At 43.6% G+C, this 144,179-nt stretch overlaps 2 protein-coding genes across 2 annotated transcripts; both read left to right on the top strand.

The window, feature by feature from the left end:
• Nucleotides 1–30,743: 30,743 nt before the first annotated feature.
• GCM1 (glial cells missing transcription factor 1) lies at nucleotides 30,744–111,945 on the top strand. The gene is made up of 5 exons (XM_044291101.1): nucleotides 30,744–30,856; nucleotides 45,572–45,824; nucleotides 63,344–63,456; nucleotides 63,985–64,113; nucleotides 111,439–111,945. The coding sequence occupies exons 1-5, from the start codon at nucleotides 30,761–30,763 to the stop codon at nucleotides 111,943–111,945; spliced, it is 1,098 nt and encodes a 365-aa protein (XP_044147036.1). The 5' UTR covers nucleotides 30,744–30,760.
• A 25,325-nt stretch (nucleotides 111,946–137,270) lies between these two features.
• On the top strand, nucleotides 137,271–137,768 carry LOC122935334 (histone-binding protein N1/N2-like; the record flags this gene model as incomplete). Its single annotated transcript, XM_044291100.1, has 1 exon — nucleotides 137,271–137,768. A coding segment is annotated over one exon (498 nt), but the record flags the coding sequence as incomplete, so codon positions are not given.
• Between the last annotated feature and the right edge of the window lie 6,411 nt (nucleotides 137,769–144,179).

Genomic DNA, 144,179 nt, shown 5'->3' with positions numbered 1-144,179 from the left:
TATATATTATAGTCCCAATTTTTAAAGCCTATGGGTGGTATTTGGATGGTCCTCTCACTTTTAGTTTTAACTATAGAAGACAGGCAGTTGAGTCAGTATAAAATACTTCAAGAGAATAGATGCTGAATAGTGACTTTTTCAGATGATGAAATCGAATAAGATTAGTTCGCCGCCTGGGTACGATACCCTGCGTGGTCCTGGAGGTGTTCAGGTAAACTTGCATCCCGGCTGTACGGTAGAGTCCTGGATATCAGAGGTGGTATAAAAGTTCGTAGAAAAGAAGCGCTTCTATTTGCCAGATGTTTTATCGCTAAAAAGTCAAGAGTAGGTCCTGCGATATGGGAATCCAAACCATACGTGTTTCAAAGTGTATGCTCACTCCTTCATCAGTGGTCCTATTAAACCTGACATAATGCCTGGTAGGGTTGATCATGCTAATTAAAACGATACGTTTCTTTTGTCTGTATGTTAAACAGCTGCAGAGATATGTGATTTTTTTATTCATATGCAAATTAACATGTTGGAGCACCAAGGGGTGGGGCTGAATCTTAGGAGCACTGCTTTTGTAACACCCCTGTGCTCTGCAGACCCTCCTTTCCCTTGACTGACAGGGCTAGATCTCAGCATGCTGAGGGCAAAACTGTGTCTTAGCATGTACATATCATCAGGGCCGGCGCAACCATATAGGAGAACTAGGCGTTTGCCTAGGGCGCCGGCCTGCTGGGGGCGCCCTGGTGGGCTCCCCCTGACTGGGGCTGCAGCCCTGGGCAACAGGGCGAGCGGCTATGGAGCCGCCCCAGCGCCATTACAGGGGGGCCAGGAGGTGGAGGTCCTTCTTAAATATGGCAGAGCAGGCATCTACTTACCCTGATGGCAGGTGCCTGCTCTGCCAGTAAATTACCGGAGGAGAGGAGGCGGGCGGCAAGGGAGGCTGTTCTAGCAGCTCCCCACTCCTCCCTCACGCGCCCTCTGTGATTACGTCATTCCGGCCCCGGCATTCTAAACGGCGAGCTGGAGGACTGAGGAGCTGCACCACACTGGACCCCAGGGAGGTGAGTGTTTAAGTGTTTGACTGAGTAAGTGTCTGCCTGTGTATTTATGTCAGTGAGTGAGTGTATGTATGTCTGTCTTTCTGTCAGTAAATGTATGAGTGTCTGTCATTGAGTGTCTGTGTGTGTATGTCAGTGAGTGAGTGTATGTCAGTGAGTGTGGATGTCTGTCGGTCAGTAAGTGTCTGTGTGTTTGTCAGTGAGTATGTGTATGTTTGTCAGTGAGTATATGTGTGTGTTTGACTGCCAATGAGTGAGTGTCTGTCAGTGAGTTTCCATGTGTGTGTGTGTGTGTGTGTGTGTGTTTCAGAGGGTATGTGTATGTCTGTCAGTGAGTGTCTGTCAGTGAGTGAGTGTGTGTCTGTCAGTGAGTGTATGTGTGTCTGTCAGTGAGTTTCTGTTTACGTCGTTCAGTGAGTGTCTGAGTGTGTGTCTGTCTGTCAGTAAGTGTATATCTGTCTGTCAGCGAGTGTATGTCTGTCAGTCAGCGAGTGTGTGTCTGTCTGTCAGTCAGTGAGTGCGTGTCTGTCTGTCAGTGAGTGCGTGTCTGTCTGTCAGTGAGTGCGTGTCTGTCTGTCAGTGAGTGCGTGTCTGTCTGTCAGTGAGTGCGTGTCTGTCTGTCAGTGTGTGTGTGTGTGTGTGTCTGTCAGTGAGTGAGTGACATGAGGGGGGCGGCAAAATGGATCTTTGTCTAGGGTGGCAAAAATCCTTGCAACGGCCCTGCATATCATATACATTACTTGCTATAGCCTTGCCATGTTGATAATAAAGGTTTTCTATGCTTAGAAAGCTAATACATATTATGGGTAGTGATGAGCGGCATAGGCAATATTTGTTTTCGCAATATTTCACAAATTTTTTGCATAAAATTCGCAAAATCTAGAATTCGTGATCTCCAGTCATTATTACCGCGATTGTGCAAATTGGCAATAATGATGAGCATTTTTTGTGCAATACATGCAACTTCACATTTTATCATGTCTGAGTAGATATTACTGATTGGTGCACTTAGTATTGTTGTGACATCACAGCACTATGTCTGTAGCATGTATGTATGGACAGCAGAGAAACTGTAATTCCTATCACACTACCTAACACCCTGCTCAGCTACAATATATCACTATCTAACCTACACTGACTATCTCCCACTTTCTGTATTATATATATGAGCTAACTATCTAATGTAATTGAATAAGGATCCAGATGACTCAGCAAAGCACAGAGCACATCAATGACACTGCTCTCTCTCTCTCTCTCTCTCTCTCTTTCTTTCTCTCTCAGAACTGCAAAAAACAGAAGAAAATGGCTGCTGGGGAGTTTCTTATATAGTAAAGGGGTAGGCAACTTTCCTATTGGTTGCTAGGGATGTTGCTAGGCCCTGACAAATATAATATAGTAAAGGGGTAGGCAACTTTCCTATTGGTTGCTAGGGATGTTGCTAAGCCCTGACAAATATATTGCAGCCTTCTCATTGGCCCACAAGCAAGAAGCAGTAGTACTGATAAAAAAAAAAAAAAAAAAAAAAAAAAAGAGAATATTCGCGATTACCAATATATAGCACTATATTCTAGATTTTCGCGAATTCTCGAAGTGCCGATAGTCACAATAAAAATTTGTGATTAGAATATTCGCAATCAACATTAATTACGGGTTTATTCACAGGCGTAATATATGATTAAAAAGACACCACTAATATGTGTTAGCTTTCTAAGTATAGAAAAACACTCTTCTCAATATGATAAGGCTATAGCCTGGAGGTAAGTGGGCAGCTTTGTATGTAGATGTCCCAGCAAATGTGTGGGCCTCTTGCTACATAGCCTCATTCAACAAAGAATGAGGAGGTGACATATGAGCCCTTTTCATATGATCAGCCAAGTTGGCTAAAGGATCTTCATATCATATTAAAAGCCTTCAAACAAATGTATACAGTATGCTGTAGTATTGTCTGAAGTACACCTCTGACAAAAGGCATTGACGTATGCCACTACATAGACATACAGTAACATATACTATGTGGGATAGTATTGGGATACACCCCTTAATCACTGAATTCAGTGTTTCACTTAGTTCCACTTTGATTGATAGGGCCAAGCGTGATGACATTTTCACTGCCTGGCCCTGTCAATCAAAGTGCAGTTGCAGAAAGAGCAGAGCCTCTAGGAATAACAGCAATGCTCCCGTTGCTCCTAGAGGCTCATTTGCATATATTAAAACATACATTTTCTCAGCAATGTGGGCACATATGAATATGGAACCAACATACTGTAGATTTCTGTAAAGCTTGTATAGGACCGCGCTGCTGAATCTTTACAACACAGGGCTCGTTTCTAGTAACCAGGACATGGAAGAAATGGGCTTGAATTCACAAGAACTCGCTCCCTCAATCCACATAACCTGAAGGATACCAAGGGGTTTGCAAGATAGTGAAGCACTTCCTCGTCCGCTTAAATAAAATGGTTTATTATACTCACAAGTATCCACTTGCAACAAGCATATCACAAGGATACAAGCTAAAAGTTCTCCACGCTGCCCGACCCGGGTTTCGCAATTAAGCTTCGTCAGGGGCGTATGGCATGCTCCAAACACAGCTGTTTAAAAACCTAATAAAATCCCACCCCAACCTAAAAACCCTCCCACAAAACAAAAAGGAATACCATAGTAAAATACAATGAACACAATAAATATCCTGATTTCTATCTAAGACGGCTATCTTACTCAACCTTTGTGTTCCTTTATTGCACTAATCCATTTGTAAACTCCACACCACCAGATATCTAAACATACAGCCTAATCTTCTTTTCATTCATAAAATCCATTGCCTCCGTCACATATCACGTGATATCGGACACATGTGAACAACTAGCCAATCACTTTTCAGACTCCACATACCCGAAGGTCCTACAGCCTCTTCAACCTACAGGAGCAGAGACCACAATCTTAGTATGTAACCTATACTAAACATTGTTTAATATCACATTCAATGTTTAATCCATGTGGATGGAGGGTGCCAAATTTATACATCCACTCCACTTCACATTTGTTGATTTTCACAATGGGATCACCTCCTCGTGTGGGTGCCTTCACCACCTTCACTCCCACGAACCGCAACCCTCCAGTTTTTTTTTATGATGCTTAAAGTGCAGAGACACACTATGCGTTTCCAAACCTTTTTTTATATTACGAAAATGTTCTTGTATTCTAGTTTTAAGATTGCGGGTATTCCTACCTACGTACTGGAGGCCACATGGGCACTCCAGCACGTAAATAACCCCTATATTATTGCGCGAAAGGTTACCTTTGATTTTCAAAGTTTGATCCCTGGTATCTAGAATTTAGAGAAGACAATGCAGCACATGTAGATATGCCTTCTGTTTATTGGGATACAGCCAAAGCAGTCCTTAGAGGCCGGATCATGGCATATACACGAGGCCTCAAGAAGCGGGTAACACAACAACTTCACAAGATCAGCCAAACCCTACGTAAAGCGTACATAAACCACCAAATCACACCTACTGCACAAACTAAACACCAGTGGCAGATAGCGATACGGAAATATGAATTGTGGTATGAACGTAGGATGCAACTTGACATGTCATACACAGAGGCTAAGTTCTTCCGGGGTGGCAACAAATCTGGACAATTACTGTCTGCTCTGATCAAAAACTCCAGGCGACAGCAGCATATTCTAAGTCTTGCAGACGCCCATGGAGTAGTCCACAGGAACTCAGACAAGATTGTTTCCATTCTGGGGGATTTTTACGCCGCGCTATATAAAAATCCGAGCCCCCAGACCCCATGTCAGACTTCTTCTTAAATTGCGTATCCCTTCCGTCCCCTTCTGTCCCCCTCACAAGCCCAACTCGAGTAACTAAACGCACACCGATCACTGAGGGTGAGATACTTGAAGCCATAAAAAAAAAATACCCCTACATTAGGCCCCGGGTCCAGACAGATACACTGGGGAATCAAGGAACCCCTCACTAGGGTCTTTAATGGTCTCCTGGCGGGCACTCCTCTGTCAACCACAGACAATATGGCGTATATAAAACTGATTCCCAAGACTAGGAAAGACCCACTACAACCTTCATCTTACCGCCCAATATCGCTGATCAATGTTGATCTCAAACTAATTGCCAAAATCATGGCAGATAGGCTCTCCTTTATTATGCCAGGTCTTGTAACACCATCCCAATCATGGTTCATCAGGAACAGATCCGCAGTATACAACATAAGGAAGGTGCTGACGGTGCTGGATGTCGTACAGTGGACACCACATAATTTCCCCGCGCCATCGCTGATAACGATTGACACGGAGAAGGCATTCGACAATGTCAGATGGGATTGGTTGGAAAAGGTACTGGATGGGATGCAGCTCTTCAGCCCTTTCAGGACATTTGTACCTGCCCTCTACACAGCCCCCAAAGCAAGGGTTTCTATCCCAGGATTCCTCTCCACACCTTTCACATTATACAAAGGCACTCGCCAGGGTTGCCCTCTATCGCCTCTATTTTTTAATCTGGCCTTAGAGCCCCTGACGTGTATATTAGAAGAGGGAGACATATTCAGGGTATTTAGAATAGGTGAGACGGAAGTGCGCACCTCTCTTTTTGCTGATGATCTTCTCCTCTTCTCCTCTTCATGGCTGACCCGGTAGAGGATCTGGAAAAAAAGTTTTGGGTTTCAGGGTAAATATAGACAAATGCTAAATATTCCGCTGTCCCTAACAGGTAGAAGCCACTTAATCAAGATGGTCTGCTTCCCAAAATTACTATATCCTCTCCAGACGTTACCAATGTTTCTGAAAGCGCTCCAGTCGACCTTTACCGCCTTCCTATGGTCTTGGTAGAGACCACGGATAGCTATAACTAAACTAATGTTGCCCAGAAGTAAAGGGGGTTTAAACATACCTAACCTGAGACTTTATAATATCTTGTTTCTTTTTTGACATTGTATAGATTGGATACACAAGACTCACCATTACTCTAACCACCTACTGGAACAACAGCTGGCCTCTCCGTGGCCACTGGTAAATATGTTCCATTCAAGGAGGAATGCTCTGCCAACACAGCTGAAACACTCCATTTTCATTAGAGATACCATGATAGCCTGGAGGGAAACGCGCAAACTGGGTAAAAAGCCTTTTCTAGCTTCCAGAGAAATGGGCCTCTGGCGCCACCCTGAATTTCCCCAAGGGATACATAGCACGATGTTTGAGACAGGGAGAGAGAAGGGAATTAATACTTTCTTAGACCTTCTACAGACCTCAGAGAATAGATATCTTACATTTCCTGAAATCTGCAGTAAATATAACCTCAGCAGGACACACTTTTTGCCATACCAGCAGGTGATTCACTACTGGATGTCACTACAGAATGTAACAATACCTCACTGGTATGTTCACTGGGACCTGCTAACACCAAGCAGTCTCTCTTTTACATTTACCAACTCCTCAGGGAAACGGGAGACAAGAAAGTTGAGGCTATCCTATTAAAAAAATGGGAAAAGAAACTTAAGAGCAAAGTAACACCTGAAGAAATCCTACAAGGGTGGAACAGAGTATGCAAAGCAGTCCCATCTGAGAAGTGGAGGGAATCCCACTACCGCCTGATACATTCAACCATATATGCATTTAGTTTCTCTAACAAGACTGACAACCCTGACCATCTTAGGGAGTGTCCTAAATGTGGATTGGAGAGAGCAGATTTGACGCATTGTATCTGGCAGTGCTCCTATGTGCAAGGGTTCTGGAAAAACATCCCTATACAGGATAGCTTGCACATGGGAGCATAACCTATGCCTAGCTCCAGAGCCACTACTCTTTCATATCTTCATAGAAGAACCCAAGCCACAGTTGATAGTGGACACAGCACTGCTGGTGTCCTTAAGATGTCTTTTAGACATTGGTTAAGACCAAGTACACCACAAATAAATGAGGTGGTATCTCAAATGTTGCACTACATGCACATAGACAAATTGGAAACAGAAACACAAGGAGAAAAAAAGACTAAGAGCTTCTTTCATAGATGGAAGACTTTTATTAGGCAAACATATTCCACAAACAGAAAACACATTCCTCATGAAAGCCTTCCAATACACGGAGTGGTATGCTAGGGAAAGTTTGAAAGGAACACTGGGTAACCTGCATATAGGGGTGTAATATGATTTGCAAGATATTACAAAATACCTAACTTAGTGGAAAATGGGGGGATCCTAACAGACATCCATGGGGATTAGGGAATAGGGAGGGGCGGGAGAGTTTGTATGTTTTTTGTATGTTTTATTATTATTCTGTTTTTAAAGAAAAATGTAAAATGTATCACTTACATTTTATACCTGAAATTGTACCAAATTCTACATTTATGGTGAACTAAATAAAAAAAATTTTCAAAAAAAAAAAGTGTGAAAAAACACTGAACTGTTTGATTTAAGAACTGGTTGGTGCCTCTATACTGCATCCGCTTATCCTGTCTACCAGAGCGAATCCCCACAAAAGGTAAAAACAGGCAATTAATATTGTTAAAAATAACAAATATAGTGTTATGCTGAAGTTAAAATCCGAATATATAAAGTGTTAGTGCAGTCATTCGTACACTAGCACTTTATGTATTGCATCTCCCACTTCAACTACTACATGTATTTTGTATAAAGGGTCAGTCTCACTTCAGCAAGTGGCATGTATTTTATTGAAAAAGCTCAAACAAGCCACTTACTAATGTATTGTGATTATCCTTATTACTTCCATTTCTGGCTGGATTAATTTTTCAATCACATTATACACTGCTAGTTTCCATCGTTATGACTAACCGGTAATCCATGAGTAGTCTTTGTGCCTGCACACTATAGGAGAAAGTGCCAGCCTCAAGGGTGGCCACGACAACATGAGTGGACATCGGCTGGTGCTTTTTACAGTAGCGTGCAGGCACTACCGCCACTGATGGATTACCGTGTGGTTGTACCTATGGAAACTGGCAGTGTATAAAGTGATGGAAAAATGAATCCAGCCAGAAATGGAAGCAATAAGGACAATCACAATACATTAGTAAGGGGCTGGTTTGAGCTTTCTCTACAAAATACATAGCACTTGCTGAAGTAAGACTAACCCGTAAACATTTTTCATTGCCGTTATTTTGCAATTCATGTTTTGTATATTTTTTTCTTCATAAATTGAATTGTTTGTTCATGTTAACAATTTGCTTATGTAATTTATTCAGAAACATAAATGCCATATACTACTATTGGTAGTATGAGCCGAATTGCCATTTGGTATGTGGAAGAATTTTAGTCCAACACCATGAAACTCAAGCTATGAGATTGGATGGGAAGTAAAATATATATATATATATATATATATATATATATTACAAAGAAAGGACAGCAGCACTTGTAGATGAAGCTGGGTGCAAAATCCTCTGACCTTAGGCTTTTCGGTCAAAATAATTGTAGATTTCTCAAAGAAGAGGCAGCACTCCAGCATAAAAGTTAAAAACGACCCCCTGTGCAACGTTTCAACTGCTCATTGCAGTCTTTCTCAAGCATAACAATTGGTGTCTCAACATCTCCATTTATACCCACAATGCTTAGTGAGTCAATTAACAAGGTGATTAGCAATAACATGATCAATAGTGTATAAAAACATACATTACATTAACATTTTTCATAATTGTGTGTGAATTCATTACATATCTCATATAAATAAGCCACAGTTTTACATGCATGGTGAAACTTCATAGGTAATTTTCAAAAAATCACAAACAAACATGGCCTAATTACTAAAGTGCCTCGTGCATTTGTAACAGTGATCACCTGAATGTGCTAATTGGGCGGTCAATAGGCCGCATAATTTAAAAACTTACAGAGTGGGGTATCATGATGGCAGCCGTCCTGGCGTCCCTGGGACCTCACTGCGTATGCTCGGTAACCTGGATACCGGTGTACACAATCAGTGACGTCTGTCATGATGCACGCACCAGCCGCCAGGTACCTCCCCTGAAGCATGACGATACGGGAGGCAGCGCCTCCCTGTCCGGCCTCCCGGTCACATGACTAATCACGTGAACCGTAGCCTGGCAACTATTGTATGTTTTTATACACTATTGATCATGTTATTGCTAATCACCTTGTTAATTGACTCACTAAGCATTGTGGGTATAAATGGAGATGTTGAGACACCAATTGTTATGCTTGAGAAAGACTGCAATGAGCAGTTGAAACGTTGCACAGGGGGTCGTTTTTAACTTTTATCCTGGAGTGCTGCCTCTTCTGTGAGAAATATATATATATATATATATATATATATATTTATATATATAGTCGGAAAAGGACAGCAACTCCAATAGTACCAAAAAGGAATATTTATTGGGCCACAATGGCACAGTGAGGCGACGTTTCGGCTCAAAATCCCGAGCCTTGCTTGAGAAAGGCTCGGGATTTTGAGCCGAAACGTCGCCTCACTGTGCCATTGTGGCCCAATAAATATTCCTTTTTGGTACTATTGGAGTTGCTGTCCTTTTCCGACTGTATGCAAGGGTAAGCAGTGAATTCCCTGGACATAGCACCCGTCCTATATGGTGTGAATTGGTGCTGCCATACGTTTCTTTTTTTATATATATATATATATATATATATAATTATTATAGGCAGATTTATGTTAATTAATATGGAGTACAATTTCTTCTACGTTGTAATGTAGAATATATTCTGGAGTAGCACTAATACAGTCCTTAGTAACTATGATGTATCTAGTACATGAACATGCTTCTTAATACTATATGTGTATTGTGTTCCTTTGCTGCTAGACATGCAAATTAAATAAAGGTTATAGTCAAAATCAACTGTATTTAGTCATTAGATTCCACAGTATCCCAAATTACTTTTTAAATCTTAACTTTTGTGTTGTGTCCAAGTGGCTCTTGATCACTGCAGCACATCCTTCCAGTTTCTCCACTTCCACTGCAGATAATTCTGGACACATTTTACAAAACGTGTTAACATCCAACATAACAAGAGCAACGGGCTACAGGCAACATGTGTAATCTCCTAATAACAGTATTTATGAACAAAATATACATCCGCCGTCCAGTTGATATTTGGCTGTTGGATGCAAACACATTTTATTGATTTGGACTACTAATAGCGATGAGCACAGAGCAAAAACACGTGAAGATAATTTATGCACAATGGTCAGCCCTAGTCCGGAGTTGAACTGACGATGCAATATGTGACTCATTTTACAGGATATTGTCTAAACCATGACCTCAAATGACTAGGATCGGCCTATAACCTCTATTGAATTTGCATGGACAATTGTTGTGTATTATTTTCAACACTTACTGTTCAGACACTACTTTACATAGAACTATAAAATGATATTTTTTTGGTTCTCTACTATTGTAGCAAATATTCTAAACATAAAGACTTAGGCTACTTTAACATTAGCGGCATCATATTACTCACGGAAACATGGCTACACAGAGGAATACCTGACAGTGCTGTTGAGCTGGTCGGGCGGACAGAATAGCAGATTATTCCGGTAAGACAAGAGGCAGAGGACTGTATTTGTGTTAACAAGGCTTGGTGTACGAACTCTGTCATTGTTGGAAAACATTGCTCAGCTGACCTAGAGTATATCATGGTCAAGTGTAGACCGTTCTATCTGCCGAGGGAGTTCACCTCCACTATAATAACAGCTGCATATATCCCTACGGATGATAATGCCAAGCTTGCTATGAACGAACTTCATGCGGTCATCAGCAAACCACAATCTGCACACTCTGAGGCTGCATTTATTGTAGCGGGTGACTTTAACCATTCCAACCTAAAGTCAGTACTACCAAAATTTCATCAACATGTCTCCTGCCATACCAGAGGGGCAGGGGTGTATCTATCACAAGGCAAACAAGGCATTTGCCTAGGGCGGCACTTGCCAATGGGGCGGCAAAATGCCTTGTTTGCTTAGTGATAGTTACACAATATGCTATATATTTTTATTGCTCCTTGTCCGATCCAATCCTTCACTATGCGAGCGGTATCGCTGGCGCCGCATAGTGAAGGAGTTGAAAGACTTACCTCCTCCTCCTCCTGACTTCCTCCCGACCTCCCCTGCCTTTTGTGTCCGCGCTTTGCCATCCAAGTGCATGAACGGATCCTGCACACGGTCACCGTGAACACTGAGGCCAGGCCCCGGCCACCAATGCACTGATCCCTGAGCCTGCTGTCTTCAAAAACTGTAAGTACTTAAATGAAAGTAATTCACAAAAAATCTATTACTTAGTTGTTTTATGGGGTAAGGGGGTTGGGACCTGTTGAGTGGTTAGAGGGGGGAGAAGAAGTGGGTCAAATTTATATTAGGGGGTGCCCGAGTTTAGTCTCGCCTAGGGCAGCACAAAACCAAGATACACCACTGCAGAGGGGATAAAACCTTGGACCATGTCTATATACAAACATTGTTGGAGCCTACAAGGCAACACCCCTCCCCCACTTGGGACAGTCTGATCCCCTTTCTTTGTTTTTCACCCCCAAGTACTTGCCGCCTATCAACCATGTGAAACCATGGTTTTCGTCGCTGAAACTGCCTGCCGGCAATCTGTACCGATCCGTCTCACAAATGTATTGCAATACCGGATCCGTCTCTCTGGTTGTCATCCGGAAAAAATGTATCCGGTATTTATCTTTTTCACATTTTTAAAAATCTGCAAAGGCAGGTCGTGATTTCACGGACCGTGTTCCACGGATGTGTGCATGATGGCTTAGAGGTTTTTTTCCCGAATAGACAGAGTGCTCCCAAAGTTAGAAATTCACCCTTTGCATGCATTCAGTCACAAGGCAATTTGTATAAGTCAGGTGTAGATCAAAGGCTAATCGATTTTTTTTTTTAATACAGAGCAAATATAAATGGGTGGTAATTTAAAAATAGATATAATAAATATCACATCATTTTAACTATCCAGAACATATACTGTACATACCATGTATAAATTGGAGCGGGAAGTTCGATCTGGTTCCTGATGATAGGCGTGCTCCCGATGCATTGCAGCATAGAATTATGGGAAGTGAGGGCAACGTCAGACAAGTGCTGCGTATGGGCAACGGCTGCACTACAGTCGCGCCCCCTTAGAGCAGAATTGTAGAGAATCGGAAGACGGCGTAACGGAAACTAGGTAGAGAGACATGTCCAGAAAATGGTGTTTCCAATGCATGGGTTCGAAATAAATAGGAAGAAAAGGCTGTGTCAAGAAAAAAGGAGTATAGAGGTAAGTTTGGGAAATGATAGGTACACTTTAAAGCATTACTTGATGCCTTAATCTGACCACTTTCTTCTACATTTAAACATGATATTTGGGCCACTTAATATTGGGTCACCTAAAATAATCTGTGGTATTAGCACAATATCAATAATCAGCAGTGCTGATAATATAGATAATCTCAGTGTGTGTTAAGCCACCCTACACTAGGACACATTTTAGTTTATAATCAAAGTTGTTTTAAAACTAATGGTGGTGGGAACAAGTAAATGGGATTACATGGCCTTTTGGCTAATTGTTCATAAATAGGTGTATATTCTACCCATAGTTCCCACTATATCTGTATCTGCTTTTTAACTTCTGTACAGGAATGTGGTCGTTGCTGCTATGTGACCTCAGGTTGTGTCTGCAGAGTAGTCAGTGACTGATAGAACAAGCAAGCGGACAGCGTAATCAAACAAAGCCAAAGGTTAATACTGGGTACAAGCAGAGAGAACTTCTAAGCCAGGCAAAATCCAAAAACCATGTCAGAAGCAAAGCAGAGTAAAACAAGGAGAGAAACAAGTGACAGAACGGCATTCAAATGGGAAGTCAGGCAGTCTGAAGTCAATACCAATTCAGATAAAGAATTAATCCAAGACAGCAGTCAAGTGAGCGCCGGGTCAAGAAACAGAGATATGCAATCACAACGTAATCACACCAAGTTATTGTACACAAAAACTGGCAGAGGTAGCAGCAAAAACAAGATTCAAATAGAGAACCAGGCCCATATCAGCCCTTCTGATTGGTGGAATGGCCAAGTCCTGCGATTGATCAGGTCAGGTGGCTGTGCCTCACTAAAATACAGTGGAGGAGGCAGGTGGGAAGACAACACAGGAGCACTGGAGGGTAAGTATGTAAAAGGGGTATTTGTGGACAGTAAACTTTTCATCTATTAAAGAATTTTTCCTTACTTCATCACTGTGTATCATAATCACCTATGTGTGTCTCTTCCAGCCACTTATGATTCAGTTACCTTTATAGTTGTGCAATGAGCAGGACACCGGTACAGTGGGTCAGCTATGCAGTGGGTCAGTATATAAATGTAATAGTTTGTGACGCCAATTGCAGCTTGCGCAGGTACTGTAGCAGGGCCCTTTAAGATGTTATAACTCACGTACCAGGTGAGGAACGCCAGAGGGGGATAATGTCTCTGTATAGTCTCAACTGTGTCTCCTACCTTGGTACGGCTGGACTCCTGGATCCTGGCTCACTTGCAATAAAATTGAGTGTGGTTAGCAGGATTAATTGAGGAATAATTGAGATCCAAACAGGTAATAGAGTCCAACTTGAGTTTACTTGGTGATATGCAGCTTTAAATCCATACAAGTTACAGCTTTAGTCTTGGGTCCGGGCAGGTATTGACAATATGTGGCAGGAATTTATCTATTCTGCTTCTTGTCATATGCCTAGTAGACCTGGCAGGTATATGTCTTCTGCTCTGTCTGTAGTCTGCTTATAATGGGCCTGACTAGCTGAGGAGGTATTTAGCTTCGCCTGAACTTTGGATCTGTACTCAGGACTGCTCGCAGGGTAGGATGTCTTCTTCCTGGAGATCTATAGTTCTGTGGATGGCTGCTTCCTTGTCGACCAGCTGAGATAGGTGACTCAGACTGGGAAGATGGATCTTTACCTCAGCCGAGGCTGGATCCAGGGTTGGGATCCCTGTTTCTGGGAGCTCCTACTAACACAGCCTTCCCCAGCAGGGGGCTGGTTCACACTGACTAGAACTTTCCTTCCTCCCTCTGAGGTAGGATGTGGGAACATTCCACTCCTCCTCAGAAAGGGGGGAGCTAACCTGGAATGGACTATTCCAGGCTAGAGATACTATGACCTGCTACATACTGCTGCCACCTGCTGGTGTACATTGAAATGACAGCTAATACATAATTCAGGCCTAAAAATATACATACTGGTAATGCACAGCTGAATAACACAAGATGGAAATACACATATACACCTAACATGATGAAGCAGGGTGACAGAAGTTTAGTGACATACTTCAGGATGTTACAGTTGTACTGTTTCAATATACATACAGTATGTTGTCTGCAGTTGATATACAACTGACGAGCAAAAGGGTAACAATGTTTGACTTTCAGGCTCCATATCTCACCATCCACTACAGCTTCGAACGTGTGACTACCATCATTTTATGGACAATCGTCTTGGCTATCTCATACATAAATTGGACTTGCAACTATTTACCATATGATTAGTTATACAGTATTAGGGGATGTGAGAACAGGTTGTAATTTTAAGTATACAAGGAGAAAAAGATTGTTCCGCAACCAGGAGCAAAACAGTAACAATGCAGTTACATGACAAGAATCTGCATAACTAATCATATGCTAAATAGTTGCAAATCCAATTTATTTATGAGATAGCTAAGATGATTGTCTATAAAATAATGGTAGTTTCACATTTGAAGCTGTAGTGGATGGTGAGATATGGAGCCTGAAAGTCAAAACGTTGTTACCCTTTTGCTCATCAGTGTATATCTACATCCACATAGGAGAATAGGAGAATCCTTTTTATAAGCGTCTGTTGTGCCCATATATACTTAATTCAATGTGAGAAGGTGTTTTTTTTTTTTAATTATATTTATTTATCCTTTTCTTCTTCACAATAAAACAAGACAAAAGACAAAAATAGGGGGTAAACATTACAAATATACAAATATACACCATCGTAGATTACAAAGGTGCGCCAAATCAATTTTTCTTTTTTTCCCCCATCCAGTTTACTTTTGCTTCACAATAAATACAAAGACCCAGAAAAAGAAGAACCTTTTCCCCCGCCCTCCCCTCCACCCTCTTGGTTGTGTTGGGAGTATCTTCAAGGCATTTCCCTTCCATGACCTCTCTTCAGGCACTTATGTTCTCCCCTTCTTACTCCTTGTTACCCACCAATTTCACCTGGCTAATTTTCTCATATCTATACACCCTTTCAGATAGGTTTTTCCACTCTGCAACACTCGGCGGACTGTCCGCTCCCCATCCTCTAGCCAATACAACATGTGCCAACATCAACCCCTTTTCCCATTTCCTTTCACTTACTTTATCCACCCCGATTCTTCCAGTGTCTCCCAGCACTGCTATACTGATCTCCAGAGGAGCAGATTTCCCAGTCTCTCTCCCGAGGTCCTGGAAAACTTGAGTCCAGTACCCCTGTACAATCGAACAGGACCAAATCAAATGCACAAAGTCGGCCCTCTCTTCTCCACACTTCCAACATTTTGCCTCCCCTATTTTGTACATCTTACTCAGTACCCTAGGGGTGATATAGGTCCGATGGAGGATAAAAAACAGCGTCAGTCGAAAGCTACTGGAGATGGTACTCCTTTTTACATTTTTATAAATACTTCTCCAGTCCAGAGTTGAGGGTTCCACCTCTTGTGCCCATTTCTTTTCGCTATTAAATCTAATCACCCCACCTAACCCCTTCTTTATTTTTTTGGAAATCTGTGAAATTGATACTTTACTCCCTATTCCTTGATAACAAAATTCAGCAAAATCCGAGTGTTTCGTAATGAAATATTCTCTGTTCTCCGTTTTATCAAATGCATGTTTTAATCTAGCATATCTAAACCATGTGAGGCAATCTTTATCTATATTTAAACCCATTTCCTCTATTGTCTTCAGCTGTCCTTCCACCACCATCTGGGACACAAACCTAATACCCCTTTTATCCCAAAATACAAAATCTTCAAACTTCCAAAATTCCTTTAAATTTAAATTTCCCCAAATGGGGGAAAACTTTAGTGAGTAATTTATTCCTAATAATTTTTTAACATTAACCCAAACTAAGTGTATCATATTACTAATTGGGCACTGCCTACCCTTTATTTTTATCACTCCAGTTTCTAAAGTGCTAATGATATTGTATTGGAGACCTCCTAATTCCCCTTCCAAGAAACGACGCAGTCTATCATCCTCCATCATTAGCCACTGAAGCTGCGATGCATAGTAATAACCCCGAAAACATGGTACGGACAGGCCGCCATCTTCCTCATCTAGCCATAAATATTTTTGTTTCAGCCTGACCCTTTTTCTCCCCCAGATAAGGTCATTTATCACTCCTTCTAGTGCATTAAAAAAATGGTCCCCTATCCAGACTGGGCAGGAGGAGATAACATACAAAATCTGTGGTAACAGAACCATCTTTATTATCGCAATTCGATCCACTTGTCGAATTAAAAGTTTTTGCCAGGTGCTGGTTTTTCCCCTGACCCTTTTTAAAAGAGGCTCAATATTGAGTTCTAGATACTCCTGTATCCTCGAACTAACTTTAATACCCAAGTATTCAAACGACTCCGTGGGTTTCAAAACTTTGATGTTTATTTCCTCCGTCCCAATTTCCTGGCCAATTGGGAGCAGTACCGACTTTGTCCAGTTCACCCTGAAGCCGGAGATAAAACCAAACTGATTTACTATTTTCATCAAATACAGTACCGTTGGTACCCCCCCATCCACAAAAAACTAAATATCATCAGCGCAAAGGCATATCTTATCCAGTACACCATTTCCCCCAAACCCCCTTATTTTATCGTCTGCTCGAACCTTACAAGCCCTGTCTGATCCGGGTGTATTAACTTCTCAATAACTTTTCTTAGGCGATTTGAAAGTAATTTGGCACATATTTTAAAATCAGTATTGAGGAGGGAGATGGGGCGATATGAATCCACCTTTTTCTCATCCTTACCCTTTTTACCTATCAAACTTATTACAGCTTCCGAGAGGGAAGACGGGAGTTCGCCCCTATCCATTGAGTCATTTAAGACCTGCACTAGCACTGGAAGGATGACATCTCCATATCATCTGTATATCTCAAAAGGGAGGCCATCCAACCCGGGACTGGAGTTCCCCTGAATAGTTTTCAATGTCTCCCGTAATTCCTCCACTTCAATGGGGCCATTCAACCAGTCCCTCTCCTCCTCCGAGAGTCTGGGGATCGGTACTCCCTCCAGGAAGAGTCTAAATTCTTCAGGACCCCTCCCCCCCCCCCTCCCTCCGAGAAGTAGAGGTCCCCATAATATTCCATAAATTCATACTCTATCTCTCCCTGGCTGGATGCCATCCCCCCATCTCTTCTTTCAACCCTGTCAATCCTATTACCCCCCCTTTGATTCTGTATAAGTGTGGACAGCAATCTACCCGACTTCCCAGATTCCCTAAAATATCGTTCCCCCTCAAAAAACACTTTTTGTTGTGCCTTTTCCATCAGATAGTTCCTTAGTGCACTTTTGGCATGATCCAATTGGCCTATTAATTCGGTAATTTTCTTATTCATAAGTTCTACTTCTATTTCTTTTATCCTATCTGTTAGCTCTCTCTCCTGTTTTGCAAATCCCCTTTTCAAACCCTTGATTTTACTTACCAAAATGCCACGTAGGAATGCTTTAAAAGCATCCCAAACATACCCTAAACCTGCTGACCCCAGATTATATTTCCAGAACGCCTCTATATCCACCCTTATATCATCTTCCTCCTTAATTAAATTCAGCCAGTGTGGATTCAGGCAAAACTCACGGCTTGTTCGTCTTAAGTTTGTTTTAAACAGCAGGCAAACGGGGGAATGGTCTGAAATGCTATTTACTTCATACCTCATGCTGGATATCTTGTTTACTAGTTCTACACTAACTAATGCCAAATCTATTCTAGACATTATTTTATTTCCCCGACTAAATGTGAGAAGGTTTTTACTAGTTAGTGCCTAACATCTTTTATTAGCGAAGAGAGACCTACTTATACTTATAATTCATCTGTGAGGCACCTCTATCTTAAATGGGTTCTCTGTGAATATATAACATACAATTACTGAAAATACTTAAATATTACTTTATTATAAATACCTTTCATTAGTTATAATTGCTCCTTTTGTCTAGGGAGCAATAATCAGGGAAAATAAAATGTCCGCCGTCCTATTAGTGCACACAAAACCTGTCCTAATCACACAAGAGAACAAGTTTTTTCATAACACTAAGGTAAAGAGCTGCCTCGCCCTCCTCTTTGCTCTACTTGTCAGGAATTATGATCCTGAATACAGTTTATTATGATTCTGAATCACTATAGGAATGAAGTTCATGAACAGACATGAAGTACAGAGATGAGGTGGGGGTATGGGTAACTTGTATGCAGTCGGCTACATTGCTACAGACCCAAATTACCACAGTCGGATCTGTTCATCCTCCATGTTTCGATACTATGATGATCTCTGCTTGTTACCATTGATTGAAAACTTAAAAAGGTTTTTAAGGAATTAAATATTAAAGACCTGTGCTCAGGATAAGTCACGGCTATCAGCAGGGGTGGACTGGGAACTTAAAGTGGCCATGGAAAAAATATTAAAAGTAGCCACGTTTTGTAGTTGGGTCTAAATTGATAGAAGGCAGGGCCAGCTGTATCATATTGTGCCACATTTTACCACCCCAACAGAGCCAAATACCACAGACCATCACAAAATACTGCCGTCAGCAGCACAACATTTTGACCCTGGTGCCCCTATTGACTTGCAGTTGGAAGGGGCCTCAGTACTCAGATGAGCACTATGGCATCTTAATACTGTACTAAGCACAACAGCATATATTCTATAGCTTGAATGGAAATGAACTGTAGAAAGCTCATGTGACTGAAGGACCTGGCAAAAAGTGACCACAGTGTATGCCTGAACATCGCAGTCACTTCCGATAGCTGATCTATGGGGAGGAACCCCACCAATCAAATATTAATGACCTATCCTGAGGAAGGGTCCTGGATAGGGTTGAACAAACCCTGCATCTGGGGCCTTTGCTGCATTTGTCACAGTGAAATACAAGCTTTAAATACTGCAATTATATACTGGGTTTTAAACAAAACACCCATTTTGGGCAAGATAATACATTTGCGGCCTTTGCTGCATTTCTGACAGTCCAATACAAGCCTTACATACTGCTCTTATACTCTTGGTTTTAAAAAACACCAATTTTTTTGCAAGACCCTACATCTGGGGCCTTTGCTGCATTTCTGGCAGTCCAATACAAGTGTTAGATACTGCTGTTATATTCTGGGTTTAAAAAAACACCCATTTTTGCAATACCCTACATCTGGGGCCTTTGCTGCATTTTTCACAGTTTATTACAAAAGTTAGATAATTTAATGCTGTTATATTCTGGTATTAAAAAAAAAAAACACATCAATTTTGGGCAAGATAATACATTTGCAGCCTTTGCTGCATTTCTGGCAGTCCAATACAAGTGTTATATACTGCTGTTATATTCTGTTATTAAAAAAACACCCATTTTGAGCAAGATAATACATTTGCGGCCTTTGCTGCATTTCTGACAGTCCAATACAAGCGTTACATACTGCTGTTATATTCTGCGTTTAAAAAAACACCAGCTTTTCGCAAGACCCTACATCTGGGCCCATCTTGCTGCATTTCTGGCAGTCCAATACAAGTGTTATTTACTGCTGTTATATTCTGGGTTTAAAAAAACACCAATTTTTGCAATACCCTACATCTGGGGCCTTTGCTGCATTTGTCACAGTCCAATACAAGCGTTAGATAATGCTGTTATATTCTGGTATTAAAAAAACACCCATTTTGGGCAAGATAATAAATTTGCGGCCTTTGCTACATTTCTGGCAGTCCAATACAAGCGTTACATACTTCTGTTATACTCTGGGTTTTAAAAAGCACAATTTTTTTGCAAGACCCTACATCTGGGGCCTTTGCTGCATTTCTGGCAGTCCAATACATGTGTTAGATACTGCTGTTATATTCTGGGTTTAAAAAAACACCAATTTTTGCAATACCCTACATCTGGGGCCTTTGCTGCATTTGTCACAGTACATTACAAGAGTTAGATAATGCTGTTATATTCTGGTATTAAAAAAAATAATAAAAATTTTGGGTAAGATAATACATTTGCAGCCTTTGCTGCATTTCTGGCAGTCCAATGCAAGTGTTAGATGCTGCTGTTATATTCTGGTATTTAAAAAAACACCCATTTTGGGCAAGATAATACATTTGCGGCCTTTGCTGCATTTCTGACAGTCCAATACAAGCGTTACATACTGCTGTTATATTCTGCGTTTAAAAAAACACCTGATTTTTGCAAGACCCTACATCTGGGGCCTTTGCTACATTTCTGGCAGTCCGATACAAGTGTTAGATACTGCTGTTATATTCTGGGTTTTAAAAAAACACAAATTTTAGCAATACCCTACATTTTGGGCCTTTGCTGCATTTTTCACAGTCCAATACAAACGTTAGATAATGCTGTTATATTCTGGTATTACAAAAAACACCTATTTTGGGCAAGATAATAAGATAATAAATTTGCGGCCTTTTCTACATTTCTGGCAGTCCAATACAAGTGTTAGATACTGCTGTTATATTCTGGGTTTTAAAAAAAACACACATTTTTGCAATACCCTACATTTTGGGCCTTTGCTGCATTTGTCACAGTCCAATACAAACGTTAGATAATGCTGTTATATTCTGGTATTAAAAAAACACCCATTTTGGGCAAGATAATATTTTTGCGGCCTTTGTTTCATTTGTGATAGTCAAATACAAACTTTAAATACTGATGTTATATTTTGGGTTAAAAAAACACCAATTTTGCGCAAGACCCTACATTTGGGGCCTTTGCTGCATTTGTCACAGTCAAATACAACAAGTCAATACTGCAGTTACATTGTTGGTTGACAAATTGAAAAAAATTGGGATCGTAATAAAATATTTTGGGATAATTGTATAAAATTCGCCTGTCACATTGTTGTGTGACCTCAAGACATTTTTCCTATTTATGACACCGGCACTGCCTTACTCTCAGTGAACTTAATTGTTGACTATTGGCGGTTACATTGTTGCCTGACATAAACCATCTGTTAGTTTGGTGGGTGAATGCAAAGAATGAGGAGAGTGTCAAATAAGGGACGTGGCCCCGGTCGTGGTGCTGCTGGTGGAGCTCCTGTTGCAGGGAGAGGATGTGGTCGATCTGTGCCAGCTACACGCACAAGTGAAACACCTTCCTCAGGTGTGAGTAGGCAACAGAACCTTCAGCGTTATTTGGTAGGGCTGAATGCGGCTCTATGAATGGTGAGGCCACTACAAGTACTAGCGATAGTAGATTGGGTGGCTGACAGTGCCTACAGTTCTTTCACATTGTCTCCCCCCAGTCTCCTGCTTAAAGATCAGAGTTGGCACCTGCAGCCCATGTCCATCAGTCCTTCACTTCACCCCCTTGCAAATCAGCCAAGCAGTCTGAGCCCCAAGTCATGCAGCAGTCTCTTCTGCTTTTTGATGACTCTGCTAGCAGGGTTTCCCAGGGCCATCCACATAGCCCTGCCCCAGAAGTGGAAGAGATGCCACCAATGCCCAACCACTTATGTTTCAGGATGAGTACATGGGAGGACCACCGCAGCACGTCTCGGATGATGACAAAACACAGCTGCCAACTGCTGTGGCTTTCTGCAGTGTGCAGACCGTCAAGGAGGGCAGGGGTGAAGACTGGGTGGAAGATGATGTGGAGGATGATGAGGTCGCACAGAGCAACCAGCACAGCAGAAGAAGGAGCAGGGTGCAAAAGCGGAGTGGCCATCCCCTAGACAGTACGCCTGCTACTGCCCACCGCACCAAGGGACCGAGCACACCAAAGCCAGCTCCAAGGAGTTCCCTGCCGTGGCATTCTTCAGACAATGTGCTGATGACAAGACACGAGTGGTTTGCACGCTGTGTAATCAGCTTCCTCTTCTGCTGCAATCTCGGCCTCTTCATCCACCTCTGGAGTGACAGTGACACCTGCCACCCCGCAAACAGGATCTGCCAGAAACGCCACCACCTGGGTCACCAAGCATCTCCACAATGTCCCATGGAAGCGTTCAACTCTCTATCTCCCAAACATTGGAGCGAAAGAGGAAGAACCCTTCTACCCACCCACGATCCCTGGCCCTGAATGCCAGCATTTTAAAATTACTGGCCTTTGAAATGCTGTCATTTATTCTGGTGGAGATGGAGAGTTTTAAAAGCCTTATTGCGGTGGCTGTCCCACAGTACATCATGCTCAGCCGCCACTACTTTTCCAGGCGAGCCATCCCTTCCCTGCACAACCAAGTGGGGGACAAAATCAGGTGTGAACTACGCAACGCCATCTGTGGCAAGGTCCACCTAACTACGGATATGTGGACCAGTAAGCGCGGTCAGAGACATTATAGCTCCCTAACAGCACACTGGGTAAATGCAGTGGCGGCTGGGCCTGAGACGGATAGCAGTTTATCGCATGTCCTTCCACCACCGAGGATTGCAGGGCACCTCTCTTTGCCTCCTGTTGCTTCCTCCTCCTACTCCGCTTCCTCATCCTCTACTGCCTCCTCATCCGTCAGCGTAACACCTTCACCACCAACTTCAGTACAGCCAGGGGTAAACGACAGCAGGCAATTTTAAAACTTATCTGTTTGGGGGACAAACCCCACACCGCGCAGGAGCTGTGGACGGGCATGGAACAACAGACCGATGAGTGGTTGGTGCCAGTCAGCCTCAAGCAGGCCTGGTGGTGTGCGATAAAGGGCAAAATCTCGTAGCAGCTCTGGGACTAGCCGGTTTGACGCACTTCCCTTGCCTGGCGCATGTGCTGAATTTGGTGGTGCAGAGGTTCCTTAAAAATTACCCCAATATGTCAGAACTGCTGCAGAAAGCGCAGGCCGTCTATGCACACTTTCGGCATTCTCACCCTGCTGCTCCTCGCCTGTCAGCGCTGCAGCATAACTTTGGCCTTCCCACTCACCGCCTCATATGCGACGTGCCCACAAGGTGGAACTCCACCTTGCACATGCTGGCCAGACTGTGCGAGCAGCAGCAGACGATAGTGGAGTTTCAGCTGCAGCACGCATGGGTGAGTCGCTCTGCAGAACAGCACCACTTCACTACCAATGAGTGGGCCTCCATGCGAGACCTGTGTGCCTTGTTGCGCTGTTTCGAGTACTACACCAACATGGCCAGTGCCGATGACGCCGTTCTCAGCGTTACTGTGCCTCCTTGAAAAAATGCTTCGGGCGATGATGGAAGAGGATGTGACACAGGAGGAGGAGGAGGAAGAGGGATCATTTCCTAGGGTTTCAGGCCAGTCATTTGCAAGTGGCTCTGAGGGTGGGTTCCTGCACCCACAAATGCCAGGTCACAGTTCTGGAGGATGAAGAGGTGGAGGATGAGGAGGAGGAGATGGAGGAGGAGGAACCGGCCATCACTGGTGCGTGGCTGGGGGGATACAGAGGACAGAAACGATACACCTCCCACAGAGGACAGCTTCTCGTTGCCTCTGGGCAGCCTGGCACACATGAGCGATTACATGCTGCAGTGTCTCCGCAGTAACCGCTGAGTTGGCCACATTCTAACTTGTGCTGTTTACTGGGTGGCCACGCTGCTGGATCCCCATTACAAGGACAACGTACCGTCCTTAATTCCATCACTGGAGCGTGGTCGTAATATGCGCATGTACAAGCACACGCTGGTAAACACGCTGCTGGTGGCATTACCACCTGGAAGTGGGGGCACAGTTGAAGCACAAGTCGAAGGCAGAGGAGGAGGAAGAAGTCGCCAACGCAGCTGGGTCACCACCAGCACCTCAGAAGGCAGGATTAGCATGGCCAAAATGTGGAAAAGCTTTGTCAGCACGCCACAACAACCAGCACCACCAGCTGATATGGAACATCTTAGCAGGAGGCAGCATTTCAGCAACATGGTGGAGCATTATGTGTGCACACGCCTACACGTATTGAATAATGGGTCTGCCCCCTTCAACCTCTGGGTCTCCAAACTGGGCACATGGCCTGAGCTTGCTATTTACGCCTTGGAGGTGCTGGCCTGCCCTGCAGCCAGTGTATTGTCTGAACGTGTGTTTAGCATGGCAGGGAACCAGGCATGGATCCCACAGGACTTGTCCGTACCTTGTGCAGAATAGACATGTATACCGGCCTTACCCAGCCATTGTTATACTACAGCGTAATTGCTCATTGTTGTATTTTTTATATTTCCCACTCTTTTGGGGTGTACCCTAATTTAAACAAAAAAATAAAAATAAAACCAAAAACCAGTGTTGGCTACCTTGTCCTCCTCCACCGCCGCTTCCACCTACACTGCTATGTCCACCACCTCCTCAACCTCCTACTCCATATGGACCTCCACCTCATAGATCAAGATTTATTTTATTTTTTTACGTATTTTATTTTGTCATTTCACTAATTTGTCTGATACATTGTTGGGTTACATATCCCAAATGTTTGGCTGTGATATACCCCGGCTCTACCTAGAGGACAGGTAAATAAATTTCACTAATTTGTCTGTTAAATTGTCGGGTGAAATTCACCAATTTTTGGCTGTGATATACCCCGGCACTACCTAGTAGACAGGTAATTAAATTTCACTAATTTGTCTGTTACATTGCCGAGTGAAATTCACCAATTTTTGGCTGTGATATACCACTGCTCTACCTAGTAGACAGGTAAATAAATTTCACAAATTTGCCTGTTACATTGTCGGGTGAAATTCACCAATTTTTGGCTGTTATATACCACTGCTCTACCTAGTAGACAGGTAAATAAATTTCAAAAATTTGCCTGTTACATTGTCCGGTGAAATTCACCAATTTTTGGCTGTGATATACCCCTGCTCTACCTAGTAGACAGGTAATTAAATTTCACTAATTTGTCTGTTACATTGCCGGGTGAAATTCACCAATTTGTGGCTGTGATATACCACTGCTCTACCTAGTAGACAGGTAAATAAACTTCACAAATTTGCCTGTTACATTGTCGGGTGAAATTCACCAATTTTTGGCTGTGATATACCCCTGCTCTACCTAGTGGACAAGGAAATACATTTCACTAATTCGCCTGTTACATTGTTGGGTGAAAAATGCTCATCTTTTGTGCTAGAATGTACATTTGCGGCCTACGCTGCATTTAGGACAGTACGAATCAGGTGAGGCAAGAACAAGTAAATATTATAGTAGATCGGGGGGCTGACAGTGCCTACAGTTCCTTCGCATTGTCTCCCACCCAGTACCCTGCTGAAAGATCAGAGTTGGCACCTACAGCCCATGGCCATCTGTCTTTCAACTCATAACCTTGCAAATCAGGCAAGCAGTCTGAGCCCCAAATCATGCAGCAGTCTATTATGCTTTCTGATGACTCTGCTGGCAGGGTTTCCGTGGGCCATCCACATAGCCCTGCACCAGAAGTGGAGGAGATTAAGTGCACTGATGCCCAACCACTTATGTTTCAGGATGAGGACATTGGAAGACCACCGCAGCACGTCTCTGATGATGACAAAACACAGGTGCTGCGGCTTTCTGCAGTATGCAGACAGACAAGGAGGGCAGGGGTAGAGAGTGGGTGGAAGATGATGTGGAGCATGACGAGATACTAGACCCCACATGGAATCAAGGTCATGCAAGTGACCTGTCTAGTTCGGAGGAAGAGGCGGTGGTCGCACAGAGACACCAGCACAGCAAAAAAGGGAGCAGGGTGCAAAAGCTGCTCTGCATAGGTGACAGGGACATCAATTTCAAAAAATCATCTGTTACATTGTCAGGTGACATTTTACCAATTTTTCCGTGTACAAACCCCTGCTCTGCATAGGTGACAGGGACCTTATTTTTGTAAAATCATCTGTTCAATTGGTGGGTGACATGAACACAGTTTTGCCGTGAATGAACCCCTGCTCTGCATAGTTGACAGTGGCCGAAATTTTTAAAAATCGTCTGTTCCATTGGTGGGTGACATTAACTTATTTTTGCCGATGAAAAACCCCTGCTCTGCATAGGTGATAGGGACTTAAATTTCTAAAATTCGTCTTTAATTGACGCGCACCACCTCCTTTCATTCGATCCTTCCGCTTTAACTTGTCCCACATTTCCACTCGATCACATTTCAGCCATTGACCTCCCTTGGATGTGGTATCCCTTTCTCACGCTCCCTCTCCGGCGTGAAGCCCGGATATCCAAGAAGATATCCAATTGGATCGTGGACGTCACAGGGACGTGCGACCAGGCAGAAGTTATCTAGAGTCAACAAAGCAGCAGCAGGGCCTCTCCTGTCTAACGTTTCCAAATCCAAAGTAACCCAGTGACATTCCCAATAATGTTTTATTAATCATTCCAATAACAGGACAATAAGAGTCCTGTATTGTTGTTTATCGTCACTACATCCCCGAGTCGGTAGTGGGTAATTGCCGCAAGCCCCCTCCTTTACTTGGAAGCTTCTGCTTCAATAATTTGTCCCACATTTCCGCTCGATCACATTTAATTTCATCCATTGACCTCCCTTAGATGTGGTATCCCTTTCTCACGCTCCCTCTCCGGCCTGGAACCCTGATTCGCCGCTAACCGTGATCAACATGTTAGGAGCAGAAAAAAACATAGAAAGTTGATAGAGAAGATATCCAATTGGATCGTGGACATCACAGGGACGTGCGACATGGTGGAGCAGTATGTGGAGCAGTATGTGTGCACATGCCTACAAGTACTGACTGAGGGGTCAGCCCCTTCAACTTCTGGGTCTCCAAATTGGGCACATGGTCTGAGCTTGCCCTTTACTCCTTGCAGGTGCTGGCCTGCCCTACAGCCAGTGTATTCTCTGAACGTTTGTTTAGCACGGCTGGTTGGGGTTATCACAGGCTATATTTCCCAATGTTTTGGGGTCTATCCAAATTTAAATAAAAAATCCAGTGTTGGCTACCTCCTCCTCCACCGCTGCTTCCACCTACACCGCCACATTCACCGCCTCCTCAAACTCCTACTCCATATGGACTTCGTCTTCCTAGATCATACGGCTTTATACGTACGGCTTTATACTTTTTACTGCAAGTCAGTTTGTGAAATTTCTCATCTGCTAGAATAGATGTACATCAGTCACTGCTAAGAAAGGGCTTAGCAAGCCATTAGCAATACATTACTTTTCTTGCAGTTCCAGAAATGCCAATCTGCCCATGCATCTAGGAGGCCACAGAAACTTACAAAAACTTACAAAAACTTACAGGGGGGGGGGGCATTGAGTACTAATGCAGTAGGAGCCAGAGCAGAAGATGTGAGTGGCAGTGGCTCTGGCTGTCACAGTCAATCATGGCAGCTGTCCTCACTATTGCTCCTCAGGGCCTCCGGTTACACTCTGGTAACTGAGGTGCCCTTGACGTTACGTGCTTGGATGGGTTCAAGGCAGGGTGTGTTTAGTGCAATGGCCCGCTTATGATGTAGGAATCAGGAAGCCAGGCCAGAGACAGAACTCTCTCCTTTTACAATACTGCGAAATAGGAGTAGTAGTACATCCAATTGTGCACAGTGAAATTCCCTCCCAGACAGCAGTGTATGGATTTAGGCAAGGATTGGAGTTATGGCCCTCTTTCCTCTCTATCTTGCTAAAGTCTCTCAATAGAATCTATTGCAGGCAATAGTACTCTGGCAATTGTGGCCACAATGTCCATTGCAAGATACAGGGTCTTAATGGCAAGTCTAGCCAGGATGTGTCCAAGTGTGAAGGGTGTCTTAACAGCACCCAATGAGGGGCCCAAATTCCAATGAGTACCTTTTAGGAGGGCATTTTTAGGTATTTGGATTCCAGACTTCTTCTCATGCTTTAGGGCCCCTAAAGTGCCAGGGCAGTATAAATACCCCACATGTGACCCCATTTTGGAAAGTAGACACTCCAAGGTATTCCGTGGATCCGCAAAACACATACGGACGTCTGAATGAAGCCTTACAGGGGGGTGATCAATGACAGGGGGGTGATCAGGGAGTCTATATGGGTTGATCACCCCCCTGTCATTTATCACCCCCCTGTAAGGCTCCATTCAGACGTCCGTATGTGTTTTGCGGATCCGTGGATCTGCAAAACACATACGGACGTCTGAATGGAGCCTTACAGGGGGGTGATCAATGACAGGGGGGTGATCAGGGAGTCTATATGGGTTGATCACCCCCCTGTCATTGATCACCCCCCTGTAAGGCTCCATTCAGACGTCCGTATGTGTTTTGCGGATCCACGGATCCGCAAAACACATACGGATGCCTGAATGGAGCCTTACAGGTCAATTTCGATTAATATTAAAAAAAAGTAAAAATGTCCCCTAATAGGCCTGACCTACACTATTTATACTCTGGTGCTACCCCATCAAGTGGTGGATGTATATAGTGCACCTGACAGCCTGGTAAATGGGAATATCACAGGATGACACAATACAGCATGATATACAGATGATAACAAAAGCTTTTGCAGTTCCCACATAAGCTAGTGGGATGCTGCGTATATATATATATATATATATATATATATATATACATACAGTACAGACCAAAAGTTTAGACACACCTTCTCATTCAAAGAGTTTTCTTTATTTTCATGACTATGAAAATTGTAGATTCAAACTGAAGGCATCAAAACTATGAATTAACACATGTGGAATTATATACATAACAAAAAAGTGTGAAACAACATAAAATATGTCATATTCTAGGTTCTTCAAAGTAGCGACCTTTTGCTTTGATTACTGCTTTGCACACTCTTAGCATTCTCTTGATGAGCTTCAAGAGGTAGTCACCTAAAATGGTTTTCACTTCACAGGTGTGCCATGTCAGGTTTAATAAGTGGGATTTCTTGCCTTATCAATGGGGTTGGGACCATCAGTTGCGTTGTGGAGAAGTGAGGTGGATACACAGCTGATAGTCCTACTGAATAGACCGTTAGAATTTGTATTATGGCAAGAAAAAAGCAGCTAAGTAAAGAAAAAACGAGTGGCCATCATTACTTTAAGAAATGAAGGTCAGTCGGTCCGAAAAATTGGGAAAACTTTGAAAGTGTCCCCAAGTGCAGTCACAAAAACCATCAAGCGCTACAAAGAAACTGGCTCACATGCGGACCGCCCCAGGAAAGGAAGACCAAGAGTCACCTCTGCTGCAGAGGATAAGTTCATCCGAGTCACCAGCCTCAGAAATCGCAGGTTAACAGCAGCTCAGATTAGAGACCAGGTCAATGCCACACAGAGTTCTAGCAGCAGACACATCTCTAGAACAACTGTTAAGAGGAGACTGTGTGAATCAGGCCTTCATGGTAGAATATCTGCTAGGAAACCACTGCTAAAGACAGGCAACAAGCAGAAGAGACTTGTTTGGGCTAAAGAACACAAGGAATGGACATTAGACCAGTGGAAATCTGTGCTTTGGTCTGATAAGTCCAAATTTGAGATCTTTGGTTCCAACCACCGTGTCGTTGTGCGACGCAGAAAAGGTGAACGGATGGACTCTACATGCCTGGTTCCCACCGTGAAGCATGGAGGAGGTGTGATGGTGTGGGAGTGCTTTGCTGGTGACACTGTTGGGGATTTATTCAAAATTGAAGGCATACTGAACCAGCATGGCTACCACAGCATCTTGCAGCAGCATGCTATTCCATCCGGTTTGCGTTTAGTTGGACCATCATTTATTTTGTAAGGGCTATTTGACCATGAAGGATATATATATGGGTGATCAACCCATATAGGGCTATTATTTGACCATGAAGGAGAGTAATGGGGTGCTGTGCCAGATGACCTGGCCTCCACAGTCACCGGACCTGAACCCAATCGAGATGGTTTAGGGTGAGCTGGACCGCAGAGTGAAGGCAAAAGGGCCAACAAGTGCTAAGCATCTCTGGGTACTCCTTCAAGACTGTTGGAAGACCATTTCAGGTGACTACCTCTTGAAGCTCATCAAGAGAATGCCAAGAGTGTGCAAAGCAGTAATCATAGCAAAAGGTGGCTACTTTGAAGAACCTAGAATATGACATATTTTCAGTTGTTTCACACTTTTTGTTATGTATATAAACTCATGTGTTAATTCATAGTTTTGATGCCTTCAGTGTGAATCTACAATTTTCATAGTCATGAAAATAAAGAAAACTCTGATAGAGAAGGTGTGTCCAAACTTTTGGTCTGTACTGTATATATATATATATATATATATATATATAAAACCATGAACCCCACCCCCCATTTCATTTATGGTACTGCTTACCTGAAAGAAAGCTTACAGAAGCCAGAAGTGTAGTGTTATAGTCTACGACCAGAGAAGGGGATCATTACCAGGGCTCTTCAATGCAACCACATGTCATTGCGCCATGTGCCTTCAAAAGAACATCTCATGACGTCAATCAAAGTGAATGCTACATATCTATTAGTCCAATCTATTCTCAGCAGTTTGTCATCACGTTTATGTTATCTGTACATTTGCCTCAGTTTTGCAAAGTAATTTCTGAAACTAGTTTTTCTGGCAAGACAAGATGGATTTTCCTTCTAAACTATCTTGTTTGTGTCACTTATTGCAGTAGTGTTCGGAAGTGACTTCCTTGTCACAACTGCTTGTAAGTGGCCAGATCTAGTTTAAAACACACATTCTGTCCACACATCCCCAGCGATCACAACATGCTCAAGTTTAGAGCGATTAATATGGAACAAAAGGTGCCATTTACCCAAAACAAGGTTCTTAGCTGGGACATAAATGATATGAAGCTTCCACAGGTATGGCATTTATCCTACAAACTCGAAGCTGTTCATTTCTCAGTGTTTTATCTCTGTTGAATGTCACATGGGCTCTAAGGATAATGGGCTTTGTAGTACTCTGTATCTGTCTTTAAAACTTCAGGAATATGTAGTACTTCTGAAGTAATGAAGCACACTATGACGGCCAGTTTTCATTTTAGTTATAGTTTTGGCTGAAACTTTTTTGATATCTACTATTCTGACAGTGGCCATCGTTTCATGCTTGAAATGTGTTCTTTTAATGTGTTGGTTTTAGTATTGTGTACTAGGAGGATTAAGTACACTGTAATAACAAATATTTACACCAATGAATATGAAAATAATAAAAAGAACAAATTATGACCACTGATTTCAACACAATATGGCACAACGTATCATATATTCTGAGTGATGTGGTGTGGACAATATACTGTGAAACGGCTGATTTATACCCGGAGGAATGCAAAGATTACGCTGTTCTTTTTCTCGTAATGACAGACATTGGTAATGGTTTAGATGGCATTTAGACAGCCGAATGCTGGAGTCATAAGCACATCTTCTCATAAAAGCTCTGGATTGTAGAAGAGATTTAAATACAACAGGCTTCTTTATGACCCGACTCTACTTAGGATGCTTCTCTTTACCATTACATATACTGTAATCTGTAAATTTAAAATGTTTTTGTTGCCTGTTAGATTTTATATTAGACTGTATATGCTAAGAAAGATTTAGGTTATCCTGAAACTAAAAGGTTGCCATGTACTTAAAGGGGTTGTCTCACTTCAACAAATGACATTTTCCCATGCAGGCAAACTTAATACAGGGCACTTACTAATGTATTACGATTGTCCATATTGCCCCCTTTGCTGGCTTCATTCTTTTTTCCATCACACTATACACTGCTTGTTTCCAAGGGTTATGACCACCCTGCAATCCAGTATCAGTGGTCGTGCTTGCACACTATAGGGAAAGGCGCCAGTCCTGGTGGCAGGGACTGTGAAAGCACACATAGGTCAGAGTTTTTTGCTATAGTGTGCAAGCAATCAATGGACCTAAGGATGGGCACCCCTGCCAATCAGCTGTTTGAAGGGGCTGCAGAGCTCCTGTGAGAGCTGTGTCCTCTTCATTGTTTACCTGCACATCATTGTCATTGTGGTACCAGTGCAGTGTAATTAAAGTTTTTCCTCCCATTCACTTAAAGGGGTTCTCATTTTCTCATTAAGAAAATGAAAATACTTAAATATATCTTTATTCTAAATATATTCCTAAATACCTTTCATTAGTTATAATGTCTTGTTTTGTCTGGGGAGCAATCATCAGGGGAAATAAAATGGCCGCTGTCCTATTCGTACACACAAAATCTGTCCTATCAGACAGGAGGACAAGTTACTTCAAAGCAGTGAGCTAAAGAGCTGCCTCATCGGGAACAATCATTATGAGAAATAAAATGGCCGCTGTCCATACACACAAAACCTCTGTGGGAATGGAGATCATGAGGAGACATGAAGTACAGAGAGGACGGACAGGACAGGCTAATGGTGGTGGCAATGGAGACTACATACAAGAGCTGCTGCTCAGCCAACCCCTCCCCTGTGTACTTCATGTCTCCTCATGAACTCCAATCCCACAGAGATTCAGATGAAGATCTTATCAGCTGTATTCAGGATCATAATCCCTGACAAGTAGAGCAGAGAGGAGGCTGAAGCAGCTCTTTAGCTCCTTAGGACAGGTTTTGTGTGTTACTAATAGGACGGCGGCCATTTTATTTCTCATAATGAGTGTTCCCGAGATAAAAGAAATCATTATAACTAATGAAAGATATTTGGGAATATACTTATAATAAAGTAATATTTAAGTATTCTCATTTTCTTAATTCCCGGAGAACGCCTTTAAATCCAGAATCCTTGACTCACCTGAACCCTGAGGATGTCATCAATATGAGAAAACCAGACAACCCCTTTAAAAATAAAATAACATATCAAAGATTTCCTCCTATAACTAAGGAGGACATAAGCTACCAAATTCTTACCACCTGTGTTATACTGGTCATACAGTACATCTTGAGATGCTCCGCACCTCTGACATTTAAAAAATGAGAAGAATCTGACAATCCCCATGGATGAATGGAACTCCAAGGCTTTATTGTACAGACTTGGACACAGACATATTGCCTTGCATGCTTATGTGTTTCTGTCTAAGACACTGTTAAAGGGATTATCCTGGAAAAGATAATGATGACTTATCCTCGGGATAGATCATTGTTATCACATCAGCATGTGCTCACTAAAGCCCTGGTGAGCGATGCAGGCTCCCGGCAATTTTCCAAGGACAGCGCCGTACATCGTACAGTGGCAGTGCTTGGTATTGCTGCTCAGCCCATTGACTTGAATGTGGTTGAACAGCACACTAAGCCATGTGACTGATGTACAGTGATGTCACTGGCCTAGGAAGAGGCAGTGGCGCTCAAGGCCCCTTCTAATGGCTGATCGGGGGGAAAGGGGTCCCGGCTGTAGCAAATACAGATGATGTCTGTGTGCACTCCCTATTTTGCGGAACGGAATAGCTGGCCCCTAATAGAACAGTCCTATCCTTGTCTGTTATGCGGACAATAATAGGACATGTTCTATTTTTTTGTGGAATGAACATATAGAAATGGAATTGCAATATGGGTGAAGAAATCCAGCTCCACTTCGGTAAAGGAAAACATTTATTTTGCTTGCGGTAAAATCACATCCAGTTACAGTTACAAAGTCGTTGTCTACGCGTTTCGGACTACTGAAGACAATTCGCGCCCTTACTCATGAGTCATGAGTAAGGGAGCAAATTGTCTTCAGTAGCCCGAAACGCGTAGACAACGACTTTGTAAATGTAACTGGATGTGATTTTACAGCAAGCAAAATAATTTTTTTCCTTTAACGAAGTGGAGCTGGATTTCTTCAACCATATTGCAATACGTTACCCGGGCCTGACACGGGTCCTCCGTGCTCACAGGTGAAGGTGGGGCAGGTGAGAGCTGCTGAACTTTCTTTTCTTCTATAGAAATGGAATGAACAATGAGTAACTTCTGTTTTATTTACTGACTCATTGAAATGAATGGTTCCGCATATGGTCCGCCAAAAAAACGGAATGGACACAGAAAGAAAATACGTTTGTTTGTATGAGCCCTTAACGAAATGTCACAGCTTTTCTTGCTATCAAAAAGGCTAGGTGCTACTTTTTGCCCTATACTAGGAGCTTTTTAGACGCCGGTCTTAATAACCCCTTGCTCTGGATCCGCCAAAGTTATGTAGAGGCGCTTGCCTTTGCCGCATCCACCGCCAGTAAGGCTACTTTCACACTAGCAATTTTATTGGATCGGCAGGGTTCAGCAAAAACGCTTCTGTTACTGATAATACAACCGTCTGCATCTGAACGGATTCGGTTGTATTATCTTTAACATAGCCATGACGGATCTGTCATGAACTCCACTGAAAGTCAGTAGGGGACGGATCCATTTTCTATTGGGTCAGAGAAAACGGATCTGTCCCCATTGACTTGCATTGTGGGTCATGACAGATCCATCTTGCTCCGCATCCCATGACAGAAAGAAAAATGCAGCATGTGCGGTTTGCTATCCGGTATGGGAACGCCACCAAACGGAACGGAATGCATTTTGGAGCATTCCGTTCTGTTCAGTTTTGTCCCCATTGACAATGAATGGGGACACAACTAAAGCGTTTTTTTCCGGTATTGAGCCCATATGAGGGATCTCAACAGATTGAAAACTTAAACGCTCATGTGAAAGTAGCCTAAGACAGCTTCCTTGCTGGCTTAAATTTAGACCATTGACCATGATAAATGAGTAGGGCCTGCCGGCCCGTCCCCTTCCCTGCCCACTCTTTTAGACTTGGTGTGAGCAAGGCAAAGTCACAGATTGCAGCGCAAATAACCTTTGCGCTGCAATCTAAACCAGATATACGCCACAAAACTGGAATATATCTGATAATAAATTACCCCTATTATTCTTACACCACTTTAATAACCTCATCCAATATTCTTCTGTCTTGTCTAACTATAGGGAGACAGTTGAAAAAAAACTCTCTAATATATTCCATCTATAATAATAAAATAAGGTGGTGCAATCTTTTCACATTTGTACAGAAAAAAGGGGAAGACAGAAACAGTAATAATGCGCTTCTGACTTCTCCTAGACCGCAGGAGCATTAATTCTGTGCTGTACATGTACAGCACTCCAGAATAAAACCCATCACCAAGTGTCATATATACAGCTGTGTTCAAAATAATAGCAGTCAGACATCACTAACCTGATAAATCACAGTTTTTGGTAGAAATGATATTTCTACATGGCAAATAATTTAAAAGCACGTGTAGTAGAGTAATAGAAATCCAACAGACCAAACAGTCATGACATGCATGCTGCTGTTTCTCTGTAATTCAATCACTTATTGAAAGGGGCATGTTCAAAATAATAGCAGTGTGGAGTTCAATGAGTGAGGTCATTCATTCTTTGAAAAACAGGTGGCAATTATTGCCCTTATTTAAAGGGGTTCTTCACTTTCATTTAACTGATGATCTATCCTCTGGATAGATCATCAGCTTCTGATTGGCCGGGGTCCGACACCCGGGACCCCCGCCGATCAGCTGTTTGAGAAGGCAGCGGCGCTCCAGCAGCGCCACGGCCTTCTCACTGTTTACCGCCGGGCCGCCCGCCCACTGACGTCACGACTAGTATCAACTAGAGTGGGCGCGGCTAAGATAGATCATCAGTTAAATGAAAGTGAAGAACCCCTTTAAGGAAGGAAGGCAGCAAATGTTGTACATGCTGGTTACAGTGCATTTCTCTCTGAAATTCTGAGAAAAATGGATTGTTCCAGACATTGTTCAGAAGAACAGCGTACCTTGATTAAAAGGTTGATTGGAGAGTGGAAAACATATGAAAGAGTGCAGAAAATGATAGGCTGCTCAGCTAAAATGATTGTGAATGCTTTAAAATGGCAACAAAAACCTTAAAGACGTGAAAGAAGGCAAAAAACTACCATTCGAATGGATAGAAGAATAGCCAAAATGGCAAGAACTCAGCTCCAGGAAGATCAAAGAAGGTCTAAAGTTACCTGTGAGTACTGTTACAATTAGACGACGCCTATGTGAAGCCAAGCTATCTGCAAGAAGCCCCCGCAAAGTCCCACTGTTGAAAAAAAGAGATGTGCTGAAGAGGTTACAATTAGCCAAAGAGCACATTGACTGGCCTATAGAGACTGTGGACTGTGGACTGATGAAAGTAAGATTGTTCTTTTTAGGTCTAGTGGCCGGAGACAGTTTGTCAGACGACCCCCAAACACTGAATTCAAGCCACAGTACACCGTGAAGACAGTGAAGCATGGTGGCACAGGCATCATGATATGGGGATGTTCTCATACTGCGGTGTTGGGCCTATTTATCTCATACCAGGGATCATGGATCAGTTTGAATACATCAGAATACTTGAAATAGTCATGCTGCCTTATGCTGAAGAGGAAATGCCCTTGAAATGCATGTTCCAACAAGACAACGACCCCAAACACACCAGTAAACGTGCAACATCTTGGTTCCAGACCAACAAGATTGACATTATGGGGTGGCCAGCCCAATCCCCGGATCTTAATCCAATAGAAAGCTTGTGGGGCGACATCAAAAATGCAGTTTCTGAGGCAAAACCAAGAAATAGAGAAGAACTGTGGAATGTAGTCCAATCATCCTGGGCTGGAATACCTGTTCACAGGGGCCAGAAGGTGGTTGAGTCCATGCAACACAGATGTAAAGCAGTTCTCAGAAACAGTGGTTATACAACTAAATATTAGTTAAAGGGGTTATCCCATCTTAGACAATGGGGGCATATCGCTAGGATATGCCCCCATTGTCTGATAGGTGCGGGTCCCACCACTGGGACCCGCACCTACAAGGAGAACGGAGCAGAGAAAGTGGAGGAGGGCACATGCGCAGCCACCCTCCGTTCATTTCTACTCGTTACTAAAACAGACATTTCAGAACACAGGTCTTCTTTTAAGTTTATAAGTTTTTTGTAAGTCTTGTTACATAATTTACTGTTCTGATAACTTATCAGCATGTTCAGCTGATTGGACAGAAAATCACAGTGTATAAACCAGCCTTACTGTCCATAGAAAGTATTTGCCTACATAGAGCAAAGAATCCTCATAAAATAATAGGCGTAGATAAAGCTATGTCTAATAAGTGCAAAGTCCATTGTAAGAGCACAGTAATCAAGGCCATAAAAAGTCTTGAAATGTGCTCTCTACCTTCCTAGTGAGGTGTATTTTAATTGTCACCAGAACTATTGCCTGCTGACCTGTGACATGTGTGCAGGGCAGCAGAAGTTAGCAGTCGTGGTCCCATCCCCATCTGTGGCTTTATTTCTGAGAAAACTGAATATATGCAAATGAGCATCTAGGAGCAACGGGGGCGTTGCTGTTACTCCTAGAGGCTCCATTCTCCCTGCTGCTGCCATGCCCCCTGCCCTTTGATTGACATGGCCAGGCAATGTAAACATCATCACATCTGACCCTGACTTCTAGTCCAGCGCCTTTGCTGTGCGCATCAGTACCTGACACAGGCACAGTACAGGAGAGAAGCTCGCAGGCAGTAATGTGCCGTGTATTGAAGCGCATGGCAGAGGTACAAGACTAGGTCAGAAGTCAGGGTCAGGCATGACGAGGTGTACACAGCCTAGCCCTGTCAATCAAAGTGCAAGAGTAACAGCAACGCCCCCGTTGCTCCTAGATGATCAGTTGCATATATTCAGTTTTCTCAGAAATAAAGCCACAGATGGGGATGGGACCACGACTGCTAACTTCTGCTGCCCTGCACACATGTCACGGATCAGCAGGCTTCACTACAATGATTCTGGTGACACAAGACCTTTAATCTTTATAACTCTGTTTTAATAGTGCCCTCATTTAATAGGAGGATATCATAGTACCCTATGCACTTACTGAACTCTGCTGACCATCAACCACAAAGCTCTGTCAGCTATATTGCAATCGTTATAAGACACAATTCCTCCTACTCATCACATAATGGTCTATTCCTGATATTTCTATATTATATTTTTGATGTTTTTTTCTACATGTATTTTGCAGAATATAAGTAGGGAGGAAGCTTTTTAACGAATTGCTATAATACTATCTAAAAAGCAGAGAGCATGTTATCACCATCAGCTAGTAAAAAGGGATTTGCTCCTAAGGGCTAGTCTAAAAGACTATTAGAGCAGGCATGCTCAACCTGCGGCCCTCCATCTGTTACAAAACTACAACTCCCAGCATGCCCTAATAGCTGTAGGCTGTCCAGGCTTGCTGGGAGTTCTAGTTTTGCAACAGCTGGAGGGCTGCAGGTTGGGCACCCCTGTATTAGAGTATTCTGAGTTACTAGAGGGGCTCTTCAATGCAGGACCCACATCCATAAGAAATAACAAAGACTAAAAAGAATGGGGATTTATCAAACTGGTGTAAAGTAGAACTGGTTTAGTTGCCCATAGTAACCAATCAAATTTCACCTTTTATTTTCCAAAGGAGCTATGATAAATGCAAGGTGGAATCTGATTGGTTGCTATTGACAACTAAGCCAGTTCTACTTTACACCAGTTTGATAAATCTCCCCCATAGACTTGCATGAGACTGCTGAGTACTATCCCCACCATTCCCACAGAAGGGAATGAAGGGGCGCAGAAGCCAGACTGGAGGATGCGCAGCAGTCACACTTACACTGTAAGCAGTGTATCCTCCGCTTTTCTTTTTTTCCTGAGTATCTTCACGTAATGGTAGGGTAGGATGTATAGATATATATGTGTGTATGTGTAAATGCATACAGGCTCTATCTATCCATACCATATATTCCGGGAATACAGTGTGCATATTTTGTTTTTTTTTTGTATTAAAGGGAACCTGTCATCAACTTTGTGCTACCCACACTAACGGCTGTATAAAGTAGAGACCGGTGAGTTGATTTCAGCGGTCTGTCATTTATAAGTAAAAAGTAAGTGGTTGCTGAGAACCAGCATCATAATCATTGCCGCCCAGTCCTAGAAAAGAGTCCAGTCTACCTGAGAAGAGTCCTGGTTATACATAATCTCCTGCCCTCCCGCCCATCTGCTGATGGTTGGCAGTTCTCTCCTAGAGAGAAAGAGAGAAAACTAGGTAGAAGGCTGTCAGTCATCAGCAGGTGGGCAGGAGAGCAGGAATTCATGACTAACCAGGACTCTTCTCAGGTGGCCGGGACTCTTTTCCAGGCCCAGTCTGCAATGATTATGAGGCTGGTTCTCAGCAACCACTTGGGCCTCATGCTCACGACCGTATGGCTTTTTCAGTATTTTGTGGTCCTCAAAAAAACGGATTCGCAAAAAATACGGATGACATCCGTGTGCATTTTGTTTTTTACAAGACAGCTGGCCCATGATAGAACAGTACTATCCTTACTTTGAGCTCATGAATGACACACCGCTGAAATCAGCATTTATGTCACTAATTTATGCTGCCCTCAGTGAGGTCAGAAGAAAGTTGATGACCGTTCCCTTTAAGAGCAACTGTGTTAGGCTATGGTGTCGCACTGCAACATGCAACATTCGAGATGGAATTTTCTGCGACTGTTGCGTCGCAGTCGCAGCATGTCGCATGTTGCAGTGCGACACCATAGACTGCCATTATAAAAATTACAAATGTTGCGCCCTATCTGTCAAATGTCGCCGTGTAGACCTAGCCTAATGGTCAAAGCCACTTCATCATATTGTATGTAGGAGTGTCATTTGGCTGCCTTGTAAACAATACTGTCCAGCTGTATCTCCGATCATGCAGTTTAATCTTCTAGTGGGGGGGGGGGGGGGGGGGAGAAGATCAGCAACTTTGGAGCTATGCTTTAATAGATTTATGCTGGGTTCACACCTGAGCGTTCTGAAAGGAGCGCTCTGTATGCGCGATTGTACCGGCGTTTGCAATCGCGCATACAGAGACAAGCAAACGCCCATTGGCGCGCGTTCCCGAAAGTCTATGTACGGGAACGTGCGACAAGACGCCCCAAAGAAGCTCATGTACTTCTTGGGGCGTTGGGCGTTTTACAGCGCGATCGCACGCGCTGTAAAACGCCCAGGTGAGAACCATTCCCATAGGGAAGCATTGGTTTCTCCTTGTTGATCATTTTACAGCGCGTAGGAACGCGCTGTAAAACGCTCAGGTGTGAACCCAGCCTTAGGCCTTGTGCATTTAGCCCATAATGTGCTTGTTTTTGAATTATTGTTTTTGTATTATTGCACTAGAGTTCAAAAAATCAACATTCTGAGGTAATAGAGGGGGACAATTTGTTGGGTACAACAAGCAATCTGTGATCGGCTGATTTTCAAGGACCCCGTGGACAAAAGAGTTGAAGAAGCAAAAACAAATACTAGAAAAATTAATTGTGGGCACCAATTGTTTTCTTTTGTTTGGGGAGGGGGGGGGGCTGATTCTTTGTCATGGGTGAAAGAAAGCCTAGATACACCTTTGTGCATTCTGTTTTCTTTGTTGTTTTCTGTCTTCAGGAAGTTTTTAGTGTTTGGTACAGTAAAATAGCAGTCAGCATTCTCCTTCTTATCAACTTTATCAGCTCCTCTGCACAGATGTATATTCAGGCAGGATTCTACCTGCCTGTCTAAACTGCCTCTATGGTCGCAAAACCGGCCTCACCAGTTTCTTGTGCTAATCACAATCTGAAACTGAAATGGCAGATCACAGATTTCTCTTTATATTGGGTAAGCATGAAGCCCCCAGCCCAATGGTCTGCACCAGTAGGGCCTCTTTCACATGTCAGTGATTTCCATCAGTGATTATGAGCCAAAAACACAGAACAGGTGCAGATCTTTCCATTAGGCCTCATGCACATGACCTAATTTATTAAGAAGTAGATGCCTCTTAACAAATCAGGAGCATCTCTGTACTGCCATCGATGCTGGCATAGACTTCAAATATAACTTTTAGCACTCTCTGATGAAAGTTATAGTAAATGCACAAAGCCCCAGCCCCTTTTCAAGGCACTTCAAAAAAGTGCCAAGAAGCTCAAAAAGTGGCAAATTATGGAGTGCACCGTGTTCTGCAACTTTTTTACGACACAATAGTGGCTTAAAGAGCTTGATAAATGTCACTCATTGACTTCAACAGATCCGTGGTCCGCATTTTGCAGCCAAGTATAGGACATGTTCTATCTTTTTGTGAAGCGGATTTACAGATGCAGAATGCACACAGATCATCCGTGTGCTCTTCGCATCCGTTTGTCTGCTCAGCAAAAAGATAGAATATGTCTGCAGAATGCAGGACATATTTGAAGTCAATGGGTCTGCAAAATAAATTTAAGCAGCACACAGAATACATCCATATTTTGTGGATCCGCAAAACGGACATGGTCGTGTGCATGAGACCTTATCTCTTTTGAGGCTGCATTTTTGGTTTGAGCTCACAATCACTGACCAAACAGTTACCAAAACAGTAATGTGTGAAAGAGGCTTAAAGCATACCTAACCTTTCAAAAAAATCTGCATTAATCAGTAGTACAGTGTGAGTACATAACACTATTCCTGGCCATTATATCACTCGTAGCAGTTTTCCTCTGTTTCCAGTTCTCTCAGGCTGGGTTCACACCTGAGCGTTTTACAGCGCGTTCCTACGCGCTGTAAAACGCTCAACAAGGAGAAACCAATGCTTCCCTATCGGCATGGTTCTCACTTGGGCGTTTTACAGCGCATACGATCGCGCTGTAAAACGCCCGACGCCCCAAGAAGTACATGAGCTTCTTTGGGGCATCTTGTTGCGCGTTCCCGTACATAGACTTTCGGGAACGCGCGACAATGGGCGTTCGCTTGTCTCTGTATGCGCGATTGCAAACGCCGGTACAATCGCGCATACAGAGCGCTCCTTTCAGAACGCTCAGGTGTGAACCCAGCGTCAGACATGGTGGATGGAGACTAGCTACCATCCACTTCACAAACAAACTAGAGTAGAATCTGCTTCCAAAACTTCTTTTACACACTCAGAAGCAGCCCCAAGATCATGGGGGGCATTACAGATAGGTACTGACCTGAATAAATAGTTTAGGAAGTTTGTATCTCACTATGTATCTCCAGCAGTCTTCTTGTCTGTGTGTGCCCCTGCTCACTGCTCCCCCTGCCATCTCCATAGACTTGCATTGACACGTGTAATTATGAACCTCCTGTGGAGCTGCTCCCATCTAGGATGGGATTAAAGAAGTTTTCAAAGTGAAAATCAATTAGCAAAGGGGAGAGGTAAACAGCTGATAACACGAGAACTAGACATTTCTCGTTGATAAGCCATATTACAAAGTTTCTTGTGGTCACTTGTACTATTGATTTGTGAAAAGTTTGTTTGCCTTATTTTTCTATTGAACTTTAGTTGCTAGATTATATTAGGATCCTTTTGAGCTTACAAGGATGAATTCACATACAGCAGACTTATGCGATTGTCCTATTCAAATAAATGAGGCTTGCAGAAATCTTTGTACTTGCTCCTAAAACAATACTGTTAAGATAAATGGAATTTATTTTCTGTTGTGTAAATTTGTGCAACAAATCTGCCACATATAAATGTACCCTTATGCCACTTTCGCAGTGTTTGATTACTAATTTCCATCAGTGACTGTGCAGGTACAGCTGAAAAACTTGCAAATCTTTCTATTATACCCTATATCTGTGTAGCTTCCACTCCAGGCTCACAATCACTGATGGAAATCACTTATCAAACATTGACCAAACACAGAGTGTGTGATTGCGGACTTAAACATTGGCTGTCCTTTATTAAAGGCTGGCATTTACGCTGGTCTATGATACCCCCTGAGCTGCCGGTGGATGTGCCCAGGGGTGGATTAGGAATTTAAAGTGTCCCTGAAAAAAAAAAAAAAAAAAGTGGCCCTATGTCCCTATGTTGTGGGCGGGCCCAAATATACAGAAGATGGGGCCAACATAAGTAGGCAGCGTGAACTCCAGTAGGCAGGGCCAGAAATACCATAGAGGGAGCAGTATATCATGCTGCAATTTTTTTATTTGGCTCAGTGCAGCACAATATACTGCCGCTGTAGAACCAAAAACCTCCCTAGAAGCTGCCCCTGTGTGAAAGGCCAGTACCAACTGCCATGTCTTTTCATCCTCCTTTTCCTCCATATCTAATTCAGATATGGAGAAAGGGGATGAAGAGTTAACACACAGGTAATAACACAGAGCCAGTCCTACCTTCAGCATTTTGACTGGTCTTTAATCATTACCCTACATAAAGGTGTATAGAGCACCACATACCTCTGACATCCAGTGACTTCTCCTGTGTAGGACGTTCTCTTTTCTCATCTTCTCCATTCGGCTCAAACTGCCATGATGACTTCTCTCAGTGATGTCTCCTCTGATGTAGATATTCTTTTTCCTCATGTTCTCCGTTAGGACCAGACAACACATCATGACATCTTGTAGCTGTGTTCCAACTCTGCAGAGTATGACACACAGACATCTTAGTGTCATCAAATTTCCATAATCTTCCCCACCATGGTTCCCTAACATTGTCATCCTGTTGCTACCTTCAATATTGTGTCCACTGTGCTCCCCAATGCATACAAAAAATGTACTGTAGAAATACTAATGCCCCCTATAGTGTCCACAGTTACAATAATGTCTGCCCTCAGCAATACCCCTGCCCCTGTTGTGCTTCCAGTACTAAAAATGCCCCTACAGTGCCCCCTATAGTTCCTCCAGTAAAAATAATGCCCCTGTATTAAAAATGTCACCTTAGTTCCCAGTAATAATAACACCCCCCATAATAGTGTGTCAAGCAATAATAATGCCCCCAGTATTAATAATGTACTTTGTTTTCAGTAATTATAATGCCCCCAGTAATAATAATAATGCATCCACAGTGCCTCCAGTAATGATAATGTCCCTACAGTGCGCCCAGTATTAAGTATACCCTAGTATTAAAAATGCCACCTCAATAATAATAATAATAATGCCCCAGTATTATTATGTATTGTATTGTGCCCCTTGTAATAATAATGCCCCATATTGTGCCTCCAGTAATAATGATGCCCCCTTGCCCCCAGTAATGTCCCTATAGAGCCCCAAGTATTGTCCTCCCTGACCCAGTAATGTCCCTATACCAGCCAAAAATAATGCACTCCCTGCCCCCAGTAATGTCCCTGTAATGGTTACCCTAATGTGCCCCTACCAAACACACTCATTGTCAAGTGGCTGGAAAAAACTAAGAAAAAAAAACCTCACCTGAGTTCCGTTCCCCACATCCATGCTGCAGCCTCTTCTGTCCTACATCCTGTAACCTGGAGCAGGAGGACGACACAGCGTCAGTCGCGTTGATGCTGGAAGTAGGAGGAGCCACAGGTCCTTACAGGAGGGGCGCATCAATCAGTGGCAGAAGCAGGCACATTGGGGCATGATGATGAACAAGGCCAACAGTGGCCATCACCCTCACCACAATACACATTGCAGCTTCCAGCAGCCCTGCTGCAATCTCATTATCATGACAATGGCGTGATAATGAGCTCGCAGCAGGGCTGACTGCAGCCTGTAGTGTGTATTGTAGGGGGTGACAGGCTGCAGCTCCCCTGCTGCAATCCTATCATAGTAACACAATGTGTAAAAGGAAGGTGACGCCGGCCCCAAGCATACTGTAGGCAATCGGCCCACCGGGAAGTTTCCCGGTAGGGTTTTTGCCAATCCGCCCCTGGATGTGCCTAATTTATGACGAGGTGAAGACACATACTTCAGCAAACCATGCACTTGGAGTGAAATCTACTATAATCCCAGATTTCCAACATCTTTTAATCCTGTTTCCGGAATAAATGTTAATTTGCCCTGTAGTGGCGAGGGCAGCATAAAAACGCATGTGCAATAAAATTTTGTTGCACAGGTGTTAAGAAAGTCATAAAAAGAGGCCTTGTCACTTATTTTTTACACCAAACTGGCATTAGGAAACAAACCATATTGAGTTTTTGCCATTCATACATTTCAATTCATTAATATTTTGTTATGTTCTGTTGCATTGCAATCTTATAGGTCCTCTCACACACATTGTAAGAATTTGGGAATTTAAATTGTTTACATGTGAAACATGCCTGAAGCATTTATCACCAATCCACTGGACAGGTGAGAATTGTTAGATTATTGGGGTCTGACCCAGGCTTGGACTGCCCACAGGGGTACAGGGGACTCCCCCGGTGGGCCCCTGAGCAAGGTGGGCCCCTAGTCTCCCACCCCCTGCACAAGTGGCACATAACACATTAGATTTACTGCACTACATACATATATTCAATGTACAGCACCTCAATTGGCCTATGTTCATATAAAAAACGTGTTTGATTATTTATTATATTTGAATGTATTCGTATGGTGGGCCCCCAAAATAAAATTTACTGGTAGGCCCTTGGTACCCAAGTTCGACACTGGTCTGACCACCAATCCCCAAACAGATGAACTGGACCCTTCTCTTCCCAGTCACAAGACCGTGGTGCAGCGGTCTACCATGAACCCTGCACTGAGAGAAAGAGTAGAGCTGTGTTCTCAGGACACCTTGGTAGAGGGCCCAGACACTTTACTGTATATTATCACAGTGCAATATTGTCTGTATATTTTAGAAAGAATGTGTTATTTAACTAAATTTGTAACCAAAAGGTCCATTATATAATTTTTCTTAGGATTTAGAGAAAATAGATTGGTTCCAAGAGTGGCCTGATTCCTATGTGAAGCATATTTATAGTTCTGCAGACAAAAATGCACGAAGACACCTAAGTGGTTGGGCAATGAGAAACACCAACAATCATAACACACGCATCTTAAAGAAGTCCTGTCTTGGTGTCCTTGTCTGTAGAAATGATTGTACATCAGCAGATGGCAGAAAAACCTACCTAAGGCCTGCTATATGTGACAAAGCACGGCAAAAGCAGCAAAGTAAGTACACATGGGATTTTACTATTTGTATAATCTAGCATTAAATAGTCTAACAGGAATCCTAAAAAATATGCAATAGTTCTATATTGTTTAGTAGTGTATCTACAAATAGTTAAAAAATAATCCTAAATGCCAATATAAAGCCACGCTCCTCACCAAAATAAAAACTTCAGAAAAAATGCATAATGCATAGTTACAATAGTGGCAGTGCCCACGTTTTCATTCTTCTTGTGCAGTTCTGCCCATTCCCAACCTCCTCTTCATTACTGTAAAATTACAACCAGCTTCTCATGCTACTCTGCACACTGAGCTTTAGTAGTCTAAGACAATCCATCCGGCTCTCAGCTGATCCATGCAAAAGCAGGTGGGAGATCTAAGAATATAAAATGCACAAAAAGCAATCCAAAGTATCAAAACATAGAGTAGTCTGAGAAGGTGGTGGCCATTTTACAGAAATGCAGAGGGGCCCGGGAATCAGAGCAACTGCGCAAGAAAGAAGATAAATAATAAATGCATTTATTGTGAAGAATTTATTGTGAACTGGAGGGTTGCTTAAAGGGGTCTTCCATGTGATATCACTGTACTTCGCTCACATGGCTTAGTTGCAGCTCAGCCCTATTGAAGTGAATGGGTCTGAGCTGCAATACCAAGCACAGCTGCTGTACAATGTACATGTGCTTGGAGAGATGCCAGGACTTGGATACGCTCACCAGAGCTCCAGTGAGCACGGCGGCTCCTTGTAACAGCTGGTGGGGGTGCCAGGACTAGGACCACTGCTGATCTGATAATGATGACCTATCCTTATATTTACCTTTGGATAGAATGAGACCTGCAAACCCGTTTTAAGCTTGGGTCCTCATAGAGGTCCGTGGTCAATATATATTTTAGAATAATCTATGGCACACCAAAGATTTGTCTGCAAAGTATTGTTTTTAATACATCTTGTATAGCTTTACATAATCAGTTGTTATCCAGATATAGAGATTAGATAAGTAGATTATTGGCCATATAGAAAAATCCCAACGTTTTGGTCAAAACTGACCTTTTTCAAGGGATCTGTGTGCCCATCTAGACTGCCTCTATTATTCACCGGCCACAGATCCCTTGAAAAAGGTCAGTTTTGACCGAAACGTTGGGACTTTTCTATATGGCCAATAATCTACTTATCTAATTGCCTTTTCATTTATGGGGGTTTTTCACTATGTAAGCCCCATAAAGTGACTTCAGACCTGAACTGGTGCTTAAAAAGTGGGTTTTAGAAATATTCAGAAAAATTTTAAGAATTGCTTCTAAACTTCTAAGCCTTCTAACGTCCTAAAAATATAAAATTACATTTACAAAATGATGCCAACATAAAGTAGACATATGGGGAATGAAAGTAATAAATATTTTATGAGGTATCACTTTCTGTTTTAAAAGCAGAGAAATAGAAATTTTGAAAATTGCTAATTTGTAAAAAACAATTTGTAAAATTTTAGATTTTTTTCATAAATAAAGGTGAAATATATTGACTCGAATTTATGACTGTCATGAAGTAAATAAAATGTGTCACGAAAAAACAATCTCAGAATGGCTTGGATAAATAAAAGTGTTCCAAAGCTATTACCACATAAAGTGACGCATGTCAGATTTGTAAACTTTGACCTGGACACTAGGGCATCAATGACCCTTGGTCATGCAAGGGTTAAGGTTGTGTTAGACAGCCCACTTTGGGATGACCTTCACTTTGTTTTCTGGGTGGCAAGGGTTTCTTCCTGGCAGCACATCCTATGTAGTTTCATTTTGTGCAGCTTCTAAGGCCCCTTTCACACGGTCGAGTTTTCCGCACGGGTGCAATGCGTGAGGTGAGCACATTGCACTCCCACTGAATCCGGACCCATTCACTTCAATAGTGATGTGCAGATGAGCAGTGATTTTCACGCATCACTTGTGCGTTGCATGAAAATCGCAACATAATCTATATTCTGCGTTTTTCACGCGATGAAGGCCCAATAGAAATGAATGGGGCTGCGTGAAAATCGCAAGCATCCGCAAGCAAGTGCGGATACGGTGCAATTTTCATGAATGGTTGCTAGGAGGTGATAGGGATGAGCAACCCCGGACCCCATTAAAGTAAATTCACTGTATTATTTTTCCTTATAACATGATTATAAGGGAAAATAATAGCATTCTTAATACAGAATGCTTAGTAAAATGTCGATTGAGGGGTTAAAAAAAAATATATTAACTCACCTCATTCACTTGATCGTGTAGCCGACATTGTCTTCTTTCTAATTCTTTCAGGACCTGCAAAAGGACCTTTGATGACATCATCGCGCTCACCACGTGGTGAGTGTGATGACGCCAGCGCAGGTCCTGCTGAATGAAGATAGAAGGATCTTCTATCTTCATTCAGCAGGACCTGTGCTGGCATCATCACGCTCACCACACGGTGAGCGCGATGACGTCATCAAAAGGTCCTTTTGCAGTTCCTGAAAGAATTAGAAAGAAGACGATGCCGGCTGCACGATCAAGTGGATGAGGTGAGTTAATTTTTTTATTTATTTTTTAACCCCTCAATCGACATTTTACTAAGCATTCTGTATTAAGAATACTATTATTTTCCCTTATAACCATGTTATAAGGGAAAATAATAAAATCTACAGAACACCTAACCTAAACCCTCGGGTCTGGGTACCACATTCAGTTTTTCATCACGCGTGTGCAAAACGCATTACACCTATGCAATAAAAACTGAACGCAATGCAATCGCAGTCAAAACTGACTGAAATTGCGTGCGCACTCGTGCGGGTTTCCCGCAATGCACACGCGACACATCCGGAGCAAATCAGGGGTGGCCATGTGCAGCATTTGAAAAAAGTGCATGATTTTTTTTCCATATTGCTGCTGTTTTGTGATGTGGTTATTGGACAAACCCAATCTAATTGCAGACCCATGCACTTTGACATCAATTGTGACAAGAGCCTAAAAAGCTGAAAAGGAACCTGCAGGCCCTGCCTCGTAAAGGCCAATCTCTTTATGAAACTGAGATTACACAATATTAGCTATAAAGGACTGTTGACGCCTGATTCGTCAAACTGGCTTCCTAGCAGGAAAATCGACTTCAGGTAGCATAACATAACGACATAACATGACATTTTTTGCAGTCTTTAGTTTCCAAAAGAGGTGACAGGTCAGGCCATGGTTTCACTCAACGTGGTCAAAGCATTTGACCGCTTCAAGTTGAACTACATTTCTCCTGTGTTAAACAATTTCAGGTTTGATCCTGGGATTCTTTCCTATGTTCATGTTGCTATATAGAGAAGGGTAGGCGCTAAAATCAAATACTTTATTGATATCTATATAGTTAAAAATGGGGGAAGTGAAAATAGTTACTAAATATCAAACAAATTGACACATACACGGCACAAGAGTGTCAATGAAAGACAGCTAATCAAAGCAAATGTAAGGTCATTCAAAGTTTCACTCTATACTTTTCGCTGCCAGAACACATGTCCGGTATATCGCACTAAGACCAGTATGTACTGGTAGCCTAAAAATGGCATTCACTACCACCAAAAGATAATTAGGCTATGCGATCATAACAAACCACTGGTTAGGCAGAATAATGGTTGTGGAGAAAAAATACATCTAGGGCATTTTTTTCTGTCTCTGGGTTGGTCACAATGATATGTGACTACCAACTATGACGAAACTGAACTGCCAGTCCTACTCACGTTGGGTACACTCTGACTTGGGACAGCGACTGATAGATGTATTTTTTTCTCTGATCAGCTGATCACATATTAATGACCTATTCTGAGGTTAGGTCGTCAATATATACTCCCTGCATAACCCCTTTAAGGCAAATGACATTGCCTTTGCCATTTTTAAATAACAAAAGGGCACCACAGTTACCCACCATCTGCAATATTGCTTACTTTTATGACTGAGCCAGAGAGTGGTATCAGCAGTACGTAATCATCCTGATATAGGATTTTTTAGTTTGAGTTAATTCAATATAAAATTACTCTATATGCCAATACATCTTAAAGGAACACTCTAGGCAAAACTAGGTGGACCGTGACACAGGGATTCTCTGTTTGGTGTTCATTGTACCCCATGTCACCCCTTTAAGCTCTGCGCTTGGTGCCACACATCTGTTTTGCCTGGCCTGTCCCTTTAAAATCATCTATTCTTACTGGTATCTGAGATGTTTAAATAACATAGTGTTTTCATATCCAAACAACCCACAGATTGTATTATGTTGAATATTGACCACTTGCCCTATCTTTAGTGGCCAGGACCACTTTCAGAGAATATGATCTTCTCTTAATTCTTTGCGCACTTAAAGTTATTCTAAACTCAATTTTTCCTACTTTTCATTCTAATATAATAGATATCATAAAGCAAGAATCACTGAAACACGTAACTGATGTAGGTGGCTTAGCACTTCCTAGTTTTTTTTAAACATATTTTTTTTATTTCATTTATAATAAATCCTCTTACATGACAATTTCACTGCACGTCACATATTGGTGAGCAAAAAAAAGTTATAAATCACAGATTACAAGAATATAGACATATTGCATACATATCGAGATAGGGTGATCAATGCTGAGCATGTGCAGAAAGAAAAATATAAGTAAGCACTAATTAAACAATAACCTCCCCCCCCCCTCCCTCCCTAACCCTCCCACCCCACTCTAAAGGATGTCTGTTTTTACTCCCCCCTCATACAGTATACCAGACTGAGTCAGTCGGAATTTATTTACGTGGGTTGTGACACCGGGCCCAACTCCCGGGTATCCCCTGTTAGTCTCCCAATGCTCCCAGTCAACACTGCCTTTGAGTACCATTCTGTATACCTAAAGGATGCCATTAATACTGTGATATCTCTCCGTGAGAGATGTTTTTCAATGAAGGTCTGCCATTTACGGAAGAATCCCTTAGTTTTTTTCTCTTTTTGATGCTCCGTATCAAGTTTGTCTATATACATGAAGTGAGACATTTGGGAAACCAATTCACTGATTTGAGGGGTGTTAGGTTTGAGCCAACTATTTTGAAGGCCACGGAGAGATATCAGCAGGGCTACATTAACAATCAACCTGGGTTATGCGGTACCTTCAAAGATGTGGAAAAGTAATGTGCCAGGGCTGTGAGCTAGTGATTCCCCCCATGTGCTCTTGATCCAACCAGACACCAACTTCCAGAAGGTCTGAACAGATGTACATTCCCACATACAGTGTGATAAGTCTGCCTGCTCTGCAACGCATTTCGGGCACTTTGTTAAATAGCCTTCTTTTGGGCTCCTTCTCGATATGTTGAATGCATAAATCGCTGAATGCATGAGACGGAAATGTGACTCTCTCCATCTTTCACAAGGCACCGCCTTACAAACTCTCATCAAAAGGCCAGCCTCTATCTTCTTATCCGCTGATTCTCTCATAACAAGGTATATATGAGAGATAGAGTATCTAGCATCGCCACGCGTCAATGAGAATGCCAAAGACTGGTTTGTACACTCGCTAGAAACATCAAACAGTCTCTGTTTACAGAAGTATATAAGTTGCTGGTAGGCAAGAAACTGGGAACCATCAAGACCATATTTGTCACATAATTCTGAGAACGTCAAATATCTTTTCTCAGATATGCGAAGCACATCTAAAAATGTGCGTATTCCTCTAGATCTCCAGGTTTTAAACATTTTGTTTTGCGCTCCTAAGGGGAATTCGGGGTGCCTCCATAGTTCCAAGTTTCTGGAAGCCAGAAATGGTCTCTTGGCTAATTTACGCACCTCCTTCCAGGTGACCATGGTGTCTCGTAATATCAGAGAGTGTTTTAGATGGGGTGGAAGTGCCTGTCTCCTAGTGTGCAGTAAATTTACCAACGGCCATTCATCCGCCAATTGCTGTTCCAGAATAGGGTTGGAGTAAAAGTGAGTCCTGTACGTCCAATCCAGGCAATGTCTGAATAGACAAGCCAGGTTGTACAGCCGTATGTTTGGGATGTTCAACCCCCCTTGACACCTGGGCAACATTAGCTTAGATAGGGCCACCCTAGGTTTTTTCCCTGACCACAAGAACACTTCCTAGTTTTAAATGGTCACAACATTTTCAACTTTTCACACAACTTTGCAAAAATTAACAGTACAGGTGAACATACTGTAAGTAACTTTATAATGCATCTTAGAGAAAAGCCTTGTTGCCCCCCCCCCCCCTTTTAAATTAATTTCAATTAGAATTTTCTGCTAATTCCATCTTGTGAGACCAAGATGGGCTGTCTGCTCACTTTATGTCATCCTATAGAACTAGAAGGGAAGAGTGGAGGATCGGTGAGCAGGAGAGAGAAGCAGGCATGAAATAGTGAGTGTTATATATCACCCCAATTGCTTTATTCACACCTATACTGCTCAGAACTCTACAATGTCCTATATGATGATGCTGAGTGAAGAGAGTTAGGGAGCATAATCTCCCCATGACAGCTAGTTTCCACCTTCCAGCTCAGAGAAAATTGCAAATCAGATATAATATACACAGGGGGAAAATGCTAAAAAAAAATATGCCAGATACAAGTCAAATAATGGCCAGACATAATGTTATTTATCATGTAAACACACACAACTGCAACTCATTCTGAAAAGTTAGATAAGAGTAGATACTTGTCATGCCCTGCTCTGACTATGTGCGGAGGTCGGCCAGAATAGCAGCACGTATTTAGTGTTTTGTTTTGGAGTCGTGCTGGATCCGCCTCCCATCAGGTGCACTGGGTGGGGTCATTAGTTTAAATGGCTCTCAATTCCAGTGCTCTGGGTGGGTTATAGAAATCAGTCTGGCCTTGGAAGCAAGCAAGCAAGCAAGGAAGGAAGGTTGTCTGTTCCAGCTCAGAAAAGATAAGTGTGGTTTCAGTTTTTGTTGTTTGCTGTCTAGGTTGTGTTTGTGTCATCTCTCCCATCCAGGTTCTGTGCGAGCAGGTTACTCCTATTTCCCCTTTTCACCATCTCAGGGAATCTAGGGTGTTTTAGCCCAGGCACGGGCTAAAAACACATCATTCCTACCACCAAGGTCTGAATGTGGGCTGAGCAGTGCAGGGAGAGAGGTCAGGGATTAGCTAGGAGGTGACCCTTCCCCTGCTTCTCGCCTAGAGCCTGGTTGGTGGTTTATCTGTGTGTCTGAGTGCTTGTCCGTCGTGACAATACTCTTTCACCGATTTGCTGCCAGGGTTGCTTATATATTTTGCACCTCTGGTAGCCAGGACAATTTTTGTACAAATCAAATTAAGCCAAAATTATGAAACCAAAAAATCATACTAACCCCCATAGCTATATATTTTCTGAAAGGAGACATCCAGCACATTGTTAAAATGCCACTTTGCACTTTATACACACAGACAGACACCTTAATGTAACTTTTAGTTGCATGATATATTGACTGCTTGTATATTTACACAAAGTTGAATGATTGATATCCAATTGTTTGGCAATCTTTCTAAAAAACATTTTGAGACTTGTGGGCATCTATATCCTTTTTCATATCTTGGCTTGGTGACATGACAAATTTAGCAACGAGAGCTATTAAACGGACTGTGTGAGGTTTAAGCAAAATAGGTCATTCTGCTGTTCTCAAGGACCAGGTCATTTTTGGGCTTAACCCCTTCCAGCTGTAAACAATTTTCATTTTTTTCACTTTAGTATTTTACTCCCTGACATCATTTATTTTTTTCTGTTCAAATAGCCATATAAGGGCCTGTGCTTTTGGGGGACAAACTATACTGTCTAATGGTACCATTTGATATTCCATGTCATGTATTGGGAAGCTGGAAAAAATTATTAAGGGGTGGAATTGAAAATAAATGCAATTACACCATTGTTTTACATACAATGTTCACTGTGTGGTAACAATTAAATGTTACCTATATTCTGTGGGTCAGCACATTTATAGAATTTTCTAATTTATATACTTTTTAGGCAATTTGGAATGCATCGAAACCAAAGAGATGTGTACTTTTTTTTATTGTATACTTTTATATGTAAAATGGGGAAAGAAGATTATTCAAATTATGTGTGTCTTGTGAGATACATATATACACAGACACATGTATGCACACATTGCTTCTACCATACACTGCAATGGTTTGCAATCGCAGCCTATGGGAAAGTTGGTATGTTAATATAGAGGCCTGCCAAAGGCTGCAATTGACCATGGAACCTGAGGCTATGAGGCACTTGGTCAGCATATAGGGAACAGGGATGTTACATCCAGTGACCATTGTATTTAAAAATACCCAGGGGGTACTGCATATAAGACAGTTTGAAGTAACACTGGCCTTCCTCACACGCTCCTTGTTACCAGATATAAATTCAGCCCCCTACTGATCTGTTTGATCGTTTTAATTAATTTAACTCTATTTTAACTATTTCCCAAACTCGGGTTCGGTTCCAAGTGGTACCTTGGAAGTGGTAATGGTTCGGGAAATGTTTTTTTACAGTAAAAATTAATTTATGAAGTTATCAAGAGACTGCGAAGCAATAATTTTGGCTCATTGGAGCCAATACATTCTAATACTGTACGGAGCTCCTGTTCCGTACAGTATTAGAATGAAGTTTTATGCAAAACTTTCGCTCATCCCTACTAACTATATAACGGACTATAAAGACAAACTTATAACAGACTATAAAGACGACCTGGTCACCACATTACTAAATTAACTAAACTACTTTTTTTCTAGATAACTGGCACACTGGCCCGGGGCTAGCTCAACTCTGATGCTGTCTGCAGTGAATGGACAGTGTCAGAGGGACCAAAAAAAAAATCACTCCCCCTTGGGTGAAGCTTGTCCTGCTGTGTGATTAGGACATTTTATTTCTCCTAATGACTGCTCCATAGACAAAATGAACCATTATAGCTAATGAAATGTATTTTGGGAATATGTTTATACTAAAGTAATATTTAAGTATTTACATTTTTTTAAATTCCTGGACCTGGAGAACCCCTTTAAAGACTATGTCCCCTTTCGGAGGCAATTTTTCATGATTTCATGTTATTCATTCTTTGTTAAAAATATTTTTTTTCAACCGTTAATAGTACCATTAGAAAGGGCATCTTATCAAGCCATTATACAGATTTGTGAACAGAAAAATAAAATTATGCCTTTGGGAGAACAGATTAAAAAAAAAAAAAAAAAAGGAAAATTGACCAGTCATAAAAAGGTTAAAAAAATAAAGAATAAAAAAGAGGCAAATGTTTAAGACGGTTGCAAATCAGTATTGTACCTCTTACAAAAAAGATCATATTCTTTAAAATAACTGTTGAAATGACTGTTTGACCGTGTAGGTGAAAGTATTGAGACCATGGCAGGAAAGTGTAGTAATAATGTCATGGGTAGAGTGTGTCAGCATACTGACACTGTGGGCAAGTCATATACCATGTGTAGATTGTAATGATCATTGCAGAGATCTCACTGAATACAAGGGAAACACCCTATAAATGTACCTTGCACAGAAGGTAAATATTGTATACTGCATATATATATATATATATATATATATATATATATTTAAATTTGAAAGGAAATACTGAAAGCATGTGTTTTGGGAACAACACATGCGTTTGCTGCCATTTATTGAGCAATTGTATTATCACAGTTAGATAATGCCATATCTTCTGCTCAACTGACCAAATTAGCAAAGGTCTTTGTGCTGAAGTTAAATCTGGATTGGCTGAGGTCTGCTGGGCCCTTGAGATTGCATTAGAAGCACATGGCTTAGATTATAAATACAAATGGTATGCATGTCATGTGCTCAGTGTTTGAGACAGGACATGGAAGAGTAAGCTGGTGGCTGCTGCTGGAGACAGACCCAGTGTTATTCCTGTAGGAACTAACAGAGGTGGTTGCTACTGAAAAGAAGTGTACAACACCTCACAGTTTAGCTAGCATAATAGAAGCCAAATACTGCATAGGGCAGTGATGGCTAACCTTGGCACTCCAGCTGTGGTAAAACTACAACTTCCAAGATGCCCCCCTTGCTTGGCTGCTCTCAGAACTCTATAGAAATAAATGGAGCATGCTGGGAGTCGTAGTTTCACCACAGCTGGAGTGCCAAGGTTAGCCATCACTGGCATAGGGTTTGGAGCCAGTGATGAGGGGTAAGAGAAGCCACCTTGTCCATGCCGGTAAAAGAGACAAGCCAGCAGCCAGCCTGTGAGCAATATTGCGTGTCACAAGGCAGAGATACGCTGACAAATAAGTGTGTGCACAGTGGTTGTGAAGCGAGAAACCACAACCTGAGACTAAGCGTTCCAAAGCAGATACTTCGACAACTAAGAGTGAGCCAGTGGTTGTGAAGCGACATGCCACAAACTGGCAGTGCCTGTTGTATAATACTGCACCACAGAGAGAGAAATCTTGGTGATAAGTGCCAATAATTTCATCTACACTGCTGCCACTGTGACAAGTGCCAGGTTGTTGATGCCGAGTAATTGTGTGCAGCGCAAGCCAGAGGTAGAGTGAGTTCTTAAAGGGACAGTAACATATCTGTTGCCACTTAAAGACAGTGTTGCAGTTTATCTTGTTGCCTCTATTGAGGGACTGTGACCACTAAGCCTGTTGCCTGTCAAAGACTGTTGTAACTGTAAGCTTGTTACCCTATGTGAGCGAAGTAAAAGCCACATTAAAGGGGTTATCCCAGGAATAATGTAAAAAATTAAAATCAGACATGATATAGTACATGACAATCTCTTTCTAACAAAGCTAGAACCAACCCTGTACCTCATATGGATCCAGACATTTCCTCATTCATTGCTCTGCTAGATTCAAATCAAGCTGACAGTTGAAGGGGAGTCAATATGTGAGAGAGAATCTAAATCACACATCCTCATTACTATGCTTTTGATATAACAACTGTTTTTATTATCAGCATGATAAAGCATGGCTTTTCAGCACTATTATTAATAAATATAACCTTATGCTATGCACTAAAAGGAGGCATTAGTATACAGTTTGATCAAAGAGCATAGGCCCACTTACCACGACAAGGTTGCTGAAGGGGGAGTGTCTTTTCTGCTGCAGCTGAGGGGGCGTGCCAGTGTTCTCCCTATTACAACTCAGGAAGCAGTTGAAAGATGAAACTGAGCATGTGCGGCCATCTCAGTGACCAGGACAAAGAAATAAGAAATTTAGTGGCGCTATACAGACACATTTTATTGAAAAACTCAGTAGCTATACAATTTTTTTTTATTACATGCAATTACAAAAGTATTCAGATCCAGGTGTTGGTTTGAAAACTGTATAATATTTTTGGTGGGACAACCCCTTTAGGTTACAACTTAAGGGCCATGTGTACCACTAGGGGCCAAAAAATATTCTCCAATCATAAAAAGTTGCAAATGTTTGCACAACATGCCATTCGCACAAACATTTGCAACTTTTGTACACCGTAAAAGTGGCAAACAACTTTAGTGCATATGTCCCATTATTTTTAACCACCTAAGCCCCCCTAGCTTAAACACCCTTAATGACCAGACCACTTTTTACAATTCTGCACTTCACTACTTTCACGGTTTATTGCTCGGTCATACAACTTAGCACCCAAATGAATTTTACCTCCTTTTCTTCTCACTAATAGAGCTTTCATTTGGTGGTATTTCATTGCTGCTGACATTTTTACTTTTTTTGTTATTAATCGAAATTTTTAGCAAAAAAATGACATTTTTCACTTTCAGTTGTAATTTTTTTAAAAAAAAAACGACATCTATATATAAATTTTTCTCTAAATTTATTGTTCTACATGTCTTTGATAAAAAAAAATGTTTGGGTAAAAGTTATAGCGTTTACAAACTATGGTACAAAAATGAGAATTTCCGCTTTTTGAAGCAGCTCTGACTTTCTGAGCACCTGTCATGTTTCCTGAGGTTCTACAATGCCCAGACAGTAGAAAAAACCCACAAATGACCCCATTTCAGAAAGTAGACACCCTAAGGTATTCGCTGATGGGCATAGTGAGTTTTATTTTTTGTCACAAGTTAGCGGAAAATGATGATTTTTTTTTTCATTACAAAGTCTCATATTCCACTAACTTGTGACAAAAAATAAAAACTTCCATGAACTCACTATGCCCATCACGAAATACCTTGGGGTGTCTTCTTTCCAAAATAGGGTCACTTGTGGGGTAGTTATACTGCCCTGGTATTTTAGGGGCCCTAATGCGTGAGAAGTAGTTTGAAATCAAAATGTGTAAAAAATGCCCTGTGAAATCCTAAAGGTGCTCTATGGAATGTGGGCCCCTTTGCCTACCTTGGCTGCAAAAAAAGTGTCACACATGTGGTATCGCCGTACTCAGGAGAAGTTGGGCAATGTGTTTTGGGGTGTCTTTTTACAAATACCCATGCTGGGTGAGATAAATATCTTGTTCAAATGCCAACTTTGTATAAAAAAATGGGAAAAGTTGTCTTTTGCCGAGATGTATATGTAAAATGACACCCCAAAACATATTGCCCAACTTCTCCTGAGTACGGCGATACCACATGTGTGACACTTTTTTGCAGCCTAGGTGGGCAAAGGGGCCCAAATTCCAAAGAGCACCTTTAGGATTTCACAGAGCTTTTTTTTTTACACATTTTGATTTCAAACTACTTCTCACGCATTTGGGCCCCTAAAAAGCCAGGGCAGTATAATTACCGCACAAGTGACCCCATTTTGGAAAGACACCCCAAGGTATTCCGTGAGGGGCATGGCGAGTTCCTAGAGTTTTTATTTTTTGTCAAAAGTTAGTGGAATATGAGACTTTGTAAGAAAAAAAAAAAAAAACATAATTTTCCGCTAACTTGTGACAAAAAATAAAAAATTCTAGGAACTCGCCATGCCCCTCATGGAATACCTTGGGATGTCTTCTTTCCAAAATGGGATCACTTGTGGGGTAGTTATACTGCCCTGGCTTTTTAGGGGCCCTAATGCGTGAGAAGTAGTTTGAAATCAAAATGTGTAAAATAAAAAGCCCTGTGAAATCCTAAAGGTGCTCTTTGGAATGTGGGCCCCTTTGCCCACCTTGGTTGCAAAAATGTGTCACACATGTGGTATCTTCATACTCAGGAGAAGTTGGACAATGTGTTTTGGGGTGTCATTTTACATATACCCATGCTGGGTGAGAGAAATATCTCGGCAAAAGACAACTTTTCCCATTTTTTTATACAAAGTTGGCATTTGACCAAGATATTTATCTCACCCAGCATGGGTATATGTAAAAATACACCCCAAAACACATTGCCCAACTTCTCCTGAGTATGGCGATACCACATGTGTGACACTTTTTTGCAGCCTACATGCGCAAAGGGGCCCAAATTCCTTTTAGGAGGGCATTTTTAGACATTTGGATTCCAGACTTCTTCTCACGCTTTAGGGCCCCTCTAAAATGCCAGGGCAGTATAAATACCTCACATGTGACCCCATTTTGGAAAGAATACACCCCAAGGTATTCAATGAGTGGCATGGCCAGTTCATAGAAGATTTTTTTTTTTGGGCACAAGTTAGCAGAAATTGATTTTTTTGTTTTGTTTTTTCGCACAAAGTATCCCTTTCCGCTAACTTGGGACAAAAAGTTAAATCTTTCATGGACTCAATATGCCCCTCAGCGAATACCTTGGGGTGTCTTCTTTCCGAAATGGGGTCACATGTGGGGTATTTATACTGCCCTGGCATTTTAGGGGCCCTAAAGCGTGAGAAGAAGTCTGGAATATAAATGTCTAAAAAATTTTACGCATTTGGATTCCGTGAGGGGTATGGTGAGTTCATGTGAGATTTTATTTTTTGACTCAAGTTAGTGGAATATGAGACTTTGTAAGAAAAAACAAAAAAATCAAAAAAAAAATCTATTTCCGCTAACTTGTGCCAAAAAAATGTCTAAATGGAGCCTTACAGGGGGGTGATCAATGACAGGGGGGTGATCAATGACAGGGTGGTGATCAGGGAATCTATATGGGGTGATCACCCCCCTGTCATTGATCACCCCCCTGTAAGGCTCCATTCAGACGTCCATATGTGTTTTGCGGATCCGATCCATGGATACGTGGATCCGTAAAACACATACGGACGTCTGAATGGAGCCCTACAGGGGGGTGATCAATGACAGGTGGGTGATCAGGGAGTGTATATGGGGTGATCACCCCCCTGTCATTGATCACCCCCCTGTAAGGCTCCATTCAGACGTCCATATGTGTTTTGCGGATCCGATCCATGGATGCGTGGATCTGTAAAACACATACGGACGTCTGAATGGAGCCTTACAGGGGGGTGATCAATGACAGGGGGTGATCAGGGAGTGTATATGGGGTGATCACCCCTCTGTCATTGATCACCCCCCTGTAAGGCTCCATTCAGACGTCCGTATGTGTTTTGCGGATCCGATCCATGGATCCGTGGATCCGTAAAACACATACGGACATCTGAATGGAGCCTAACAGGGGGGTGATCAATGACAGGGGGGTGATCAGGGAGTCTGCAAAAGGGACCACCAGAGGACCAGGTAGCAGGTATATTAGACGCTGTTATCAAAACAGCCTCTAATATACCTGTTAGGGGTTAAAAAAAATCGCATCTATCGCCGCTGGCAGGCTGTAGATCCACTCTCTTACCTTCCGATCCTGTGAACGTGCGCGCGTTCACAGGAAATCTCGCGTCTCGCGAGATGACGCGTATATGCGTCACTGTGCCTGGGACAGCCGCCTCCGGGCCGCGATCCTGCGTTAGGCGGTCCAGAGGCAGTTAATATAGGCCATACAGGTATGCATGGATACAAGAATTATGCCAGGATTTACACCAGGATTATGGAAATCTTTGTCATATATGTGCTCCCATTTCAGTTGATACATAAAATAGTAACATTTGAGACTAAGGCTACTTTCACATTAGCGTTTTTTGCAGATCCATCATGGATCTGCACAAACGCTTTCATTATCATAATACAACAGCAAGCATCCGTCATGAACCGCTGTATTGTCTCCTATAGCCATGACGGATCCATCATGAACACCATTGAAAGCCAATGGGGGACGGATCCGTTTTCTATTGTGCCAGAGAAAACGGATCCGTCCCCATTGACTTACATTGTGTGCCAGGACGGATCCGTCTTGCTCCGGACCACATCGCGGACAGAAAAATGCAGCATTATTCTGTCCGCTATGGGAGCGCAACCAAACGGAACAGAATGCATTTTGGTGCATTCCATTTTGTTCAGTTTTGTCCCCATTGACAATGAATGGGAACAAAACGGAAACGTTTTCTTCCGCTATTGAGATCCTATGACAGATCTCAATAGCTGAATCGAAAACGCTAATGTGAATATAGCCTTATCTTGAATTCATTTTAGATCTGTTAAGATCTACGGTGAATCTATAAAGGTTATAATGATATCATCTCCATATGAGCAATGTGACCCTACCTTACTCCCCTTCATTTCACTATTTTATCTTATGGTGTACGTCAATGGCTCTGTTTTAAAGATTAAAGATTTATGGGGACAGTTTTAAATGGCTTAGTCACATGACCCAACCTGCAGACTCTAACTGAAGAACACATGTAAATGGCCAATGCTTATTCCAGTATAGAACCAAAGAACCCAAATTTCATGAACGTGGCCTTCATTTATGCCCAAAGCATTGGTCAAATGTTTTTTCTGCATCTGGCCACAGGAACAAACTGGGCAACACTTCTTAGGTCTGTCCGCTGAATAAGAATAATTAGATGCCAAGTCATGTCTCTTGCTTGTCCGGTAGGCATAAAATCCAATGATCAGCGTCAACCAAGAATGACATATTCTTATGCATTGTGGCAACACGTATGCCATAAATCTTTAAACCATTGTTAAGTATTGGTAGTGGATTTTTTCCCTGCTTTTGGAACCGCAATAATTGTCACTTACAGCATTCCCTTGGGTAAGATGAGACAGACTTTATTAAATATCTGTTATAGAATTATAACATCATCATACACCGAGTAATATTCATGCAGAAACTTATCTAAGGCTTCACCATCCACAAAATCTTTGACTCCTAGTGGCTTATCAGATATAGTTGGAAGCTTTAGGCATTGAAAAACATTCTACATTTTATCTAAAGTAAACCCTGATTGCTTCAATAAACTATACTGACTATAATATTGCACAAAACAACAAATAATATACCACAATTATATATCAGCTTTCCAGCTCTTGATTTTGCTCCCTACTTTCCTAGCCTATTTGTTCCAGTCTAGTTATGTTTATATTTTTCCAGTACAGACCCTCCCATTACATGAGAATGTTTCTGGATATTTAACCGTTTCACATAGCTGAATGCTACTTGCAGTGCAAGCCCTAGGCGGAAAGTCTGCAAATGGTCGACGTTCCCTATCCTACTAGATGAAACACAGAGACAAAAAAGCAGAGTTGTACTGGAGTGGTTCGGAACCAGGAGGACAATACAATACCAAATCTAGAGACAGAGGGTAGTCAAAGAGCTAAGCCAAGATCAGAACCAGACAGGAGACAGTACCAATAAGTACCAAAAGGCAAAGAGTAGTCAAAAGCAAACCAACGTCAATAATATGAGCAATCCAAATGCACAGACAGAATTGGAACCAGGAGCACAGCTAATGAGTCACAGACTATCAATGGGACTGGTATAAGTCCAGGAAGTGGTTTAAATAGAGCACTGAGCCCCAGGATCAGAACCTGATAAGTCATGGCTTAGCACTCCATTAGTCAGAACTAGTACACAGGAATAGATCAGCTAGCCCACTGCTAGTCTCCTCCAGCACACGGTCGCTGTGGGGAGAAAGTGTATTGCATCTCTGTCAGCCAGAGAAAAAAACGCTGCAGGCAATGGTTTTTGTTTGGCCAAAACTAGCACAAGTTGGCCATATCACCTCCAGACCTCATTGCAGTCAATTGGTATCCAGCAGTAAAGTAGAGGATCTGGCAACGCTGGATCCTGCAAGATCCGGAAGGCTGCTATATCTTCAAACAAAGATGTGAACAAGGCCTAATTTAGATTATTATTATTATTATTATTATTTTTTAGTAAACACTTCTTTGACTTTTAACTTCTCCGGGACTTAAATGGGTAATTCAATTGTATCAAGTCTCTATCCACAGGACAAATGCTAACTATTAGATTGGTGGGGGTCCCAGCAGTAGGGTTCATTCATCACAACAGTGACTCTGTACCTAGGGACGCCCTAAAATGAATGGCGTGGCAGAGCGAGCTTGCTTGAGCAGTCCCATAGAGATGAATGGAGAGGTGTTTGTTCAACCTGCTGCTTCAATAATTTCTGGGGTCAAACAGGCTATGGGGGTCCTGTTCTCCCAGCAATAAGACCTCCACGATCTAATAGTTATCTTTATCCCATGGATAGTGGATAACTTGTTGCAACTGGAATATGATGGGATAGGTCATCAATATCAGATCAGCTGTTGCAAATATGTTCCTGAAAAAGGATTAGAATTGTTCACAACAGAATGTCAGTGTGCTTGATCTCATTATTAAGAGTCATACAATTATTAAATCTTCCAGGTAAACTATGCCCAAATTGTAAAGGCTCATTGAAACTAGTGTCGTGCCGTGGCCATGGTGGATTTCCAGTTACCAACTTCTGGAGGCATGAAGGACCATTCATATACTTTCAGGTGAGTGACAGACGAAATGTGGATTGAAACTGTAAAATGCTATTATTTCTGTTTTACTTTGACCTGAAGGTAATGTACCGTAAACACATTACACTAAAAATGGTTTAGTATAATGCTCACTGCTGACAGTGTAGAGATGGCAGCAACACAGGGCACTATACATATATACACACACACACACACACACACAGTACATATGAATATAAAAAACACTAACTTGGCACAATATTACAAATTTCGGGGGGAGATTTATCAACCTGGTACAAAGTAGAACTGGTTTAGTTGCCCATAGCAGCCAATGAGATTCCACCTTTATTTTCCAAAGGAGCTGTGAGAAATGAAAGGTGGAATCTGATTGGTTGCTAAGGGCAACTAAGCCAGTTCTAATTACACCAGTTTGATAGATATCTCCCATCATGTTGTATTTTGAACTAGTAAAGAGTCTATTTTTTTTTTTTTTTCATTACTTACTTTATACAGGAAAGTTGTTAACTGATACTAGTATATCTGTGTTTTATTTTTCTTAAGACAAAAGGTGTTCATGACCACCCAAAACCAGAAACCAAACTAGAATCAGATGGCAGAAAGCCTGCACACAAAAAGCGCACATCTGTTGTATCAACAGCCTCAGAGCTTACAAGAAACAAGAGTATAACGGTATGTTATTGTTTGGGGGTTGTTATCCAGGGCATGTGTGAGTGTATTTAGCTGCTTCACAGCCCCTCCCCTCTATTATGAGTGACAGCTGTAGTGGTCACTTGGTTGGATGCTACAGCTGTCACACAGAGCAGAGGGGAGGAGCTATGAAGCAGCTCAATGCAGAGAGCAGACTATAGTTAAAGTAGTTAAAGGGGTTATCCAAGACCTATATTGCAACCCCCCCTTCCCCCCCAATATGCCGGGGCCTATCACACAGGTTATACTTACCTTGCTCCCTGGCACCCACGTCGCTTCTGATGCCGGGGTGGGGTGTGGGGCAGAAAACCAAATTTTGTCCTTATAGGACCCTCAGGATACTATAGCAAAGACAAACCACGGTCAATTGACCAAACAATCCTTTTAGGGGTCCTAAGTGTGTATTAAAACTTCTAACTTTATTATTTACTATAAGGGTACTTTCACACTTGCGGCAGGACGAATCGACAGGCTGTTCACCCTGTCGGATCCGTCCTTCTTCTATTTCGCCGTGCCGCCGGACCGCCGCTCCGTCCCTATTGACTATAATGGGGACGGGGCGGCGCTCCAGCGCAGTACGGCAGTTCGCGGTCAGAGGCCGCCGGACGAAAAAGTCGGACATGCAGGACTTTTAGTCCGGCGGCCTTTCGCCGTGCACTGCCGTACTGCGCTGGAGAGCCGCCCCCGTCCCCATTATAGTCAATGGGGACGGAGCGCCGGTCCGGCAGCACGGCGAAATAGCAGCCTGTCGGATCCGTCCTGCCGTAAGTGTGAAAGTACCCTTAAAAACCAATACTCAGAGGAGATTATGCCAAAAGGTAGTTTTTAAAAAAAATATCAGGCTACAGATTTGGGCTGGAAGCGAAGGCTAATTGTCTTGTTATTGTTATCTAACATACAAGGAGACCACAGCTGTTGGCCTCCAAACATGCACTCTGTATCTGCTAAGGCTGGACGAAGCCTGGCCAAGCAGCGAAACATGTTGGGTGGGATAGTTATATGGCATTAATTTTTGATAGGTCACAGATAAGGGCTGCAATCACAGTTAGTAGGGTCACTATTTTGTCCAGCCTTAGCAGATACAGAGTGCATTGTTGTAGTGCTACCTTCCCTCACAGGAGCAGCACTGCTGCACTGCTGGTGTGAGTTGCAGTATCGTGCGCTAGGTGTCTGACAAAGGGCTAGCAATCGCCACGGAATGTTGGCGAGACAAACCACCTCCCAAATAGATTGCAGAGCAAGTGACAGCGACCATAACAAGACAATTAGCCTTCGCTTCCAGCCCAAATATGTAGCCCGATATGTTTTAAAAAACTACCTTTTGGCATAACCTCTTCTGAGTATTGGTTTTTAATAGTAAATAATAAAGTTTGAAGTTTTGAAACACACTTAGGACCCCTAAAAGGATTGTTTGGTCAATTGACCGTGGTTTGACTTTGGGGGGTGGGGCAGCAACGCAATGCTAGGGATACACTTTCCCGTTGCAGCCTGCTATTGGCTGAACCCCCCGACGCCAGATGTTTTCATCCACGCAACGGGTAGATGCAACGCAGGCTGTGCCAGCATCAGAACCGATGGGGGTGCCGGGGAGCGAGGTAAGTAAAATCTGTGTGAGAGGCCTGGGCATAAAGGGGGGCATTATAGGTCTTGGATAACCCCTTAAAGATCTGCCCTGGAAACTTGAGAAAACATCTGACAAATTAAAACTTAAAGGGGTTATCGCATGATTAATGTAAAAAATTAAAACGAGACATCATATAGTACATGACAAACTGTTTCTAAGAATGCTCGATCCAGCCCTGTACCTCACATGCAGGGGCGTTGCTAGGGTCTGAAGACATATATATTATATACACATACACACACACATATATATATATATATATATATATATATATATGTACACAAATACAGTCTGCATACATACATACAGACCCCCACTATCAATATAATGAAGGGAGAATAAATCATTTTTAAACTTACCCGTATTTTTCGCCCTATAAGACGATCCGGCCCATAAGACGCACCTAGGTTTTAGAGAGGGACAATAATAAAAAAATATTTTTCATTACACCCGAGGTCAGACCACCAATCAGACCCCTAATTTTAATCAGACCTCAATAAGACCTCAGATCAGACCCCAATGTGAATGACCCCCAATCAGACCTCAGATAAGAACCCCAGTGCCTCATATCAGCCCCCAGTGCCCCTCTTCAGCCCCCAGTGCCTCATATCAGGTCCCAGTGCCCCTCTTTAGCCCCCCAGCAGCCTTATATTAGCCCCCCAGTGCCTCTCTTCAGCCCCCCAGTGTCCCTCTTCAGCCCCCCAGTGCCTCATATCAGCCTCCAGTGCCTCATATCAGCCCCCCAGTGCCTCTCTTTAGCCCCCAATGCCTCATATCAGGTCCCAGTGCCTCATATTAGCCCCAGTGCCCCTCTTTAACCCCCAGCAGCCTCTCTCCAGCCCCCAGTGCCTCATATCAGCCTCCAGTGCCTCTCTTTATATAATTTTTATTTTTGTCAAGTTTTACACAGTGAAAGCCTTTTTGAACAGAATAAAATCTTGTTTTTGTGTTGCCATTTGCTGAGAGACATATTTTTTTTTTTTGGGGTGATTGTCTTATGTAGGGTCTCATTTTTTGCGGGATGAGATGACGGTTTGATTGGTACCATTTTGGGGTACAAAAGACTTTTTGATCGCTTGGTGTTACACTTTTTGTGAGGCATGGTGGCAAAAAATGGCATAGTTTTATTTTTTATTTTTTTACAGCATTCACCTGAGGGGTCATCTCATGGGATATTTTTATAGAGCAGGTTCTTATGGACACGGCGATACCCAATGTGTCTATTATTTTCTATTATTTTTATTTTTGTTACACCGTGAAAGCCTTTTTGAACAGAATAAAATCTTTTTGTGTTGCCATTTTCTGATAACTATTCTTTTACATTTTTTTTTACTTAATTTTTTTGTCCCACTTTGGGACTTCAACTTTTGGGGATCTGATCCCCTTTACAATGCATTACAATACTTCTGTATTGTAATGCATTGGCTGTAAGTGTATTACCAGTGTAATACACTTAGGCCCCTTTTACATGAGCGAGTATTCCGCGCAGGTGCAATAGGTGATGCGAACGCATTGTGCCCGCAAGGAATCCGGACCCATTCATTTCAATGGAGCTGTGTACATGTGCATTGGTTTTCACGCATCACTTGTGCATTGCTTGAAAATTGCAGCATGTTCTATATTCTGCGATTTTCACTTAACGCTGGCCTCATAGAAGTGAATGGAGCTGCGTGAAAATTGCATCGCATCCGAAAGTAAGTGCGGATGCGATGCGTTTTTCACAGATGGTTGCTAAGCGATGTTGTTTGTATACATTCAGTTTATTATCACGCGCGTGCAAAACGCATTGCACCCGTGCGATAAAAACTGAACGCAATCGCAGGCAAAACTGAATGGTTTTCACTGAACGCATCCGCAACACATCCAGACCTGCTTGTCTGCAAGAGGCCTTACAGCCTTCCTGCCTGTGAGATCCAGGGGGCTGGATCTCACAGGCTCACACGGATGGCAGCCACGATGCCTAAGGAAGGCAAAGGGCTGCTGTCCAAGCCATTGGGTCCCAATCACAGCAGCGCGGGGACCCGATGGACACGGGTTAATGCGCTGGCATCAGTGTTTTCACCAATGCCGGCGCATACAGCAGGGGTCCGGCTATAAGTGACTGCCGGACCCCTGCAGCTGATCGGGCAGTTGCAGCACCTGCGCCCGCCCGATCAGCGTGCCGTAGCTGTATGGCGCTGGGATTTCTGACCCAGTTCCCTATGGGTTAAAGGGGTTGTTTCACAAAACATATTCTTCATTTTTTAAGCCAGCACCTGGATCTGAATACTTTTGTAATTGCATATAATTAAAAATGTTATATAGTCAGTGAGCTATTCAATAAAATGTATCTGTATAACACCACCTGCTGTTTGTGCTTTACCTTATTTTTTGTCCACCTCCCAGAGGTGGGTGAACATGCTGGCTTATATAATATTATCTATGAATATGAAGCAATAGTGTTGCCAATTATTCAGGACCTGTATATCTTATTGCTGTTGAACAATTATTCACTAAGTATCTCTTGACAGTAAGAATATTTTGTTACATAACTTGCCATATCATTTATACCCAAGTTTGCTACTGTTATCTCTCATTAGTTCCTCTTTACTATATACACTACGTGCAGAATTATTAGGCAAATGAGTATTTTGACCACTTCATCCTCTTTATGCATGTTGTCTTACTCCAAGCTGTATAGCCTCAAAAGCCTACTACCAATTAAGCATATTAGGTGATGTGCATCTCTGTAATGAGAAGGGGTGTGGTCTAATGACATCAACACCCTATATCAGGTGTGCATAATTATTAGGCAACTTCCTTTCCTTTGGCAAAATGGGTCAAAAGAAGGACTTGACAGGCTCAGAAAAGTCAAAAATAGTGAGATATCTTGCAGAGGGATGCAGCACTCTTAAAATTGCAAAGCTTCTGAAGCGTGATCATCGAACAATCAAGCGTTTCATTCAAAATAGTCAACAGGGTCGCAAGAAGCGTGTGGAAAAACCAAGGTGCAAAATAACTGCCCATGAACTGAGAAAAGTCAAGCGTGCAGCTGCCAAGATGCCACTTGCCACCAGTTTGGCCATATTTCAGAGCTGCAACATCACTGGAGTGCCCAAAAGCACAAGGTGTGCAATACTCAGAGACATGGCCAAGGTAAGAAAGGCTGAAAGACGACCACCACTGAACAAGACACACAAGCTAAAAAGTCAATACTGGGCCAAGAAATATCTCAAGACTGATTTTTCTAAGGTTTTATGGACTGATGAAATGAGAGTGAGTCTTGATGGGCCAGATGGCTGGATTGGTAAAGGGCAGAGAGCTCCAGTCCGACTCAGACACCAGCGAGGTGGAGGTGGAGTACTGGTTTGGGCTGGTATCATCAAAGATGAGCTTGTGGGGCCTTTTTGGGTTGAGGATGGAGTCAAGCTCAACTCCCAGTCCTACTGCCAGTTTCTGGAAGACACCTTCTTCAAGCAGTGGTACAGGAAGAAGTCTGCGAGGTAAGAAAAACATGATTTTCATGCAGGACAATGCTCCATCACACGCGTCCAAGTACTCCACAACGTGGCTGGCAAGAAAGGGTATAAAAGAAGAAAATCTAATGACATGGCCTCCTTGTTCACCTGATCTGAACCCCATTGAGAACCTGTCATCCATCATCAAATGTGAGATTTACAAGGAGGGAAAACAGTATACCTCTCTGAACAGTGTCTGGGAGGCTGTGGTTGCTGCTGCACGCAATGTTGATGGTGAACAGATCAAAACACTGACAGAATCCATGGATGGCAGGCTTTTGAGTGTCCTTGCAAAGAAAGGTGGCTATATTGGTCACTGATTTGTTTTTGTTTTGTTTTTGAATGTCAGAAATGTATATTTGTGAATGTTGAGATGTTATATTGGTTTCACTGGCAAAAATAAATAATTGAAATGGGTATATATTTGTTTTTTGTTAAGTTGCCTAATAATTATGTACAGTAATAGTCACCTGCACACATTGATATCCCCCTAAAATAGCTAAAACTAAAAACAAACTAAAAACTACTTCCAAAAATATTCAGCTTTGATATTAATGAGTTTTTTGGGTTCATTGAGAACATGGTTGTTGTTCAATAATAAAATTAATCCTCAAAAATACAACTTGCCTAATAATTCTGCACTCCCTGTATAGTGAATAACTAGCAATAGATTTAATCTTATAGCCCATTGCATTTATATGTTGTGAGGTTATTACAGTTATAATATCCAGATGACAGCAGCTATTTGATTCAGCTATGCTGCCAGTTGAACCGCGGAAAAAAATATATTGCGGTAAACTGCATCTCATATATACAGATGCCCTATCCAATATATAAGCAGGGGCATTTAAGCCCTTCTACACTCACCTAAAGAATTATTAGGAACACCATACTAATACGGTGTTGGACCCCCTTTTGCCTTCAGAACTGCCTTAATTCTACGTGGCATTGATTCAACAAGGTGCTGATAGCATTCTTTAGAAATGTTGGCCCATATTGATAGGATAGCATCTTGCAGTTGATGGAGATTTGAGGGATGCACATCCAGGGCACAAAGCTCCCGTTCAACCACATCACAAAGATGCTCTATTGCGTTGAGATCTGGTGACTGGGGGCCATTTTAGTACAGTGAACTCATTGTCATGTTCAATAAACCAATTTGAAATGATTCGAGCTTTGTGACATGGTGCATTATCCTGCTGGAAGTAGCCATCAGAGGATGGGTACATGATGGTCATGAGGGATGGCTAAATTCGGACTCTACCATTTGAATGTCTCAACAGAAATCGAGACTCATCAGACCAGGCAACATTTTTCCAGTCTTCAACAGTCCAATTTTGGTGAGCTCGTGCAAATTGTAGCCTCTTTTTCCTATTTGTAGTGGAGATGAGTGGTACCCGGTTGGGTCTTCTGTTGTTGTAGCCCATCCGCCTCAAGGTTGTGCGTGTTGTGGCTTCACAAATGCTTTCCAGCATACCTCGGTTGTAACGAGTGGTTATTTCAGTCAACGTTGCTCTTCTATCAGTTTCAATCAGTCGGCCCATTCTCCTCTGACCTCTAGCATCAACAAGGCATTTTCGCCCACAGGACTGCCGCATACTGGATGTTTTTCCCTTTTCACACCATTCTTTGTAAACCCTAGAAATGGTTGTGCGTGAAAATCCCAGTAACTGAGCAGATTGTGAAATACTCAGACCGGCCCGTCTGGCACAAACAACCATGCCACGCTCAAAATTGCTTAAATCACCTTTCTTTCCCATTCCGACATTCAGTTTGGCGTTCAGGAGATTGTCTTGACCAGGACCACAACCCTACATGCATTGAAGCAACTGCCATGTGATTGGTTGACTAGATAATCGCATTAATGAGAAATAGAACAGGTGTTCCTAATAATTCTTTAGGTGAGTGTATTCACATACACAGTACATCTTCAGCATGAAACTGTGTGATGGGGAAAGGAACAGAGTTTAATCAAATAAAAATTAAGTCGTGATAGGTCAAAAACAGGGTTTCTATTGCCTCCGGCCATCTGGCTATATATATAGGAGCCGGAGTGTTGGATGGGAGTGGTAGTAGCTCTGGCTGTTACAGTAAATCACAGTGGCTTTCCTCACACCATTGCTCCATAGGTAAAAAAAAATAGCAATCTGAACTACTTATCTGCAGTACTACTCAATAATTCAAGATCACAGTGACAGATTCCCTTTAACATCTCTATTGTAACACTGGGTTTTATTTTTACTTTCCACTGGCTAAATATGCATTTCTTGAATTATACCTTTGGCTGAAACAAACATTTTCCTGAGGACATTTTCATGTAAAAACTTGCTAAACAGCATTTTTGTATTGAACTGAGCTATCAGTTCTTTCAGTCTCATTCTCATTACTCATATAGACTTTGGGGGGTCATTTATCATTTATAGTTTTTAGGTCAGTTTTAAGTCTGTCTTTGCTTTGTGTGCCTGCACCAAATTTATTAACTGGTGCATCTTAATAATATATGTGATGTGAGTGCAATGTGGTTTACACCTTTAGGTGTAAAAATACACCAAGGGGCTGCCTGCCGTGGCTTGCAACTTTTGAAAAAGTCGCACAGAGTATATGAGACATAATCCAGATATCATATAATCTCACTTTTCGCTCTTAAACATAGACCACTGTGAAAAGTGGCAAGGATCCCGAAATGATGCCATGACTTGCAACTTTTTAGACCACAAAACTGATTTGATAAATGACCCCCTTTATTTCAATATTATTGAAAAATTTATATTGTATATATTATTAAAATAGCCAAATGTTGTGTTGCTGCATCCGTAACTAACTGCTCTGTAAAAATATGACTCTGAAAAATATGTTCTAACCAGTCAGATGAACCACCAGAAAAAAAAGTTTTGCCAGAATAAGTTATATGTTTAACTTACATAATAAAAATGTTTAAAAAAATTGCAGCCGAATGCTCCCATGTTTCCACTTGTACGGAACTCAGAGTATCTTGCCAGAACCTTATCGGACCACTCCATATTTAGTGTCGCTCTTGAAATTTCTGAGACAACCAGACCGGGGGCAAAATACTGGCGTTTGAACGCTTTCTGGCTAACACTGATGGGTAATATGTCCGATACGCTTCAATCCCTTAGGGAATACTTCCGCATAAATGAGGGAACTGCATCTCTGTTAGTTGTTTGGGAGGCGATGAAGGCCTTCCTCAGGGGCTCCCTAATTAAATCAGTCAGTCGGATTAAATCTAAATCTAGAGAGCTCGATTTACAAAAACATGTAAATATGAAGCTTGCTGATGAAGCCTTTGTACTGAATCCATCTAACCTAACAAATAATGCTTTAAAGGCTAGGCAGGAGGAGCTGAGATGTCACCTCTTGGAGGTAGCGGAGAGGAAACGGCTGTTTTACAAGCAACAATTTTTTACAGAAGGGGAAAGTGTAGGTTACATGCTCTCGATTATAGCGAAAGCTCAGCAAGGTTTGCAATGTATTACTGGCCTGATAGATTCCAATGGCGTCTTGAGGCGTGATACTGAGAACATCTTAAATATACTGAATCATTTTTATTCCCCTCTGTATACTTCCAAGGTGTCATGTTCAGATGAGGAGATCGATGCTTTTTTGAATACATTGAATCTCCCTAAGTTGTCAAGGGAAGATAGTATGCGGTTAGAGGAGCCGATTGAGTTTGAAGAAATGAGGGCGGCATTGGATGCTATGGCTAATGACAAGGCGTCAGGTTTAGATGGGCTTCCGGCGGAAGTATATAAAACCTTTGCGGAAGTGCTGCTCCCGGAACTTTTGAAGGTATTCAATTATTCCAAGGAGGGGGGGGGGGGTGTTGCCTCCGTCTATGCAGGAGGCGCTCATAGTCGTCATTCCTAAGCTGGACAAGGATCACTCTCTCCCTGACTCATATAGACCGATCTCTTTGCTCTCCACTGATGTTAAGCTGCTTGCGAAGGTATTGGCCACACGTCTATCTAAAGTAATTTTGTCTATCATACACTCTGACCAGACTGGCTTCATGCCTCAGAAATCTACGTCAATCAATGTGAGAAGAGTGTTTGCCAGTATTCAACTCCCAGCAGAAAATGTTGGAGATAGAGCAATCCTTTCTTTAGACGTGGCCAAGGCCTTTGACAGCATTGAATGGCGATTCCTGTGGAGAGTTTTGGTGCATATGGAATTTGGAGATGAGTACATATCCTGGGTCCGGGTGCTATATTCTAGTCCCAAAGCATGTATTAGGGCAAATGGTGGGGTGTCCCCCAAGTTCTGTTTGGGCCGGGGTACTAGACAGGGGTGCCCGTTGTCGCCTCTGCTATTTGCAGTTGCGATTGAGCCACTAGCGGCAGCGATTCGCAGGTCTTCAGACATTCGGGGGTTCCAATATGGGACAGTTAACAATAAAGTGGCGATGTATGCAGACAACACTTTGCTTTTTTTAGGGGACACTGGTCCATCCCTGGTAGCGGCTATGACAATTATTGACCGCTTCGGTGCCCTGTCGGGTTTGACTATAAATTGGGGTAAATCGGCAATCATGCTGCTTGACGGCAAACGCCGTCGCAGATAGTGCGAGAAAGAAATATTCCATGCATAGTATCCTTTAAGTACTTGGGTATACATGTATCCCCCAGACTTCGGGACTTTGAGCACCTTAACTTTGACCCGCTGGTTATTAAGTTTAGGAGTAAAGTTAGGGCATGGTGTAAGCTATATTTATCGGTGGCGGGAAGAGCAAACCTTATTAAAATGGTGTTGATGCCCCAGTTACTTTATATTTTGCATAATTCCCCGGTCTGGCTGTCAAAGTCTAAATTTGATCAGATTAATGCTATTTTCAGGGAGCTCATCTGGCGCAAGGGGCAACCGAGAATTAAACTGGAAACGCTGCAATATCCTAAAACGGAAGGGGGCCTTGCAGTACCAAACCCTTGGGTATATTTCCTAGCTGCACAATGCCAGCACTTTAAAGGGTGGACGGACCCGGAGCCGAGTGAAGTGACATGTCAGCTGTTTGCTCATTGCTTGTCGTCTAGTGACCTAATGTTGCTCTTGGAGACTAAAGGTGCCGGGAAAGGTGGTCCGATGGGGGATCTGGGGTATTTGATGCAGTCTACATGGAACAGGGTTAAGCAGCTACGAGGAATTGTTGGCAATACGGAATACACTCCACTGTGGGACAATCCCGTGCTGCCGGAGTTCCTTTCTTTGTCTGATTTTGGAGAATGGAAAAGGAAGGGAATCCTGAGATTACCTTCTGGAAGATAAAAATGTCATGTCCTTCTCCAAGCTGCAAGAAGTATATGAGTTACCTAGGACCCACTTCTATAAGTACCTTCAAGTGAGACACGCATACAATTCCACATTTAGGGGTCCGACTGTGATGGCTGGGAGGGATATCGCGCTAAATCAGATTCTGTCCAAAGGGTCGAAAAGAGGGATGATCTCCTGTGTATACAAGCTGCTGCTAGATAAGTTTTTGCTATTACATCCGCTAGTGGCTAGGGGCAAGTGGGAAAAGGATGTAGGCGAACTAACAGATGACCAATGGTCTGATATACTAGAGGCAATACCTCTCTCTTCCTTGAGCGAGGGACGTAAACTCTCGCAGCTGTTTATAGTCCACAGGGTCTACAAGACACCGGTTTTTTTTTTGTTCCGCATAGGTTTTAGACCTACGGCTGACTGTCCAAGGTGCTCTGTAGAGTCTGCAGACTTGATGCACATGATGTGGAAGTGTGAGAGGCTAGGGAGATACTGGAAAATGGCAACTCAGACTATACATGACGTATACGAGGTACGGATACCGCCTGATCCTAGAGTGTGTGTGCTGGCATATGTCTCTGAACTGACCACTAGTCAGGTACATAAAATAACGATAGGTAGAGTGCTATATGTAGCTAGAAAGTTAATTGCCTTGCATTGGATACAGAAAGCTCCGCCCTCCTTAGGTGAATTCTTAGGTACAGTAGACACAATGTTAAGTTATGAACGAGTGGTCTACCAGAAGTGTGAATGCCCATCAAAATGTGAGAAATTATGGGAACCATGGTTGTCGTTTCGACATCTGAATAACAATGTCTAATATTGTATTTTTGTACTCCTGTGCTACAGTGGAGTGGGAGGGGAAGGGTGGGGGGGAGGGTGAAAATTTGAGTGTTGCTGACTGTTTGGTAGCCTGACTGATGTCAGCATTATGAAAGTTATGTCTGTATATCATCTTTACTTATGATCTGTACAACAGTGTATTTACATTTGTAAACACTCAATAAAAAGATCTGATAAAAAATAAAAATAAAATGGCAGCCAAATATGGTAACACAAAAACATGTTTTTTTTCAAAAATGCCTTATTTGTGTAAAAGTAGAAAAGTTTAAAAAAAAAGCTATATAAAATTTGAATATCTGTAATCGTACTGACCAGCAGAATAAAGATAACATGACATTTTTCCCACATTGTGTACGCCACAATAACAAAAGCCAAAAAGTTCTGGCAGAATTGTTACCTTTTCTTTATCCTGCTTCTCAAAAAGATAAATAAAAAGCAATTAAAAAGTACACCCAAAATAGTACCAATGATAATGGCAACTCATCCCGTAAGAAATAGACCCTTGCACACCTACATTGAGAGAAAAAAAAAAGCATATGGTTGCAAATTACCCGTGGTGTCAAAATGCTCCCTCCACCCCTTGAATAATTAGTTAAGTGGCGTTGTTTCCAAAATGAGGTCACTTTTATTTACACTGTGTGGGTAGCTCAGGGTCTCTGCAAATGAGATGTAGCACCCAAAAACCATTCCAGCAAAATCCATGGTCCAAAAGTCAAATGACTATCCTTCCCCACTGAGCCTTGGTGTGCGCTCAGAAGTACCCCTGCAGTGGAAACCACCAAAAAATGATCACCAAAAAACACCCTTCAAGGAATGTATTAAGGGGTGTAGTGAGCGCTTTGACCACACAGGTATTTCATAGAATTTAGAAACTCTTGGCTGTGAAAATGATGCTTTAGCCCCTCTTGAATACAGCAACACCCCGTATGTGGTTGTAAACTTCTTTTTGGACACACCGCATGGCTCAGAAGACAAAGAGCACCATGTGCATTTGAAGTCTAGTTTGGTGACTTACACAGCACTGGCTGCCAACAGATCTGAGGTTAAATAAAAATGGAATCCCCTAGAAGTGAACCCATTTTGGAAAACACACCACTGTCAAGGGGTTTAGTGAGCATTTATACCCCACAGGTGTCTTGCAAAAATTATTTCACAACAGATGGTGCAAAGTGAAAACTGCAATTTTTACACAGATATGTTATTTCCAATATGTTGTGTCCAGCGTGTGACAGTGTGAAATGTAAGCCCTTATATGCCTACCAAAGATATCAGAGCTAGCCCTTCTATGGAAGCCTGTGAGACCCAGCCCCCTTGTTATCTGTCTTAAAAGTATAGAAATGCAAATTTAATAAATATAACATAGCATGAAACAATGTTCAGTCTCCAACAATCACAGTAAATCCAAGTGCGTTTTTTTTTACCACATAGACAAAATCATTTTATGTATCTACTGTATACCCTCAAGTCAATAGATAGCTTTAGCTGAACTAATAAGGGGTGTGAGCACTAAAAGTGCCTAGGGCAGCAGAAACTCTAAATACAGCCCTAGTTATCAGCTTAGGCCAAGTTCACACTTCAGTTACAAATCACCAAGTTTATCTGTCCTTATTTCCATGTTCAACACATGGAACATTATGATAGAGTATTTGTGTATAGTGACATCTAGTGGTCAGACTCAATACTTCAAATACATAGGCATACAGGGAAATAAACCAAGCAATGTATAACATAGCATGAAACAATGTTCAGTCTCCAACACCCCTTCTCATTGTGAAGTGCTTAATTAGACAAACCGATTCTTCTTGTTAGATCCATATGTCTCTTTGCAGGCAAAGGCTTAGTAAGGATGTCTGCTAACATTTCCTCAGTGGGACAGTATCGTAGATCCATCTGTCCTTGCTCTTGCAAGTCTCTTAAGAAGTGATATCTCACATCTATGTGTTTGGTTCTCGGGTTTATCCGCTCTGTCTGTGCGAGTGCTATACATCCTTGATTGTCCTCATAGATTGGCGTGGACTCTGTCTGGTTGTGATCTAGATCTTCCAGCAATTGTCTCAACCAGATTACCTCTTGCCCTGCTTGTGATGCAGCCACATATTCTGCTTCCGTGGAGGACAGTGTCACTGTGGACTGTTTTCTGGTGGTCCAGCCGATCAGCCCGTCTTTGAATAGAAACAGGTGTCTACTGGTGGATTTCCGATCACTGGGGTCACCTGCCCAGTCTGCATCCACATATCCAGTCAGACCACTTTTCCCTGTTGATGAAAGTTTTAGTTTAAAGTCTATTGTTCCCTTCAAATAGCGTATGATCCTTTTTGCTGCGTTCCAGTCCATCTGGGTTGGCTGGGATACCTTTCTGCATAAGAATCCCACTGCTGTGGCTATGTCAGGCCTTGCCACTGTAGCAATGTATAGTAACTTCCCCATTGCTCTTCTGAATTGTGAGTCATCTTGCAAGGGGTTAATTGAGTTGTTTAATTCTTTAAGATAATTTGTCTCCATAGGCGAGTTGACTGGTTTGGCATCATTGAGCCCAAAAGTTTCAATTACTTCCTGTATTTTGTGACTCTGGTTAATAAGAAAACTACCATCTTCTTCTCTTTCTATCTGCATGCCTAGGAAGTGTTTGACATCACCTAGATCTTTTGTTTCAAAGTCCATGTTTAAGACCTCCAGCAGTCTGGAACAATCCCCTTCTTGCTCATAACATACTAACAGATCATCTACATAAATGAGTACAAAGATCCACCTACCATTTAGTTTCTTGGTGTATAGGCAGGGATCGGCCTTGCTCCTCTGAAAGGATTCTCTCAAAAGCGCCTCATTAATCTTCATGTTCCATGCTCTGGCTGCTTGCTTGAGCCCATAGATCCCCTTCTTAAGTTTGCATACCTGTTCTGGCTTTTGTGGGTCTACAAAGCCCTCTGGTTGCTCCATGTAGATGTCTTCTGTTAAGTCACTGTGTAGGAAAGCGGTTTTTACATCAAAGTGCTTTACTAGCATTTGTTTTGTAGATGCAACTGTGAGTAGAGCTCTGATTGTGGTATGTTTGACCACTGGGGCAAATGTCTCATCGTAGTCTTCTCCATATTTTTGGGAGTATCCTTTGGCTACGAGTCTCGCTTTATATCTCTCAACTGTACCATCAGTGTTGTACTTGACCTTGAAAGTCCATTTACAGCCAATTGCCCTCTTTTTGGCCGGCAGTTGCATTAGCACCCAAGCCTGCGTGTCCTGTAGTGAGATGATTTCTTCCTCAGCTGCCTTTATCCATCTCTTGGCTTCCCTCTCCGGGAGTTGTGTTATGTCTTTCCAACAAGTGGGTTCTCTTACGCAGGATGTTTCTACTTTGTACGAGAGTCTGTTGGGGGGTTTACCTTTGTTTTCCCTCATTGAGCGTCTTGGTTCAGCGTCATTAGCTGGTTCAGTTTGTTCCAGTCTCTTCTGTGACACAGTATCACTCTCGGGTGTTTGTTCCATAGGAAAAAAAACCTGCTCAGTGTTATCTGGTTCTTCTGCTCTTGGCATGGCTGGCTCCGTTGCTTCATTTCTCAGGTCCACGATAAATGTTACGCTGCTGCTGATTGTCACTTTATCGGTCTTTGGGTCTAGGATTCTGTATCCTTTGGTGTTTTCGGCATAACCAACAAAGACACCTTCAATTGCTCTATTTTGGAGCTTGCTGCGCTTTTCTCCCGGAATGTAAGCAAAAGCTTTGCTTCCAAATATCTTGAGGTGTCCTATGCTTGGTTTTCGACTGTGCCATAGCTCGTATGGAGTTTTGGTTGTTGCCTTGGAGTGTAATCTGTTTTGTAAGTAGGTGGCCGTTTGTGCTGCTTCTCCCCAATATTTTTCAGGGAGTCCAGAATCTGTCAACATGCATCTGATCATTTCAGTCAGAGATCTGTTTTTCCTCTCTGCTACCCCGTTCTGCTCTGGAGTATATGGGACAGTCTTTTGATGTTCTATTCCTAGTTCCCTGAGTGTATTCTCTACTTGAAACCCGGTGTACTCACCACCATTATCACTTCTGAGTACTAATGGTTTTCTGTGAAATTTATTGCTTACTTTGGTAACATAGTCCTTCAGCTTGTCGAATACTTCTGACTTGTTCTTCATTAGGTATGTCACTGTAAACCTTGAGTAGTCGTCTATAAAAGTTAATATGTATTTATTTCCTCCTGGGGTGGTTGTTCTCATAGGCCCGCATACATCTGTGTGTATTAGGTCGATCGGTCTTGTTGCTCTGCTTTCACTTGCCTTTGGTGGGGTTACTCTGGTGGCTTTGGCCTTGATGCAGCATTCACACCTTAGCGTGTTTGGGCAGCCTGTTAACTTTAAGCCTTTCGTTAAATCCCGTCTGGCCAGCTCCTGTATGCTGTCAGGGTGCCTGTGGCCCAGACGTCTGTGCCATAAATGAATACAGTTCTTGTGCTTATGTGTGCAGAGCTTTGTTTCTTGCTCAACAACATCAAGTTCATAAAGGTGCTTACCCGCTTTAGCTGTTGCTATCACTCTTTCCCCATCATGGATAGTGCATTGGTCACCTTTAAACATTGTGGTTAGTCCTTTGCTTGCCAGTCGCCTGACTGATATAAGGCCGCCATTGAGCCCGGGAACATACAATACATCCGTCATTGGTATTTTTAACACTTGTCCAGCCTCATTTTTACAAGTGACTATTCCATATCCTGTTCCTTCAGCAGTTGTGCAACTCCCGTCTGCAAGATATATGGTTTCTTTCTTGTCTGGATTGAGCTCTATGAAGAATTCTCTATCGTTAGTCATGTGACTTGTTGCTCCAGAATCTATATACCATTTATGGTTGGTGACAGCATCTGTCACTTTAAAAGTTGCGTGCCACGCTGCTTGGTCGCTGTTTTTCATCATGGTTATGAGTGCCTGATTGGGATCTTTTTCCCTCTGCTCATTCCTTCACAATGGACAGTCGCGCTTGAAATGCCCAGCCCTGTTACACCGGAAACATAGTTTGGCCTTCCAGTTTGGCATCTTAGTGTCTGTCGCTTTAAGTGCTGCTCCTGTATCGCTCTCTTGCCTGTGAGAAGTTTGCTCCTTTCTGCGCTTGTATTCATCTGAAAGTCGAGATTTCACCAACTGTAATGTGAGTTCTGCTTCAGATCTTGTCTCTAATGCATTAATCAGAGGGTTGTATGACTCTGGCAGGCTGCATAAAAGTATTGCTGTCACATGGTTATCTTTGATCTCCTCTCCGAGGTCCCTGAGTTGTGCAACAATCTCCAGCACGCTTCTTATATGTTCTTGCATATCCCCTTCTGGAGTCAGTTTTGACTGATACAGCTTCCTTAGTAAATATAACTTGTTGTTTAAGCTAGAGCTCTCATGTAATCTACGGAGTGCATTCCACATACCTTTGGCAGTATCTTCCCCTTTTATGTGGATAAGCTGTTCATCTTCTACCAGTAGGTCTATTGTGGCTCTTGCCTGTCTGTTTTTGCTATCCCACTCCTGGTTGTCTACATCCGGCCTGTCTGTGGTGAGGACATCCCATGTGTCATCTTTGCTCAGCAACATCTCCATCTTGAACTTCCACATCTGGTAGTTGTCACTATTTAGCTTAGTGATCCCCAGTTTAAGATCCCCGCTGCTAGCCATGTTTAATGTACCTTGCTCGTATTCCAAGCACCTGGATACCTCAGAGCAGATTTCCTCCGCAGCTTGATCAAAGATGGTGTGCAGATGAAGACTAGGCCTCTGTTCCGACTGTCTAATGATTCACGTTGTCTGGGCCCATAACCTTTGTTGGCTGGTGCAGATGATGCAGAGAATAATCAGACATATATGGATGGCTATAGTTTACTAGGATTCATTTGTATCGAAGAGACATACAGCAGAGAGCATGGTGCTCATGTTAGCACAGGAGATATAGAAGAACAACAACCATAGATAACAGGAAAATGCAATAACAGATAGTCAACACATGGAACATTATGATAGAGTATTTGTGTATAGTGACATCTAGTGGTCAGACTCAATACTTCAAATACATAGGCATACAGGGAAATAAACCAAGCAATGTATAACATAGCATGAAACAATGTTCAGTCTCCAACAATCACAGTAAATCCAAGTGCGTTTTTTTTTACCACATAGACAAAATCATTTTATGTATCTACTGTATACCCTCAAGTCAATAGATAGCTTTAGCTGAACTAATAAGGGGTGTGAGCACTAAAAGTGCCTAGGGCAGCAGAAACTCTAAATACAGCCCTAGTTATCAGCTTAGGCCAAGTTCACACTTCAGTTACAAATCACCAGGTTTATCTGTCCTTATTTTAAAATTTTCCTTTAAGAATTAAAACCTTCCAGTCATCCACAGAATGTCTTGGTCAAGTGAAATGGTTTCCCACAGTTGTATCAGCTAGATCTGTAAATTCATCCTGGATCGCACTTTGTATGCTCATGTACAGCCTCCCCTGTATAAATGTCCCCATTTGGACACCTTGTACAAAATATCACGTACACCACATTGGAGGATGCACATGAGAAAGTGCAGTGATGTTATAGGTCTGTTAGATGTTGGGTATATGGGCTGTGTTTGTAGATAAAGTGTGTGCAGGTCTTGCATTTTTTATAGTTACCTGGAAAAGTGCCAGTCTCTGATGGTGGTGAGAGGGCACTTCTAACAAGGAGATTTCTCAAGTTTGGCAGTTGTACGTATGCTAGAAGAGGTAACTCCAGAAATATTTCCTTTAGTCTGTTGTCTGTTACATATGGGTTGGAGATCTGTAGCAATCTTCCTTAGGATGTTCATTTGGGAACAATACATGACCACTAATGGCACGCTTAGCCATAAACAGGTTGGCATACTGTGGTGGCATTCTAATGCCCATGGCGCTTCCCATAGACTGCAGGTACATGTCTTCCTGCAGTACATAATTGATCAGCTGTAGGGTCGGCTTCATGGCAAGACCGATTTTTTTTGTATGCTATGTCATCCTTGTGGGGGATATTAGAGTGCAGACTCTAGATCTATAGTCACCAATATTGTGCCCTCGGGTAATGAACCAAAGGTCGACAGCCTGGTGTCTTGGATGTATCTAGGTTCCATCCTTGCCAAAGGCTTAAGAATATTTTCTATTCCGCCTGAGATGTCTTCAGTTAACCCTTTGAGGACAATAAGATTACTGTCATAAATATAACAATAATTATATTTTTTTCCCTTTAAGAATGTATTTGAACAATAAATAAAGCTAAATCCATTTGTTGATAAGAACTAATATTTTGACTCAAACCCCCCAAAAAAGTATTTTATTCAGATGATACAGGCAATTAAAAACACGGGGCAAATACGTCCCTTGGTCCTCAAAGGGTCCCTATACCAGAAAATATGGGTCTCCCAGAAAAGGACAGAAAAGCTGATAAACACATTCCAGTCATTGACCCAAGGACTGAATCCATCATCTGGTTTTATAAGCCACTACATGATCATAACTCACACTTCCCACAGTGTGGCTCCAGATCCCTAATTTACACACTCTTCACCTCTGTTGCCCTTGTCAATTTGTAACAAAATTATGCACCCTCCTATGCACATCTTAAAGTAACATCCTCTAAATGTTGTGCCTGTTTCTGTCAAATAAATGTTATCACCCCTATAATACTTTTGTACTGATTAACACAAAACTATTCTACACCTCACGCTGGTTTATATACTTTCACGGTCGTGTGTGGGAGGAAGATACCACACCGAGCATAGGAGGGAAAATGGGATACCGGAATAAGGCCTGGAAACTAGGGAGGAAAAATGGACACCTCCTAGAGAAAACCCTAACTCCAGTCCTGACAGACTACTAGTATGAACCAGCCCCAAAGGTAGGCAAGTTCATACACCAGATACCTAGAATAATATCTCGCCCTATAGGACCCTAGAACTAATGTCAGGACTGAGTCTACCTGTTCCTCCAAAGGGAAGGACGAACAGGAGTCTCCCTCAGGCCTAATGACAAACAACAGGGAAAAGCAACAGACATATTTATATATATATATATATATATATATATATATATATTTACACCGTATATAAACAAAATACAAAAGGGACAGGAAACACTTAACTTCAATGAAGCTTTGGTAGCACCAGGAACTCAGCTGAGAAAGAAAACACAAGCTAACCATTGTCATGGTCTTACCTTCTTGCTGTTCTCCTTCGTTTGACATGTGCTGGCGGCCATCTTGGTTTCTGGGTTTCTTGTAGCCTCCCACCCTGCGGCTTCTCCTTCCCACTGGGAGGAGCTGGATGCCTAGCTCATATATATAGGAGGTCTGTGGCTTCAGTTCCTTGCTTGGTCCTCCTGTGTTCACATGCTTCTAAGACTGCTGCTGCTTCTGGTTCCTGATCCTGGCCTCGTCTGACTACCCCGCTGGTTCCTGATCCTGGCTTCGTCTGACTACCCTGCTGGTTCCTGATCCAGGCTTCGTCTGACTACCCTTCTGGTTCCTGACCTCTGGCTACGCAAGACCCTGCTTCGGTTTAGCCATCCGTTTGGACTTTTGCTTACAGCTTGATTTTCAATAAAGCCTTCTATTTCCACTTATCTCTTGTTGTACGTCTGGTTCATGGTTCCATGACATTAGGACCAAGCCATGAATTCTGACGGTACAGGGCCATCCTCGCTACCTACGCTGATTGCCAGACTTGATCAGCAGGATCACCTGTTGGGTCGGTTCGCTGTGGCGTTGCAAACCCTGCTTGAACGCACGGCTCATTTCGCTTCCGTTGCCGATGGGTCGGTTGTCGCTCCTGGGCCCGCTCCTACTGCCGCTCCGGTTGTTGCGCCAGAGTCTACCCCGACACCTGTTGCTGCGCCTGCGGTGTCTCGAGGTATGACCGGTTCTGCCCCCCTTCCACAGCGCTTTGGGGGAGAGCCAACTCAGTGCCGAGGTTTCCTTAACCAGGTGGGCATTTATTTCGAGTTGCTGCCACATGACTTTCCTACTGAGAGATCAAGGGTGGGCTTCTTGATCTCGCTGCTCTCGGACAAGGCCTTGGCCTGGGCCAGCCCTTTATGGGAGAACAACAATCTGGTGGTTGCCGAGTTTTCCGGTTTTGTTGCTTCTCTTCGGAAGGTATTCGATGTGCCGGATTGTGCTGCCTCTGCTGCGAAGCTCCTTATGTCCATCAGACAGGGTTCACGATCCGTAGCTGAATACGCCATTGAGTTTCGTACCCTGGCAGCAGAGGTGGGCTGGAATAATGAGGCTCTGGTCGCTGCTTTCTCTCATGGTCTCTCGGATGCCTTGAAGGATGAGGTTGCAGCTAAGGACCTACCAGTGGAGCTCGAGTCTCTTATTTCTTTCCTGATTTTGATTGACACCAGACTCAGGGAGAGACCTTCCTTAAAGGAGAGCCTGCGGAGGTCTTCTAACAGATTGGCGCCTACGTTTGCTGTCCCACCCGTGCCTCCCTCTCCTCCCACGCCTCCTGGGGATGACTTGTCTGGGGGTGAACCCATGCAGCTGGGGTTTGCTCGCCTGTCCGAGGGGGAGAGGGTACTCCGGAGACGCGAGGGCCGATGCATGTACTGTGGTCTCGGTGGGCATTTTCGGTTGGCATGTCCGAACCGTCCGGGAAACGCTCGCACCTGAGATCCTGTCGGGGGCAGATCTTGGGTGGAGTCTCCTCGTCCCCGGTTTCCCGTGTTGACAAACCACTGATCACTGTTGTCCTCTCCTGGGTCGGGGGCTCGGTGACGACCCAGGCGTTGGTGGACTCTGGTGCTGGTGGTTTGTTCATTGATAGTGTGTTCGCTGCCGCCAATTCCATTCCTCTGCAGCCTCGAGGTTCCCCACTGGCTCTTGAAGCGATAGACGGCAGACCCCTTCTGCCGCCACACGTGACTCATGAGACCCTTCCAGTGGGGATAGCCATTGGTGCCGTTCACAGAGAGTCGGTCTGTCTCCAGGTGATTTCGTCTCCACACTACTCGGTGGTCTTGGGGTACCCCTGGCTCCAGAAGCATAATCCGACTTTCGATTGGAGATCGGCCGAGATCCTCTCGTGGTCACCGCAGTGTGGGGCTAGTTGCATCCATGGGCCTGTCAAGTTGCTGTGTACTTCCTCGGACTCTCTGTTGCCTCCTGAATACGAAGAGTACCGGGATGTATTCGATAAGGTGCGCGCGGTTGCCCTACCTCCGCACCGCCCATACGATTGTGCCATAGAGTTACAATCTGGTGCCGTTCCTCCTCGTGGCAAAGTCTATCCACTGTCGGTAGCGGAGAATGAGGCCATGGAGGAGTACGTGAGGGAGGCGCTTTCACGCGGACACATTCGCAAATCCTCGTCCCCAGCAGGGGCTGGATTTTTCTTTGTGAAAAAGAAGGGCGGTGAGTTGAGGCCTTGCATCGATTACAGGGGTCTCAATCGCATCACGATCAAGAACGCTTACCCGATACCCTTGATTTCCGAGCTGTTCGATCGCCTCAAAGGGGCCACGGTCTTTACCAAACTCGACCTGAGGGCGGCATATAACCTGGTAAGGATCAAGGCGGGCGATGAGTGGAAGACCGCGTTTAACACCAGGACCGGTCATTATGAATCCTTGGTTATGCCCTTTGGGTTGTGCAATGCGCCCGCAGTCTTCCAGGAATTCATCAACGATGTTTTCCGTGACCTGTTGCAGCAGTGTGTGGTGGTCTATTTGGATGACATCTTGGTATATTCTGAATCCATGGAGGCCCACATTATGGATGTCAGACGAGTGTTGCAACGGTTACGAGAGAACAGGCTGTTCGGTAAGCTTGAGAAATGCGAATTTCACCGATCCCAGGTAACCTTCTTAGGTTACATCATTTCCGCTGAGGGGTTCTCCATGGATCCTGATAAGGTTTCGGCTGTCTTACAGTGGCCCCAGCCCAGTGGTCTCCGTGCCCTGCAGCGCTTTTTGGGCTTCGCCAATTATTATCGGAAGTTCATCAGGGACTTTTCTATGCTAGCCAAGCCTCTCACGGATCTGACCAGGAAGGGCAGTAATTTCCAGGTCTGGCCACTCGAGGCCATCCGAGCTTTTGAGGCTCTAAAGTCCGCCTTTGTGTCGGCTCCGATTCTGTCGCATCCCAACCCTGGGTTGCCCTTTGTCCTCGAGGTGGACGCGTCTGAGACGGGAGTAGGCGCCCTTCTGTCTCAGCGTAGAACACCAGAGGGTCCTCTGCTTCCTTGTGGGTTTTACTCCCGGAAACTGTCTTCCGCGGAGTGCAACTATCAGATTGGTGACAGGGAGTTATTGGCCATCGTGCAGGCCCTTAAAGAATGGAGGCACTTGCTCGAGGGTTCGGTGGTTCCGGTTCTCATCCTGACGGACCACAAGAATCTGACCTACCTTTCTGAGGCCAAGAGATTGACACCACGTCAGGCCAGATGGGCTCTGTTCTTGTCACGTTTTAATTACGTGGTCTCCTACCTACCCGGTTCCAAGAACATCAGAGCGGATGCCTTATCACGGCAGTACTCCGAGCTGTCCGGGGAGGAGTCGATTCCGACTTCGGTCATACCTCCGAATCAGATCCTGGCCGCCATTCGCACCAGCCTGACCTCTCCCCTGGGTGAGCAGATTTTGGCGGCTCAATCTGGTGCTCCCTCTGGGAGACCCAACGGCAGATGTTTTGTGCCTGAGGAGTTGCGCACTCGGTTGTTGCGAACCTACCATAACTCCAAGGCCGCGGGGCATCCTGGAAAGAATCAGCTGTCCTGGGCTGTTTCACGTCTGTTCTGGTGGCCTTCTCTACGTTCCGACATCGCCGCATATGTAGCGGCATGCTCCGTTTGTGCCCAGAGTAAGTCCCCTCGGCACCTTCCGATGGGCCTTTTGCAACCCATAGCCACCGGGGAGCGCCCATGGTCACACCCGGGGATGGATTTCATTGTGGACCTCCCTGCATCCCGAGGCCATACGGTCATTCTCATGATTGTGGATCGGTTTTCCAAAATGTGCCACTGTGTTCCTCTCAAGAAGTTACCCTCTGCACAAGAGTTGGCCACGATTTTCGCCAGGGAGGTCTTCCGGTTGCACGGTTTGCCCAAGGAGATTGTGTCGGATCGGGGGAGTCAGTTTGTGTCCAGGTTCTGGCGCGCCTTTTGCTCCCAGTTGGGGATTCATCTCTCTTTCTCCTCGGCCTACCACCCTCAGTCCAATGGGGCCGCAGAACGATCCAATCAGGCCTTGGAGCAATTCCTTCGTTGCTATGTCTCCGATCACCAAGACAATTGGGTTGACCTCCTGCCTTGGGCTGAGTTTGCCAGGAACACGGCGGTGAACTCTTCCTCTGGGACGTCTCCCTTCATGGCCAATTATGGGTTCCAACCTGCCGTGTTACCGGAGGTATTCTCTCCCCAGGATATTCCGGCTGTGGAGGATCACCTTTCCGTCCTACGTGCTTCTTGGGTACAGATCCAGAGGTCCCTTGAGGTCTCTGCGCAGCGCCAGAGACTCCAGGCTGATCGCAGACGAGCGCCCGCTCCTTCCTACCAGGTCGGAGACCGTGTATGGTTGTCCACCCGCAACCTCAACCTTCGAGTGCCCACTCCCAAGCTGGCGCCTCGCTTTGTTGGTCCCTTCCGAGTGCTTCGCAAGGTAAACCCGGTAGCCTATGCCCTTGCGCTTCCTCCTGGCATGCGGATCTCCAACGTGTTTCATGTCTCCCTGTTGAAGCCATTGGTGTGTAATCGTTTCACTTCCTCGGTTCCTCGGCCCCGTCCGGTCCAAGTGGGCAATCGTGAGGAATATGAGGTGAGCAATATCCTGGACTCACGCCTGGTCCGCGGTCGGTTGCAGTTTTTGGTCCATTGGCGTGGTTATGGTCCAGAGGAGCGTTCCTGGGTTCCCTCCGCAGATGTCCATGCTCCTGCTTTGCTCCGAGCCTTCCACGCACGCTTCCCTCAGAAACCGTTCCTTACTCCGCGGAGGAGGGGCCCTTGAGGGGGAGGTACTGTCATGGTCTTACCTTCTTGCTGTTCTCCTTCGTTTGACATGTGCTGGCGGCCATCTTGGTTTCTGGGTTTCTTGTAGCCTCCCACCCTGCGGCTTCTCCTTCCCACTGGGAGGAGCTGGATGCCTAGCTCATATATATAGGAGGTCTGTGGCTTCAGTTCCTTGCTTGGTCCTCCTGTGTTCACATGCTTCTAAGACTGCTGCTGCTTCTGGTTCCTGATCCTGGCCTCGTCTGACTACCCCGCTGGTTCCTGATCCTGGCTTCGTCTGACTACCCTGCTGGTTCCTGATCCAGGCTTCGTCTGACTACCCTTCTGGTTCCTGACCTCTGGCTACGCAAGACCCTGCTTCGGTTTAGCCATCCGTTTGGACTTTTGCTTACAGCTTGATTTTCAATAAAGCCTTCTATTTCCACTTATCTCTTGTTGTACGTCTGGTTCATGGTTCCATGACAACCATAAGTTCAACAGAAGCTATAAACATAGCATAGTGGGAGAAACAACAATAAATAGAGAAGGTTAAATGACAATGACCACAATAGCCACACCTGGGGAAAGAAGGTGTGGAAAGCACCAGAAACAACACAGACGTCATATGATCCAAAAGGAAAACATGTCAAATCAAACCACGTATTGCCAGTCTCACAGATCTCCTGCCACCTGTCGCAGGAACATCCGTATGTCTCGGTACGTCCGTAACATATACTTATAATCACAACTGTAAATCTTCTAGCATGGTAAAATTATGATTGCAAAATCGCAGAGTACTGTAAATATAATCATTCACTGCTGTTTATGAGAAACCATGGTTGCAACACATAAAAAATCTGCACCTGCTGAGCCACGTTACCGCATTTTTGTAACAAGCAATGTGTGAAAAGAAGGTATTGTAGAAAATACCTATTAGGCAGGCCCAGACTGGGACTGACATTCAGCCCTGGCATTTTAAAACAGAAGGGCCCACTTACTGTGTGGTGAATGTGAAAAATGTTTGTATACCCAACCACCCCTCCCAATCCAAACTCAACCTCTGCCCTAGTGCACTAGCACTACCGAACATACAGGGTATACATCATTACATTCATTCAGTGATGTCTCCTCTAAAGTAAATGTTCTCTTTCCTCATCTTCTCCATTGGAAGCAACCCACCATGATGATATCCTTCATTTACATCTCGTATCCACAGAGCTTGCCGCACAGACATCTTAATGAGAAAAAAAGGATTGCGCTGCAAGAGAAGATTCTTTAACTGTTCTTTTTTTCTCAATTTTTTCTTTTCTTACATTCGGAAAAATCTTCAGTTAGATGGACCACATTCAATAATACATTCTCAACAATTGCATGGAAACCTAAATGCAGTAAAAAAAACGCACTATGGTGTAGTATGTTCTAAACACCTATCGCATCAAGTGCATGCAATATACTCACAAAACTCGCTTGTGATGCGCATAGAAAAAGACCGGTGCGTCTTCAACCAAGGAGCTCTAGTTGTAAAGCAGGCAGGGAACAGGAGCCGTCGATTCAGGAGATCTTTGTCAGAACCACGATCCCACCAGCAGAACGTCGTTTTGAGGTATCACCCGTCTCACACTTCCATAGGGCTGTTGTCCTCCCGTGGCTGATACTACGGAGATGCTCGGGGATCCTGCAGTCAATGTTAGAAGCAAAGTCCTCAAATCTTCAAGAACACTTTCTGGCTGGGCACACTCTGCTGCTCCTCCTGCTGCTCCTCCTCCTTTTCCCATATTGTCCTAGGATGTGCAGCGCTTGAGGGGACTAATTTCCTATACAGAGATTTTTGTGTTTTTATTCACACAGACATCTTAGTTTCCTCAGTTTTCTATTATCTTCCCCTCCTGGTGCCCCAACAGAGTGATCCTGCTGCTTCAACCAGTACTGTGCCCACTGTACTCCTCCATGCCCCCAAATATTACACTGAAGATATAACAGTGCCATACCAATAGTCCCCCCACATACCAATAGTGCTCCCAAAAGTCACACCAATTATAATTCTCTCCCAAATTTCCCTGATTAATAACAGGCCCTCTACAGTGATCCTGCTCCCTGAGAGTGCCCCCATTAGTAGAAGTGCCCTCCATATTGGTCCAATAATAATGCCCCTTAGTTTTTGAAATATATAGCTGCCTAAAGTACCCCAAGTATTAATAAGGTCCTCTAAAGTGCCCCCAATAGTAATAAAGCCTCCTGCAGAGCCCTATCTATAAGGTCCCTTGCAGAGGCTCCAGTAGTAATATGCCCTCTATAGTGCTCCCAGTAGTTATGTGCTCTGCAGTGTGATATTACTTTTAATGCCGCCCTGTATTGCCCCCCAGAAATACTCACCTGATAGCTGCTTCATTCTTCAGCCTACGAAGCAGGCTATGTGCCATTTAGTTGTGCCTTTTAATAGGTAAATGCATTGATATCTAACTCATTCTAGTCAAGATGGATGTTCATTGCCTTTAAGAGCCATGCTTGACTATATTCACAATTTTGTATGTCTTTAGTAGGCCAAAGTAAGGTCGCAAAGAAAGACAAAAAAGGGGGTCAGTCAGCACATACCAAACCGCAGGAGCACATTGCTGTGGCAGGGAACAACATTAAAAGACGAAACATGCAATGCGACAACTCACTGCAATGTAAAGTACAAAATTGCATAATAATTACAAATGCTACACTATAAGTGAGAGATACTTGGCAAATCGTTTTTTACAAAATAATCTGAGCCCGTCTGCCGCACGTCCAGGCGATCTCTGTTAGACGGGTTCCTAACACTAAATTCTACCTATTAAGTGACGGCTATCATACACTTCAGGGAGTGTAGGTTCCACATGCATGCTGGGTCACTCCCTGAAGTGTATGGTAGCCGTCATGGCACTTAACAGGTGCCATGACGGCTACCATACACCTTAACAGGTGCCAAGTATCTCTCACTTATAGTGTAAGCACTTGTAATTATTATGCAATTTTGTACTTTACATTGCAGTGAGTTGTCGCATTGCATGTTTCGTCTTTTAATGTTGTTCCCTGCCACAGCAATGTGCTCCTGCGGTTTGGTATGTGCTGACTGACCCCCTTTTTTGTCTTTCTTTGCAGTTTGTACTGGAGGTGTGGCTGCCTTCTCAGTCATGCACTCCTGACCACCTTGCCTGCCCTATAGGCTGATTTTAATTAGTGTGAGTATATAGTCAGGCCTGCTCCCCCTCACTCATTGAAGCCATTTGGCACCAGGAGTGAGATAGTCTGTGGACTCTCACTGCAGTCTTTGGTGGCCATTTGGCGCCGGGGGTGTTGTTGAGTGGGCCTGCATGCATGTTGGTACCTGCACTCATTTGATACAGTGGAGGCCATTTTGGCACCCAAAATGACTGTTATTGAAGCAGACCCAGCATGCATGTGGAACCTACACTCCCTGAAGTGTATGGTAGCCGTCATGGCACTTAACAGGTAGAATTTAGTGTTAGGAACCCGTCTAACAGAGATCGCCTTGACGTGCGGCAGACTAGCTCAGATTATTTTGTACAAAACGATTTGCCAAGTATCTCTCACTTATAGTGTAGCACTTGTAATTATTATGCAATTTTGTACTTTACATTGCAGTGAGTTGAATGAATGTACCAGTCTGAGATGAATACTCCTTGTCTACTTATAAATTTATGACGGGAGATAAAGATAAGCTCTATGCTGCTGGTGATAATTACCTATACAATTAGGTATTTATTAATGAAGCTAAATATATAATATTCATGTATTCATTTAATGAACCTTAGTCCTTAGCATAAGACAATCAGTAGGACATATATATACTGTATATATATATATATATATATATATATATATATATACTGTATATATATATATATAATACTGTTATATGTTATGAAGACAACATGTATCCAGTATATTATATATATTTCTCATTAGGAGAATATTCATCTCTAAAAGAGTGTCTGTAAAGATGTGTATTTTGTAACAATTAATCACATCTTTGGTATGACAGGAGTTACTGATATCTCTGTGAGAAAACAAGGCCATTCATATCACTATGGTCCATAAATCAACAGTGTGAGAAACATTCAGAGAGACGCCTAGAGGTTTGTCTCTAATTGCTACAAGTGTCAGAATTAATCTGTATAGCTTTGAATTAAAGCTTCTAAGGTCAAATGTATAGAATGCGTTTTATTCAGACTTACATAAGTTAACCCTTTATACTGTGATGCAAATAGCTTACACAGCAGTGCCACCTAGGTATGAGTAGGTGACATTACAACATTATCAAAAGTGCATTCTGGGTAAGGTTATGATGTCACAATTTTTATCAATGGTCACGCCCATCCGACAATGAGTGGAAAATTCCAAACTAGGAAGGTGTGTCTAACTGATAAGCTTGTGATCATAAACCATACACAGGGGGAAAAGAAGGAGATTGGAGGGGGACAAGTTGAGCTCTCTAGAGGGGTCTATCAAGATGAAAGCCATGATGAGATGCGCTATGATGGACCACCCAGCTTTCCTAGGAGCAGAAGTGAGATTCCTACTAGGACTTGGTAAGAGACACATAAAATGATATTTCATTTTATTAAGACTAATTTGATAGTGTGGGTAAAATTATACCATCTAGATTGGCGAATAAATAAATACATTAAATTAGTTGATCATCTCCATATTGAGATGTAGTCTTAGGATATTGTGAGACTTCATTCCACCTGCAGAAGAATCAAGACTCATAATTAGAGTTGAGCGGACAACTGGATGTTCGGGTTCGACCGAACTTCAGAAAAAAGTTCGAATTCGGGACCCGAACTTGACCCCGGACCCGAACTCCATTGAAGTCAATGGGGACCCGAACTTTTGAGCACTAAAATGGCTGTAAAAATTTCATGGAAAGGGCTAGAGGGCTGCAAATGGCATCAAAATGTGGTTAAGAGCAAGCAAGTGCTCTGCAAACAAATGTGGATAGGGAAATGACTTTAAATAACATAAAATACGTAAAAATAATAATCTTGATCTAGGAGGACCAGGTCCATATGGAGTAGGAGGTTGAGGAGGCGGTGGATGTGGCGGTGTAGGTGAAAGCGGCGGTGGAGGAGGAGGTAGCCTACACTGGTTTTTGGTTTTAAATTTTATTTTTTAAATTAGGGTACACCCCAAAACATTGGGAAATATAACCTGTGATAACCCCCTCAAGTCATGCTAAACACACGTTCAGACAATACACTGGCTACAGGGCAGGCCAACACCTCCAAGGGGTAAAGGGCAAGCTCAGGCCATGTGCCCAATTTGGAGACCCAGAAGTTGCAGGGGCTGACCCCTGTCAGTCAGTTCGTGTAGGCGTGTGCACACTTACTGCCCCACCATGTCGCACGTCCCCGTGATGTTCACAATCCAATTTGATATCTGCTCTATCGACTTTCGATGTTCTTTTATGCTCCTACCATGGTGATCATGGGTTGCGGGGAATCAGGGTTCTACTCCAGAGGGAGCGTGAGAAAGAGAGACCACATCCAAGGGAGGATTCATTTTTTGAAATATGGGAGAAATTATTAAAGCATAAAAGTGTGACAACTTTTCAAAATTTAAGCATTGAAGGAAAGGATGTGGTGCACATTAATTACTGAATAATTTATAAAATTGTATTCCCTGTCACCTATGCATAGCAGGTGTTTATTCACGTCTAAAATTGAATACTGTCAACCCAAGAATGTAACAGAAAAATTATTGAAATTTATTAAGCTGTCCACTAGGTAGAGGAGGGGTATATTACATGCAAAAATTGGTGAATTTCACCAGAATATATAACTGACAATTTTTTTTTTATAACCGGCCTACTAGGTATAGCAGTGGTACTATACACCCACAAATTGGTTAATTTCACCCGAAAAAGTAAATGACAATTAAATTTTTTTTTTCCAGTCTACTAGGTATAGGAGTGGTACATCACACCCAAAAATTGGTGAATTTCACCAGAATATATAACTGACAATTATTTTTTTTATAACCGGCCTACTAGGTATAGCAGTGGTACTATACACCCAAAAATTTGTTAATTTCACCCGAAAAAGTAAATGACAATTTTATTTTTTGTTTAACCTATCTACTAGGTATAGCAGTGGTGCTATACACCCAAAAATGTGTTAATTTCACCATAAAATATAACTGACAATTTTATTTTTTACCGGTCTACTAGATATAGCAGTGGTACTATACACCCAAAAATTTGTGAATTTCACCCAAAAATGTAAATGACAAAGTAGTGAAAAGATATAAAATAAAACCCGTACAAAAAAAAAAATTGATTTATGAGGTGGAGTTCCATATAGAGTAGTAGTAGAGTTTGATGAGGCGGTGGACGTAGTGGAGTAGGTGGAAGCGGCGGTGGAGGAGGACGAGATAGCCAACACAGGTTTTAGGTTTTAATTTAATTTTGTAAAATTAAGGTACACTCCAAAAGAGTGTGAAATATCCAAAATACAAACATGAGCAATTGCGCTGCAGTATAACAATGGCTGCTTAGTGCCGGTTTACATGTCTATTCTGCACAAGGTACGGACAAGTCCTGAGGGATCCATGCCTGGTTCATTTTAATGAACGTGAGCTTGTCCACATTGGCTGTGGACAGGCGGCTGCGCTTGTCTGTGATGACGCCCCCCGCCGTGCTAAACACACGTTCAGATAATATACAGGGCAGGCCAGCACCTCCAAGGCGTAAAGGGCAAGCTCAGGCCATGTGCCCAATTGGGAGACCCAGAAGTTGAAGGGGGCAGACCCGTCATTCAGTACGTGTAGGCGTGTGCACACATACTGCTCCACCATATTGGGGAAATGCTGCCTCCTACTAAGACGTTCCATATCAGCTGGTGGTGCTGGTTGTTGTGGCGTGCTGACAAAGCTTTTCCCCATTTCGGCAATGCTAACCCTGCCTTCTGAGGTGCTGGCCGTGCCCCAGCTGCATGGGCGACCTCTTCCTCGTCCTCTGCCTTCGTTTTGTGCTTCCACTGTGCCCCCACTGTCAGGTGGGAATGCCACCAGCAGCTCGTCTACCAGTGTGCACTTGTCATCGCGCATCTTACGATCACGCTCCAGTGACAGAATGGACGGTACGTTGTTCTTGTAACAGGGATCCAGCAGCGTGGCCACCCAGTAATCAGCACAAGTTAGAATGTGGGCAACTCAGCGGTCGTTGCAGAGACACTGCAGCATGTAATCGCTCATGTGTGCCTGCCAGGCTGCCCAGACGCAACAAGAAACTGTCCTCTATGGGAGGTGTATCGTCTGTGTCCTCTGTATCCCCCATCCATGCACCAGTGATGGCCATGAGCTGGTCTGGGTGCCACCCTGCTGTGAACATGGTTCCTCCTCCTCCACCTCGTCATCCTCCAGAACTGTGCCCTGGCTGGACAATTGTGTACCTTGGGTTTGTGGGTGCAGGAACCCACCCACTGAGCCACTTGGGAATGACTGGCCGGAAACCCTATGAAATGATCCCTCTTCTTCCTCCTCCTCCTGTGCCACATCCTCTTCCATCATCGCCAGGAGCGTTTTTTCAAGGAGGCATAGAAGTGGGATAGTAACGCTGAGAACGGCGTTATTGGCACTGGCCATGTTGGTGGAGTACTCGAAACAGCGCAACAAGGAACACAGGTCTCGCATGGAGGCCCAGTCATTGGTGGTGAGGTGGTGCTGTTCCTCTGAGCGACTCACCTGTGCGTGTATTTTACTTTCAATAAGTTTTTATTATCAGAGAGAGTGTTCACATCCGTAATATACAATTAACATGTACCAAAAATATGGGTCAACACATGTCTCCAACGTTTTCCATTAGATTAAATGATAACATAAATCATTAATACAGCAAATAATGTGTAACCAAATCAAATCAAATCATACTAAATCAAATTAAAACAGAGTCATGTCTATACTGAGTCATTTCTGTGTTAAGATGTTTTCAGAGAATTAAGATGGTCGAAGCTCAACATACATATTCAGATAATCCCGCTCACTAATACCCCCCAAGACCCCCACACAATCCTAATCTTTCCGGAACCGTTGGACTCAGACCCCTCCAGACCCCCCACGCCTGAAGGTGATGTTTCACCTGGAACCTTTGGTGTGCCAACATATATTCATACGATCTGGTTGTATCCACAGACCTGACTATTTCTTGTACATCAGGGATAATTGCACTCTTCCAGTTTCTTGTGATTGCTAACTTGGTATTTATCAATAGATGGGCTACTATCACTCTAAATCTGCCAGGCAATTTGTCAAGATCAATCAGTAACAAGGCCAAGGCCGGGTCTGGAGTAATCCTATGTCCAACCATCCCAGACATCTCATAAAACACCTGGTTCCAAAGGGAACAAACCCGCGGGCATGACCATAGGATATGAAATAGTGTCCCACGTCCGCCACATCCTCTCCAGCAATGTATGCTTGTGCTGGGGAAAAACATATGTAACCTGACTGGGGTGTAATACCACCTGAGTGTCGTTTTTATGAATGCTTCCAAATGTGAGGAACATCTAAAAGTGGCAATTGCTATCTTGTATGCGGATAACCACTGTGCCAAAGTAAACGTCCTATCTAGGTCTTTTTCCCAAGATATAAGTGGAGCCGTTTTCACAAACTTATCCTTTTCCCCTAAGTACATGTATAAGAATCTAATCCCAGTATGTAGCTGATTTGCTGCGGACCAGCGGATTAATAACTGAATATGTCCAGTCAGTCTGAAGGATGGGTTATTCCCCAACGCATGTTTTATTTTAATATAAGAAAAGGCTTCTTTTGGGGAAATGTCAAAATTCTGCTTAAGGATGTCAAAGGGTTTTAATGCTGATCCTACCACTAAGTCCGCCACTGTATTTATACCCTTGTCTTTCCAAGCTTTTAGATTCAGGCCATCAGATAGGTGTTGGAGAGAATCAATTGGCACTAGATGTGCCATTGAAGTAGGTGATTCCTTTCCTCTGTCATGGTATATCTTCCATAAAGCCAGAGACGTGGAGACATAATAAGCAGGATGTATATTTGAGTAGTCATCATGTAGTGCGGCCATGAGTAAGGCGCGTAAGCTATGACCTGCAGTTTGTGACCGTTCAATATGCACCCAATGTTTCTCTGTCTCTTCTTTCCAGCAATCTCTCAGCTGATTAACTCTAGAAGCTAGATAATAGTCATATAGGTTTGGCAGTCCTACCCCTCCACTCCTCTTATGTCTATACATTATACTTTTCGCCACTCTTGGCCTGGACCTATGCCAAATGAAAGCAGTTAACATTTTATTTGCTAAGTTAAAAAAGGAACTCGGAATGGGGATAGGGATAGTGCGGAATAAGTACAATAGCTTAGGGAGAGCATGTTGCTGAAAGGCAGCGATACGGCCTAGCCAGGATAGTTCTGCTTTTGCCATGTTATCAAGCTCGGGTTGTATTGAGGATAGTAAAGATGGAAAACTTGCTTTATATAACTCCTGGGGGGTAGCAGTCACATTAAACTCTAAGTATTGAATCTTAGATTTCTGCCAGTCTAAAGTGAAATCCTCCTTCAATTTAGATAGGGTTTTCTCTGGAATTCCCAATGGGAGAGCTTGAGATTTACTCTCATTTATTTTATAATATGAGACAGCCCCGTAAGAACGGATAATATCCATTACCGTCTTTAAGGACACCTGGGGGTTAGATAGGGACAAAATTATGTCGTCTGCATACAAAGATATGCAATGTTGCCTATTCCCTATACTGACTCCACTTATTGCTTCCTCTTGACGTATCGCCTGCGCCAAGGGTTCTAAAGATAGAATAAATATTAAAGGCGACAAAGGACAGCCCTGTCTAGTGCCATTGGATAAGGCAAATGGGTCAGATAACACTCCATTTGCTAATACTCGGGCTGAGGGGTTTGAGTAGAGAACCTTTATGGCTTGCACAATAAATTCAGGGAATTCCATTTTATGGAGTACCGAGAAGACCCACTCCCAATTAACTCGGTCGAAGGCCTTCTCGGCATCCAAAGTAACCAAAACTGTTGGGGTTCTTGATCTGTTGGCGAAGTCAATTATATTCAACACTCTTCTGGAGTTATCAGTAATCTGGCGTCCTTTCACAAACCCTACTTGGTCAGGGGCTATTAAAGTGGGGATTATGTCAGCAAGCCGCGCTGCTAAAATCTTCGCGTAGATCTTTAGATCAGTATTGAGTAGGGAAATGGGACGGAAATTTTGTGGGATGGAGGGTTCTTTACCAGGTTTAGGCAGGGTGACAATAACCGCCTCCAACATTTCTTTGGGCATTATACCATTTGTCATGGCACTAGACAGGGCTGCATGAAGATGAGGGAGCAAAGTATCGGAAAATATTTTATAGTAAGAGTTTGATAAACCGTCTGGACCAGGGCTCTTTTGATTCGGCAAGACTCTTATTATTCTAGATATTTCTTCCTGCGATATGGGGTTACAAAGGGATTCCTTCTGGGTTGAGTCCAAGGAAGGGATATTTAAGGACCTCAGGAAGTTTTTCATAGCGTCTGGGAAAACAGGAGAGAAACCAGGTTCCTCCTTCAGGTTATACAATTGCGAATAATAGGTCATAAACCTATTTGCAATATCCTTAGGGTCATATAACTTGTGTGATTTAGAAGGGTTCCACAGATAAGGGATCTTGGATTTAAGAGCTCTTGCTTTCACCCTATTTGCTAGGAGTTTTCCTGCCTTATTGGCTTGAGAATAGTATTTGGCTTTAACCTGTTTGAGGGAAAGTTCATATGCGTGTAAAAAGCTTTCTCTAAGCTGGTTCCTAAGCAATCTAATCTTTTCAGACAGCTCTGCCAGAGGTGTGAGTTTGTTTTGCGCTTCTAATTTTTGAATTTGCGTTATAAGATCATTCTGATGCTTGTCCCTTAACTTTTTATGCCTGTGCCCTAGTTTTAGTAGTATACCTCTTATGTATGCCTTGTGGGCAGTCCAGACAATGGTGGAGTTTGGTCCAGACTTAGCATTAAATTTGAAATATTCCACCAAAGCTGCAGATATCTCTTCTTGGTACTTGTTATTAGCTAATATAAATTCGTTAGCTCTCCACATAGAATTTGGAGGGGAGACAAACTCTTCTGCCAATTCTAACGATACCGGAGCATGGTCCGACCACGTGATTTTCCCAATAGAGGAGCTTTTACACGCTGTCAGTGAGACTCTTTCTACCAAGAACAGATCAATGCGAGAATAGGAATTATGTGCTGGAGAAAAATAAGAAAAATCCCTTTCTGAAGCATGATGGATACGCCATACATCAAATAGGGAATTCGCCAATAAGGATTGGGCAAGGGCATTTGAACCAGTCCTTGTTGTAGAAGATGAATCCTGATGCGGATCGGGTACCATGTTAAAATCCCCGCAAATAATAAGTCTGCCTTCCTTCAGGGACTGTACCTTTTTAAAAACTTTGTTTAAGAACTTTATAGGTCTAACATTTGGGGCATACACCACCACTAGTGTGTGTGTAATATTGTTTATGGAGCAGATATGTATAATATATCGACCCCCTGAATCTATCACTGTCTTTTTCTCTGTATGAGCCACCGAATTCCTAACTGCTAGTAGTACCCCTCTCTTCTTCTTTGGACCATGTGACTGTATCATAACTGGAAAAGCTGGGTTTTTCAACCTTTCTGCCTCCACACCTATAACATGGGTCTCCTGTGCACAAAAAACATCACATTTGGTTGAGATCGCTTCCCTCCACATCATCCGCCTCTTGTATGGGCTGTTAAGGCCTCGAACATTTAGTGAGACTATTTTTAGTACCATCTTTCTAGTAATAGAGTAGCTAGAAAATAATCACACGGATGACATGGAGGGACGACTACAACATCTTTCCATACCATATTTGTACCTATTATTCGAAACTTACATGACATATAAAAGAAAAAATAGAAAAAATAAAATGAGAACAGAAACAATCCAAATCTAAACTGTCTGCCCATTAGACGGGGCAGTAGTGAGAAAATACAAGGGTTAGAGCTCACACCCTTGTGAACAATACAGGGGAAAAAACAGTCCTGCCTACCACCAGGAGACTCCTGTTAAATGAACAGATTCCTGCTCCAACTGTATGCAGGAAAGATTAAAGAGTCCTCTCATCGGTTCTTCTTCTGTTTTCTGCTTTCTACCCGGTGCCATTCTCCCTCCTCGGACAAGTGGCGGTGTTGCTTTGGTTGAGGGGTGTCCTCCACAGCAATATTTCATGCGGCTAGTGTCGCCTTCCCTTCTTCCACTGTGCGGATAACCGTTAGAGTTCCATTCTTTTGGATCAACAATTTCAGCGGGTATCCCCACCGGTACTGAATGGAGTGTGACCTCAATGCTGAAGTAATAGAACCTAGCGTGCGACGCTGCTGAAGAGTAGCCACGGACAAGTCCGCAAACAGCTTCACTTGTTGGTATGGGTCTGGTAGCGCGTCCATCTTTCTCGCCGCCGCCAAGGTGTCCTCCTTAGCCTAAAAAAAATGTAAGCGGGCTAGCACGTCCCTCGGAACATCGTCCGGCAGGTGCTTGGGTTTCGCAATTCTATGCGCCTGGTCTATTATCAGGTCTTGCTCGGTGCAATTAGGCAGGAGGAGTCTGATAAGCTGTTTAATGTATGACTGTAGATCTACAGCTTGAACGGATTCCGGCACCCCACGCAATTTCAGATTATTTCTGCGGGATCGATCCTCCAGATCAGCCACTTTAGCCCTCAGATATGCGATTTCTTCTGCTTGCCCATCATGCGAATCTAATAGGCTATTGTGCGACTCAGCGAATTCACCCATCTTGTTCTCCACATGATCGATCCTATTCCCCAAATCGGAAACCGACGAGTGGATGGGTATTAGGAGCTGCGAAATGTGTGAGGTAACTGAATGGTTGAATGCCAGGAACATTCCTTTTAGCATAATACTGGACGCAGGTTTATCGTCCGTTGGGAAGCTATGTAACACCTCTTGTAGAGTGTCTGCTGTGTGCCAACCATGACTGTCACCCGCTACAGTTTCCCCTGGTGCCGGGTCTTGAAGTCTGGGCCTTTGCTTCGCCGGGCTTGTGGACGGGGATCTCAGTGCTGCGTAGCCAGCGGAGGTCGTTTTGTCTGGCTTCCACCTCTCCCCCCTGACGTTGTACTCACTTGCTTCGGAGTTATGCGGTGACCCCCGAGGGCTCTGGTGTTGTGAGCTTCCATCATCTGATGCTCGAGGGGATCGAGCGCTGGCCATAGATGGCGGACAGGGGGAGGACTCGTGCGGGACACGCGCGCCAGTGCCATCTTTGTCCCGATCCTGACCGAAGAAAAACTCCAGTTTCCCTTGTTTTTTCATGCCACGTTTTCCTCTGGTCATCATCAGGGATGATTCCGGTACCAGATGGCACCAAGAGGTACACTTTAGAGCCCGATGTGAGGAATCTGCTTGCCTGAGACGCTATGCTGGAGCAGGAGCTCTGGGATCAAGCGGCCATACTCCTCGGCTTCACGGCCACGCCCCCCTGTGCGTGTATTTTAGAAATGCTGGTATTCAGGGCTAGGGATCGCAGGTGGGTAGGGGGGTACTTCCTCTTCCTCTCCAGCGTTTGGGATATGGAGAGCTGAACGCTTCCGTGGGACATTGTGGAGATGCTTGGTTACCCAGCTGTTGGTGTTGCTGGCAGATCCTCTGTTTGAGGGGTGCCAGATGGCACTGTCACTCCAAAGGTGGATGAAGAGGCCGCGACTGCAGCAGAACAGGAAGCAGGAGGAGCTAGAGATCTTTCTTGCTTTTGAGGTGTCTACTCCACTGCAGCTCGTGCTTTGCACTTAAATGCCTGGTCATGCAGGTTGTGCTCAGGTTGAGAACGTTTATACCTCGCTTCAGGCTCTGATTGCACAGCGTGCAAACCACTCGTGTCTTCCACTCGTGTCTTATCGTCAGCACATTGTCTGAAGAACTGCCACGCCAGGGAACTCCTTGGAGCTGGCTTTGGTGTGCTCGGTCCCTTGCTGCGGTGGGCAGTAGGAGGCGTACTGTCTAGAGGACGGCACCTCCGCTTTTGCACCCTGCTCCCTCTTCTGCTGTGCTGGTGGCTCTGTGCGACCACCGCCTCTTCCTCCGAACTACATAGGTCACTCGCATAACCTTGATTCCATGTGGGGTCGAGGACCTCATCGTCCTCCACATCAACTTCTACCCAGTCTTCACCCCTGCCTTCCTTGTCGGTCTGCACACTTTCGAAAGCCCCAGCAGTTGGCACCTGTGTTTCGTCATCATCCGAGACATGCTGTGATGGCCCTCCTATGTACTCATTTTGAAAGATAAGTGGTTGGGCATCGGTGCACTCAATCTCTTCCACTTCTGAGGCAGGGCTAGGTGGATGGCCCTGGGAAACCGTGCTAACAGAGTCATCAAAAAGCAGAAGAGAGTGCTGCATGACTTGGGGCTCAGACTGCTTGGCTGATTTGCAAGGGGGTGAGGTGAAAGACTGATGGACATGGGCTGCAGGTGCCAACTGTGGTCTTTCAGCAGGAGACTGGGTGGGAGACAATGTGAAGGAACTGGATCCACTGTCAGCAACACAATCTACTATCGCCTATTCAGGCCTCACCATTCGTAGAGCAGCATTAGGCCCGACCAAATACAGCTGCAGGTTTTGTCGCCTACTCGCACCTGAGGAAGGGATTTCACTTGTGCGTGTAGCTGGCACAGATCGACCACGTATTCTCCCTGCAACAGGAGCTTCAGCAGCAGCACCACAACCTGGGCCACGTCCCTTATTTGACGCTCTCCTCATATTTTTCAAATTTAGGATCTTGCCCTAAATGGGTGTTTAATTAATAGTAGAATAGAACGACATTATGTGAAGGGTGTATCTCACACGGCCTGAATCAGACTAGGCCTCAATAAAAGATTTTTTTGCCCAAAATGGCTGTATTTTAAATGCCTGAATAAAACCCCTGTATGTAGAGGGAGTATCTCACAGGGCCTGAAACAGTGTAGGCCTGAAGTAAATATATCTGCACAAAATGGCTGTATTTCAAATCCCTGAATCAAACCTCTGTATGTAGAGGAAGCATCTCACAGGGCTTGAACCAGTGTAGGCCTGAAGTAAATATATCTTTGCACAAAATGGCTGTATTTCAAATGGCTGTATTTCAAATCCCTGAATTAAACCCCTGTATGTAGAGGGAGTATCTCACAGGGCCTGAACCAGTGTAGGCCTGAACTAAATATTTATTTGCCCAAAATGACTGTATTTCAAATCCCTGTATGTAGAGGAGGTATCTCACAGGGCCTGAACCAGTGTAGGCCTGAACTAAATATTTATTTGCCCAAAATGGCTGTATTTCAAATCCCTGAATCAAACCCCTGTATGTAGAGGTAGTATCTCACAGGGCCTGAACCAGTGTAGGCCTGAATTCAACATTGGCGCACCAAATGGCGGTATTTAAAATCTCTGAATGTAACCCAAATGTATTAAGGGTGTATCTCACAATTACATCTGCATCAAAGGCTGCCAAGTAAATTTTTTGTGCCCAAACGAGTGTTTAACAACTGAATTTGACAGCAGTATATAAGCCTGTAATTTCACACGTGCTGATGCTGCAAGGCCTGAAAATAGTGTTTTTTTGTCAAAAAAGTCTTTTTCAAACCCCAGAAAATGATGGGTATATTTCTAGCTTTAATTGCACACTGACTAATCCAGATGTTGTAGATTGCCAAAAAAGTGTTTTTTTTGTAACAGACTATGAAACCTGTATATATTAAACTTGAATTTAATACTTGCAGATCTGGAAAATACAGTTTTTTTAAAGAAAAAAAATAGTGTGTTTTACAAACCCCAGGAAATGATGGGTGTATTTCTAGCTTAACCGCCTCCGGACCGCCTAACGCAGACTCGCGTTCCGGAGGCGGCAGCCCTGCACAGAGTCACGCATATATGCGTCATCTCGCGCGAGCTGAGATTTCCTGCGAACGCGCGCACACAGGCGCGCACATTCACAGGATCGGAAGGTAAGCGAGTGGATCTCCAGCCTGCCAGCGTCGATCGTTCGCTGGCAGGCTGGAGATGCGATTTTTTTAACCCCTAACAGGTATATTAGACGCTGTTTTGATAACAGCGTCTAATATACCTGCTACCTGGTCCTCTGGTGGTCTTGTTTGGATCGACCACCAGAGGACACAGGTAGCTGTGTAAAGTAGCACCAAACACCACTACACTAAACTACACCCCCCCTGGTCAGTTATTAACCCCTTATTAACCCCTGATTGCCCCTGATCACCCCATATAGACTCCCTGATCACCCCCCTGTCATTGATCACCCCCTGTAAGGCTCCATTCAGACGTCCGTATGATTTTTACGGATCCACGGATACATGGATCGGATCCGCAAAACACATACGGACGTCTGAATGGAGCCTTACAGAGGGGTGATCACTGACAGGGGGTTATCACCCCATATAGACTCCCTGAACACCCACCTGTCATTGGTCACCCCCCTGTAAGGCTCCATTCAGATGTCCGTATGTGTTTTGTGGATCCGATCCATGTATCCGTGGATCCGTAAAAATCATACTGACGTCTGAATGGAGCCTTACGGTCGGGTGATCAATGACACCCCCCGTAAGGCTCCATTCAGACTTTTTTTGGCCCAAGTTAGCGGAAATTGTTTTTTTTTTCTTACAAAGTCTCATATTCCACTAACTTGTGTCAAAAAATAAAATCTCACATGAACTCACCATTCTCCTCACGGAATCCAAATGCGTAACATTTTTTAGACATTTATATTCCAGACTTCTCACGCTTTAGGGCCCCTAAAATGCCAGGGCAGTATAAATACCCCACATGTGACCCCATTTCGGAAAGAAGACACCCCCAAGGTATTCCGTGAGGGGCATATTGAGTCCATGTAAGATTAAAATTTTTGTCCCAAGTTAGCGGAAAGGGAGACTTTGTGAGAAAAAAAAAAAATATCAATTTCCGCTAACTTGTGCCCAAAAAAATAAATTTCTATGAACTTGCCATGCCCCTCATTGAATACCTTGGGGTGTCTTCTTTCCAAAATGGGGTCACATGTGGGGTATTTATACTGCCCTGGAATTTTAGGGGCCCGAAAGTGTGAGAAGAAGTCTGGGATCCAAATGTCAAAAAATGCCCTCCTAAAAGGAATTTGGGCCGCTTTGCGCATCTAGGCTGCAAAAAAGTGTCACACATCTGGTATCGCCGTACTCAGGAGAAGTTGGGGAATGTATTTTGGGGTGTAATTTTACATATACCCATGGTGGGTGAGATAAATATCTTGGTCAAATGCCAACTTTGTATAAAAAAATTGGAAAAGTTGTCTTTTGCCAAGATATTTCTCTCACCCAGCATGGGAATATGTAAAATGACACCCCAAAACACATTCCCCAACTTCTCCTGAGTACGGCGATACCAGATGTGTGACACTTTTTTGCAGCCAAGGTGGGCAAAGGGGCACACATTCCAAAGAGCACCTTTCGGATTTCACCGGTCATTTTTTACACATTTTGATTTCAAACTACTTCTCACGCATATGGGCCCCTAAAATGCCAGGGCAGTATAACTACCCCACAAGTGACCCCATTTTGGAAAGAAGACACCCCAAGGTATTCCGTGAGGGGCATGGCGAGTTCATGGAAGTTTTTATTTTTTGTCACAAGTTAGTGGAATATGAGACTTTGTAAGAAAAAAATAAATAAATAAATAAATCATCATTTTCCGCTAACTTGTGACAAAAAATAAAAAGTTCTATGAACTCACTATGCCCATCAGTGAATACCTTAGGGTGTCTACTTTCCGAAATGGGGTCATTTGTGGGGTGTTTGTGCTGTCTGGGCATTGTAGAACCTCAGGAAACATGACAGGTGCTCAGAAAGTCAGAGCTGCTTCAAAAAGCGGAAATTCACATTTTTGTACCATAGTTTGTAAACGCTATAACTTTTACCCAAACCATTTTTTTTTTTTTACCCAAACATTTTTTTTTTATCAAAGACATGTAGAACAATAAATTTAGCAAAAAATTTATATATGGATGTCGTTTTTCTTGCAAAATTTTACAACTGAAAATGAAAAATGTCATTTTTTTTGCAAAAAAAACCATTAAATTTCGATTAATAACAAAAAAAGTAAAAATGTCAGCAGCAATGAAATACCACCAAATGAAAGCTCTATTAGTGAGAAGAAAAGGAGGTAAAATTAATTTGGGTGGTAAGTTGCATGACCGAGCAATAAATGGTGAAAGTAGTGTAGTGCAGAAGTGTAAAAAGTGGCCTGGTCATTAAGGGTGTTTCAGCTAGGGGGGTTGAAGTGGTTAAATTGCACACTGACTAATCCAGATGTTGTAGATTGCAAAAAAAGTGGTTTTTTGGTAACAGAATATGAAAGATGTATATATTAAACTTGAATTTAACACTTGCAGATCTGGAAAATACAGTTTTTTGAAAGAAAAAAAAGTGTTTTTCAAACCCCAGAAAATGATAGGGTGTATTTCTAGCTTAAATTGGACACTGACTAATCCAGATGTTGTAGATTGCCCAAAAAGTGTTTTTTTTTTATAACAGAATATGAAAGCTGTATATAGTAAACTTGAATTTAACACTTGCAGATCTGGAAAATACAGTTTTTTGAAAGAAAAAAAAAAGTGTTTTTCAAACCCCAGAAAATTATGGGTGTATTTCTACCTTAAATTGCACACTAACTAATCCAGATGTTGTAGTTTGCCCAAAAAAGTCCCAAAATCTCAGATGCAGCGCTGGTGCACTGAGCTTGCATAACCCCTGATTGCCCCTGATCACCCCATATAGACTCCCTGATCACCCCCCTGTCATTGATCACCCCCTGTAAGGCCCCCGCCGCCCACCTAACTAACACAATTATAAAAGTACGTTTTTTTGGTCAATGAGCTCAGAGCAGGGTAAAACGATTGTGCCCTGCACCGACACAACTATTTCTCTGTAGATCGCTGAGTTAAATTCTCTCCTATTCTCTCTCTGAAATCACAAGTCCAGCAGCATCCTCTCCCTACCTACACTTGTAACAGCAGAGAGACGTGCAGCACTATGTGACTCAAGCTTATATAGAGCCTGGGCCACATGCTGCTCCGGCCAATCACAACCATGCCATTAGTAGGCATGGCTGTGATGGCCTCTTGGGGCAAGTAGTATGACTCTTGTTGATTGGCTGCTGTGCAGCCTTTCAAAAAGCGCCAAGAAAGCGCCGAACACCGAACCCGAACTTTTACGGAAATGTTCGGGTTCGGGGTCCAAAAATCCTAAAGTTCGGTACGAACCCGAACTTTACAGTTCGGGTTCGCTCAACTCTAGTCGCTACTAGCGACTGCCTGAATTTCACAATACCTTGACATGGTAGCTTTCCTCTTTGCGTTGCTAACGGTCACAGCACATACATTATATATAACGCTCGGGTCATTATCAACCCTGACCTCTAGGGGCCTTGATGAGCCCATCTCCACATTGGACACCTCCCCAGCAACCATAGAATCCCGTGGAGACTGCATATTCACCTCTGGTATGTGTGGTACACCCTCTAGGACTGCCACACTGTATCCTTATACATTTTTCACAGTGAGTTACCTCAGCTTTGAGTTCTCAACATCAATCAGCATTTTTATACCGTATACATTTTTATCAAGAGGGGGAGCTTCCCCAACCGCGACCTGCAAAGGAAGAGGGTTGGAATCCTCATCAGACCTTGTACATAAACCCACATTACCATTATACATTTCAACAAATTCTGCACAATCACTTGGCACCTTGTCTGCACCATTGTTTCCAATGGTCATTTCACTCACACCACCGAGTTCAATGTGTATCTCCATCACTAATAATCATAAGCAATCATTAAATTATTGCTTATATATATGTATATTGATATAATATTCTTCGCCAAGCTAAATGATGGGTTCCCACAGGAAAGACTTAATTCAAGTCCTTCCCATTTAAGATATGGTCTAGCAAAGATCCTAGATCCCTGTTATTTGTCTTAATATTCTTACCAAAATTATATGTGTGAAAATAGTCCAGGATGGGGTGGAAGGATACAGTTATCTCTTCTAAGTTATATCGTTGGATGGATTTGCCCATGCCTGAAGTCATGTGATGTGTAGTTGGTTAGAGGGGGCGGAATGTATTTAGCGTTCCATATTGATGTCTAGGATTAGACATGCCCATCTTGCTATCATGAGGTTTTCTCTGAACAGAAGTAATATATATAACTTATGTTCCTATTTTGATATCCTAACCTAATAATAGCTTGGTTATAATGTGACAAGTTATTTCCACTCACATGTATTGTTAAGCTTGTAATGCTTTATATCAATGATATACAGACGTGGACAAAATTGTTGGTACCCTTTGGTCAATGAAAGAAAAAGTCACAATGGTCACAGAAATAACTTTAATCTGACAAAAGTAATAATAAATTAAAATTCTATAAATGTTAACCAATGAAAGTCAGACATTGTTTTTCAACCATGCTTCAACAGAATTATGTAAAAAAATAAACTCATGAAACAGGCATGGACAAAAATGATGGTACCCCTAACTTAATATTTTGTTGCGCAACCTTTTGAGGCAATCACTGCAATCAAACGCTTCCTGTAACTGTCAATGAGACATCTGCACCTCTCAGCAGGTATTTTGGCCCACTCCTCATGAGCAAACTGCTCCAGTTGTGTCCGGTTTGAAGGGTGCCTTTTCCAGACTGCATGTTTCAGCTCCTTCCAAAGATGCTCAATAGGATTGAGGTCAGGGCTCATAGAAGGCCACTTTAGAATAGTCCAATTTTTTCCTCTTAGCCATTCTTGGGTGTTTTTAGCGGTGTGTTTTGGGTCATTGTCCTGTTGCAAGACCCATGACCTGCGACTGAGACCAAGCTTTCTGACACTGGCTAGTACATTTCTCTCTAGAATTCCTTGATAGTCTTGAGATTTCATTGTACCCTGCACAGATTCAAGACACCCTGTGCCAGACGCAGCAAAGCAGCCCCAGAACATAACAGAGCCTCCTCCATGTTTCACAGTAGGGACAGTGTTCTTTTCTTGATATGCTTCATTTTTTCGTCTGTGAACATACAGCTGATGTGCCTTGGCAAAAACTTCGATTTTTGTCTCATCTGTCCACAGGACATTCTCCCAGAAGCTTTGTGGCTTGTCAACATGTAGTTTGGCATATTCCAGTCTTGCTTTTTTATGATTCGTTTTCAACAATGGTGTCCTCCTTGGTCGTCTCCCATGTAGTCCACTTTGGCTCAAACAACGACGGATGGTGCGATCTGACACTGATGTTCCTTGAGCATGAAGTTCACCTTGAATCTCTTTAGAAGTCTTTCTAGGCTCTTTTGTTACCATTCGGATTATCCGTCTCTTAGATTTGTCATCAATTTTCCTCCTGCGGCCACGTCCAGGGAGGTTGGCTACAGTCCCATGGATCTTAAACTTATGAATAATATGTGCAACTGTACTCACAGGAACATCTAGTTGCTTGGAGATGGTCTTATAGCCTTTACCTTTAACATGCTTGTCTATAATTTTCTTTCTGATCTCTTGAGACAGCTCTTTCCTTTGCTTCCTCTGGTCCATGTCGAGTGTGGTACACACCATATCACCAAACAACACAGTGATTACCTGGAGCCATATATATAGGCCCAATGGCTGATTACAAGGTTGTAGACACCTGTGATGCTAATTAGTGGACACACCTTGAATTAACATGTCCCTTTGGTCACATTATGTTCTGTGTTTTCTAGGGGTACCATCATTTTTGTCCATGCCTGTTTCATGAGTTTATTTTTTTACATAATTCTGTTGAAGCATGGTTGAAAAACAATGTCTGACTTTCATTGGTTAACATTTATAGAATTTTAATTTATTATTACTTTTGTCAGATTAAAGTTATTTCTGTGACCATTGTGACTTTTTCTTTCATTGACCAAAGGGTACCAACAATTTTGTCCACGTCTGTATATATATATATATATATATATGTATATATATATATATTCATTTGCATGTATCATTGTGTTTATTTACTTATATATGTTTATAACCTTGTAACCAATAAACCTGTGTATTATTGTATAATGCAGAACTACATGTTTATCATCACGTCAAAAGAACTTATTTATCTGAGGAAATAGTCGGACTCAGATGTGAATTATATCAATTAGGTTGTCTACAATTCACCAGGTCATGATTTAGAAAATTTGACAAATGTAATTTAAAAAAAATGTTATGGTTATTTTTATGACCATAATTAATAATTCTTAATTGAATTATTACTTCCCGACAATTTCCAGCCTGCAGCCTAAGTTGTCCACATCCCAGAGCACCCGGTCACGATGAAGTCATGGCGCAGCCTTTATCCTTGCTCAATGTCATCATTGTGACGTCCTTGGTTGCCTCATAGGCTTGAGACCTAGGAGCCTATAAGGGTGAAAGGCAAGGGTGGCTCCTGTGCTCCGCCCAGTATTCAACTGTATCGGCGGTCTGAGAAAGGTGATAGAGCTGTGTAACAGCCACTACTTTTAGGGATCTGGGCAAAACATCCCAAACCCTAAATGTTTTGGCCTAGCTTTAGGTTTCCCACTCTGGCACCGGCCCATCAGACTTTTGCCAGAAGGGCTGTGCCATTATGTCAGTGCATCAAGTTTCGAAAATTATTAAACACAAATGTAGAGGCAGAGATAACAGTCTATCAAGAATCTCTTTCATAGCTTAGACTTCCTGTATTCCAGCTAGCAAGTCCCTGCAGTGCACCAGAGCATACAGAAACTGTGAGGAGGAAGGCTAATGACGGGCTACCCACAGCTACTTTGTATCCTAATTCCATGGACAGTCAATAGGATTATTAATAAAATAAAATATGATTCCAATGCTATTCAACTCTGTTGTTAGCATTTATGTCTACCAAGGCATTACATGCCTGCTGTCCAGACTCTGGGGTTTGGATACACATCAATAACAGAGCTCTCCTTATCTAGTCACTGAATGTATTTGAATAGTGAGCACACATATATATATTTTTTTTTCAGTGAATTGGTATAATTGAATGAACTTTTTTTTTTCCAGAATCCTCTCTCAGGAGCAATATGCCATGAAAACCTACCAGGCATAGGCCTAAGTCAGCACAGCTGCCCTCCCGTCCTTCACTTAAATGATATGGAAATGGATAAACGCATGCTAAAAAACTATGTTACTGAAAATTTTAATGATTTGGAGCGGAGCAAAAATCTTCGAAGTGGCAGTTTAAATGAGAGTGAAGAGTACAATGACGGAGATTGGCTTGCTTCTATGGATTTTGATCTACAAAGTGATGAAGATCAGCAGGCTGGAAACACAAATCATGATGTAAAAAATCCACATTTCGACTATATGGAACCACTTGAAAATCTCTCCTGGTTAATGTCACCTATACATAACGTCCAGTACCCAAATACAGAGTCTTCATTACTTTTCAATTCTGATTGTGTTGTCAACATGAATGTAGATGATGATTTACCCTCTTTCTACAACCACAATCAAGAGGAGTCCTACCTGTACAAATACTGTAGTTCTCAACTATCTCCACCTTTATAGAGCTGTAATTATGAAGGTGCTTCATATTAAGAAAAGAAAATCATAGACTGTTATATGGAAGCCAATGCAAAAGTTATTAAAGGGAATCTGGAACCAGCAACATCCCTATCCAGTTGTTTGCATAGACACATAACTGTGGGTCACCTGATTAACTCCTTCGGGACTGGGACATTTTCAGTTTCTTCATTTTTGTTTTTTACTCGCTGCATTCCCAGAGCCATAACTTTTTTATTTTTCCATTCACATAGCAATTTGAGGGACTAGTTGTACTTTCCAATGGAACCATTTACAGTTGCACTTGATGATTTACAAACAATGTAGTGGGAAGTGGGAAAAAATTCTACACAGTTTCATAGGTTTTGTTTCTATAGCATTTCCTATGCAGTAAAACTGACCTGTTACTTTTATTTTCCAGGTCAGTACGATTACATTGATACCACATGTATAGTTTTTCTTGCGTTTTAATACTGGAAAACAAAAAAAACCTTTGGAAAAAACAATTTTTTTCTTTGTATCACCCTATTAAGACCCCCATAACGTTTTTATTTTTTTGTGTACAGAGCAGTTCAAAGGATCATTTTTGTCGGACAATCTATAGTTTTTATTGATACCGTTTTGGCTATGTGCGGCAGCCTCGAATAATTCAGGAGAACCAAGGCTGCTGCACACACCATTCAGCTTCCCTGATCACTACTAGTGGGAGTCGGTGCATGGCCGGGAGTATGCGCTGCCGATTTATGAGCTCCCAGATGCCGTGGTCACATTTGACGGCAACCACAGCAACTAAAGAGTTAAATATGTGCGATCTACGTTATCGTTGATTTAATATATTAGCCTTGTGTGCCTGTAAATACATGTCCGTTTTCCGTTCAGCAGTCGGGAAGGGATTAAAACGCTGTTTTTCTCTTGTTGGCCTGTGGTTCCGTTCCTGACTAATACTATTTCTTAATATGCAAATGAGGCCATTGGTACAATAAGGCATCACTATTGCTCTTGTTGCACCTAAGCCATGCTTCTTTCTGTGGCCAGCCCCTCCCTCGCTGCTTTGCCACTGCCTGGCCCTGTTAATCAAAGCAGCCAGGGTGGGACTGGTCACAGAAAGGAGTGGAGCTTGGGAGCAACAAGAGCAATAGTGACACCCTCATTGCACTAAAGGCCTAATTTGCATATTAAGAAATAGCGTTATAACTCAGGAACAAAGCCCCTGATCAACAAAATTAAAACAGTGTTTTAATTCCTGTGACCCACAGCTATGTGTCCATACAAACAGTTTGATAGGGAGGCCGCTGACTACAGATTTCCTTTAAAACAAATTTTTTTGGTTATAGACAATATAAACAATGGATCTAGACCATTTTATGCTGGGACCTTTATCTGTGCACAAAAATAGTATAAATGTAAGTATAACTACATATAAAATACTGCTGGTCATATAAAGTACACATTTACTTACATTTTTGTAATTTCATGCAACAATGAAGTTAAAATTCAATAAAACTTCAACAAATGTATATAAACATAACCAAAGTTGACGAAAGTGTTCAGAACTTCCAATCAAGCAAATGTAGTCATCCACAGCCAGGGCATTCAAAGGCTATGATTATGGTGCAATTGTATACTGTACATAGTTATATATTTAGCATAGCTGAAAAAACACATGTCCATCCAATTCAACCAAGGGATGGGAGGATGAAGGGAGGGGGAGTAAAATACCAGAATCCTACGAATTTATATAAGCATAAGGCCGAATGCACACGGCAGTGTTTCATGGCCGTGAGCGGTCCGTGGAACCACGGGCTGGATTCCTGCTGAGAGCAGGAGCGCACAGCGTCATTGATTGCTATGACGCCGTGCGCTTCCTGCTGCAGCCGCAAAACAGTAATACACTGGTATAGATCATACCAGTGTATTACTGTATTGCGGCGGAAGCAGGAAGCGCACGGCGTCATAGCAACCAATGATGCCGTGCCCTCCTGCTCTCAGCAGGAATCCAGCCCGAGGTTCCACGGACCGCTCACTGCCGTGAAACATGGCCGTGTGCATTCGGCCTTAATGGTATATTTTATGCTAAGAGATCATCTAAGGCTTGGGCTATACTATGACTTTTCGTAGGGCAACTGATTGATTTTAACTATTGAATGACAGCTGCATTCCACAAGATTGCAATATACACTGTATATATATATATATATATAGAGTTAAATTAGCTCGCTCCAGCTAGTCCGGAGCGGGCTTTTACTGGGAACAGGAAATGTGTTGGGTGGGTGCCTGTTCCCCATGCTCCAGTCTGGGATTTTTTAATATGTCCATGTCCAGGGATGCTATTTAATCCTGTTGCTGCACTTGGGTGTGGCTCCTAGTCTAGGAAAGAAGCAGGCTGTGTCGAGGCCTGTGGGGGCCCTCTAATCCTGTGTGTGGGGTAAGAACTGGTGATGTGTTTTGGGGAGCTGGGTGGTAGACCCAGATCCCGATAGAGAGGGCAAGACTGTTTAGTCAGTGGCCAGACGGCTGAGGATTTATGTTTTTGATTTATGTTTTGGTTGCTGTTTTGTGCTGATGTGCTTGAAAATAAAGCAGCGTTTGGACTTCAATCTGGTGTTCGTAGCGAAGTCTGTGAGAATGACCCCCAGATAAGAGACGATCCCTTACAATTGGTGTCGGATGCGGGCAATGTCCATGCTGAAAGGACACAACAGAAAGTGGTTGTTAGGGGCAATGACATCACGGAAAAGAGCAGGTGCTGCCGAAAAAACTGCTTGGGTCGTTTATGGATTTTTTTTCCTAGTTTGCAAAGAAAACTGTGCAGGATTTAAAAAGGCCAGAAGCCACGTAAAGAGACTGACCGGTGGTCAGTGGCTTGGTGGAGCCCATGGGAGAGATTCTGGAATTTCTGAAAGATTGAATGGTGTGGCGGAAAGCTAAGGTGATGTCATCTGTGGGAAGTGGCCCAGTTTGGCGGAAAACCAAGGCCACAGAGGAAGTAATGGAGCAGCTGGTGCGGGAAACAAATTCCTTGTTGAGGAAGCCGAGTGCTGCACTTGGAGAGGCTGCTCTGAACTTCGCTGAGAGTGTAGTGCCGGAGGAAAAGTGAATATATGCTGTTGCCAAGGCCAACCGTCGGGAAGATAAGAAGATGGAGAGCAGTGTGGCACTGCAGAGTTTATATGTTCCCTGTCGGTGTGTACCGAGTCCTGGAGAGGATGTGTGGAGAAACGGTAATGACGTTGCTAGGAGCAACCCCTACCTGGAGAAAGTGACAGCTTTACCGGTGTCGTCAGTTACCAGAAGTTACTGGGGAATAGCGAATCTCAAGGATCGATTGCGAAATCGGAAGTCGCTGCGGCTATTGTGGAGTCTGCATACAATCCTGAGCAGGCGGTTCCCAGGATTCAGAAGAAATATGATGAACTCGGTAGAGAGGTACCTGGAGCACCCTCATCTTCTGAGACGACTGCACCTGTGACAACATTGGGTAAGCTCGTTCCAGTTATTACTTATATAGCAGACAAAGTGACAGTGAGCGGGGCTCTGGAGGTTGGGCATGTTGCTGACCAGATCCCTAATGTCTCAGAAGCCCTGTGTTGTGGTATGAGCTGGCAGCAGTTGCTATCTGCCGAGCCAGTCTGTGTAAAAACACAAGGACTAGAGACTGCTACACAAATGTGTGACCTTATGGAGAAGGGTCCAGGCGTTGTTGGACGCAGAGAGCCAGGTGATCCTGGTACCTGCCAGCCGGGTGGCTGGGAACTATGTGCGGGACATTTATGCAGAAAGTGACGTAACTCCTTCAAAACCTGAAACTGTCCCTTTAAATGAGAGCGTGATGGAGATACACATTGAACTCAGTGGTGTGAGTGAAATGACCATTGGAAACAGTGGTGTAGACAAGGTGCCAAGTGATTGTGCAGAATTTTTTGAAATGTATAATGGCAATTAGAGATGTCGCAAACATAAAATTTTCCGTTTGCGAACGAAGAACGCAAATTTCTGCAAATGTTCGTGAACGAGCGAACCGGGCGAACCGCCATTGACTTCAATAGGCAGACGAATTTTAAAACCCACAGGGACTCTTTCTAGCCACAGTAGTGATGGAAAAGTTGTTTCAAGGGGACTAACACCTGGACTGTGGCATTCCGGAGCGGGATCCATGACAAAACTCCCATGAAAAATTACATAGTTGACGCAGAGTTGGATTTTAATCCATAAAGGGCATAAATCACCTAACAATCCTAATTTTTTTTGGAACAACGTGGTTTAAAACATCCAGTGTGTGTATACGATCAGGTATGATGTTGGATCGATCAGGTAGTGTAAGGGTTACGCCCGCTTCACAGACATTGACAGACCAAACTCCCCTTTTAATGCACCGCAAACAGTCCATTTGCCCAACAGTAAACTTCCCATTTGCACAAGGTTGGATACCAAGCTAGCCATGTCCCGTTGATGTCATTGAAGGTTTCTTCCTCCACCCAGCCACGTACAACACGAAGGGTCCCTGAAAGGTGAATTGAATTGATTTTTCGAATGGGGAGATGGTTAAAAAAACGCTGGCTCCCTCCCCTTTGTTTGAATCCACGCCACGGTCACTGCGTCTGCGCCGTGCAATTTACTGTCACACCCGATATGAGTGGTATTTTCTGTAGTACTATTCTCGTCAGTTTAATCCCTGTTACGTGACATCCCCAATCTGGGGTCCATTTATTAAATAGATTTTTCGAACAGGGAGATGGTTAGAAAAACGCTGGCTCCCTCCCCTTTGTTTGAATCCACATCACGGTCACTGCGTCTGCGCCGTGCAATTTACTGTCACACCCGATATGAGTGGTATTTTCTGTAGTACTATTCTCATCAGTTTAATCCCTGGTACGTCCCCTATCCAGGGACGTGTGTCAAAAAGATTCATCATTGTCGAATTAACAACATCCTGAAATAATTTTGTTCTGAGCTCTGTACTTGCTTTGTATTAGAATTGATGGGGATTTTTTAAATTGTCTGCATTATTTCTAATAAACTATTAGGAGACTTTATTATGATTTTTTTATTTTATGTATTTAAAACCCATACAACAAAAAAAAATAAAAAAAATAATAATAATGTTTTTTCTATGAAAAATTATCCAGCCGATCGCTTTTAGTCTGATCATAATGAAGCAAACGGCCTTATCTGGGGTGTGGCAACATTGCCAACACACTCATAGAGGTGATGATCGCTTCATTGTGATATGCAAGCCCCTTCACCACAACAAGGTACCGATCACAAAGGATAATTAACACATGTATGTGCCTTTTTTTTGTTTTGTTTTTGCAGCCACAGTGCAGCACTAGAGGCCAGAAAAATTAGGCATGTACACAAGCCTGAAAAATGAGGTATTGTTGCAGCCGCTGCTGTAGCAGCGGCCGGAAAAATTGATGTTTTCCAGGCAGAAAGGTGACTAAAACATTGCGGCTTGAACCCTAGTTGGTGGCGGAGAATTCACGAAAGTCATCCGGTATGCAGACATTAAATACAGCAGCGTGGGGACAATTTTGAGGCCAAGGCATGTCATCAGGCCTTTTGTTAGATCCATGACTCATTCATCTTAATGAAGGTGAGGTAATCAACACTTTTTTGACCAAGGCGATTTCTTTTGTCAGTGGCAATGCCTCCTGCTGCACTGAAGGTCCTTTCCGACAGGACACTTGAAGCGGGGCAGGCAAGAAGTTCTATCGCAAACTGGGATAGCTCAGGCCACAGGTCAAGCCTGCACACCCAGTAGTCAAGGGGTTCATCGCTCCTCAGAGTGTCAATATCTGCAGTTAAGGCGAGGTAGTCTGCTACCTGTCGGTCGAGTTGTTCTCTAAGGCTGAATCCCGAAGGGCTGTGGCAATGTGTAGGACTGAAAAAGCTCTGCATGTCCTCCATCAACAACACATCTGAAAAGCGTCCTGTCCTTGCCGCCGTGGTCGTGGTAGGAGGAGGATTACTTTGACCTCTTCCCCAGTTAGATTCCCGTTGTGCTGTGACATCCCCCTTATAAGCTGTGTAAAGCATATTTTTTAGTTTGGTTTTGAACTGCTGCATCCTTTCTGACTCCCGGTAATTTGGTAACATTTCCGCCACTTTCTGCTTATACTAGGGGTCTAGTAGCGTGGCCATCCAGTACAGGTCGTTCTCCTTCATCCTTTTTATACGAGGGTCCCTCAACAGACATGACAGCATGAAAGACCCCATTTGCACAAGGTTGGATGCCGAGCTACTTATTTCCCGTTCCTCCTCCTCACTGATGTCATTGACGGTCTGTTCTTCCCCCCAGCCACGTACAACACCACGGGTCCCAGATAGGTGACAACAACGAGCACCCTGGGATGCCTGCTGTGGTTGGTCTTCCTCCTCCTCAAAGCCACATTCCTCTTCTGACTCCTCTTCCTCATACTCTTGCAGCTTTGCCGCAGGTCCGGCAAGTGATGATGACAAGGCTGTTTCTGGTGGTGATGGTGACCACAACTCTTCCTCTTCCTTCTCATCTACAGCCTGATCCAGCACTCTTCACAGGGCACGCTCCAGGAAGAAAACAAATGGGATGAGGTCGCTGATGGTGCCTTCGGTGCGACTGACTAGGTTTGTCATCTCCTCAAAAGGACGCATGAGCCTACAGGCATTGCGCATAAGCGTCCAGTAACGTGGCAAAAAAATTCCCAGCTCCGCAGAGGCTGTCCTAGCACCTCGGTCATACAAATACTCGTTGACGGCTTTTTCTTGTTGGAGCAGGCGGTCGAACATTAGGAGCGTTGAATTCCAACGTGTCGGGATGTCGCAAATCAAGCGTCTCACTGGCATGTTGTTTCGGCGCTGAATGTCTGAAAAGTGCACCATGGCCGTGTAGGAACGCCTGAAATGGCCACACACCTTCCTGGCCTGCTTGAGGACGTCCTGTAAGCCTGAGCACTTAGACACAAAGCGTTGTTACGATGAGATTCAACACCTGTGCCATGCACGGCACATGTGACAACTTGCCCAAATTCAATGCCGCCAACAAATTGCTTCCATTGTCACACACCACTTTGCTGATCTCCAGTTGGTGCGGGGTCAGCCACTGATCCACCTGTGCGTTCAGGGCGGACAGGAGTGCTGGTCCGGTGTGGCTCTCTGCTTTCAGGCAAGTCAACCCCAAGACAGCGTGACACTGTCGTATCCGGGATGTGGAATAGCCCCTGGGGAGCTGGGGGGATTCAGTTGATGTGCAGCCAGACGCCGCTGCAGAAGAGGACTCAGCCGAGGAGGTTATGGAAGAGGATGGAGTAGGAGGAGTAGAGGAGGTGGCAGTAGGCCTGCCTGCAAGTCGTGGCGGTGTCACCAACTCCACTGCAGAGCCACGCATTCCATGCTTGGCAGCCGTCAGCAGGTTGACCCAATGCGCAGTGTAGGTGATATATCTGCCCTGACCGTGCTTTGCAGACCAGGTATCAGTGGTCAGATGGACCCTTGCCCCAACACTGTATGCCAGAGATGCCATGACTTCCTTTTCAATCACTGAGTAGAGGTTTGGGATTGCCTTATTAGAAAAAACAATTTGTCCGGGTACCTTCCACTGTGGTGTCCCAATAGCGAAAATTTTTTTGAAGGCCTCAGACTCCACCAGCTGGTATGGTAAAAGCTGGCAGGCTAAGAGTTCCGTCAAGCCAGCTGTCAGACGCCGGGCAAGGGGGTGACATTGGCTTCTTACGCTCAAACATTTCCTTTACAGACACCCGACTGTGGGCAGATGAGATGGAACAGCTGAAGGTGAGAGGCGGAGTGGCGGGTGGTTGAGAGGGGGCAAGGAAGACAGCAGTGGTTGACCTGGCTGAAGATGCTGGACCAGGAGGAGGATGGTGGCTTTGAGATTGTGTGCTGCTTCTACTCATCATGTGTGGCGGGGTGGCCTGCCTCTGCCTGTCATTTTTTTTTTATGTGAAGTGGTACTATGCGTGCAAGGTACTGTGCCAACCTATATAAGTGGTGGGCAGTGGGCACAGTACAGTCTGTGTGGGCCTCACGCACACGGGCTTGCAAATGTGATTATATCACCGAAAAATTTTAAATATATATTTTTTTATCTGCAAGGTATTTGAGTGAATGACACCCTGTAATGGTATGGGTGGAGGCCTTGCCACTAGCCAGTGGCCACAATACAGTATGTGTGGGCTTGACACACACGGGCTTGCAAATGTGATTATATCACAGAAAAATTTTAAATATATATTTTTTTATCTGCAAGGTATTTGAGTGAATGACACCCTGTAACGGCATGGGTGGAGGCCTTGCCACTAGCCAGTGGCCACAATACAGTATGTGTGGGCCTGACACACACAGGCTTGCAAATGTGATTATATCACAGAAAAATGTAAATTTCAATTTTTTTTATCTGGAAGGTATTTGAGTGAATGACACCCTGTAACGGTATGAGTGGAGGCCTAGCCACTAGCAGTATACAGTATGTGTGGGCCTGAAACACACGGGCTTGCAAATGTGATTATAGCACAGAAAAAATTTAAATATATATATTTTTTTATCTGCCAGGTATTTGAGTGAATGACACCCTGTAACGGTATGAGTGGAGGCCTAGCCACTAGCAGTATACAGTATGTGTGGGCCTGACGCACACGGGCTTGCAAATGTGATTATATCACAGAAAAATTTTAAATATAATTTTTTTATCTGCAAGGTATTTGAGTGAATGACACCCTGTAACGGTATGAGTGGAGGCCTAGCCACTAGCAGTATACAGTATGTGTGGGCCTGACGCACACGGGCAGAGGCGTAGCTATAGGCTCATTGGCCCTGGTGCAAGAATTCAATTCGGGCCCCCCCCCTACCCTCAATACCATTTCCTAACACCACCAGACCCCTGCACGCCCACCGTGCCCATGCCCATATTGCTGATGATATAGCTGCCGCTTGTGCTGAAATCAGTCTATTGCCGAATGCACACGGCCGTGAACGGTCCATGGTATCCCGGCCCGGATTCCTGCTGACAGCAGGAGCGCACTGACGCCGTGCGCTTCATGCCGCCACTGTACTTCAGTAATACACTCGTATAGATCATACGAGTGTATTACTGTAGTACAGTGGCGGCATGAAGTGCACGGCATCATAGCAACCAATGACGCCCTGCGCTCCTGCTGTCAGCAGGAATCCAGGCCGGGATACCACGGACCGTTCACGGCCTATATGTGTCATTCTGCAGCATGGGAGGTACATAGTTCTTCATTTTCCTTCACTTATCCTTTCAGTTTGCTTCATCATATGCCCGCCATTATTGCTCACACAGGTCTGGTCAGCACTGGAAATATGGGATTGCAACTGCAACCCCTATGGGTGCAGTGACTGTCACCATATTGCTGTGAGTGACTGATGATTATAGCTGCCGCTTGTGCTGGAATCAGTCACTCACGGCAATATGGTGACAGTCACTGCTCCCATAGGTGTTGCACTTGCAATCCCATATTTCCAGTGCTGACCAGCCCTGTGTGAGCAATAATGGCGGGCTTGGTGGCGATGTTAATAACCCTGCTGGCATATGATGAAGCAGTGATGATGATGATATAGCATTAGCTGCCGCTTGTGCTATGAATGTGATGGTCTATGGGCCATAGACCATCACATGATTCATAGGACTCTGCTGGGACATCTAACAGTACTTGTAGGATAGCAGTAGTAGGTCCTCTTACTTGCAGAGCTCATTTGCAGCTGCACATGTGGCTAGAACGGTGCTAGTAAGAGGACACACTACTGCTATCCTATGTGATGGTGGTGTACTCTAGCTACTAGAAAGCATCCAACTGCCAGAGCAGAGACTGTCTCCGAGTCTCTGCTAGTCACGTCGCCACAGCCGCCCTCACCTCACTCACTCGGCACGCAGCTTCTCCTCCGCCGCTCCACTTCCGGACAGTACTGCGAGACCAACAGGGGTCAAGTCCTGGGAAAAAATGTTTGGGAACTCACCCAAGATCCAGTGCCTCCGCGTGAAGTCACGGCACGCGGCGTACGCAAAGGGCAGGGAAGGTCGGGAGGAGGAGCAAGCAAGTGCCTTATTTTTCGCCCTATAAGATGCACCTAGGTTTTAGAGGAGGACAATAAGAAAAACATATTTTTCATTACACCTCAGGTCAGACCACCAATCAGACCCCCAATGTTAATCAGACCTCACCTAACAGCCCCAATAAGATCTCCAATGTTAATAAGATCCCAATAAGACCTCAGATCAGACCCCAATATGAATGACCCCCAATCAGACCTCAGATAAGAGCCCCATGCCTCATAGCAGCCCCAGTAGCCTTATAGCAGCCCCCAGTAGCCTCATAGCAGCCTCCAGTGCCTCTCCACCAGCCCCTAGTGCCTCTCCATCAGCCCCCAATAGCCTCATAGCAGCCCCTAGTGCCTCCCTTGTCACTCTCTTTCTCCCCCCTCCCTTGTCACTCTCTTTCTCCCCCCTCCCCCCTTGTCACTCTCTCTTTCTCCCCCCTCCCTCCCTTGTCACTCTCTCTTTCTCCCCCCTCCCTCCCTTGTCACTCTCTCTTTCTCCTCCCTCCCTTGTCACTCTCTCTTTCTCCCCCCTCCCTCCCTTGTCACTCTCTCTTTCTCCCCCCTCCCTCCCTTGTCACTCTCTCTTTCTCCCCCCTCCCTCCCTTGTCACTCTCTCTTTCTCCCCCCTCCCTCCCTTGTCACTCTCTTTCTTCCCCCTCCCTCCCTTGTCACTCTCTCTTTCTCCCCCCTCCCTCCCTTGTCACTCTCTCTTTCTCCCCCCTCCCTCCCTTGTCACTCTCTCTTTCTCCCCCCTCCCTCCCTTGTCACTCTCTCTTTCTCCCCCCTCCCTCCCTTGTCACTCTCTCTTTCTCCCCCCTCCCTCCCTTGTCACTCTCTTTTTCTCCCCCCTCCCTCCCTTGTCACTCTCTCTTTCTCCCCACCCACCTCGGGTGTAGTGTGGCCGAGCTCTGTCCGGTCCGTGGTACAGGAGCATTTGTTTTCTGTACCCGGCCGGACTGAAAGGAAGTGCACACTAAGTGAGCACTTCCTGTCAGTCCGGCCGGGTACAGGAAACAAAAGCTCCTGTACCACGGACCGGACAGAGCTCGGCCACGCTACACTTGAGGCGCTTCTCTCCTGTCAGTCCCTCTCTTCATGCTGCACAAGAGCGGGGCGCTGACAGTGTTGAGGGGCACAATGCGCTGCCCTGCTGAAAGGGTACTCTGTAGTCAGGGGCCACTGCCAGGGCTTCACTCCGTCTCTCCTGGGGGGCCCCGTGGGCCCCCCTGACCTAGGGGCCCGGTCGCAATTGCGACCGCTGCGACCCCTATAGCTACGCCACTGCACACGGGCTTGCAAATGTGATTATATCACAGAAAATTTTTAAATATAATTTTTTTTATCTGCAAGGTGTTTGAGTGAATGACACCCTGCAACAGTATGAGTGGAGGCCTAGCCATTAGCCAGTAGCCACAATACAGTATGTGTGGGCCGGACACACACGGGCTTGCAAATGTGATTATATCACAGAAAAATTTTAAATATAATTTTTTTATCTGCAAGGTATTTGAGTGAATGACACCCTGTAATGGTATGAGTGGAGGCCTAGCCACTAGCCAGTGGCCACAATACAGTATGTGTGGGCCTGACACACACGGGCTTGAAAATGTGATTATATCACAGATTTTTTTTTAATAGAATTATTTTTTTATCTGCAAGGTATTTGAGTGAATGACACCCTGTAACGGTATGAGTGGAGGCCTAGCCACTAGCCAGCAGTGGCAGATTATAATTGGGGCGTTTGGGTCGGTAGCCCCGGGCCCGGCATCGCTGGGGGGCCCAACGACCCAAACGCCCACAAACTACGGCGGGGCACGGGAGCGCATAGTTCCCTGCCCCGCTGTCGATCACCACCATAGGCTTCAGGCCTAGCAGGCCTGAAGCCTATGCGGTAGTAAAATCCCAGTACAGGCAGGCGTGATGACGTCATCGTGCCGTGCCTGTGCCTGGACGCAACACACTGACGTGTGTGCACACGCCTGCACCATCTACGAGTGAGCGCCGGCTGGGACACAGGTAAATATTAGCTTTTATTTTTTTATTTTTTTGTGTGCCAACTGCCGACTTTGGGGGACATTACTGAAGGAACAGGGGGGGGGGGCAAACTACTACGTGGGGCAAATGACTAGTATGGGGGAAATTAATACTGTGGGGGTAGTGTGGGAGACAATTAATACTGTAGGGGCAAGTTACTACCATGGGGGGAATTAATACTGTGAGGGCAGTGTGGAGAAATTAATATTGTGGGGGCAGTGTGGGGGGCTATTTACTTAATGGATGGCAGTGTGGGGGCAAATTATCTAATGGGGGGCAGTGTGGGGGGTTATTACTTGATGGGGCAGTGTGGGGGGCAAATTACTTAATGATGGGGCAGTGTGGGGGCAAATTACTTAATGGATGGCAGTGTCGGGGCAAATCACTTAATGGATGGCAGTGTGGGAGCAAATAACTTAATGGATTGCAGTGGGGGGGGGGGGTCAAATTACTTAATGGATGTCAGTGTGGGGGCGAATTACTTAATGGATGGCAGTGTCAGGTAAAATGATCTAATGGGGGGCAGTGTGTGGGGTTATTACTTGATGAGGGCAGTGTGGGCAGAAAATTACTTTGTGGGTGAAATTACTACATGGGAGGCAGTGTGGGGAAATTACTGTATGGAGCAGTGTGGGGGAACTTACTATATGGGGGAAATTACTATATGGGGCAGTGTGGGGGAAATTACTATATGGGGCAGTGTGGGGGAAATTACTATTTGGGGACAGTGTGGAAGAAATTATTGAATGGGGGCAGTGTGGGGGAAATTACTATTTGGGGCAGTGTGGGGGAAATTACTATTTGGGGCAGTGTGGGGGAAATTACTATTTGGGGCAGTGTGGGGGAAATTACTATTTGAGGGCAGTGTGGTGGAAATTACTATTTGAGGGCAGCGTGGTGGAAATTACTATTTGGGGGCAGTGTGGGGGAAATTACTATTTGGGGCAGTGTGGGGGAAATTACTATTTGGGGGCAGTGTGGAGGAAATTACTATTTGGGGGCAGTGTGGGGGACATTACTATATGGGGGCAGTGTGGGGGAAATTACTATATGGGGCAGTGTGGGGGAAATTACTATATGGGGCAGTGTGGGGGAAATTACTATATGGGGCAGTGTGGGGGAAATTACTATTTGGGGGCAGTGTGGGGGAAATTACTATTTGGGGGCAGTGTGGGGGAAATTACTATTTGGGGCAGTGTGGGGGAAATTATTATATGGGGCAGTGTGGGGGAAATTATTATAAGGGGGCAGTGTGGGGGAAATTATTATATGGGGCAGTGTGGGGGAAATTACTATATGGGCCAGTGTGGGGAAAATTACTATATGGGCCAGTGTGGGGGAAATTACTATATGGGCCAGAGAGGGGGACATTACTATATGGGCCAGAGAGGGGGACATTACTATATGTGGGCAATGTGGGGGAAATTACTATATGGGGCAGTGTGGGGGAAATTACTATATGGGGCAGAGAGGGGGAAATTACTATATGGGGGCAGTGTGGGGGAAATTACTGTATGGATCAGTGTGGGGGAATTACTGTGTGGGGGCAGTGTGGGGGAAATTACTATATGGGGCAGTGTGGGGGAAATTACTATATGGATCAGTGTGGGGGAATTACTGTGTGGGGGCAGTGTGGGGGAAATTACTATATGGGGCAGTGTGGGGGAAATTACTATATGAGGGTAGTGTGGGGGCCTTTCTATTAGGGGGCATTATTTTTGGGGACACTATACAGGTATTATTACCTGGAACACAATATAGGGTGTTATTATTAGTGGGGGCACTCTAGGGGACATTATAATTGCTGTAGACACTATAGGGACCTTTGGGGTAATTTATCAAACTGGTGTAAAGTATAACTGGGTTAGTTACCCATAGCAGCCAATCAGATTCCAGCTTTCATTTTTCACAGCTCCTTTGGAAAATTAAAGTTGGATTCTGATTGGTTGCTGTGGGCACCTAAGCCAGTTGAAATTTACACCAGTTTGATAAATGACCCCAATTATGAGAATTCTAACGTGTCTGTGTAACAAACTCTGTAGAGACGAGATGCGGCTGAAAGAATTTGTCATGGCGGTCTGGGTCAAACGGAGGAGAAGATGAAAGAGAGGATCTACATGACAGGAGATGTCACTGGATGTAACAGGTATGTGGTGCTGTATTCTCCTATATATAGAGCTAACTCACTACTGTGACCTGCGTCTCATCTTCTCCTCCAAGTCTTTTTTTATCATAATCGTATGTATTTTAAATTTGGCAACTAAAATTTGTATTTGTCACCTGCAGTCCTATGTAACAGCCTAGATAACAGCGATTACTTTCTGTGTACAGATAATGTAGTAGATGTTCCATGCAGTCCTATGTAACACCCCACATAACACAATAGTTCACTGTGTTATGTGGGGTGTTACATAGGACTGCAGGTAACATCTATGACATCTGTACACAGAGAGTTATGAGATGGTGGGGGTCTGACTCCTGGCACCTCCACCAATCAGCTGTTTGAGGAGACTGCGATGTCCCAGTGAGCGTTGCAGCCTCTTTGCTCGTTACCAAGCACAGCGCTGTCCATTTGATAGCCCTGCGCTCGGTATTACAGCTCAGCCGCAATCACTCAGATGAGACCGAGCTGCACCTAGACCATGTGAACGATGTCATATTGCCTAGGAAGAGACGTTGGCGCTTACGAAGCACCGCAGCCTCTTCATATAGAAAAAAAAACTAAAACTAAAATGGAGGGGGGGGGGGGGGGCCCGAATTGGGTAGACAGACCCGGGCCTATCATGCACTTAATCCGCCCCTGCTAGCCAGTATACAGTATGTGTGGGCCTGACACACACGGGCTTGCAAATGTGATTATATCTCTAGACAGATTTACTATTGGGACTATTTAAAAAGTCACAAAAAAGTTGCAATTTCACTCCAGTGAGGACCACGCTTATGAGACTTTTTAGTAGAACATGCGACTTTTTCATAAAAACGTGCGACTTTTGTAAAGCTGCTTACTGACGAATAAACTGCTACCGTCAAACCACATTTATTACAGTCCTAAATCTGTAAAAAATCTGACTTGGCTAAAACTGACTTTAGCCATATGTGAAAGTGGAGTGAGCTGTCAGAGTCATGATAAATCTGGCCCACTGTGTTTTATATACTGCACATCTGTGATTATAGGTGCATAAGGGACTGTTCATTTTAGGCCAGAAATACGGCTTTTGCATACCGGGGGGAAAAAAACACTATATTTTATATACTGCACATCTGTGATTATAGGTGCATAAGTGAGTGTTACATTTAGGCCACAAATACGGCTTTCTCATACTGGGGCATACTGGGGTGAAAAAAAAAAACATCTGTCTCATATAGTGCACATCTAGGATTATAGGTGCATAAGTGAGTGTCGCATTTAGGCCAGGAATACGGCTTTGGCATACTGGGGCATACTGGGTGAAAAAAAAAACTCAGTTTCATATAGTGCACATCTATATAAGGGACTGTTCATTTTAGGCCAAAAATACGACTTTCGCATACCGGGGTGGAAAAACACTGTGTTTTATATACTGCACATCTGGGATTATAGGTGCATAAGTTACTGTAAAATTTAGGCCACAAATACGGCTTTTGCTTACTGGGGTTAAAAACAAACCTCTGATATACTGCACATCTGGGATTAGAGATGCATAAGCGAGTGTCACATTTAGGCCAGAAATACGGCTTTGGCATACTGGGTGAAAAAACAAACAAACCCTGTTTCATATAGTGCACATCTAGGATTATAGGTGCATAAGGGACTGTTTATTTTAGGCCAGAAATATGGCTTTCGCATACCGGGGTGGGAAAAACACGGTTTTATATACTGCACATATGTGATTATAGGTGCATAAGTGAGTGTTACATTTAGGCTCTGTTTCATATAGTGCACATCTAGGATTATAGGTGCATAAGGGGCTGTTCATTTTAGGCAAGAAATAAGGCTTTCGCATACCGGGGTGGAAAAAACACGGTTTTATATACTGCACATATGTGATTATAGGTGCATAAGTTACTGTGAAATTTAGGCCACAAATACAGCTTTTGCTTACTGGGGTTAAAAAAAAACCTCTGATATACTGCACATCTGGGATTAGAGGTGCATAAGTGAGTGTCACATTTAGGCCAGAAATGCGGCTTTGGCATATTGGGGCATACTGGGTAAAAAAAACTCTGTTTCATATACTGCACATCTAGGATTATAGGTGCATAAGGGACTGTTCATTTTAGGCCAGAAATACGGCTTTCGCATAACGGGGTGGAAAAAACACTGTTTTACATACTGCACATCTGTGATTATAGGTGCATAAGTGAGTGTCACATTTAGGCCAGAAATACAGCTTTCTCATACTGGGGCATACTAGGGTGAAAAAAAAACATCTGTTTCATATAGTGCACATCTGAGATTATAGGTGCATAAGTGAGTGTCACATTTAGTCCAGAAATACGGCTTTGGCATATTGGGGCATACTGGGTGAAAAAACAACAACTCTGTTTCATATAGTGCACATCTAGGATTATAGGTGCATAAGGGACTGTTCATTTTAGGCCAGAAATACGGCTTTCGCATACCGGGGTGGAAAAAACACTGTGTTTTATATACTACACATCTGTGATTATAGGTGCATAAGTTACTGTGAAATTTAGGCCACAAATATGGCTTTTGCTTACTGGGGTTAAAAAAAAAACCTGATATACTGCACATCTGGGATTAGAGGTGCATAAGTGAGTGTCACATTTAAGCCAGAAATATTGCTTTGGCATACTGGGTGAAAAAAAAAAAAAAACTCTGTTTAATATAGTGCACATCAGGGATTATAGGTGCATAAGGGACTGTTCAATTTAGGCCAGAAATACGGCTTTCACATACCGGGGTGGAAAAAACACGGTTTTATATACTGCATATCTGTGATTATAGGTGCATAAGTGAGTGTTACATTTAGGCCAGAAATATGGCTTTCTCATACTGGGGCATACTGGGGTGAAAAAAACACATCTGTTTCATATAGTGCACATCTAGGATTATAGGTGCATAAGTGTCACATTTAGGCCACAAATACGGCTTTGGCATATTGGGGCATACTGGGTGAAAAAAAACAACTCTGTTTCATATAGTGCACATCTAGGATTATAGGTGCATAAGGGACTGTTCATTTTAGGCCAGAAATACGGCTTTCGCATAACGGGGTGGAAAAAACACTGTGTTTTATATACTACACATCTGTGATTAGGCTAGAAATAAGGCTTTGGCATACTGGGTGAAAAAGCAAACAAACCCTGTTTCATATAGTGCACATCTAGGATTATAGGTGCATAAGGGACTGTTCATTTTAGGCCAGAAATACGGCTTTTGCATACGGGGGGGGGGGGGGGGGGGGGGAAAACACTATATTTTATATACTGCACATCTGTGATTATAGGTGCATAAGTGAGTGTTACATTTAGGCCAGAAATACGGCTTTCTCATACTGGGGCATACTGGGGTGAAAAAAACACATCTGTTTCATATAGTGCACATCTAGGATTATAGGTGCATAAGCGAGTGTCACAGTTAGGCCAGAAATACGGGTTGGGCATACCGGGGTGGAAAAAACACTGTTTTACATACTACACATCTGTGATTATAGGTGCATAAGTTACTGTAAAATTTAGACCACAAATAAGGCTTTTGCTTACTGGGGTTAAAAAAAAACTCTGATATACTGCACTTCTGGGATTAGAGGTGCATAAGTGAGTGTCACATTTAGGCCAGAAATACGGCTTTCGCATACCGGGGTGGAAAAAACACGGTTTTATATACTGCACATCTGTGATTATAGGTGCATAAGTGAGTGTTACATTTAGGCCAGAAATACGGCTTTCTCATACTGGGGTGAAAAAAACACATCTGTTTCATATAGTGCACGTCTAGGATTATAGGTGCATAAGTGAGTGTCACATTTAGGCCAGAAATACGGGTTGGGCATACTAGGTGAAAAAAAAAAAAACTCTGTTTCATATAGTGCACATCTAGGATTATAGGTGCATAAGGGGCTGTTCATTTTAGGCCATAAATAAGGCTTTCGCATACTGGGGTGGAAAAAACACTGTGTTTTATATACAGCACATCTGTGATTATAGGTGCATAAGTTACTGTGAAATTTAGGCCACAAATACGGCTTTTGCTTACTGGGGTTAAAAAAAAACCTCTGATATACTGCACATCTGGGATTAGAGGTGCATAAATTACTGTAAAATTTAGGCCACAAATACGGCTTTTGCTTACTGGGGTTAAAAAAAACTCTGATATACTGCACATCTGGGATTAGAGGTGCATAAGTGAGTGTTACATTTAGGCCAGAAATACGGCTTTCGCATAACGGGGTGGAAAAAACACGGTTTTATATACTGCACATCTGTGATTATAGGTGCATAAGTGAGTGTTACATTTAGGCCAGAAATACGGCTTTGGCTACTTTCACACTAGCGTTCGGGTGTCCGCTCGTGAGCTCCGTTTGAAGGGGCTCACGAGCGGACCCGAACGCAGCCGTCCAGCCCTGATGCAGTCTGAATGGAGCGGATCCGCTCAGACTGCATCAGTCTGGCGGCGTTCAGCCTCCGCTCCGCTTGCCTCCGCACGGACAGGCGGACAGCTGAACGCTGCTTGCAGCGTTCGGGTGTCCGCCTGGCCGTGCGGAGGCGTGCGGATCCGTCCAGACTTACAATGTAAGTCAATGGGGACGGATCCGTTTGAAGATGCCACAATGTGGCTCAATCTTCAAGCGGATCCGTCCCCCATTGACTTTACATTGAAAGTCTGGACGGATCCGTCCGAGGCTATTTTCACACTTAGCTTTTTTTTTGCCATTTTAATGCAGACGGATCCGTTCTGAACGGAGCCTCCGTCTGCATTATTATGAGCGGATCCGTTCAGAACGGATCCGCCCGAACGCAAGTGTGAAAGTAGCCTTTCTCATACTGGGGTGAAAAAAACACATCTGTTTCATATAGTGCACGTCTAGGATTATAGGTGCATAAGTGAGTGTCACATTTAGGCCAGAAATACGGGTTGGGCATACTAGGTGAAAAAAACAACAACTCTGTTTCATATAGTGCACATCTAGGATTATAGGTGCATAAGGGGCTGTTCATTTTAGGCCAGAAATAAGGCTTTCGCATACTGGGGTGGAAAAAACACTGTGTTTTATATACAGCACATCTGTTATTATAGGTGCATAAGTTACTGTGAAATTTAGGCCACAAATACAGCTTTTGCTTACTGGGGTTAAAAAAAAACCTCTGATATACTGCACATCTGGGATTTGAGGTGCATAAATTACTGTAAAATTTAGGCCACAAATACGGCTTTTGCTTACTGGGGTTAAAAAAAAACTCTGATATACTGCACATCTGGGATTAGAGGTGCATAAGTGAGTGTCACATTTAGTCCAGAAATACGGCTTTGGCATACTGGGGCATACTGTGTGAAAAAACAACAACTCTGTTTCATATAGTGCACATCTAGGATTATAGGTGCATAAGGGACTGTTCATTTTAGGCCAGAAATACGGCTTTCGCATACCGGGGTGGAAAAAACACTGTGTTTTATATACTACACATCTGTGATTATAGGTGCATAAGTTACTGTGAAATTTAGGCCACAAATACGGCTTTTGCTTACTGGGGTTAAAAAAAACCTCTGATATACTGCACATGTGGGATTAGAGGTGCATAAGTGAGTGTCACATTTAAGCCAGAAATACGGCTTTGGCATACTGGGGCATACTGGGTGGAAAAAAAAAAAAACTCTGTTTCATATAGTGTGCATCTAGGATTATAGGTGCATAAGGGACTGTTCAATTTAGGCCAGAAATACGGCTTTCGCATACCGGGGTGGAAAAAACACGGTTTTATATACTGCATATCTGTGATTATAGGTGCATAAGTGAGTGTCACATTTAGGCCAGAAATACGGCTTTCGCATAACGGGGCATACTGGGGTGAAAAAAACACATCTGTTTCATATAGTGCACGTCTAGGATTATAGGTGCATAAGTGAGTGTCACATTTAGGCCAGAAATACGGGTTGGGCATACTAGGTGAAAAAAAAAAACTCTGTTTCATATAGTGCACATCTAGGATTATAGGTGCATAAGGGGCTGTTCATTTTAGGCCATAAATAAGTCTTTCGCATACTGGGGTGGAAAAAACACTGTGTTTTATATACAGCACATCTGTGATTATAGGTGCATAAGTTACTGTGAAATTTAGGCCACAAATACAGCTTTTGCTTACTGGGGTTAAAAACAAACCTCTGATATACTGCACATCTGGGATTAGAGGTGCATAAGTTACTGTGAAATTCAGGCCACAAATACCGCTGTCATATAGAGTTTTCAACAACAAAAAATTTGAGTGCAATACCCTACATCAGGGTTTTTATTGGCGGATAATTATTTTTAACAGACTCAACCACTTTTTAATCTGCTTGATGAACGCTAACTATGAGGCAAACATCTAATAAGGGACGCGGTCATGGTCGTGGTGTTGGTGGAGCCTCTGGTGCAGGGAGAGGACGTGGCCGTTCTGCCACAGCTACACATCCTACTGAACCTACTACCTCAGGTCCCAGTAGCAGCCAGAATCTACAGCGATATTTCGTCGGGCCTAATGCCGTTCTAAGGATGGTAAGGCCTGGGCAAGTACAGGCGATAGTCGATTGGGTGGCCGACAGTGGATCCAGCAGGTTCACATTATCTCCCACCCAGTCTTCTGCAGAAAGCACACAGGTGACGCCTGAAACCCATGCCCATCAGTCTGTCACATCACCCCCGTGCATATCGAGGAACCTGTCTGAGCCTCAAGTCATGCAGCAGTCTCTTATGCTGTTTGAAGACTCTGCTGGCAGGGTTTCCCAAGGGCATCCACTTATGTTTCCTGATGAGAACATGGGAATACCACCTCAGCACGTCTCTGATGATGACGAAACACAGGTGCCAACTGCTGTGTCTTTCTGCAGTGTGCAGACCGAAAAGGAGGTCAGGGAGGAAGACTGGGTGGAAGATGATGCAGGGGACGATGAGGTCCCAGACCCCACATGGAATGAAGGTCGTGCTACTGACTTACAGGGTTCGGAGGAAGAGGCAGTGGTGAGACCGAGCCAACAGCGTAGCAAAAGAGGGAGCAGGGTGCAAAGCAGAGCAGCAGTCGCCAAAACAGTTTGCCTGCTACTGGCCAGGGACCGAGCACACCAAAGGCAGCTTTAAGGAGTTCCCTGGCATGGCACTTCTTCACACAATGTGCTGACAACAAGACCAGACTGGTTTGCACGCTGTGCCATCAGAGCCTGAATCGAGGCATTAACGTTCTGAACCTTAGCATAACCTGCATGACCAGGCATCTACATGCGAGACACGGGCTGCAGTGGAGTAAGCACCTTCAAAACCAAGGGCTCAGGCCCCTCTTGCTCCCTCTTCTGCTGCTGCCTCGGCCTCTTCCTCCGCCTCTAGAGGAACGTTGGCACCTGCCGCCCAGCAAACAGAGGATGTGCCACCAACACCAACGTCACCAAGCATCTCCACCATGTCACACGGAAGCGTTCAGCTCTCCATCTCACAAACCTTGGAGAGAAAGTCTAAATTCCCACCTAGCCACCCTCGATCCTTGGCCCTGAATGCCAGCATTTCTAAACTACTGGCCTTTGAAATGCTGTCAATCAGGCTGGTGGAGACCGACAGCTTCAAACAGCTCATGTCGCTTGCTGTCCCACAGTAAGTAGTTCCCAGCCTCCACTACTTATCCAGGAGAGCCGTGCCCTCCCTGCACAACCAATTATCATCCTTCCGCCGCCAAGGATCGCAGGGCATCATTCTTTGCCTCCTGTTGCCTCCTCTTCCTACTCGGCCTCTGTTAGCGGTTTTTCTCAGGCAGGTTTATGATGGTTATATGATAAGGCATCAGACCTCCAACCCGTGAATATTTCCCTGTGCAACGAATATCCGGTTTGCTTCTGATCAGGAGACAAATATCAACCGTGACTCAACATAGGTTGTTAAATATCTGCAATCTTTATTTCCCAGCACATATTTATAGGGCTTATTGGGGGTGGGAGCATATTGTCTCTCAAGATCCAATTGGAACAATCCTGGTAGTTCTTAGCAGGCCTTGGGAAACATGTTTGTCAAGATACAGTTAAAACTTTGCTAAATAATACTGGTATCTGCTATATACAATACATGAAAAGGGTTATTTTACATTGAACAGGTTTTCTCTACATGCTAATAAGTTGAATAAGTTGCTGTCATTGTATGTGATGTGAGATGTTAAATGGCCTTTTGTTCAGGCAGGCTGCTATTGTGTCCAGGACTGGCAGAGGTTGTGAGATATGTTAATGCGAGGTACTGCATTCCACAAGAGATTAGGCTTGTATAATATATGTCTAATCTGTGATGTATCAAAAGTAAGATTATGAAAAATCCCTTTCAGCCTGCTCCTCCTCTTCTATCACCTCCTCATCCGGTCAGCGACAGACCTTCACCACCAACTTCAGCACAGCCCAGGGGTAAAGATCAGCAGGCCGTTCTGAAACTGATGTTTGGGGGACAGGCCCCACACCGCGCAGGAGTTGTGGCAGGGTATAGAACAACAGACCGACGAGTGGTTGCTTCCAGTGAGCCTCAAGCCCGGCCTGGTGGTGTGCGATAATGGGCGAAATCTCGTTGCAGCTCTGGGACTAGCCGGTTTGACGCACATCCCTTGCCTGGCGCATGTGCTGAATTTGGTGGTGCAGAAATTCATTCTCAACTACCCCATATCAGAGCTGCTGCATAAAGTGCGGGCCGTCTGTGCGCGCTTTCGGCGTTCTCATCCTGCCACCGCTTGGCTGTCTGCGTAACTTCGGCCTTCCTGCTCACCGCCTCATATGCGACATGCCCACCAGGTGGAACTCCACCTTGCACATGCTGGAGAGACTGTGCAAGCAGCAGCAGGCCATAGTGGAGTTTCAGCTGCAGCATGCACGGGTGAGTCGCACTGTGGAACAGCACCACTTCACCACCAATGACTGGGCCTGCATGCGAGACCTGTGTGCCCTGTTGTGCTGTTTTGAGTACGCCACCAACATGCCCAGTGGCTATGACGCCGTTAACAGCGTGACAATACCACTTCTATGTCTCCTTTAGAAAACACTGATGATGGAAGAGGATGTGGCCCAGGACGAGGAGGAAGAGGGGTCATTTCTAACACTTTCAGGCCAGTCTTTTAGAAGTGGCTCAGAGGGAGTTTTTTTGCAACAGCAGAGGCCAGGTACAAATTTGGCCAGCCAGGGCCCACTACTGGAGGAGGAGGATGAGGATAAAGCATGTTCACAGTGGGGTGGCACCCAACGCAGCTCGGGCCCATCACTGGTGCGTGGCTGGGGGGATAAGGGGGACGCAGACGATACGCCTCCCACAGAGGACAGCTTGTCCTTACCTATGGGCAGCCTGGCACACATGAGCAACTACATGCTGCAGTGCCTGCGCAACAACAGCAGAGTTGCCCACATTTCAACGTGTGCTAACTACTGGGTGGCCACCCTGCTGGATCCCCGTTACAACGACAATGTGCCATACTTAATTCCCTCACTGGAGCGTGATCGGAAGATGCGCGACTACAGGCGCACGCTGGTAGACGCGCTCCTGAGCGCATTCCCGACTGACGCTGCGGGACAAATGGAAGCACAAGGCGAAGGCAGTGGAGGAGGAAGAGGTCACCAACGCAGCTGTGTCAGTGCCAGCACCTCAGAAGGCAGGGTTAGCATGGCCGACATGTGGGAAAGCTTTGTCACCTCGCCGCAACAACTGGCCCCAACTGCTGATATGGAGCGTGTTAGCAGGAGGCAGCATTTGAACAACATGGTGGAACAGTACCTGTGCACATGCCTACACGTACTGACTGATGGTTCTGCCCCATTCAACTTCTGGGTCTCCAAATTGTCCACATGGCCAAAGCTTGCCCTGTATGCCTTGGAGGTGCTGGCCTGCCCTGCAGCCAGTGTGCTCTCTGAACGTGTATTTAGCACGGCAGGAGGCGTCATTACAGACAGACGCAGCCGCCTGTCCACAGCCAACGTGGACTAGCTCACGTTCATTAAAATGAACCAGGACTGGATCCCACAAGACTTGTCTGTACCTTGTGCAGAATAGACAGCTCTAACAGCCTCAACCATCCATCCTTGTACTCAAGTGCACTTTTTTTTTATTTTTATATGTCCCAATATTTTGGGGGATACCCCTATGTAAAAATGCTAAATAACACACATCTGTGTTGGCTACCTATTCCACCTTCGCCGCCGCCTCCACCTAGACCGCCATGTGAGCCTACACCTCCACATCCACCCATTCACCGCCTCCTCAACCTCTTCCTCCTACATCATTCCTAATTTTTTTCTTTTTTAAGGTCCTTTATGTTTTTTTTTATTCATTTCCCTATCCACATTTGTTTGCAGAGCATTTGCCATGCTCTTAAGCACATTTTGCTGCCTTTTGCAGCCCTTTAGCTCTTTCCAGGCTATTTTAGAGCCATTTTAGTGGCCAAAAGTTTGGGTCCCCATTGACTTCAATGGGCTTCGGGTCCAGAACCTGACCTTTTCTTCAAGTTCGGCCGAACCCGAACATCCAGGTGTCCGCTCAACTCTAGTAGCGACCAGACGACAGTTATACCTGATGTGACGAGAGCTGAGTGGGGAGACGGCAGCCTAGTAGTCCGAGACCCATGCCCAGGCAGGGGTAGATGACCTGACACGTCAGTACAGCTGCAATCATGAAAATTTCTCTCTCTCCACACGGTCCCTAGATATGATAGAGAAGGGACTAGCTGTCTTCACAGAGTCATTGAAGAAGACTGCAGTAGACACAAAGAAAGTGCTTAAAGGGACCCTGGGTGGAACCCCCACAGGGTGTCCAAAAGAGAATGGTGATACTCCTACATCAGCTGCAGCAGAGCAGAGTGAAGAGCATCTGGAACAGGAGGCCCTCTCCGTGGCTCGATCCCTTGAAGAAGTGCTTGAGGAGCGAGGTGAATGTGAGAGGCTGAACAAGCAACTCAGAACAGAGATGGAAGATCTCATGAGCTGAAAAGATGATGTCGGGAAGAACGTCTATGAGTTGAAGAAGTCTATGTCAGAGCCTGTTAAAAATGGGTCTGGAGATGGTAGCGTTAGGGTGCCGGCCAAGGCAGAGAAGATGGAAGATGTATCTGCTGAACCAGTTGATGGGGCTTATGTGGATACAGAAGCCAAGAGACTCGTAGCAATGAGTAGCCAGGACCTGGTCATAAAAGATGTTCCCTCTGCCGTCAGTGCCTTCCAGGAAGCCAGAAGTCTGCTGGAGAAGAAATACCAGGAGACAAACGACCCGTATGCAGATGGTGTCTACTACTGTGAGATGGCTCTCCTAGAGCCTAAACAAATGGGGAACAAAATCCTGGGTGAACCTTTAGAGGGATTGCCAGAAGAGGACAAGTCTGGTGAAGATCCCGATGTCCCCAAGAGCTCCAACCTTGATGAGAAAGAGGAGGAGTTAAGAAGGCAAAGATATGATGCAATGTCCGTGGAGGATGAGAAGGCTAATAAAGTGAATGGAGAAACAGAGGCCGAAGAAGCTAAGGCCGAGGTCTTGAAGTGGGAGAAATCCTCGGATGTTCCAGAGACCAAGGATAAGGCTGAAGAGAGGTCTGCCGAAGTGGGAAGACTCTGAAACTGAGGCCAATGCTGAAGAAACCACTGCTGAAAAAGAAGCGAGGGAGGGCAAGCGTGCTCTGCTGAAGGAGAGCCGCAAAGCCAAGCAGAAAGGGTCTGAACACGATCATGAATGGGAACAACTATGCGAACAGTCCAGTCAAGAGCTGCAGCAGTACAAGAAAAGGCCTAAGCATAAGAGCAAGAATCAAAGAGTGCGAGAGCATGTTATGGTCACTCAGAAAACAGTAGAAAAAGAGTGTCTGCCCATTAGTTAGGCACAGAAGGCCTTTAGACAGTTTCTACTAGGTAGGAAGGCAGTGTTTATGACAAACCGAGCTCTTCTGGCCTGGGTCTGGCAGAATAAAGGGAAGCCTGTGATGCTGACCACATCTTCCAGAGGGGAATGTTGAGCTGGAAGATGGCAGGTTAATGCGGATGCCATATCACAAGCATCCATTTGGTACATGTGTTCACCTCCACAGGGTTGAACACAGGGTGGGGTGATATGTAGCAATGTGAATAGTGATGGGTGCAGTAAAGTCCTGGGGAAGCATGAAAAAGGGGTGTTGCTGCACCAGGAGCGTGTCACCAAGGGGCCCGGCCTTGGTGGAGTAAAGGCCCTAAATATAGGTGGCCACTAAGTTAGTTGGTTGACACCAAGAAAGTTAGCTTAGCTGGCTCCAGTTAGTCCGGGGCGGGCTTTTACTGGGAACAGGAAATGTGTTGGGTGGGTGCCTGTTCCCCATGCTCCAATCCAGGATTTTGGAATATGTCCATGTCTAGGGATGCTATTTAATCCTGTTGCTAGACTTGGGTGTGGCTATGTCGAGGCCTGTGGGAGCTGGGACCCTCTAACCCTGTGTGTGGGGTAAGCACTGGTGATGTGTTTTGGGGAGCTGGGTTGTAGACCCAGATCCCGATAGAGAGGGCAAGATGGTTTAGTCAGTGACCAGACGGCTGAGGATTTATGTTTTTGATTTATGTTTTGGTTGCTGTTTTGTGCTGATGTGTTTGAAAATAAAGCATTGTTTGGACTTCAATCTGGTGTCCGTAGCGAAGTCTGTGAGAATGACCCCTGGATAAGAGACGATCCCTTATCCCGATATATATATATATATTGTATAGAGAGAAGGAAAGAGTAATTGTGTCCCTCCTTAGACATCTTTTCATTAGATTGAATAAATTTTAAATTATCCATGAAAAATTGGATTTTTTTTGCTTACCTGTAAAATCCTTTTCTTGCTGAAATCATTGGGGGACACAGAAGACCATGTACATAGCTGTTGACACTAGCAGGTGACATTAAGCTGAAATGTGTTAGCTCCTCCTTTCAGCTATACCCCTCTTGCATACACTGAGGTAATCATTTTGTACGAAAGCAGTAGGAGCAGCAAGGAGAAGCCAACAGAAAGCAATAGTAAGAAGAGAGCTGGAGATGGGTCATAACCAAGAACAGGTGGGACCCATCAAGAAGAACCACCAATGTACCTACTGGGTGGGAGCTGTGTCCCACAATTAACTCGTCGAGAAATGGATTTTACAGGTAAGCACAAAAAATCCTATTTTCTCGCTCGTATCATTGGGAGACACAGAAGACCATAAGACATTCAAGAGCAATACAAAAGACCAGGCTGGCCATAAGGACCCGCACGGAAATGAGGGGGAAGGATTTACAGGAAACCCTGACTAGGACAGTAAGAGCATGTAACAGGAAGGCCAATCAGAGAGAGAGAGAGAGAGAGAGAGAGTGAGAGGGGGAGAGCACTGAACAGGCAGTGTTTTAGGGTGGGCAGAAAAGAGGAAAGCCCAGTTAAAGAACCTTGTGAGACTTCAGAAGATGTGGATAGCAGCACAGAACATCCACAAGGAGAAGCATTTTTGACAACTGAAAATGATGACCAGAAGGTACACCTGGATTTCGAGTACCACAGAACTACTGTTGAAGTCTGGACTGCAAATCCAGGATGTTTTGTGTGACAATAGGCCCCGTGAAAAACTGAGGGAGATCTACCATACAGAAATAGGTCTGTAGAATCTGTGTATGTATGAGACCCTCCAAACCTAGCGACAGGTGGACCTAGACAAAATATTACCAAATATGTAAGTACCAGGAACAGATATTTCAACATAGCAAAAATGTAGTTATCTGGAAGTAATCAACTAGGCAAATTGCAGTGGACCAGTCCTGGAGTGTCCTCCCAGTTAGATTATAAAACATCTACGGGCTGATACGCAAGAGAAAAATAGAGAGTAGCAACTCCCTTGTGAAAGATCCAGCACGAGAACAGGATAAAATGATGGAACATAGTCACTCATCAAGAGAGAGATAAGTGACAGCAAAGGGAGATGAAAAGCCACAATGGGAATATATCAGCTGTACCTTCCTAAAAACCACAAGCAAATGGGGAGTAGTCTGGTAGGAAAAACAGAGCCCTCGGGGATTAATAACATCCCAGTCTTGCAGCCAAAAGACAAACCTAACCCAGTCACTGGACAAAAGGAAGATGGTGAGAGATGCTGTACCCAGGACAATATCATGACTGGCGTTAGACAAGTTGAGGAAACAGGGCAGAGATCGAGCAACAGCACTGTGAAAAGAGAACAACCTAGAACACGTGAGAGAGATCACATACGCTCACCAAGAATATCTAGAGATGTCACTATGAGTACACTCATAGAAACATATCTAAAGATAAAAACAGCAGCACACACTTCTGCTAAAAAATAAAAACTCCCTAAGGAGAATGGCAATGTGGTTAGCAGAAGGATCCAGAGCAGCAGAGGCTTGTTGTTGCACTCTAACAAGAGAGGAGAAAAGCTGTCTGATGCTGCACAGAAAAAAACTGCCGGGAGCAGGCAGACCTAACAGTAGGCTGAACAAAAAAATACCATGTTGATAGGTAGAAGCAATGCCGACGCCAGAAACATTGAAAGTGTGTAGACTCATTAGAGACTATCTACCGCCAACTCTGCCTGAAGAGGAGAATATGGTTATCAGAGGAGCGCACAAGGTGGCCAGAGATGGTATAAATGCTCAGCCAGAAGGGGAAAGTGATGGTGATGTTGATGCCCAATGCCACAAAAGTACCAGAAAGTAAAAAATGGTCACATAGAAAAAATAGCACCAGCGTAGGCATTCCAGAGTAGTAATACGCAAACCCAATGAATATGGATACTGAGGATAAGTCATCATTATCTCTCCAAGATGACTCCTTTAATAGTTTTGATCTTTTTTCATAACTAAGGTCCTCTTCCCCTTATCAGGTTAGTTGCTCTTCCTTGTACTTTTTCCAGCTCCAGGGAATCCTTTCTATGGACTGATCTGATGAATGGAAGGAAAAGTTGGCATATTGGTACACTATAGAATTTTTCAAGGAGGCGGGTGCCCATAGAGGGCTCTGAGTGCCGCCTCTGGTTCGCCACCACTGCCCTAGAGCATATGCTGCATGTATCCAGATGCAGAACTATAAATGTATCCACATCTCATTTGCCAAGTGAAAGCCCAAACACTATCCAAGTCAGCTTGAAATTTATAGACATCTCGAATGGACAGCACGTGCTATTTATCCTACCCTGTATATCAGTCATAAATTAAATAGTAGTGGACCCAGCACCGAACTCTGGGGTATCCACTTATATCTGTGGACCATTCAGAGTAGGAATCACTGACCACAAGTCTCTGGATATAATTATTTCAAACCAACCAGAAACTATACTTTCTAAACCTATAGACCTTATATCACTTATTAAGCATCAATGAGTTTTCTATTGACTGCTTCATATAAACTAATCAGGTTAGTCTGGAAATTTCTGTCCTAGTTAACCCCTCAAGGACTGGACCCAATTTCGTATTTGCATTCTTCATTTTTCCTCCCCACATTCCAATAGCCATATCTTTTTACATTTTCCTTCTACATAGCCATAGGAGGGCTTATTTTTTGAGGGACAATTTGCATTGTTAATGGCACCGTTTAATGTACCATGTCTTGTATTGGAAAGCAAGAAAGAAAATTCTTTGTGGGGTAAAAAAAAAAAGCAAATTACTCTTATCTGGTAATTGGTTTATACAATTGCCTTCTCAATGGCACTAACAGGAGAGGAGTTTCCACCTCCCTAGGACAGATAACAACGTGGAAGCCAAGATTAACTGCTTCAGTTAATGACAAAGAACAAGAGAGTGAAGCAAAATATACTTGTATTAAATATGAAAATTAAGACATTAACAAAACAATATGATTAGGGAGGGAATCCCAGTGCCACTGTGGACTCTATTGGAAAACCCAATTACCAGATAAGAGTAATTTGCTCTTTTTCCCCGGTGCCACCACAATGGCACTAATAGGAGATATAACAGAGAAATTAAACTTTTAGGGAGGGACAACTGCTGACAGGACCTTAGAGCCAAAGGATAAATTCTGGTTGGAGGTTACATCCAATTTATAATGGTTTGAAGAAAGTCAGTGGGCAAGCCCAGGTAGCCACCCTGCAGATTTTCTCAATAGACGGCGAGGCCCTTCTGCCCAAGATGCCAAAATGGCATGAGTGGAGTGAGATTTAAGTCCCTTTGTAGCAAAGAATAATTGTAGCTTTAACCCCTTAGGGACCGGGCTAATTTTCACCTTAACCACTTAAGGACCACAGGTTTATACCCCCTAGTGGCCAGGCCCTTTTTTACAAATCGGCATTCCACAACTTTAACGGTTTATTGCTCGGTCATGCAACTTACCACCCAAATTAATTTTACCTCCTTTTCTTCTCACTAATAGAGCTTTCATTTGGTGGTATTTCATTGCTGCTGACATTTTAACTTTTTTTGTTATTAAAAGAAATTGACCGAAATGTTTGCAAAAAAATGACATTTTTCACTTTCGGTTGTAAAATTTTTCAAATAAAACTACATTTCTATATAATGTTTTCTCTAAATTTATTGTTCTACATGTCTTTGATAAAAAAAAATGCAATAAGTGTATATTTATTGGTTTGCGCAAAAGTTATAGCGTTTACAAACTATGGTACAAAAATGTGAATTTCCGCATTTTGAAGCAGCTCTGACTTTCTGAGCACCTGTCATGTTTCTTGAGGTGCTAGAATAACAGGATAGTATAAATACCCCACAAGTGAGCCCATTGTGGAAAGTCTCATATTCCACTAACTTGTGACAAAAAATAAAAACTTCCATGAACTCACTATGCCCATCACGAAATACCTTGGGGTGTCTTCTTTCTAAAATGGGGTCACTTGTGGGGTAGTTATACTGCCCTGGCATTTTAGGGGCCCTAATGCGTGAGAAGTAGTTTGAAATCAAAATGTGTAAAAAATGCCCTGTGAAATCCTAAAGGTGCTCTTTGGAATGTGTGCCCCTTTGCACACCTAGGCTGCAAAAAAGTGTCACACATGTGGTATCGCCGTACTCAGGAGAAGTTGGGCGATGTGTTTTGGGGTGTCTTTTTACATATACCCATGCTGGGTGAGAGAAATATGTCTCTAAAAGACAATTTTTCCCATTTTTTTTATACAAAGTTGTCATTTGACAGAGATATTTATCTCACCAAGCATGGGCATATGTAAAAAGACACCCCAAAACACATTGCCCAACTTCTCCTGAGTACGGTGATACCACATGTGTGACACATTTTTGCAGCATAGGTGGGCAAAGGGGTCAAAATTCCAAAAAGCACCTTTAGGATTTCACAGGGCATTTTTTTACACATTTTGATTTCAAACTACTTCTCACGCATTAGGGCCCCTAAAATGCCAGGGCAGTATAACTACCCCACAAGTGACCCCATTTTGGAAAGAAGACACCCCAAGGTATTCCGTGAGGGACATGGCGAGTTCCTAGAATTTTTTTTTTTTGGCACAAGTTAGCGGAAAATTATGTATTTTTTTTTCCTAACAAAGTCTCATATTCCACTAACTTGTGACAAAAAATAAAAACTTCCATGAACTCACTATGCCCATCGCGAAATACCTTGGGGTGTCTTCTTTCCAAAATGGGGTCACTTGTGGGGTAGTTATACTGCCCTGGCATTTTAGGGGCCCTAATGCATGAGAAGTAGTTTGAAATCAAAATGTGTAAAAAATGCCCTGTGAAATCCTAAAGGTGCTCTTTGGAATTTGGGCCCATTTGCCCACCTAGGCTGCAAAAAAGTATCACACATGAGGTATCGCCGTACTCAGGAGAAGTTGGGCAATGTGTTTTGGGGTGTCTTTTAACATATGCCCATGCTGGGTGAAATAAATATCTCTGTCAAATGACAACTTTGTATAAAAAAATGGGAAAAGTTGTCTTTTAGAAAGAAATTTCTCTCACCCAGCATGGGTATATGTAAAAACACACCCCAAAACACATTGCCCAACTTCTCCTGAGTACGGCGATACCACATGTGTGACACTTTTTTGCAGCCTAGGTGGGCAAAGGGGCCCA

This window comes from Bufo gargarizans, chromosome 4 (assembly GCF_014858855.1).
Source record: "Bufo gargarizans isolate SCDJY-AF-19 chromosome 4, ASM1485885v1, whole genome shotgun sequence".
NCBI classification, from domain to species: domain Eukaryota; kingdom Metazoa; phylum Chordata; class Amphibia; order Anura; family Bufonidae; genus Bufo; species Bufo gargarizans.
This window is presented reverse-complemented; position numbering and strand designations above follow the sequence as displayed.

Coding starts and splice junctions, on each gene's coding strand:
- GCM1 (XM_044291101.1), top strand. CDS start 30,761: ATGCTCAAGTTTAGAGCGATTAATATGGAACAAAAGGTGCCATTTACC. Junction 45,825..63,343: donor AGCACGGCAAAAGCAGCAAA/GTAAGTACACAT, acceptor TAAATCTTCCAG/GTAAACTATGCCCAAATTGT. Junction 63,457..63,984: donor GACCATTCATATACTTTCAG/GTGAGTGACAGA, acceptor ATTTTTCTTAAG/ACAAAAGGTGTTCATGACCA.